Genomic DNA, 144179 nt, shown 5'->3' with positions numbered 1-144179 from the left:
TCTCCAGACTTCTGTTTCTTCTGGAAAAGCTCTTTACATTCTTTGTAATTTGCAATTTAGTTTTTCTCCCTACTACACCATTTCTTGGTGTTTGTCCTAAAGACTAAGGAAGAATGCAAGACAGCTATATCCTGATAATAGCTTTGCTATCTACTGCAGCTGCAGCTGGCATAATAAGAAGTAATTTCTGCTGGGGTATGTAAGTTAATTTTTCTCCAAGAGCTCAGTGATGTACAATTAAATTTGTGGTTTAATGAGACAAAGAAATGTCATATCATTCCCGTGAATTAGAAAGGTATAAAACACTTCCCAATGGGCCAAGTCAGACTTATCAAATTTTAAATTAACCATCATTATAGTTCAGAAATTATCACAGATTATTCTTCCAAGACCTGTTAAAATGAAGATTTAAAAGATCACATAAATAATGCGAACAGTTTTAACTCCCAAATTTTAGGCCAATAGAAGGCCTTGGATGGAGTCTGATTAGGCACATGGGCCATAAGTGAAATGCAAAACCCCAATCACTGTCAATGGAACCAAAATTTAACTTAAAAAAATCTGATGCTTTGATCCTTATAAAAAACCTCTCATTTTAACCACACTTTTTTTCATTTATTTATGGTCCAGTCTAAGTGTCTTATATAACCTGGGCTGCTCTCTAACTCAAACACGACTGATTGCCCTAATGGTGCCAAGTTCCTGATTAAAGAACATCTGGTACATTAAGTACCACAGGCCAATCCTACAGTACATAAAAGCTATTTTTACCAACCTGAAACTTCTGATCAAATGAAATTTTGCTTATTAAATACCTTCTGTGCTAATTAAAAAAAAAAAAAAAAGTTGACTGTCTACATAGAAAGCATAATTGTCATATTAACTTCCAAAGTGGGCAAAGAATGGACATTTCACAGAAATTTGTTTGCATTACTCATACTTAAACTTCTTTTCCATTTCTTCTAACAACTCCATTAATCTGTTGATAGTCTTCAGGTCTCTCAAACACTCTTTGCAATGCTTTTGTTCAAAGGCAGCCCTTCATTAATGTAATTCATTTTACCCTAACTATTACCAAAAAGTTTGTGAACAATATTATTTTTTAGCTCTTTTAATAGTTGGATAGATATTATCTTCATCTTACACATTGGAAAACTAAGTCTCTGGTATTTCTTTTTGCCTGCTTTGTTTTGCTTTAATCTGCAATGTTTTCACATGTAAAATCTGGGTTTTAGCTGCCAAAACCATAATCATTTCAGGAACAGTGAGGGTTAAAGTAGTGAATACTACAAGAGGAAATTTAACCTAGAGATTTCTTCCTTGACATCCCACCAGCCTCCGCTTTTCACATGAACTTGTCTCCTGTTATCCCAACATTACCCATGTATGACCTGTTCTCCACCCCAGACTCCCCCAGCAGGTAGTTTCCACCACTACCTGGGCAATCTGTGGGCTATGCAACCACCCCATGAAGGGGAGAGTGAGTCAGCCTAGAAGTATCTGAGGGAAAATTAATCTTTAAGATATGACACTTTTAAAAGGATAGATAGGAGTTATCTGAATCATAGGTTGCACATATAAAAATATGGCATCAAAGAAGCTCCCTTAGCAAACATTCTCTCCACCTCTGCTTGCACCCTTTATCTGACTGAGGAGCAAATTAAGCTGCAGCAGCAGGAACAAGCAGGAGAGATGTTAGCACAACACTGAGCACCTCTGAGCCACCGAAACCCCCGGGGACCATGGCAGTGTGGATGCCCAGCAGCAAAAATTCCAGATCAGATGTGCTCTGTTGCCCTTTTCAGAGTCTGCATAGATCTTCAATACTCTCTTCAGATCTCTCAGATAGAAAATTCCCCAGACCAGATCCGTAGTGGTGTTGTGTGGATCAGCTTTCTTCACATTAATGGAGATTAGGCACGTAGGAATAATCAAACCTCCTAGGTTACTTATTCCATTCCCTTGCCATTAGTGCTAACCTTGCCATCCAATCACCAACACAATCTGTTTTAAGAGCACTTATCTCATTTGTGAGAATGTTCCAATACTTCAAACAAACTAAGTTTTTTTAAATTTTATTTTATAAATTTCCCCCATCTCAATTTTTCCTTTCTGAGACATCCTGTACATGCAGATTATGGTTTCTTAAAATGCTTTCCAACTACTTATTTTTTTTTTATTTTTTATTTTTTTAATTTAGGAAACATTATCCCTAGCCCTTTAATTAACCACACTGCCCATCTGCTCCAAGCTCTCATCAAATAACACCATTCTTGTGGCCATGGCCTTCATCTAGTGTTCAGAGCTATCACACTATCTGGTCTCCACGATAGCCAGCCTGCTGTTCCAGGCCAAGGAATCATCTCTGCTTCCATCCCCATGACTGGGTTACTCTCAGGCACTTTGCTATTAAAAGCCTGCTTTCTGCAGTGAACCATTATCCCGATGGGGAGCACAGGCAGGATGCAGCCTGGTCCTGAGGACCCTTCCCAGGAGCAGGGCAGGCAGTGTCAGTGTGGGTCAGTAGATGGCTCTGTTGCAAGCCATTGCTACAGCTTTTGGGTCTGTGTGTGTCTGTGTGGGATGATCTCTTAGTCCTGCATCTTTCTTTTTGCCAAGTGGGTTCATATCCAAATCTGTCTCCTCTGCATGTGTCCACTGTAGGTAAACTGTCCAAAGAATAGAGCTTGTCAAACCCAAAGCACATCAAATATGTCAAAACATGACAATCCCCATATACCCCAGGTACTAAGAGAAAGTGCTGTGACACCCCTGAGTATTAAGTTATCGGAATGACAAAATTAATTACCTCCATCTTCCCTCAGTTGTCCTTGCTGATGCTGCCTAGAATCTGAAGGTGCTCAGAGACGTCACAGCTTTTTAGTATCACACTAGAGACACTGATCTTTGTTACATAATACAATTTTTAATTGCATTTAATTATAAGAATGGCCATACTGGATTAGATTAATTACCCATATTGTCCAACATACTGTTACCAACACCAACCAACAGTGAATGCCTAAGGAGGACTATAGGAACATGTCAAGGAACTATGAGATTCCCTGACTAATTGTCGCCCTCTCAGCCATTCCTGCTCCAGGAATATTCTAAATTGGAGTAGTCTTTACCTATTTAGTAAACTTCAACAGATTTTTCTTGCATGACCTTGTGCAGCTTCCTCTTGGGGCATTTAAATCTTTTCCATCAGTAACATCCCACACCAAGAAGTTCATCTACACCATCTGTGTGTGTCTCTTCTCATTTGTTCAGAGCCTTTCCCTGCCATCCTCATATGCCATCCAAAGCTCCTGGATTAGAAGACTGAATGAACAGGCAGGTTCTGCTCCCCTTCTTTGTGTAGTTCCCCATCTGAGATTTGTGTTGCATTTTGTTCAGTCTGTGTACTTTCTGCCCATGTCCACAGGTCCAGTATTAGGGCTGGAGATACATCCTGGCCAGGTAATTCACATCTCTGTGTGCCTTGCTCAATTCCCACAGCTCAAAATTCAGGATATTCTACAGCTGTGCCAAGAGACTGAGGGGAACTATGGTACAATTCATGACATGCCTTATTCACCCATTGCTGCCAGCACCACTGCACTCTAGCCCTAATAATGGTTTTTCACTCCATTTTCTGCCTTGAGCACCAGTTCAATTTGATTTTGGCCCATGATCAAAAGCAATTCTCACCACAAACTGGAACCAGGTCTTAGACTGTGTTTCTTGTCAGGCCAAAATGACATTCAGTGCCATTAAAGGCAGTTTTAATGGTAGTTCCTGCTGAGTAGTCATGGGCACCAGGCACTTTGTACCTTTGGAAATGTCTCACTAATAGCAACATGGGGGAGGAAGGGAGAATGCTCCCTGTGGAGCCTGACACATCACTAATTCAAGTATGATTAAGTCTCCCTGTCCATCAGAGCCCTATTCCCTGCACTTTGTTCTTCTCACTCCTCTGGCTTTACTTGTTCCTTCTCTTCTCCAGGTTTGTGCCTGACTCTGCTCCTGGCTGTGGCTCTGTCCTTTGGGGAACAAGCATCTTTCCTACCTCAAGCCCTCTGGATTTCCTTGTATAGTGCTTTGAAAAATTAACAACTCACTATCCTAGACCTGCCTTTAGCAAGTAAAATAGTCAAGCCCCCAGATCTAATCTGCATGGTAAAAAAACCTATCCAGAGAGATATGGTTATTCCAAAATCCTTCTGTGAAGTGACAAAACTAACACTTAAATACCTGGAAGGAGGGGACACTGGCACTGGGCACATTGCAGAGGTTTCACTTCTTGTCTTTGATATGAGAAACATCCAAAAGCTGGCAAGAGACCTTTACTAAAGAGTGTTTCAGCTCCTCTGGCTGTTTTGCCCTGTGGACAGGCTGTAAGGCTTTGTGCTGAACTGCAATAAACAGGAAGCATTAACAATAGCTCTGAGACAAGAAGGCTCCCCTGAAAGTCTGTGGCCCAGATATTTGGCTGGTGCTAATCAGAGCCATTCAACTGGGCTTTGGGGAACTGCACTGAGTACATCAGAACTAGTCCCAGCTCACATATCTCTTGTGGAAAGAATGGGTGACAGCAACAGAAGGTGGTGGGAAAACATTTTATTTTCCTTCTGGATGTTTCCCATAGGTCAGAGACGAACTCACTTTCCAACCTCATTGGAATCTGGGCAGTAAATGTCTGCTGTTCTGTTGGCATCTTTTAATCACTCAGAGGAGATGCTGGCCTGGTGCATCCTCTGGAAGGTTGGATCACCTAATTAATCATTTCATGACAGGAAAATTATTATTTTCTGTGTTAGTTCCCAAGCAGCACCTGATTCATAGTCTGCAAAACAAACCAAAGGAGCTGGGTACCCATGGCCAGCTTTGGAAGGAGTACAAGTGCAAAAAGTACAAGACAGGAAAATCCCTAATTACTGAAGTAAGTAAATAAACATACATTTCCACTTCCCAGGGGTCAGCTCGCTCAGCTCAGCCACCACTTTTCCCCACAATAGCATTTTATACTTCATCTATAGGCAAGGGATTTTATCTTCAGGTAGGTGCTGGTGCCCATCACAGCGTGGTTCAGCTCTCGGCTGCCTTTAGGTGCCGCTACAGCACAAATAAATACAGCAGGGTTCAGCTGGGTGTTCTCATGTGTGGAACCCAGCCCTTGTGCAGTCTGCCCTGCATGTCAGAGTCGCGGGCAAAAAAACACCGAGTCCATCACAATTACACCAAGCAAGGGTCATAAAACTCTCGTGGCTCCTCATGAAAGAGGCTGCTGGTTTTTTGGGTTTTTTTGGGTTTTTGGGTTTTTTTTCCTTTAATTCCAAAAACTGTTAAATTGAAGTGACCTGATCATTCCCAAGCTATTCCTCTACCACGTGTTTTTTGGTACTTAACTGTTTCCCATAAACGGGGCACTGCAGTTCAGCTGTCCTGTCCCTGCTGTGTGCAACCCCACAGATGTGCATCAACCAACACTTCCCTACCTCCAACCTTGCAGGTATTGTGGGCTTCGACTTATTCCTTCAGGGAAGTGACAAAGTTAGTCCAGACTTTACAAAGTGTGCTAAAAGCAGTGATCCTTCATCCTGACCAGTGAAAGAAGTATGAAGATTGAGGTGAAGTGGTAGAAGAGCAGGATGGAGCTCCTTGCTGAAGTTCTTGAGACTTCTGTAGGTTTTGGTCAGTGTCCCAAGGAGGCCCTCACTGCAGCTGCTGGCTTTTCCCTTGGATCAGGGGATCTCAGTTTCTCCAGCCCATGCAGCCAGTTTCTCTGATCCTCTGCTGTGAGAACAGCTCCTTTGCTATAAAAGCTTACCCTTCTGTTTCTCTTTTCTGCCCCAGTTTCTTCTCCCCCTTTACATTTGCTTAAAGCGAGAACATCCTGGATTGTTTTTTTCCCTACTGGAGTATTCTCCCTTTCTCTTCAGGCTGCAGAGTTTCAGATCCCAGGCCAGATTCATCCTCTGAATCTCTGGCACTCAAGCAGAGCCTGGAATGAGAGCCTCTTTTCCTCGCTGCATTGCTTTTTGCAGAGATACGGATGGGAAGAGTGGAAATAACTCAAGGATACTTCCAGGCTGCAACAGGCTCAAACATAACATTCAGTAATGCAGCAATTTCATTAAAATAACCCAAATTCATAAGTTATGCAAAGCCTCTCCACAGCACACCAGTGAGTCAATTAGTGAGGTTAAACCAGAACAAAACCCTGTCCCTGGGATAGGCAGTGACTTGCCCACAGCCCCGGAAAGAACAAGAGCAAGATTTGTTTTGTGCCCACGGATATACAATTTCTGCCCTTGAAATCATTTCCTCGAAGGAAAGGGATAAATTAGAGGCCCTGCTTCCCTCTCACGATGGGGAAATCTCTGGTGCTGTTTTGCCTGAGGCATGAGCTAGGCTGGGATGGTTTCTGCTCACCTGGAGGAGCAGTCCAGGGCTGCCAGGGGACACCTGGGCAGCAGCAGTGGCCAGACCCAGACACATCAGTCCATGAGCATGTGCCAGACAGGTGTGACAGAAAACAACCCCATGGAACACCTCTTTCTCTGAGTTCAGCCCTCTGGGGCACCCCTGAGAATCTGCCTGCGGGTGGGGAGGGAGCCTCTCTCGGGAACCAAGTGCAAGTATTGGTGCTTAATGTGCACCCAGCTCTGTAAACTGTGGCCAGAGCATTTTAACTGGGCTGAGTAAGGGCTTGCTTCTCATATTGCTTCCTGTGCTTTTGTGCATTGTTACTCCTCAAGTTATTCAAAACATCTAAAGGAGGCTGAAGCAATTACACTGCAACTAAAATAAAGTCCTAATTTTGTAATCCACTTCCCCCCTCACCCACACAGAAAAAATCCACAATGAAATATAGTCCATGAGAAAATACAGAATATTCCACCTACCCTTCAGCAGAGCATGTATGAGCATAGCCCTATCACAGCCAGCACCAGGCTAGAGAGCTTTTTATTAATTCAGAATATATATGGGCAGAAGCTTGATAAGCAAATAGCAGTGTTCCCAGCACACCAGCCAAGCCCTATGAAAACTAAAAACAATAAATTTATTGAAAGCTTTTTTAAAATAGGAGGAAATTATTACTCACTTGAATTCTGTTCATGTTAAGGTCAATGGTCTTTTTTTCAGATTCTGATTGTTAATATTAGATGAAAGGACATTTCCTTTACATTGTATTTATGAACTCTAGTGGCACAAGGAGGGTAACAGCCACATACATTGCACACCAGAAACATTTCTCAATTTTGCATTGTTCAAGAATTAGTTCATTACTCATTTTTCATTTGACCTTTAAGTTAAAGCCAAGGTTATTTAAATACATTTGGGCCTGATTGTGGTTCTAGAATTTGTGCATAGATACCTGGTTTGCATTCAGGCAATGCAGCTTAGACTGTGTACATGGATAAGACTCTGGTTTGAAAAACACTGGTCTGAGGGGATTCAGTTCTCTCATATTCTGTATGATGGAGGCAAAATCCCAAGAAGCTGCAGGATGGGACGAGTATCTTCAGTGTCTCCTGCTGAGTTTGACAGAACAAGCCCTGTTTATGCCCCTAAGGTGGAACACCACAGAATTCAGCTGAATATGCCTGGCTTTGAATGCCAAAAGTTGCCCGCATTGCATAATATTGTGGGTGTTCAGGAGGAAATGTTTGATTGCTCAGGTGAGGGCCTTCAAAATGTCACATGAGCACAAAATTATGGTCTTGGATTTGCTGCAGCTTTCTACTAACAGCAAAGATAATTTGACAACTGAAGGTAGCCCCAGAGCCTTTTGTGTGGTCTGTACCTTGGAATAATTATCCACAAAACAATATACTCCTGGTGACACTTCCATTGCCCCCAAAATTTCCTCCTTTCACCTTGCTGGTGTTATTGTCGTTTCGTGGAACAGCAGTGATGCTAGTCAGAACCTTTCTGTTCATGTGGCAGAAAAAAAAGAAGCAAAACCCTCTCAGATTTGCCTGTGTTTAGGTGCTGGATATTGTTCAAGGTACATCCTTGCACTGGGTGGTTGCTAACAAAGAACTATCCACCCTGTCAAACTTCCACTCAGCAGTGGAACCATGTCAGATCTGCCCTGAGGTCTGTGAGAACCAGGTTTGGCTGTGGGTTTTCCAAGGGTTCCCTCCCTTTACATCAGCTTTACATCAGCTTTACATCAGCTGACAACTCTTTGTCAGCCAGAAAACTGAATGGTGTGCGGAGCTCCAGCACACCTGTGAGCAGTGGCTTCGTCCTCATGTGGCTGCTGAGACACTCCCTCATTTTTCTGGTGTCCTTTATGTCCTTTTCCTTTGGAAGGCATGACAGTCTGTGAGCATAATGGCTGGCACACCATAAAATTTTAGCCCAAATCCTTTTCCCCCATCTTTTTCTTTTCTTTTAATGACAGGATGAATGTCGCCTTGTCTTGCCATGTCCTCATGCACAAACCTCCCTCAGCTTTGGCAGTTCTGAAGGAAATGGAGAATATGTTGACTCTTGTGAGTGGTTTGGAAAGATTTAGAAGTCTCAGAACCATTCTCCATCAAAAATTGTGTCAGCACAGCAGCAGCTCAGTCTGTGTCCTGCTGTAATTGTTAAAGGCTTCTAGAAAATGCATGAAATTAGTAAAGGCATTTTCTGGTTTGATTCAAAAAATTTTTGCACTCTCAAAGTCAGAATTCAGCAACAAACTCGAAGTTTGGGAATCACTGAGAAATGTTAAAATAGAGAAAGAAATTATCAGCATTCTGACAGAACGAGGCAGGCAGCCTTCTCCTTCCACTTTCTAATCTCCTCTGCTAACATGTGATGCACAACAGGAAAGCTGCATATTTTGAGCAATTCTAGTTTGTGAAGAACTCCACTAAAATTTTAGTCTCAAGTATCATTCAGATTTCAGAGTTTTGGCCTAAAGAAAACATGGGTTGCCAAATTATAATAATGACATGGACAGCCACAGCTCATTTCAAATTAGCAGTAATATTGCTGTTGTGATGAACAATTATAGACTTTATGTGAAAATTTGCAGAAAATTTGCAGAAAAGGCATTTGGGGGGTGCTTTGCAGTCTTTTGAAACAGGGCAAAGAACACTATTTTTCCCATTAGCCTTCCAAACTCACATGTCTAAGGGCAGCTTAAAGTGAAAGACACAGTGAGGGTGTCCCGAGGCCGCCCCCGCTCCAAAATAACAATAATACACAAATAGTTCAGCTATTGAATAGGTTTGGGTAATCCTTTGTACTTTTAGCATTTCACCATCTGCCATGTCTAAAAAGAAGTACATGTAGCCAGGAGCACTGTGAAAGACAGGCAGGCGAGGGATCATGACCCCTGCTTTTGACCTTGATGCTGAGAACTCCCATCTCAAAAGAGATCTAGGGCTGCAAACCTGTCACGAGTCCTGCCCTTCAGAGCCAGACAATTGGCAGGGCAGATTCGTCTCTGTAAAAATGAGAAACTGTTGTGGGGGGCTTAAGGGGAGGAGGGAATGAACACCAGAGAACAACAACTGCATTTCAAATAACCTCACTGATTCCTCTCAGCCCTCCTATCAGCATTTCCCTTCTCTCATTTCCATACTGAAGGCAGATATAAAGCTGTGAAAGATGTTCAAGATGTGGCACCCATTTGGAAACCTCCCAGGCAGTTGTACTGACATGTTTTTAAAGACTGCCTGTAGCTCTTTCATCTGGATTAGCTGCACATTCTTCCCTTGGCTCCTTTTCTGTACCGAAGAGTTCCCTCACTTTTATCCATTGCAGGACAAAGTTCCCCTTAAATCCCCACCTCAGAACTCGCTAATTTACACAATAGAAGAGACTTGCTTACCACCACCACTTTGCATCTGTATTTTCACACGAGGGACACCTGGATCCAAGTGAAATTCCTTTTGGGGATTGACTTCCCTTTGCAAATCAGGAATACATTCCAGAGCTTCACTCACTTTAAGTTCACCCCAAACATGCAATTTCAGCTGGCTTCTTCATGAGAGTAAGGCAAGCAAGAGCTGGCCTCCTACTCAACTTCACATATGAGCAAGGCCTGTCTTTTATTTTTTCTAGGTATAACTTGAGTGCCAGGAGTAAGCAGAAGTTTCTGCTTTCAGAAGAAGGACTGGTGGATACAACACACTGATCTTGCTGTCTTGGCTTCTCTTTCATTAGGTTGTTCTTATATTATTGTAGAGGAAAATAACATAGATGGAAAAAAAAAATCACGAAGGTCTATGCCAGAAACATAAAGCTGAGGTGTTCACGTTTTGCAAATTGTTTCTTCTCCTGTCTGCTCAGAGATAATGGACTTTTTGACATCGAGCCACAGAAAAACAGAAAAAAAAATGTTGCCTGCCTTGGCCAGCCTATTGAAAGAAATCATCTCCTCTTTCCAGTTTGTTTCCATTCCCCTCATTAATCCTTCTTTCCTGCCCAGCTTACCTCTCCCATCCTGTTATCTTCACGTTGTGATGTTTCACCCAAGACAAGGCTGATGCCTACCATAACAAATTCCTCTGAGAGACCTGGCAAAAAGAGAACATGACAAGAATCTGCAGGCAGATAGAAACCTGAATGGCTGGCCTTAAGCTATATTGATATTTCTGTAGTGATATATACAGACACTGCAGTAAAAACCTAGACCTTTGGCTCACTAGGGCCAGTTACTTGTTTTTAGATGTGGCTGCTAATCAGTCTTTCAAAGGAAAATGAAAAGTCCCTGTATTGCACCAAGCTCTGGTGCATTATTACAGAGAGGAATTTTTCCTTGACCTTACAAATCAGCAAGATATGTAATGCTTATTCTGATATTCTGGTATCCAAATAGCTACAAATATTATCAATCAACATCAAATAACTGAGTCCTACTCAGGATCCAGGACAACAAATATGTGTATGAGACAACACAATTGAATCCTTACTCATCATATGTCGTCCTGTAAAAACGCTGTTTTCCCTTCATTTTGGAAAGGTTGAAATAAATGATTTGATTGTCTCTGACCTATCAGAGGGAAATGATATAAGAACAGCTGGGTAGGTCAAGAAGGAACTCATCAGGAAGGGACAGAAATCTGGACTAGAGGAATTAGGACAGCTGAGAGGGAGTGAAGCAATTGCAAGTGTATTGGACTCTTACCCAACTGCCTTATAATGGCCTTTGGTTCTTGCAAAGTCAGCAGAAAACTGGCAATATATTGTTGGAAATGCTTGAAAAAAGTGGAAAAGAAATTGCTTTTAACACAATGTTCAGTGGAAAATGTCAGTGCTTCATGTGAAAATATGGGCTGCTGTCCTTAAAACCTGGAAGGTTTTAGCAGAGAAATTGTTACGGCAAAATACAAATTAATTTAGCTGAAATCAACAATCTATCAGAAATGTCAGAAGATTTCTTAACCTGACTTGATGCAGACTTTTTGGATTTCTTATCACTGAAATATATTGTGCAGCCCTAAATCAACACATTGAAATACTGGCAAGCATCACCAACAATACATATGCTTTCATTTTACTATTAGTGGCATTAATGTTAGAAAGAGCAAACTGTGCTCTTTTATACGTATCTGATTACTTCCATTTACAAATATGGATTTGCTTTAATAGTGTTGTCCTAGAACAGGACACACCCTTCAATGCTTCACACTTTTCCCCCTATAAATCATGCCTAAAGTCCTTCCCCTGGCCAAAACTGACTACATAACTTCTGATCACTTCCACTATTTCTGCTTCTTATCCACTCATTCCACAGTGCCCTTAGGTTATGAATGTCCTAGTGGTGTCTCAAACCAAAACCAAGCCACTGTGGATGAGTCAAAAAAGCTCTGAGTCCACAAGACCACAGATAATGCTCTAAATAGAACTGTGCAGCAAGACAGCAAAATAACTGAAAACTTTTTTTAGGTCAATGAAGATCAGGTAAAATTGGAGGCAAGCAAAGGCAGGCAAACAGTTTTTGGATTAAGCACATGGGTTTTTTGCTTTATGATTTCTTGCCTCGGGTTCATTTTGAAGTTTATAAGTTTTTATTTTTTTTAATTATAGCTCCAGTGTTTGAGGGTTTATTGGAATTTGGGGGGTTCTTTTTTCTTTTTCCTGGGTAAAAAGAATATCAAAATAGGATAAATGCTCAGGCAAACTGGCAGGAAATATTTTCTGAAACCAAGAGGAGCAAAGATGAAGATGAAAGCACCAGCAATTCGCACTGTCCTTACTAATCACTCTGGCTCTGAGGTAGCTGTTTTTTCATGAGGAACAAGAAGGAATGCAAATCCTCTGAAGGACCAAGGACTAGCACTGTGCTGCCCAGTACAAACTCCTGCTAGCTCACTGCTGAATAGCTGCATGGTGGGATGTATTCAGGTACCCCACAGCATCAAGAGAGCAATGAGTGCTCCAGAGAGCGACTGCAGTGGAGTCTCCATCCTGGGAGGCACTCCAGTCTCAGCCAGGTATGACCCTGAGCAACCTGATCTGACTTTGAAGTTGGATTTGGCTTTGAAGTTGGCTGTGCTGTGAGTGGGTGTGTGAGCAGGTGACACTGAGAGGTCCCTGCCACTCTAAGATGTTCTGAGATTCTCTCTAAAGCTGCTCAAATTAGCTCCCTGTGCAGCCAGGGTGGCACAAAGCAAGACACTGACAAGGCTTTAGCACAGAACCTGTAGCCAGCAACACGAGTAATGTCTCTCTTTCCAAGGGTGAAGACAAGATGTGAGAGCTGCTAAAGTAATGATGATCTAAGGACATAAACAAGGCAGTTGTTTGGAAGGTGAGATAACATCTCTTTATTAAGACAGCTGATAACGGTGGAAAAACAAAGATAAGGTTTGGGGAATGTAAGACTTTTCAGGTCTGCTTTTTTTCATGTCAGGTCATCTTCAGTTGATCTTCTAAATAATCATAATTATTGCACTGCTAAACTATGGAGAGATGGTGAGTCTATGCATATAATTACTTGAGAAAATGAAGAATGTGAGATAAGGCTTTAAAATGTGCATTAAGGAGATATACAGACTGATGAAAAAGGAAATTTGTTTTTAAATAAAATACAATATAAAGGGAAATTCTGCAAGTTGGATTTTTAATTTATTTTCAAAAGTAATTTAAATTTTCTTTTCCTTGGGAGACTCCAGTTTGCACAGACTACAAAACTACAGTTCAGTTCTCTGGAAGTGGTGGTGTCTGGTGAAGAGAATATTGTCTTGGACAGCAGAGTACATTTCAGATCAGAACTAAGAACTTCTTTGCTAGCAGTGATGGCCTTCAAAGAGCTCCTGAGAGATGCACTTGCCTCATGTCAGCCCCATGAGCCACTCCTTTACACAAAGTAATGAATATATCCAGATTATATACACTTAATGCAAGATGCCAGACTTTATATTTTGTTGTTTTTTTTTAAAGATGTCTTATTTCCTCAACTGTTCAACATGAAGACATCTCCCCAGTGCTGTGTGGCAGCTGTGTGTATCCTGAATTCAGAGGGCTGTCTGACCCAGTCAGGGCAGGTATGTAGTTCAGACAGATCCAAACCTCCCATAGTTTGCCCTTAGATTACCCTCTAGATTATTTGTGAAAAAGTCCCTGCCATTCAGCAGCAGAATAAATTATTCACTTAGACTTTGATGAGACCCCCAAAGCTTCTCTTCCCCTCATTCCATGCAGCTCAGCACGCCACTTTTGCTGCCTCTCATTCTGTGGGGATCAGCTGGGGCTGAAGTTTATCTCTACAGGTTCCTGGGGGGCCTCTTGGGCCTTGTTTCCACGTGTTGGTATTTTTAAAGGATCCAAGGTTATATGAGGGGTGGGCTCCATATGTCCAAAATAAGGCAGGCAGTCTGAGAAAAGTTGAGATGTGCTGCTTGGAAAAGGCACAAAGGACCCACATCCAAAGGCCAGCGGATCAATGGAAGGATGTGCAACGCCCTGATCTGATGAAGCACGGCACAACGAGACACTCAGAAGCTGAAGACTTTGATACCTGAGCCCTGTAGCAAAGATTCCCTGGATGCCATGAAGGTGAATTGAGGTTAGCAGGGAGCAGATAAATGCAGGAGGGTGCAGACTTCCATACACCTGATGAGGGAGCGCAGTTTGCTTTCATCTAAGCGGGGCCCTGTGTTTTCTAAACACTTCAGATGCTGCGTTCTTGTTTTGGTTTGGTTTTCATTATTAAAAACGCAGCAAATGAACCCCCCAGAGAAGAAGCTGGAGGGTGAGCTGCTCCCACATTTTCACCTCTAGGTGGATTGCTTGACCCTGCCCACAGTCCCACCTCGAGTGAGTAACAAAAACATAAATCCCTGTGGGACATGGGAAGATACAGGTTTTACGTACCAGCAGAGTGTGCCTCAGGAAAAGGTATGAAATCATTGCCAAGGAATTTCAGCGTTTATGTGCAGCTCCAAAGTAATCATCTTCTGTTTATTGCCTGGGTAAAACCCTTTATTTCTTGGGTGCTGCATATTTTCCTACCTATCACAGACAAAACAGGCATTTTGTTCTTGCAGCTGCACTCTGTATACTCAGAAGTGCCCTGTTCCCTCTCAGATTTTTCCTTATTTTCTCTTTTTTGGCATAATTTCCTTCACTGGAGAACTACAGCAACATATTTTTTGCACAGGAAACAATGGCATATACCATGGCTACCATGAACATCCTATTATCTTTAAGCAATGCTTCCTAAGATTATTTTTCACTAAGAATACTTCCAAATTTTCAGACCAAAATGGCTTGAAAACTCATTAGTTTACATGAAGCTGTCCAGTCTTATCAGGCCTGATATTTGTCTGAGTATAATCCTATGAAATCCATTCTCAGTGAATTGTGTCTGCAGGGTATCCAAGTCCCTGTAGGGAGAGATGAAAGTTTCCTGTAACTCTCAGCTCATGATTTAGGCAGTGACACCAGTCCCAGGTGCCCTGCCTGAGGAGAGCAGTCAGCAGCACAAACCATTCCCTGTGTGCCTCTATTACATGTCCCAGTGATGCACCAGCTTCAGCACGTTTTCTGCAAAGAATCAGCTGATGGAGAACACCTTTTTGACCCCTCCACAGACCCCAAATCTTTAAGAACATGGTCTCTTCAGTATGGGATGAGAAGCAGCATCTCAACTGACACGTGATTTGTGCCTAACTTGTGACTATCAGTCCTTGGGTGCCGAGGCAAGGAACACTCAGTCTAGGAAGACTGTTCATGTCCTAGACACAGACCTGCTCAGTCCTGACAATGGCAAATTAAATGACTTGAGGGCATTACAGAGAGAGAATCTGTTCCTGGGTGCCAAAGCTGGCTTGAATAAGGCTCAACACAAAACACCATCAACTGGAGAGATTTACTTGAGCAACAAACCCTGCTATTATCACAAGCAAGTTGTGTCCCAGAGAGTGCTTTAAAAAATTCAGATCCATCTGTGTGGCCAGTGACTCCTGCACAGCCACAGTGTAGTCCATCCCCTCATGGGCTTGTGCCCACCATTGGCATGACTCAATCTATCCAAGTTTGCTGATTAATCTCTGCATGCCAGCTAATGAGGAGCCACTGGCTGGGTGCAGGTGGTGGATGCATTTTCCCAGACCAGGGCACTCAGGATGACTTGGCTCACCCTTTCAGCAGTGCGCTATGATGGAAACCCCATAAAACACTTTGCAAATACAAGTGTTCACTGTGTGAATGTTACAGCCACCAAATTTGTTGTGAATCTCTGTGACTAACCAGAGCTCTAAGATTTTAGTAGGTATTAATTTTGTAGTATCTCCTAGGGGCATGTGGGAAAGGCATCCTTCCTATAATTCCTAAAAACTTGGGGAGAACTGAGACCTGTGTTAATTAATCCCAGCTAGGTATTCTATAGGATTTTGCTAAAAGAAGGTACAGATATTTTGTACTTGAGCACTCTGGGGCTAAGGAGAGCTGACCAAAATGTCCAGTTTTCCACAGACCCTGACTCACTGGTTCTAAAGATGTGCTGGGGTCTGCTGAATGGCATTGCCTCTTCTCTGGTTATACCCCAGGAGACTGGCAGGAATGACAGGGCATCCCCTGCCTGCCCTTCCCCTCATCCTTCTCCTCCATCCTCCACCTTCCCAGCCCAGGGCTTGCTGCCTGCAGCTGGCAGCAGGAGCTGGGGCACAGCTTCCATTCCTCATGGCTGCACTCCTGGACACGCTCCTGCTTTTAGGGGGCTGCAAAACGCTGCTGCACCAAACTAACGTCTCTTGCAGCCTCACTCTCTGGCCATGCCGCTTCCAAAGCACAAAGAAAGGTTTGTTAACACAGCACCAGCTACTATGATTTTAAAACATAGCACCGTTTGCTTTGTGCTGGGAAATCCGTGGGCGTTGGGGCGAGGTATATATACACATACACTCATAGTGTGTGCATGCATGTTATAGAGGTTCTGCATATCTACATATAGATGGATCTGTATCAACTTACACATATGTGTACATGCACAGGTTAAGCTTTATCTGTAGAGCAGGCTAATGTGCCCCCCCCTTTTTTTTTTTTTAAGAAACAAACATTTATTGCTGACTTGTCAGGCATATTCCTTTTTGTTGTTTTTTTAATTTGGCCAGTTCTTAGAGTACAATAGTACATTGGCCATCTGTGCAGAGGAGAAGAGGGGTTTAATGAATAGACAAAGCAGGGAATGATTGACTGATTGGGACTGTTTCCCAGTCTCATTCATACCAGCCATACAATGGAATCACTCCCCATTTACACCGCCAGAAGTGAAAGGAGAATCACGTCTGTTTTGAGTTCATTCCTCAGAAGCTCAGATCATCCTCCTGGGCAAAACACTTTAAAGCACGTGCTTCTGAAGCCAGGCTATCTGGTTTATTCAGAACATGCCCCAGCCTTTTATATGTGCTAGTAAAATTAGCTTCTCCTCGGCCCCTCTGATGGTGTCATGCAGCAGACGTGGCCTTTGTATAGGGCTAGGACAGTTTGTGTCCGGACAAACTTGTTTATGCAACCCAGTATGCCCCTTCCTTTTTTTGTCCCCATGTATAATGACAAAGTTCTAGGCATGTGGGCAGATCACTTACTTTCCCCTTTTGTCAGAGTACAAATTTACAACAGCCTGTTTGCATACCGTGCGCTGGATTTTAATCAAGTTCACTGTAAGGAGAGATAATAAAAATGAGAACCATGATTACTTCACAGTTGATTTCATTTGAATAAAGAACTGCTCAATGACAGATGGTTTCTAGAGCTGCTCTATATGTGAGCTGCCATGATGTTGAATAGTAAGGAGAACAAGAAAGTATGCTGCTGTGGTCTTTGGGTCCTTACTTTGTCTTATCTATATTCATGTTTTATTCAGAGAGGAAATTAGACTCCACACCATTTTTTATTCAGAAGAGAAGGTTGGAAAGGAATAATACACAGTATGCAAACGTGCCAGCTTCTCTCGGATCAGGTCCACATCCCTCTACTCTGCCAATACAGCTTTAACAGTATTCTCCACCAGCAAATGCCTTATTGTGAATGTAGCTCATATCAGGGGAGCTGCGCTTTTGGCAGTATGATTTGTTTCATTTCAACTCCACCCGCAGCCCAGGGGCAAATGTGTTATCCCAGAACAGTAAATCGAGGGGTTTTGTCTGTAAAGACCTGTGTGAGGAAGGGGTATCTCTGTGCACTGCCTGATGTGGCTACACCAGTGACACTGCAGCACAGATGAGCTGAGAGCCTGTTTCCACTGGCTTTGAATTTGGCTGCTTCTGTGGGTTACTTTTGCCATACCTAGCAGAGTATTACACAGAACTGCTGAGGACTTTGTTCTCAGAGTTTTACTCTGTGGCAGAAATGCTCCTCTGGCATATATTGAGGGAGTGTATATAACCTGTACAAACCAAAGATGCTTGGTGACATATCCTTACAGCAATTTTAATCTCTCCCTCATTGCATGCTTACCTGATCTCACCTGCATTATTCTGAGTTGCAATGGAACATCATTGACTTGATGAATTAAAATGCTAAGCTTGCTTTGCATTTGCAACATTTTTTCCAGAAAAGGCAAAAATCTATGCTTTTCCCAGTGAATAGCTCAGAATGTCAAAATTTGTCAGGAGAAGGAACAGCTTTTCTCAGACCACCTACTGTGCTTGTAAGGGTTAGACAAGTTTTTAAGGACACCACTGAATTTCAGAAAGTTCCAATCTTCAAAAATGGGTAGAGGTTGCAAAGTGTTGCTTTGAAATCTCTTAATAGCAGGAAGAGATATCACTTGAGATGAAAGGTAGCTGGTGCCTGTGGCTTGGTGGTGTCAGAAGGGACTGCTATTAAAAGTGCAGTCCCAAAGGGCATTAGCCTGTGTGGTTCAGAGGGAAAGAGACAGGTAATTCATCACCTCAGGAACACAGAGGTATTTGCTGAGAATAGTTACTGAGGGATTAGGACATGCCATAAAACCACTGTCTTTATTGCATCCACAAATTTTGCATCCAATAATGATTAAAGGCAAGAGGTAAATATTTCAGCCCTCATTAATGGGAGTCTTTCCAGTGGCTTTTAAATGCTTTGAGATGTGCTCACATAGAACACATTCATCTTGAGAGCTTTTGGACTAAACTTTTTAGCTGTTGAGTCATGGGTTCAGCTAGTGACCACCTGTGACTCTTGAGATCACTGTGATTATTAGCTTAGGCAAATGCACTTTTCTTCCATTCCTCCTTCCTGTTTCCATTTATCCTACCAGGGTATTCACCTGTTGTGTACTGTCTAAATCCTTGATTAGGAGGTCTCTGGGTCAGGGCTTGTCTTTGTTTCCTTTGTTAGACCTCTTCTATATTAATCCCTTTCACATTGGCAGTGTATGAAAGGTGGATTCCTCACAAATTCTTATTAAGTACCCAATTAATAAGAGCAAGAGCGTGTTAAGAGCACAGCACAGAGACAATGCTCCATTCAGATGCTGCATGAAATCTTGATGCTGATACTCACTTGAGTGAAATCTGTCTAGGGCTGGGAAGAATCCCATCATAAGCACTAGGAAAAGATTATTAACAGAGCTGGACATATTTTATTTATTTATTTGGAATTTGGTGTGTGTGTTTGTATAATAAAGTAAAAGTAACAACTGCTTTCTTTGTTTTTCAATATGCATAATTTATATAGATTTTAGAAATTCAGACACAAATTGATCCTGGGTAAAAAAGAATAAAAATTGGCCTAAACTTTAGCCCCTGAACCTGAGCATAATCTGGGGCCTTATTCTGAGTTACAACTTCTCTAGAAACACAGAACACACAACAGAGAATTTTATGGTCATTTGGAGAAACAAGCATCCTCTCCTGGGACAGCTCTGTGTTTCTAAGGGACTCCTCAGTTCTCATGTGCTAAAGGATTAGTGAAGCTCGGACATCAGACCCCAAACCTCAGTAGGACAGAATATCTGAGAGCATCAGTGATCTAGTGAATAGCAACCTCCCATGGCAGTCAGGTTGGGACTAGATGATTTTGCAACTCAAACCATTCCATGACTGTGACAGGAGGAACACTGTGGGAGACAGGCACTAAATAAGAGAGGGTTGTGTTGGTCTAAGAGATGAGCTGGGAGCAAGATGACACTTGGGGACCAGTGACAACAAAGAATTGGCAAGGGTGAACTGACTGTGAGAGCAAACAAGATGAAAGAGAAGGTTCTGGTATTCCTGCCTGAGAGAAAATTCTGGGTTTTACCCAAAACACCAAATTAAATAAGTTGCTGAGCTACAATATTTGCTTTCATAATAGATGGCTATAAATTTCCAGAAGGAGGGTCACACCAGAGGTGGGTCCAGTGGGCCCATACTGAGAGAGCTGAGAAACCTCTCTCTGCTTCCAGGATCCTTCCCCCTGCAGGCCTCCAGGCCTCCTTCTTCCCTCTCTCCACATCTCCACAGACACAAAGGTCAGAAAGCCTTGAGTTCCTGACTCTGCCCTGGCAGCGCCTCCAACAAACATTCCCACGCTGCACCTCCGGCTGTGGATGCGAGGTGATGAAGGCATGTCTCTGTGTGCTCCCAAAAGCGCTCCCAAAGATACTGGGTGCTCCTTTTGCCATTCATTGCCCTATAGAGCAGCCTTTAGGCCGCTCTGAATGGTAACAGGTGCTTCTGGCCCCATTGTGCCGTCCCAGCTGTCAGGGATTTCTGGGGACCAGTGAGTGAGATTGTGTAGGAGTTGCTTTAGTGGCCCTTTGCCATTCAGGAATTCTTTTGCGCCAAGGGAATCCTCCAACAGCTGTTTGGGCTGGCTTGGTGACAGCTTTGTGCTGCCGGAGCTGGGCAAAGCGGCCCCAGCTGGGCCAAGTATCTGGCTCCCTGAGTGTAACTTGCTTATTTAGGCCTGTCGCCCTGTTTTGTAGGTAATCACTGCTACTGGTGGTGAATGCAGCAAGCTGCTGAAGCCGGTGGCCTTTGCCAAGGAGCAAAATACCGACTGATGTAATTGGAATGTGAGATCTGCAACGCTTGAAAATTCTGCCAGAAAGTAGTTAAATGGAGATGGCATCTCATTAAAGGGAAGAATGGGGTCTCTGTGCATGTGTTCTGTCCTTAGACTGGGCAACGGATCCCCAGCAAGTTTCCTCTGCAGAAGATAAGCATTTGAAAGAGAGGATGGGGAAGAGCTGGATCTGTGGGTGCGATGGGAAGGTGCAGAGCTACTGTATTCAAGGATGTGACATCCAGGTGCAGCAAATGAAGGCCTGCATGAAGGCTTTACGAACAAAGATGAGCTTTGCCATGCCATGGTTTTGGTTGTGCATGTGACCTGAATGTCTGCCCTCATCCCTTTGTGCTATTGCCTATTCAGGAGCCACGAGGGGCAAATCATAAGGCCAGCTAGCGACTGTCTCCATATCTACTGAGTCACGATTGGCAACGCACGCCCCGAGGATCAGCTGTTTGATTATCCAGAGAGCATGTGGCTTTACTCAGCTGCTCCAGGCAAAAAAAGCCAAGAAGGACAACTGACTGATTGTCGGGAAGTGTGGACAATGAGGCAGGAGCGGGAATCCATGTGACTGGTTTCTGAGTGCAGTCCTTCAGCACCCAGTCAAAACAGAATGGGCCTGAGCTGGCTGATGACCTGCATATGTAAAAATATTTGTCCTTATTCAAAAGGGAGTGGGACAACATATACTGTGAATGGAACAATGCATGCAAGCATTTGGAAATCCAAGATGTGCCTTGCAGCTAAATCATATGAAATGACATTATCTCCCCCAGTGTATTGTTGGTTGGGTAATCAGGTTCCAACAAAGCTGCTAAGAAAATAAAAGTGGCACAAAACAAACTCTTGCTAATGAGCAAGCCCATTATTTGTCTGCTGCTAAATATGTAAATACTGAAGCAGATTAAGCAACAGTAGCTTAAAGATAGGTATTTTTCTGTTCATTTATCTGTATTTTGTAGCCTAATGGATTAAAGTGTAAAGCTGACAGTCTGCTTTCAAGAGATGTTCCTTGGGGGACGTTAAAAAGTCTTTATGCATGACACTAGACAAAACACCCACAGCACTGTCTTTGCTCTGAGTGAAAAATCAGCTTTTTTTTTTGTCTGCTTTTTATAACAAGCTACTAAAGAATACTCTTTATTTTGCTAACTACACAAAGGAAGAATGTGCAGTAGAGTTAGACATCACCTAGAAATTACAGTATTTGCCAGTATTTGAAATCCATTTCCCTCAGGACCGTTCACTTCCTTCACCTCTGCTGCAAACACAGTTATGGAATTATTTGGCCTGGGTTGATCCAAAACAATGCCTTGAAGGGACCTTCCCAAGGGAGGAGCAGTAAATGTGATCCCACACTGCTCAGCTCTTTCCTTCTGGACCTTGGTGAAGACACTGCCTGCAGCTGGTGCTCCTCACGGATGTCAGGCTGGATGGGCCAAGTGGGTCTGACCCCAGACAGCCTTCCAAAGCTTATCTAGGGAAGTCTGGAGCCCCAGCACATCTCCATGCCTGCTGGGGAGCAGAAGGAGGCATGTGGTGTCCAGCCTGTGTGGACTGTTCTGTTCAGCTTCCCACAGGAGGGGAGAGAGGCTGGCTGGGTTTGGGGCCAGGGCTTGCAGCTATTCCAACACAAGGGTAAACTTCATTTGCACCCAGAGCCTGCATGTGGATGGCTTGGAAAGAGGGAGGATGGGCTTTCCCTGAGGTGATATCCTTCCTGCAAGGGACTCTCCAGGGTTTTTAAGCGTAGGCTGCATAAATCTTTTTGATTCGTAGATACATGTTGCTCTTCCTTAAAAGAAAACAATTGCCTTTTTTTCCCCCCCCTCCCTCTCTGGGCTGCTTTAAAACCTTCTTCTCCCATGAAGACTTTATCTAAAGATAAAAGATTCCTCATTTGATTAAAAAGAGCCCTTCTGGGTAAGAGCCATTGCACCAAATTAAAAATAAACCTGGAAAATATTGGCAATAATAATAATAATAATAATAATAATAATAATAATAATAATAACAATAATAATAATAAAGAGCCTGTATGGTGTGAGAAAACACTCTGTGAGCATATTAAAACAGGAAAGCAAGAGAGAGCTTTCCTGAAGTGCATCCACAAGAATCTCTTAGGGCAAAGCCTGAGCATTGCTGGCACAGCTCCTGCCCCTCCACTCCTACTCCCATGCTGTAGAGTCCTCCCACATCTCCTGGCTCTTCCCCATCATGCAGGGACTCCTTTGCCACATGAACTGGTGTGCCAGATCCTTCCCATTGCCCTCACACCAGGAAATGTGGTGGTTCTATGCATAAATCTTGTTGTGGATTTACCCTACTCCAAAGTTAGTGCATAGCACAGATCAGGAAGAACAGCTCCACACTCCTCTGAAAGACTGTGTCATCACAAGCTGCTACTGAAGGGAGAGGGCCAGCAATTTATTAACTTTTTTGCAGTGCTTTTTGTCAGCTTGAACATAAGTAATGTCACTGATATTTCTCATGCTTTAATAAAATGCATCCAACACTTTGGGAACAGCGTGCATCTACATTTTTCTCCTGCAGTCTCAACCACCCTAAAAAGCAGCAGTACCAAATGCTAGGCAGTTACCACGACCGACCTACAGTCACTGGTGATGATGGACCAGATAGGATAGAGAGAATACTGTTTTCTCAACACCACTTTTATCTCACACTTTAAACCCCCATCAAAGAATTTCATACATATTTTTCTACGTATTGCAACTTGTTGTAGGGGCTGGACTTGGATTGCCTTTTTAGTTAATTGCTACTTCACTTTATATTTAATTTAAAATACACCAGTTCTAAGAAGTTCTAATAGGAGGTGATTGTCTCAGGTACTGCATAAATGTCAGCTATGTTTTCATTCATATGCTCCTTTATTTCCTTCTTTTTTTTTTCTTAAGTTAGGATTTTCCTCCAGGCCATGCCTTCTTGAGGTTCAGAGTCCTCAAACCTCTGTTCCAGTGTCTTTACTTTCCAGCTCAGGATCCTACTATCATTCATGGTGTAGTTCCAAAATGCATACATTCCTCACAGCTGAGATAAGGATCCCTGGGGTGTTCTTTGAGGAGCTGGTCTACCTTTGGCCTCGCATGAAAATGTTGCCCTTCACAGGAAATAAATTTGCACTGCTTTGATTCACAAATTCATCTCTCCTGTCCTCGTGGATCTAATCCTGTAATTGGATCCAGACACAGAACCTACATGTACAGTGGTAAATTAAACATGGGCAGCAGTGCTCCTGGGCGCAGTAGCCAGTTGGAAAAGACAGCGCCTGTGTTAGTGAGCTGCCTGGTTAAAGCTGTTCACATGGCAACCACTTACTGCAAATGGACCCTGGACTGGTCTAGTGCTGTGCCTGAGAACAGAGTGGGCAAATGCCCTGAGAAGTCAGGGATGCCCCATCCCTGGGAGTGTTCAAGGCCAGGCTGGATGGAGTTTTGAGCAACCTGGTCTGGTGAAAGGTGCTTCTGCTCATGGCGAGGGGGTTGGAATGAGAAGATCTTTAAGGTCCCTTCCAACCCAACCCACTCTAAGGTTCTAGGATTCCATGAAATTCATGCCAGGATGCACTAGAAGTCTGCTAGCACAGCACCTGGGGATGCTACTGCCATACCTAAATTTACAAGTGCTGCTGCCTGAGTCTCTTGCTACCAAGCCCATGCTGTGGGAGCAGCCCATGAGGACCAGCTCACTTTGTCTGAGTATTGTGGTGCAAAGCACATCTACTGGGTCTTACAGCACACCACTGCTGTCTCAACTTCATGTGGAGGTGTATTTGTCTCAGGTGCTGTAAGATACACCATGGAGCTTAAGCCACTGCTAAGTGATACATGATCTGGGTGCATAGATAGGTGGGTATGGAGATAGCTAGATAGATTGATAGATTAGGATTCCTCATCCTCTGGCTCTTCTCCTAAGTCCAGTTAGAGAAGATGATGTGGAAGGGACCTCCAAGGGATCTCAGTCCTCACTGCAGAGCACTGACATAAAACCCTTACCCAAGGACACCCCTGAGTCCAGGTGCCCCAGGACCTTCTCTCTGACAATGACCTGCAGCAGGTCTGTGGAGCCCAAAGCAGGGCACAATGCAGTAATCCTCCTGTGGGCATGGCTTCCTCACAACTTCTGGCAATCAACAGCTCCCTCTACTTCTGCATTAGTACACTCTAAAGGAATTTTTCATCATGAATGTTTCTGTTCCTTTTCTGAAACCAGTTATAGTCTTGGCCTCCGTAACACCCTGGGCAAGGAGTTCCACCAACCCATTAGATGTGGTATGAAGCAGTATTTCTTCTTATTTGAGTTTGCTGCTTGATCATTTCTTTGCATGTGTCTCAGTTCTTCTATTGTAAGAACAGCTGTCTTTATTTACTTTTTCTGTGCCACTTGGGATGGAAAACATTTTTTTCTCAGATGTTGCCTTTCATCATCACTGCCCATAAGGTAGATTCCTTTCTACTTGTTCAGTCTTTGCATCGAAGTTATTTCTCCATAAATATCACACCATATTCTGTCACAGTTACAGATGCAATATAGTTCTGCTCTGTGCTTTTGAAATGAGGGGACCAGACTATTTGAATGTACCTGGATTGTAGTAATGGCTTAATAATATATTTTATTTTTCTTCCTGTATGCTCTTTCCTGCAAATACCAACATCCCATTTGCCTTTCTGATCACTACTGAGCACTCAGTGGTGGTCTGATAATCTCATAGGACTGTCTCCAGTGACCTCAGTTTCCCTTTCCTGATTGGCAATTAGTATATTAGAAGCCCTCATTACCTATGTAATATTCAGATGGTTTTTCTCTGCAGTGCATTACTTTGCACTTTCCAACACTGAATTCCATTTCTGTTTTATCATCTGGCTACTCAGTAAAGCCAAACTCTTTTGCAATTCTTTGCTCTCAGCAGTAGTTTTGACAGGCAGGACCTACTATATTTGGTGGAAACAACCAAATCTGACTCTTTAAGACACCTTTAATTGTTTTTTTTTAAAAAAAAAATCAGTTCACAGAGGAGCCCATCCATTCCTTTGCAGACTCTCTCCTACCTACATGCTATTGCTGCTGTCCAAACAGAAGTCTTGACGTGGACTTGCCATTCTTCTCCAGTTGAGGTTGAATGAATGAATTAAATCTCTTAGCAGGTTGCTGGGAATGGGACTGGACTTCTCCTACTCCATAAGTGACACACTGTGCTGCATCTGCCCCCTGCAGCAGTTTTCCTCTCCACACATCAAAGTACTTGCAAAGATGGGGGAGTATCAATGTCTCCAGGTGACAGCCAGGGAAACTGATACCCCTTTTAGCAGTAACAGTATGCAGTGTTCTAGAGTGGCCTGAATGCTATTTGTTGAATAAATTAGTTAATGAGTAACAGCAATAGTTGCTAATTAACATACTCAATGAATATTTATGCTGGCACCTTGCCAGTTGCACATCTTACACAATGTGTCTTTCACTCTCACTTTCCCCTTATTTATTTCATACCGTGAGCTCCCATCGGAAACGACCTATCCTGGCTGTGCCTCCCCAGCATCTGTCACAAGGACAGCCAGCTTCTTCCCACCCTGCAACAGCCAATTAGGATCAAATGTAAGCCTCAAAAATCATCCCCAGCCTCACCCTTTCCCAAGGCAGCAGTCACTCAATGGCTCCTCTTCAGCTCCCCTAGGATTTACAGAGCCAAATTCTACAGAGGAAAGAAAACCCCAGCTCATGGAATGGACAGAGCCAACAAGTGACCTGAGGGATTCAAGCCACACATTTTTTTGCCAGTGTCAAAGACCAGATTCAGAAGAGTCATGCCTTTGAAACATAAGTGTCCTGGGATATTTAAAGCTTCATAAAGACAATCAATAACTTAATTTCAAAGTGGAATCTAATCTGCAGCCTGCATAGCTCTGGGCACATCGCTGTACCCCACAGCCTGGATTAACTCCAGTGCCTGGAATAGCCCCAAAGAATCTGCATTACACCCAGCTCACTAATCAGGCATTTCAACTCTGTACTCCCTGGAGCAGGATGAGGCAAGAACTGGTGTCTGTAATTCAAGAAATAAGGTGTTGGTGTCATCTCTACTTCTGAGATGTCCAACATATCTTTGGTCCTGTGAAGAGCATCCTATAGGCACAAACCCCAAAGCTTGAGGGTTTTACCCAGTACTTCCTTTAAGGATGAGACCCTAATTATTACCTCTGCATTAATCTTGCCCAGTTGCTAAAAAGTGAAGGCTGACTTTGAACAGTCAAACAGCTAATGCTGGTTGTGAAGAGTCACAGAAAATCCCCCTCTATCAGTGACTGTGATCTGACATTAACAAAAGCTGAAATAGCAAATAAAAATTTCATGATAAGAAATGCAAACTGATTCTTACAGGGCAAAAAACACACTCTAATAATGTCAGTACAGTAATGGACATTATATTAGTTACTTCCTGTCAGGAAAGACTCTGCAATCAGTGTGGATAGTGCTTGTAAGTACATAATTCAGAGTCTAGCAGCAGTCAGAAGGCAAAACTGAGCATCAGAAACTATTAAGAAAGAAAAAGGGGGGAAAAAAAAGATACCTGTTCTCATTCCTGTGTTGCTGTGTACATTGATGGTGTGTACCCCTGCAGGCAGGGCTGCTCTCTGTGCCCAGGAAAAACAGCAGGGCCAGAAATGTTCACAGGAGATCAACAGGGATGATCAAAGCCATGGAAAGTCTTCAAAATAAAGAAGCATCATCTGGGTTGGGACTGCTCAGCTGGAGAAGAGACCACTGGGGCAGCAGATGAGAGAGGTGTGTGAAATCAGGAATGGCCTGGAGAATGTGATAAAAATGTGTTTCCCATAGTGTGAGGACTGGGGAGACTTTACATGATTAGGTGCCAGCTTTAAAGCAAACACACCCAACACATCAGCACTTTGTGACACCCAGTGCCACAGGATGGAGGCCAAAGAGTACAAAGGAGTCGTGGAGGCCAAAAGTATAGATGGGTTCCAAACACAATTAGAAAGTTCTTGAAAGAAAAATCCATCAAAGGCCCCTGGACTGCAGAGATGAAGACACAGCTCTGGATCAGGAAGTCCCTAAACTCCAGACTGCCAGAAGGTGGAAGGATGAAGTGGAGGAAATATCTCTGTACTTGTCCTGCTCCTGTGCTCTTTTGCTGAGCATTCACTACAGGCTGGTCAGAGACAGGATGCAGTCTAGGTGACCCCTCAGCCTGACTCAGCACTGCCCTTCCTGCAGCCTGGCTCCTTTCCAGCTGGGCTAATTCACATGATGGCTGCTCAGAGGCTGCATTTCTTCTTGTCCTTCTGTCTTGTGTGATTCAGGTTATCCAGAACACAGGATTTTCTCTTCCACCCTCACTGGGATCAAGGCAAAGGGACACGGGTTTTCAGACACAACAATCAGAGCCGAGAAATTTGGTGCTATGAAGTCAAGGGTCCTGATGGAGCTGCAAAAGAAAAGCAGCGACAAAGAGCTAAAACAGGCCTGCCATTGCCTGACCAGCACTCTGGCAGGACCCATAGGGGTGTAGGAGACTGCACTCAGACTCATTTCTTCTGAGACAGTCCCCATCACAAACCAGTGCCATATGGAGTGGGAATATGGACGTGTAAGGAATTTTGGATCCATGCCATGCCCAGCACTTAAACAGTTTCTGCTGACTTTGTGTTCCACCAGGGTATAACAGCTCTGGGTTTTGCGCTGGAGTTCCTCACTAAACAAAAGAGGGGGCGAGCTTTGCTCCAGGCTCACACCAGGCTCTCTGAGACTTCCCAGCCTTCCCATAGCAGATGCAAAGAGCTGCAGGAGGTTCAGATAAGGCCTCACTCCAAAACTGGAAAAAAAAAAAAAAATCCAAAAAACCAAAACACAAAAACCCACCAAAAAACCAAACCACTTGAGCACCCAGGTAATGAGCAGCACCTGTGCACCTCAAGGCACACGGCGCTTCCCAGCCGAGCTCACAGAGCTGCTCCACGTGCTGGAGATGGAGGTGATGCTGCACTTCAGCATTTTGCAGTATTGGGGTTTAAAATAGTGCAGAAAATCCCTCCTTTGCCTCACTTTGCAAAGCTACAGCGTTTGTGAACACCGTGCTGCAGATAAGTAGTTTAAGTGCATTGTAGCAGGGCGCCTGTTTTTGAATTACTAAAAATCTCAGCACACAAGCTTTGTCTGTGATAAGCCTAATCTTCTCTTCTCATCATTATCATGCTAGAAATCATGCTGGAGGCCTCTATAATCTGACTTCATTTTGCATTAACCATAATTGTGAGAACTCACTTTCTGCATGCGTGTTTGGGCAAAGATTGTTTGCCAGTGACTTTACACAATTATTTTACTCCCAGAAGTATGCCAGAATTATTTTTTTTCCTTGATTTAAAAAGTAAAATAAAGAGAGAAAAAAAAAAAAGGAAAGAATGATCCCAGAGGAAAAAAAGAAAATGAGAAGAGAATGAAGTCCTTGTTATACAGCACCACTTGAAGTGTACTGCAGTGGCACAAAATTCAAAGTTAGAGACACTGAATAACCAGGCTTGGTCAGTCAGCTTGATGTGCACTGCTTCAGTGCACATTGCTGTGACAGGTGAGGTCCCCACACACCAGCTCTCAGCAGGGGACATATGCAGTGACTTCATCTTTATAACTCTCTAATCAATACCAATACAATGCTGGGTTTGGAAATCCTTTTCATTTTATTCCACTTCTACCAAAATCCACACTTTTCACTCATAACCTTTTCCTCTGTGGACTGTCAGGAGTTTACCTTACCTCTAGGGGCTGATCCTATTCTTTTCAGGCCAGCACGAGACCTTGCAGGAGGGGTGGGCCAGGTCCAGGGGCTGGGCTGGGAGCTGCAGGGAAGCTCTATGGAGTCAGTCAGAAGATACAAGGATCAAAGAGCAGAGCCAGTATTTGCAGCTGCAAAGCAGACCTGATGCTGATCCCAACCCTTTTAGATCCCAGCCTGATATGAAAAAAGAAATTTTCATAGTCTTTCCATTAAACACCTTATCAGCAATGTTAAAGCATCTGAGCTGATGGGGAGCTAAGGAGGAGACACTCATCAGGAGGGGTTTATAAAGAGGAACACCTAAGAACATGAAACCAAAGGTAATATTATGGCTAATGAAACAAAGGCATTTGATTAATTACTGACATGGCAGAAGTACATTTTTTAAAGTGATTACTATAACTAGAGATGTCGAATGTGATAAGATGCACTAAACAACATACAATAGGGCAGGAGGAGATTTATGAGATTCCCCTGCACCTTGGCTGAAACAAAGTTCATCAAATCCTAGAAGTTCACAGCAAGAGACCTGAAGAGCTGTGAGTCTTCTGCAAGTTCCTGAAGAGCCACATTGACTAACCAGGACTGTCAGTGATCCAGATAAAATACTGGGAGTCAGCTAGGAGGGGCAGAAGGCAGCAGTGCTGCTGGGCTGGTGGTGTGCTCCCAGTACAGGGGGTGTGGTGGTTTGGCCCTGACCAGAATGTCCAGGGAATTGTCTAACAGGGGGCACATGAAGAAATTGTGGTGCTCAGGCACCACTTCTTCCTGGCAGCCCTCAAGGAGCAGTTTGGAGGTGGCAGGGTGTTCTGCCATGGAGGGGTAAAAGTGAGTTTTCCTGAAGGGCTTCACCATAAGAAGAATTTCAGTGGACATGAACTTAGTTGCCTGCTGGTGCTTACAGCCATTCTGGCCATGCTGGAGTCATAAAGCTTCCCTCTCCTTTTACTTTGCCTTCCAGCACTTGTCCCTGGGCAGTTTCCTCAGGGAACACAATTATTCATGAGCCTCTTTCCCTGCACGGGAGGGAATATGTCCTTCCATTTTCCACTTCATCCCCAAGGAGATGGGGACAGACTGGCCCAGGGAGGGGAAGCCCTCTGAAGACAGACTCTTGTAGCTTCTTGCTTCTAGATCAGGATGTCTCCAAGAGCTGGAGCTACTTGCATTATAGAGACAGATGATGGGAAATGGGTAATTTTTCATCAACACCTTATACATTACCAGTTGCAGCACCTGGCTCAGATTAGTCACTGGTGGCTGGCGGAGCAGGCTGGGGACTATCTGCTCTGTGCTGCCCTGCTGTTGTCCTCTTCCTCAGCCATCCGCCCCTGGCTGCTCTCTGAGAGCCCCAGCACACAGCCAAAACTCAGGTTACACATTGCATGTTAATTTGTAAGCTGATTTTGCTCTCTTGGCTGTGTTCGTGCTCTGGCTCCGAGCTGCTGCTCACAGTCAGAAGTAGCCGTGCATATTTAGACAGTGACGGTCAGGAGGGCAGAGCTCAGGACAGGCAGCCGGGACCTGAGCATTTCCACCTGCACTGAGTGGAGAATATTACCTAGAAACACTGCCCCTCTCTGCATTCTGCATGGAAATATGACTTTATTCATCACAGGGGTGCAAACACAGTGTGTCTGAACTGGCAAACAAATGGTGTTCACAGAAAGAAAAATAAGTTACATAAAATAAAAAAAAAAAAGGGAAAGAAAAAAGTCAGTCATTTGAAGGCAAGTTGCAACAGTGAACACTGGGGACTTGTTCAGGGGCCAAGAACTAACCCAGTGTTCATAGGTGCTCTTGGATAGCTGTAATGTAAAGATTTGGAGCCAGATTCTCTGCCAGGGTAAGAAAGCAAGGAAGTAAATTGCACTAATGTGATTTACAGCAACAGAGACTCTGCCACTAAAAGCACAGATCCCTCCAGAAGAGCAAGGGGCATCCTTGATGAGTCGCTGCATGACAGCAACTCCTTACACACTGGAAAAGTATCTCAGTGATTTCACTGGCAGACACATGCCCGAAGGGAAGTTTCAAAAGGTGAAAAAAATAACAATATCCTTAAGCTACCTATAACAATTGCTAATTTCCAGCTACTTTCTCTTTTAATCACCGAGACTGGTGTATGTTGACACTCCTCTATCATTGCTGTTAATCAGATTTGACTATCTCTGTTTAACTACCACCTTCATACGCCCCATGGCATTTTTTTGCCTTTGTATGACAGCTCCATCACCTCAGCCGTGTTGGCCCGCACTGACACGGAGGGTAATTGAACACCTCCAGATGAAGGTGCTAATAAAAAAACCCGTTTGCAGAGTGGGAGGGAGAGCCCGGCTCCTGCCCTTGCCAGCAGAGGTCACTGCAGAATGGGAGTGTGAACACTCACCCGGGACCCATCTCAAGACAAATGCCTAAAAATGAGTTTCTCTATCCCCAGGCATGCACGTGATAACCCACAAGCATTAGGTATTTTTTAAAAAAATAAAATTTAGTCTTGTGGAGATCCGAATCCAAACACTGCCAAAGCCTCCAGGTAGCTCAGTGGATCTCCCCAAGCTCAAGTGACCAGACACAACATTTTTCCAACACTCACTTCTCCTAGTTCTTCTCCTAGCTGGCCAGATCACTGGTTTTAGGTGAGGGCCCCCACTGTACTCAAAACCGGTACATTTTCTGAACACAGCAATACATTTCAATATCATTGCTAGCAGATTGGCTACTGCTGATAGCAGATCTATTGTGTGAAAGAAAAGGGGGCTGGTTTTTTTCACTTGTTCTTTATCTCAGTTTTGGAGACGCTGACATTGAATGCTGTAATCTCAGTGAGATTTAATCCTGATTACCCAGAATGGAAACATTTCTCCCATTCATCTCTCTGGGGTATATAAACACACTGTGAGTATGGACCCTATGGATTTCCCAGTGTACCCAAGGTCACACAAGAGTTGTGGGAGTAAGGACTAAACACACTTGGCACGGAAGGTCAACTCTGCTGTACAATCAGTTTTGCCATGGGAGCTTTCATGGTGGTCATCTGAACTGCTGTATAACCTTGACAAAATCATCTCCCATGAGCTCTTCTCCATCTTCAGATGTTGCAGAAGAGATTTCAGGAAGTCATCCAGTCTAGATTTAAAAGAGAAACTGAGAGTCCAACTTTACTCTAGTAAGTAGTGGCTAATTACCTTCAATTTTTTACTTGCCTTCTGTTCTGGATGTATCTAGCATCAACAACCAACCACTAGATTTTATTATGGGTTTATTTTCTGCTTGGAACATCTGTTGTATTTTCCCCATGCTCATACTTGTAGACAACAAGCAAGTCACCCATCAGCCTTCTTTCAAACAGAAGAATTCCACTGAGTTCTCAGTCTCCTACCATAAAGTTTTCCAGACCTCAGGCTGCTCATGTACCTTTCCCTGATGCCTTTCCAACCTGTCAACATCTCTTTTGAAGTGTGGACTTGAAAATGGGACAGAGCGTTCCCATGGTTGCCCCACGCTGTTGTGCACAGAAATAAATCCAGGTCGTGGCTCCTCCTGTGCATGTTCAGGACATTCTGCACAGCAGCATCACACGAGGAGATGACATTCACCTGGTTGCTCACTGTCACCCCACATCTCTCCAGCTCCCCTGTGGTGCAAGGGATGGAGTCTCTTCCCAAAGGATCTTTGACCTCCCAGCACTGTAATGAAAGGACAGCACTGAGCTCAGGGAAGAAAATGGCTCCCCTGATCCTTGGACCATTTGGCTTAGGACCAAGCCCAGGTTTAAGTTAGAGCCTCAAGGGAGACTCCCCAGCTGCAGCAGCACAAAAAGGATGGAGCTGGGAGCAAGGGTGGAGCCTGCATTCCTCAGTCTAAAAGGAGACTTTTAGTCTATTCCTCGTCTCCCTTTCTTTGAAATGTCTCTCAAGAGATGGTTAGAGAACAAAGGCAAAGAATGAATAAAACACACATTATCAGTACTTTGCATGAGTCCTTCAGGGAAAGGTGGCAAGCTCCCTCCCCTTCTCCTCCCTTTCTTGTTCCTCCCTTGCCACAGTGACTCTCCCAGCTCTGCCTTGGAGTGACTATCTGGCTTGGCATCCTCCTTGCCATTCCTTGCAGATCTCTCCTTGGAGACACCTGAGGTGCTGGCTCCCTCCTCAGAGGGCCTCAGTGCTTTGCTGCTGCTTATTGACATCCCATTTTAAAATTGCCTCCATTGGAATGACACAAATGGCAGAGGAAAGAAAACACACAAGAATGGGGACAAAATGCCGAACAATGATAAATGAAAAGCCATAACTGCTGTGGGGTGGTGCACACCACTGACTCACTGGGGAGCAAAGCAGAGCCCTATCACTCACTGCCATCAGGAAAACCTGGAAGGACTAACTTTATACCTTTGAACAATGACATTTTTAAAATGAATATATTCTTTTTTTTCTGTCTCTTGCAGCACATTTTTGAGAACTACATTGTCCAGTGCTGCACCATAATCCTTTTATTTCTTCATGGGATTTTAATGGAAATTACTTCCTTTCCAACCCATAGAGCTTTATGCACAGTTTCTCCAAGTATTATACCATTACTGCCATGGGATGGAAAACCAAGCCCTACAGATTGTACAAATTGTTCTGTTGTTTGTATAGGCCACAAAATCTTTCGAAAGCATTCTTTTATTAGCTATTAGGGGGTTTGTGCTTTTCCAAGCAAGTTCTGCAGAAGATGAGCATTTGCTAGTCTGCAATACGTCAGCACAGCTTCATGTATGATGTAAAACCAAATCTTAATAGTGCCATTGCTGTTAATTTGCATGGCTGCTTAACATCATCACAGAAAAGTTGGATAGAGATGGACTGTCAATTGTTTTTTGCTGTGCATGAACTGGCTTCCAAATAAGAAGTGGGTTCCAAACAAGAAGTTGTAGTTTTGCATTCAATAGAGAGTAGATAAACACAATTGCTTGCTGAAGGATGTTGTGGATGATAAAAGTTTGTGAGGGTCCAACCAGTGACTGGACAAGTTCACAGCAGAGAATGCACTGAGGTTACTAAACAAACAAACTATACCTTGCTCAGGGAGTCCCTGACCTGAGAACAGCTGATGCTGGAAAGAGAATGTATCTTACAGGTTTTCCACTTTCTTCCTCTTCCCAAGACATCTGTTTATGATTTCAGTCCAAAGCTGGATGCCAGTCAAGATGGACCTTGATGTGACCTGGTCCAGCTGCTCTCCTGTTTTATGTTTGTGGTACAGCCACTGGTGATAAGGAAGCTGTAGCTCATGGAATCAGAGAATGGTCTTGGGCTGGACAGGACTTTAAGGATCATCTTGTTCCAGCCACCCTGCCATGTGCAGGGACACCTCCCACTAGACCAGGTTGCTCAAACACATTTACTGAGGTGTTTAGTTTTTAAGAGAAAAATTACTTGGATATTTGTATTTACTTCTACCATTACAGTATGCTTTGGGTTATGCATGGCTTTCAAGAATTAATGTTGGTTAATGGTACTATTACTTGTATTTTCTGTGGGTAAAGTTTGTCTTCTTTATTCACATTCTCACAAGAAAATCAGGACAGTTAAAAAAAAAAAAAAGACAAATTAAAAACAAAGAAATCAAGTACACGTGTTATTTTGACCCAAAACAAGTCCATGACAGCTTAGTACACACAGACATTTCAACAGGCATGTTGGCTTTATAATCCCTTTTTTTTGGCGTCAGCATAAGTGATGAAAGGTAGCCATGTGTCCAGATAACTCCATATGAGTGATTAGAAAACCTGGTCATTTTTCCCATGGCACAGGCCCCTACCTGCCTTTTTAAAGACTGCTTTCATCCCAGATGCTTGATGAATGCCAGCTTGGTGCAGTATTAGCAGTAATGTCATATACCTGGGAATGTGCAGCCCAGCCCTGCAGGAAGCAAGTGCCAGGGAGGAGGATGAAAAGCAGACCCTAAAAGCCTGAATACTCCAGATGGGCAGGCTGTCCCCAGGGAATAGCTCTCCTCTTGTTTCTATCAGCAAGCAGAGGGAAACAGTTAAAAGAAACAGGCCTTGTTTGCATTAATATTTAGCGTGTTTTGCCCAAAATGTAGCTAAATAATGATTTTGAAGGTACTAAACACTGTTGTGTGAAGCTGCAGCTCAGACGAAACAGAGGAAGAGAGGTGGAGGGAAGGCAACTTGGCGAAGCAGAGACTTTGCTCAGCCCTGCGTGCCATCAAGATCTTTCTGGAAGATTCTGCAGAGATCAGACTGTGAGACCATGACAAACCTGACTGCAACCTCAGGTGGAAACACTGATGCCAAATTAATGGCCATTGGAGAGCTTCCAGTGGAGCAGGTAAGGGCTGCAGTTCAGCTGACAAAATCCAGCAAGGACTTGTCTATCCAGAATCATGTGCTGAACCAACCACTGGAAGCAGGAAAGGCATCACTTCCCTGAAGAGATGGACATCACCTGGACTTCCCTAATGCTGGTGAACAGAACAGTGGAGGGCTCTAAATTAAAACCACTCTATGGGATGTTCAAACTGCAGGTGGAGAACTGAGCTCCAGAACTACTGACAAGATGCTTCTGGGGGTGGGAAGCAGCAAATCTCACTTAGCAGCCACAGATTAGATCTAGATGCAGACGCAGATATTGTTGGTTTATTAATACGCCTGCTCTCAAACTGGGTGGCAAGTCCCCTGAGGGGCTGCAGTGCAGAGGGTTGAATAGTTTACTCTGAGAGGGAGAAAGCAAATCTGAGGCAAATCCTCCACACTGCATCGCTCTGTGTTACTGCTTGGATCAACCAGAGTGGCTCTCCCAGGACACCAAGCCCCACAGGCCACATCCAATGGCCATGTGCAGGCCCTGGCCCTGCACTGCCTGTCCTTCCCCAGCCAGGGGCCTGCTCCCACCATGGCCATGGAACTGGCCTTGCTACATTCCCAACCCCGCTCCAAACAATCCACAGCTATTCCTTCTGCTCTCCCAAGTTAGGATACTTTCCCTGTCTGCTGTCTGACTGTCAGTTTTTCCAAGCTTAGGCTATGCCAGCTTTGCATTTCCTCTTCTTTCCTCATACACTAGCTCAAGCTTTGTCTGTGGGAAGCTTTCTCTCCTAAAAGGCCTGGTAAATATCCTAGTTTTCCAGGCCTCAGGCTGGTGGTAGCCCTTATACCTGATGAAATCACTGGGCATGCCAGTGTCAGCCAACACGGGTTGAGATATCAGGGTATACAATAAAAATTGATAACAATGAATAATGTATAAAGACTGACCAAAGATTGAGGCCCCTTGTCCGATGCAGAGGTGTTCCCGCTGCAGAGAAAGGTGATCTGCACCGATCAGCAGTCCTGATCCCCCCAGTTCTCTGTCACCTGTTTAATTTCTGTTCATATATGTATTTGAAAGAGGGTGGTTCTGGCTCTTGCTCAGGAGGGTGTGCTGCCACAGCAGTGTCCTTGTCTGTGCCCCAGGAAGGGGCAGAGAGCCATTCCTTGCCACCTGGACACTTCTGGATGAGGAGCATGGACACCCATTTGTCAGTGGTGTCCCAATCCTCCTTCAGTGTCTGGGTCATCTGGGAGAGTATCAGTGCAGAAGAGGTGTGAGAGGGGGTCAAAATAAAGGGGTTTTTTTTGGTTTTCAGTGACTGGATGATGGCTGAGGTCCTGCCAGAGCCCATGGGTCTTCTATCACAGCCAAATGGTTGGGCAGGAAGTTCCATTGGGATGATCTGATGGGAAACTGAGGCTGGAGGTGGGTTCAGTGACCAACAAACGGACCAGTTCACCAGGAGCACAGCACATAAGTCTTATTACAAGAATGATCACCCAATCATGGGGTGAAAGGAGGAAGATATTCTGCCTTAGCCTCTCCTGGAGATCACCACAAGTTTGAATCCTGAGTGTAGGTTGGAAGAGGGCTCTTAATTTTGCAATGAGAAATGCAGAGATTGGATTTGATGCTGGAGAACTCACCACTGGAGAGCTGGTGACTTTCCATAAACAACCCCAATCAGCAGAGCCTGACAGCTTCACAAAGAACTGAATCTCATTCTAAGCAGATATATTTGTTTTGGAAAGGTGTCTGTAAAGCTGAATGTGGTGTAAGTATGCTGCTGGCGGTGAATTTTCTGGCACAGTCCCTCTTGGCATGCAGCAAAATTACCAGTCCAGCCCTGCCATTCATGCTGGGCCTGAATCACCAGCGTGTTGCTGCAGCTTTGTGCTGGTACCATTCCAGAAAAATGAGTGAGAGGCTCCAGAGAGTTCCTGAGCCATGCCATGTCCTGCCTGCATGGCAAAGTCTGTGACAAAGCTGCCTGCCAGCGGCTGGCTCTTTGCAGGAATGTTGCTCCAGCCATGTCAGCATCCTCTCAGTGTCATTTGCCATCTGCCTGCCTGTGCCTTGTTTCCTTTCCTGGTCCAACACCAGGCTGGGTGGGCAGGGAGGAGACAGTGAAAGGGATTAGTGGCTGCTGTGCCTCCTCCAAAAAGCAAGAACTGTGTCCCAGATGTGCTGCAGAGTGGTGATGACAGGGTGGGCACAGTGGAAATTGAGGAGAGCCATAGAACCCTGGTAAGTCTGGCATCTGACCGTGCTCAAGGTTAGCAGAGCCCTGCCTTGCTGGAGGAGAGTCAGGAGGCTTCAAGTGAAAGGCGTGCCTTGTACATACAGGCAAAAAATTATTTTGAAGCTCAAACCCTTAGCAAAGGCTTGTAATAATGGGATTTAGTTCTCAGCCCTGTCACAACTCCCACATGTCACCCAGCAATGTTATTTCTCCATGTTTCAGTTCCTTTCCCATGGAATGGGGAAATCTGTCTCCAGCCCTTTGCTGCTCCTGCCTATTTAAACTGCAAGTTGTTCAGGCCAAGGCTCATTTCTCACAAGGTGTACACACAACAACATATCCTAGTGCATATTCCGTACATCTAGGAATAAAAAGGAAAACTTAGGATTCCTGTGAAACTGACAAGCTGGATAAGGGACATGCTCACCCTGCAGGCTGTGTCTACCAAGTGGCTGCATATGTGGCCAGTGCTTTGAGAGACATTAATGTGATGTTTCCTTATGCCCTCAGTCTCTTGGACTCCGTGTGCTGCCAGACATCCATGGCTACAGCAAATCTCCCTAATCACTGGCTGCTGGCAAATACACAATCAGTCACCAGCCACTTTTGAAGTGTGCCAGACACATCGTGGAATATGTGCTCCTCTCAACCCATCTGCACAACAGGCTACAGATGCCAGCTGCTTTTCTTGGAGTGGCATGGATGGGAGAGAAAGAAGGGAAAAGGAGAATTCTCCACAATTATTTTAACCCATTTCCCTCTTGCCTGCATACTGCTTGAAAATTGTTGCCCCAATTTTTCTCTCCTTTTCATTTTTCCATTAATCAGGCTGTCATTGAGTCAACGAGGTTTTAATCATATGACAATAAAATAGAAGATGTTCCTAAACTGACACTGAAGTTTTTTTTTTTTGAATATTCCAAATTTATAAATGGGTAAGATAGAAAAGAGCACTGGGGATAACAAACTAAACCTTCTTGTCCCTTACACTTTCCCAACACTGCTCTGACTTCAGTGACCATGATGACACTTCTATGGTGCTGCAACACTATTAACAGGGTGATGATTTCACCAGGATCTTTGTGCATCATACATATTCTGTGCCAAAATCTTAGGAAGGAAATTTGTAGAAAATTTTTATCCCCCTGGTTCAAATCTACATGCAAATCCTCTTTTAAAAGAAACGTAGCTGGGTATGATTCTGCACATGAAGGCACATGAGCATGGCTGAATGAATCTCACTTCAATGGGATTGAACTAAAAATGCTACACAAAGTGCATTGGAATGCTTGAATATAGGAAAAAAGAGGAAAGAGATCTCACTGTGTGCAACTTTTCTTATTGAGAACAAAATGAATGAAAGCAAGCAAAGGTTAATTATTCCGTGTGCCTTCAGATGAAAGGTGCTTGATGAGCACAAGAAGTCATCCTGGGAATTCTGTATTTTTTAGAGCATAACTTCTTGTGAAATTCTCAATCAATTCTCATCTTCCACATCAAGCTCCCCAGCTTATCTGGGGGCCCTGCAGACCCTCCCCTCACGTGTAATGAATAAATCAGGATTGTGAACAGCAGAAGCCACGTTTCTTCTGAGTAAGGTCTGTCTGCACAGACACACCATATGAATGGAACCATTTTCAATTCACAACTCTTAATAATTTGGTGACAGAGGGGCAGAACACAAGACTGCTGGGTACAATGAGCTAATTGGATAAAAGGCATGTGAAAACACCATACCTATAATGTACCTTGTTAGCATATGCAAATGGCATAATTATACTGGCTGATAGCAGTTAGGCACAGTAATACATCGTCCATGTGAACTGTCCACAAATACTTTTGAGATCAAGAAATAAAAGTAAATTCTTTAAACATCCTAATTGGTTGCCAAAAGGAAATTCATTCCAACCAGAACTTAATTCAGTGTAAAGTAATGTAATTCATTTGATCTCAATGAAGATCAAAAAAACACAACCATATCCAGACAATCTTGGATTACAACACATTGTTTGTATATATTTACTGCATAAAGTTATTATGCAAAAAACAATCTTAGTGAGATGAAGGCTCTGTGAAATCATTCAATGCTATTTCTTATGTGTTATTTGTGAGTCAAACATTGTCCTGTCCGTGCAAGAAGACACCAGGTCTTCCTATAGTTTGGGTTTGCATGCAGGATTTCTGCAAGCCAAATGGATAGTCAGATGTTTCTCATTCCCTCAATTGCACTCAGTGATTCTGCACTTCAAATTTAGGCCAGGCTCTCACCTCTCAAACTATTAATGTACCTCAGAGACATTTTCTAGGGAATTATTCAGGTCGACAACATTTTTTCTACTTGATTTGCTATGAAATGACAAGCACTGTTAAACCAAAGGTTAATCATTGATTGAGTTTAATGACACTAAAAGAAACAGGTCATGTGAGAAAGCAATTGCACTTTCATTTTTGCTGTCACAGGTCATTTATAGCTTTTGATTCAAATTCCACCCCACGCAAAGAGTTGCTAACAACATCCTACTTCAAATTCTAATGTACTACAACTGCAGAGCAAGCATGTGAGCTGGCAGTAATCAGGTCATTTGTAAAGCATACACAGATTCTTTCATTCATCCTGGCCATTAAACTGTTTGAAAAGATTATTTTATTGTTCTGCATTAAGAGGCAGTGCTTTTGACAACTTGTTTTACAGAGAAGTTCCCCTTTTTATTTGTGTTCAAGGCTGTTCTGCCATTTTCGTGCATTTAAGAACCTCACACTCATCATCACCTGCAGTTCTTCCCAGTTTGGTATGGACAGAAAACAAAACAAAACAAAGCAACAACAAAAAACAAACCAACAACAAAAAGGGAAAATAGGTTGAAAATAGATAATTTATTTTCTCTGTGACCAATAGCTCTTGTGCCCCAAAATACACAAGGACCTGAAAAGTCAAGTGTAAGAGTTTATTATTCTTTCAAGGATGGCTACATCAGTAGGGAGCTGCCCAGACAGTAATAGAAATTCCTTCTGATCTCATCCTCCTTTGTACCCTTCCATATCCATTTGGTTCCAGGTCATGACTCTTCCTTTACACCACCACCAAGCAGATCACTTCCACCTGCTGAGGAAGAGTTAGTGGGCATTGTTAATACAATATTCATCTAGGCTTTGGCTCACTAGACAAAATAATTAGCCCTCTAATGAAGAAAGGATCCTTTAAAAACTTAGATATGGGCAGAAAATAAGCAATAGAAGTAGATCATGAGGCTTTATAAATCTGCTGCGACCTTTCTTTTCTTCCTTTTCATCCATGTAATAACACAAAGAAGGGCCTAGTCCTCTAAACTTTTGGGCACTTACATCAGAGCCCACATAATTGGTGCACATATGTACAAGAATTTTCAAAACTAACCTTGTTTGAAAGACAAAAAGCATAAAGACAGTGATATAAGCTTGACTTAAAAAGCCGGGATTTTTGTTACAAAAAGCACTTATAGGCAAAGGGGAACTGTACAATTAAAAAACTAACGGTGGGACAAAAGACACGAGATTGCCTTTATTTGTAGATTGTACATGAATTCAGGGGTGAGGCTGGCTCTTTGGATCTAGGCTGTTGCCAGGTGCAAAGCTGCAGAGCACAGTTTGTCTCTGAGGCGTAGCACTGATTCTTCCTGCAATGGGCAAACGACTCCAGGTGTGACTTGATGAAAACGGGCTGTTGGTAGAGACCAATTCCAGAGTATCACCAGAGCTCGTATCAAAAGATTGGCTTTAAAATGGTAGTAGAAGTGATACAACAAAAGGAATGCCTTGAAGCATTGAAGTATTTCTCTTTTCAAAGAATGCAGCGAGGATTGTTCAAATCTATAAAACAGGAGGAGAGTGCTTGTTCTGCAATAGCGACAAGATTTTTTTCCCTTTAAATCTGGTTCAGGAATGACCATAAAAAGTCTGCATTAAAACTTCTCATTTTCAGTGTGGCAGAGCTGGACCATTGCCATGGACTTTTTGAAGAGTCACTTCACATCCACCTCTACTTTCACCCTTTCAACCCAATTCTACATTGTTGGAGTGGTGGAACTGCCTTTGAAAACATACAAAGCAGGTGATTTTCAATTGTGTAAAGCCATGTTTGACTTTAGGCATTTGAATTCATGGGAATAACCTTTCAAAGTGCCTAGTCCAAAGCATAGTGAAGTCAGTGGAAAATCTCCAGGTGACTTAACTGGACCTTGGATCTGGTCCAAACTGTGGAGCCTCAAAGTCTGGAAGTCTCAGCTGGGCTTGACGTTAACCCTGATTGTTCAAAAAGGGAATAAGGATTTTGCTTGGGTCAACCTCCTCCACACATGCTGTGCCCTATTTTGCAATGGCTTGAGAGTCCTCTTGAAGGCTGCAGGCACTCAGCACCTTACAAAATGATTCCCCATCTTAGGATAAACCACACAGAAGCCACTGCAGTGGATATGCAGTGGTTTTATTACGCTGTCTTAATCCATCTCTGCCAAAATTCATCCAGCTGGGCAGCCTAGTCACCTTTAGCCACAAGTTGTGGTTGCAACTCATCTGCTAAATTTAGCAAGCCACATGGAATTTCACTTCTAGGAGACTATTCCCTCCAGGCATTGGTTATGAAATATAAAGGAATAAACACAGAAATACAAAAATTTAAATTAAAAATGTGATCTGATTTCCAAAACAATTCTTTATCCATAAAGTTCCCACCCAAGGAACCAGTTACATGTTTCAAGGGACTATATTGTTTAAAGAAACTGTAAATGCCACACAGTTAAAAGAGAGAGATGCAGCTAGATTTAGTTAAACAATTGACTAATAACTCAGTCAACATTATTCTTACCCTAGGTAGTAGTTATCAGCTTAGACAGCTGTTACAGTCTTTCACTGTAATACTTAAAAGGCAAACTACCAAATTCAATACCATATTGTTTGTGTAGTAGTGTTTGTTTAAAGGTAAATCACTCATAAAAGTGTAATTTCCTGCTGATACATAATGGTGGATAGTGGCAGGAAGCCGCTCAGAGCAGACAGACCCTGAGATATGCAGTGCTAAATGGCCAGCAGTAGCTACCCCAGCTCTGAAATGACTGTGTTTTTACATCCAGTCACACTTAAATCAGCATCAGCATATTAGGCCTTCTTGCAGACGCCTCTTTTCTCTTTGTGCAACAGCACATGATAAGAAAAAGTGCTACAATCGACACAATAAAGTCGTGTTTCTCCAAATAAAGGTTCCCTTCCTGCTGGGGAGACCCCACTGTGCAAAATTCCCTCCCCATTCTGTTTTTCTTACTGATTTTCTACATAATCATGCTTACATTTTGGGAATCCTTCTGCTTGCCTTCAGCTGATGCACTACCTCATAGGATTCCATCGTTTCTGGAACTGCTGATTGAAGCTCCCAAATTCACAGCGTTTTGCTCCCTGGTTTCCGAGTGTCAGTGGCACAGACAGCAGCTGCTGTTGGCTTTGGGAGAGCTGCTCTAGATTCATGTCAGTATAACCAAAACCCCAATTAACTTGCCAGCTTGTGCTGGTCCTTCACCCACTGGCCCCTCAGCCTGCATAGGGCCTGGCAGTAAGAAAGCCATGGGGATGCTCCCAGGGATTAAGCCTGAGACACTGACACGTTTATCAATCATGGGGTGAAACATGCCCTGAGAGAAATAACTTTTTGTTTCCATCTTGGTCCATGGAGCTGAATGCTTTTTGTTCAGTTTCATCTGCCTAAATCTCAGGCTGCTGAGTCCAAGCCAGCTCACTGCATGATTAAATTATAATCAATGAAAAGAAAGGCAGAAAGCAATTCATGCTGGGCTTCCATCTACCTTTTTTTTGGGTTTTTTTTTGGCAGAATGAATCAGCATCCATCTCTCAGATAGTCCCTAGTGCCCAGGGTGGGTGGATATGCATTCTACTCTCCTCCATTTCTCTAAAGAGATTTCCTGGGATGCCATCAGTATGCCTTGATGGCCTGCTGCCAGAGCACTCCCCAAGTGCCATAGGAATGCACTAGATAAAATTGTACAGCCTGCAGCTCAAGCCCACGCAGGGTGGGGAGGAAAGGACTCTCACTGCATCTCTCACCTCTTCTCTGCCAAAGCCTAATTGCTCAGAGAGATTAAGAGAATAGAAACAATGTGTGTCCTCTGCTCACTCTTACCCATCTACACCTGAGAAGCTGGACCCAGACAAACCTGGATCAAAGCCACAGTGTGCAGAGGAAGTTTTGACAGAATGAGGATGCTGAGCCTCATATGGTAGGAAGGGCAGTTGCTGTGGAATTTGTACTGAGACTCTCTTGTTCCTCCTTTGGACAGGAGAGACTTCTGATATGTGTATACACAGATATTTTTACAGAATTCGTTTTAACAGTCCATAGAAAGGAAATAGGAGTCCTGCAAAGATTACAGAAGAGTGAATTACTATGCTAAATTTAAATTCATAAAACATTAATAGAAGGCTAAATTGGAAATCAGTTCCATCTTCCTCCATCTGCCAAGCTCTACTTTCTCAGCAGCAAAGCACGTAGCTCAGGGAAATTCTTCTGTCTCCCTCCATTAGGGTTTGATGTTATCAGCATTTTCCTGTCATATACAAAAAATTATCTTTAATTAGCTCAGCTTACAGCTACCCAGACTTGGAAACTTGTTTTGGGATATGAGGAACTAGTTGTCTTCTCAAGTGTCTTATGAATCATCATCAGCAGCAATAAATACATCAAAGTCCTGTAACTCAGGACTGCTGTCTGGCATAACCAAGGCCAATGCTTATCCCTGGAGCTCCAGTGCCCTGCCATGCCCACAGTTCCTCACCCAATCCACTTCAGACATCCCTTCCCCTAGGCTATCAGCACTGAGAGGAACAAGAAAAAAAGTTACCTTGCCTTCCAGTGCCAGCAAGTGTATCCCAAACTGTGACCAGGACAGAGGAATTGCTTGCCTAAAAATGCTGCTTTTGTCACCTCCTTTAGATTTGGATTTTTCTTTGCTTTGTTTTAAAACTCAAATGCATTTAGGAACATGAGTTTCCAGTGTAGTGTGAGCTGCTCACATTCTCTGAAGTTCAAGCTGTTAGAAATGAGGGGGATTCATTTCCTGATAAGTTGGATAAAATCCTTTTGCAGGTTGCATTAGTTCACAACTAGATATAGCACTTGTCAATGGCTTCCTCACCCAGAAGAAGGGAAGATTGCCTATTGGTTTCCTCTTCATTAAACAGAGGCTAAAATAAAATGTCTTTGTTTAATTGAATGCCTCTGCAGACCTACTCAGGCTCAACCCCTGTTTCTTCAAACAAAAAGATAACAAAGGAAATGGATCTGCCATATAACCTCTACATTTACTTGGAGGGGAGGGAGAGCTACATGCCAGTCACAGCTTTCCCTCAGTGCTTCAAGGATAGAAGGAGCAGCTGCCATTCTGGGGGCAGCACACACTCTAGAAAAGCAGAATAGCATTTGGAGAGAAACTGCAATCGCCAGGGGAATGAATTGGAAAAGGCTGTGAGGGGCACAATTTTGTCATGTCAGTTCTCTTTGCTGGACCATCAGGCTTCTGCTGTGATAGGTGCTTCATCACCCAAAAAAGTAATCTTGAAGCCAAGAGAGATTTTACAATGAGCCTGGTGTTTGTGAAGACACTGTAATTTGGCATCACTTGTGCAAAATGCACCTATTTGGGATAAGGATTGAACTACTGACCTGAGTCAAGGATTGGGCAAATGTTTGTCCTTTCAAAAATAAAAATTATTTCTTATAATAATATTTATAATAATGCAGGTTTGTACTGCAACCCCAAATGAGAACAAGACCTCTTCATACTTAGAGGCAGACTCTGCCCCTCAACACTTGCATTTGAAATCAGTGAGAGAGATGTTGTATGGCAAAGATAGCAGAAATGGAAAGGGAAGGATTAGGTTGTCATAAATCACACAAGAGGACAGTGTCCGTGTGTGAATGCTGATTTTAGGATGCTAATGATAGAAGGTAGGAGTATGGGTAAACAGTTACAGAAATCCCTCAGGAATTCATAGTTGATGATGAAATTCAGGGTTTCTGAATAATATTCTGCGTTATTCATAATAGCAGAATTCAGAATTACACAGTGAACAATAAAATACACAGAGTCATGGTTTTGCAGTCTGTGCTCCAAAAAGCACAGGAATCTCAGACTTTTATTTTTTTAATTGATCATGAATTTGTTCTCCCTTCAGTTACATTTGGGTTTACTTTGTGGGAAGCCACTGAGTTAAACCAGAATGGAGCTCAGAAGAGAGCAGATCAGCAGCAAGTCTCCTGTCGTGCAGCTGCAGTGAGACTGCCTGCTTTGCTGCTCTAAGACATTTGCCAGCCTGTAAACTATGGGAGCCTGAATCTCCTTGTCCCTTTCTCCCCACCTCGAATGGGACAGCACAGGCAAAGCCCCACGCTGATCTCGGGCTGTGGCAGCCCATGCACTCACAACTCATGATCTCATGATCATTCAGGCTGACCTTTGGAGTAACCCAAGGTGAAGAAATTATTGCAGAAGCTCCTGCTCAACCCTGTGGTCTCAATTTGTGGTTGCTGGTGGTTTAAAAAAAAATATGGCTTGCTCCAGTCTCCTGATGATGGAGAATCACCACATCCCTGGTCAGGTATTACTGTGGTTTGCTACACTCAGTGAGTCAATTTAACACAAATCCTCGCAAGCCTCACAGGATTCCAACCCACTTGCAAACCTGGAAATCAAGAAATTTGCAGGTTCTGTTTCAGTACAGGACAAATTAAAATCTCATGTTGGGTCTACTATTCAGCCTAAAGCATCCACCAGAATATGTAGATATTCTCTAAAAAGAGTTGCTGAAGACAGGAAAACCTACTTTCTACCTCCATCACAAACTCACAATTTGATGTATCAGCCAACCCAGATTTGTTGTTTAAGCCAGTCTTGGCCTCAGAGAGACAGTCTAACTTTGCTAAGAGGCTCTTAAGGACATTGAAACTGAATTTCTTTTCCTATTTGAAAATTTCTCTTACTGAAACGCTCTTTGAGGGAAATCACAAATGCAGGAAACAGCAGCTACAGTGCCGCATGTTTGTCTGTATAGAAGGAATGTGATGATATCATTTTGGAATGTGCTTTCTTTCTCAGGTTTTTGTTTTGGTGGTAGGAATGTCACTTTCTTAAAAAGTAAAGCACATTCTTGGCTGTTGTTTCCCTCCCCCTCCCTCCAAATTTTGCCTAGAAATCAATATTCCCATCTTCTGCCATGTGTTTTTCCCAACCTGTCAGATACCGTTCTCATGTTAGTAGTACAACCATCTGATGTCAGGCATCCCAACAGCAATTATAAATAGTCGTTTACTATTAGTTTGGAAGGTTTATTTCCACAGATATAAGCTTCAAGATGTTCTTTGCTATTTTAACATGAAAGCGTTATTTATTTGCATTTTGCAGAGAGGATGGGACTGTTTAAAATATGTCTATTTCCACCATGCTGTAGTAAAACCCCAAGACAAACCTTTGTTGTCTGGAATTATCTGTAAACACCTCATTCTTTCCATTTTCAGAGGAGCCCAAAGGTACATGATGTCCTGTTCTCTGCAAGTCTCACTGGGTGCTTCTCTTGGACAGCTCTGCCTAAGAGAGCCCATTTCCCAGTGGACATTTCCTTATAGCCAGAGTCAGTGCAGATGAAGTTGGCCCAATGTGGAGATCCACTTTGCTATGATTTTCTGTGGAACTTTCTTATTTTTCCCATTTATACCTAATCTATTTAATGTACTGCTACTACATCGCCTATTACATCATGATCTTAAAATTCTGCTTCCAATTGTTGTTAAGACTAACCTAAGGAAAAGCAAGATACTAAACCAGTTCCCCAATGCCCCCAAGGGACTGAGATTCTGGAGAACACACCTGCACTTCCAAGAGGCAAACCCTGCCTCATCATGCCATGTTGTTGTCCTTCCATCTCACAGAGCAATGAAAATTCAAAATTAACCAGGAAACAAACCTTCAGACAGAAGAATCTGAGAGCTTAACACTATTTTTCCCACCTGAAGAGATATTTTGTTGTGGATTTCACTGTGCTTTGTGGATGATCAGGAAAGGAATGATCCTTTCAGCAAACAACACAGGAATCTCTACCTGGTTGGAAGGTTGCCTTGTCCACACAGGCATGATGAGAATGGCTTTCTGAAAAGACAATTCTTGTGCCTCAGAAATTTGTCCTGCAGGAGTCCTGGACCTCTTCAAGTGGCAATTGGATTCTTGTTGCTTGGAAGAACAAAATTAACTTCTTGTCCACCCCAGCAGCCAGATACACAGTATTTAAATTTTGATATTGAGAAGGGCAATGCATATCAAACCAGTGAGATGCAAGAATCTTACTGATCCCAAAAACCAACATGTTTTCTGAAGTGTGTCCTTCAGCAATGAACATCTGGTAAAGAATACAGTAGAAGAACAGCAGGGCATTGCCAACACGGCACGCAATTCAAAAGCAAAAATATTGCATCCTGTGTAAATGAAGCTGATTCCAGAAAGCTGTCTTGGAATCTTCTTGTCCTAGCATATCTCATATCTCAGAAATGACATGGTGTGATTTTCTGGGTCGTTCTTCTCAGAGAACAGCAACATTAACCTCAGCCACACTCCAATTTCTGATCAGGATCATCATGTTAATACGAATGAAGCAGTTTTAGTGAAACTCAACTCACTGATCTAATGTTCTGTCTGATCTCCAGGGTCATTTGCAATGAATACTACAGGGTTTTTTATCACAGAAGTCCTTTTACTGAAGAATGTTTGACCAAATGCTAAGGGTCTGTAATTTGCCAGAGAATCAAAAGTATCTGTATAATCAAGGACACTGCAAGATCAAATATTGGCTTTGCATAAGCAAAGCTATTGCTACAAAAGAATTAAGAAACCTGGCTGGGGAGATGTAATCATGAAAGCATCAGCCAATACATTTTTGTAAGTCTCTATACTGGCTACAAAATGCTTATGCAAAACCAGAGGCTTCCTACTGACTTAAATCAGGATTGTGTGTGGGTGTAAGGGTGTGCCTTTGCTGGAGCAGTTTAGATGTCAGAGGCCAGAAACCAAAATCTGTATTCTTTAACAATTAGCTAAACCAGTAATAAGTTCATAATTGCAATTCCACAAGGTAATTTCATGTGCCTGGGAGATGACAGTATGCATACAATTAAAAGAAGAAGGCTTTTCATCCCTGCAAACTGTATTTCTGAATTCTGCAATCTTTTCTATTTGCAGCATGCAGGAGAAGGGAGGGCAGAGGTCACTCTGCACAGGGTGGAGGTACCAGGAGAGGAAAAGGGAATCCCCAAGGCTGTAAATTCATTGAGTTCAGTTCAGCTGAAAATATAGAAATATAGGTCTTTCCTATGCTACCTCTTCTTAGCAATTTTCATCTTTTTGGTCGTAGGCAAGAGGAAATGTCCTGGGATAAGGTTCTTAGATCTAGTATAACAAATAGGGTATGAAAAATCCCCTTTACTCTGACCATCTTTGAAATAACAAAGCAGCTCAATTTCTGAATTATTATATTTAAGCTGTCTTTCAACTTTCCTTTTTCCCCCGACAGTTTTAAATCTCTCTGTGGGTGGAGGTCTAATGTCAGCACATGCAATTCTATACTTTAATCATTTTTTAACTACAAGATCAAAGCAAGTAGGTTTTTATTACTCCAGTGTCCGATACTTCAACTTAACTATTGAATATCAGGCAACAGCTCTTCTCAATGCACCACATTAAAATAAATCTTTCCAGCTAACACTTCCCTTCCACCAATAAATGTATTGAACAAAAAAAATTACCTTATTAATCATGTGAAAATAACAATCTTGTTTCTACATTTACTCTGGAGGTGTGCAAGCAGCACACTGCCTAAGAAGACACCCCATTGCAAACATTGTTAATATTCGCATTTTCATTTCTAACACTTTTCTTCACTTTTCCTGCTTCCACACAGGAACCCAGAGAAATTAATACCTGGCCCGTGGCCAGAGTGTCTGGGAGAGCCGTCCCTTGGGGTATTATCCCACTGGCCATGGCAGTGCAGAGACAACCACACGAGAAGAATGAAGGCATCTTTCACTCCCCAGTGTCAACCCCTCCCTAACTCTGCCCAAATCCCATCTATGGTCTCTCCCCACTACTCTGTCTATGGGAATTATTCCCATCCATTTGCTGCTGTCTCACTGTCATGGCTGGGTTTCATAGGAATAGTTTTCTGAACTGACTGCACAATTGTTTGCCCTTTTGTTGACACCATTGGTTTTGTATTTGGGACAGTAACTTCAAGACAGGGCACGAGGTTGGTAATTCCTTCATACTTCCGGAAATAAGGTGTCACAGTCACACATGACTTGTTAAAATACTCTCTACTACTCACAGGGAGTGACACACTCCTGCTTAGCTCAGAGGAATCTTAACAGTGTCTTACTGTGCTTACAGCATAAGCTCTGAGCCAACCTTTCTGCACATGAAGCCCTCTGGGCATGTGGGCAGTCCCACTGACCTTCACAATTCATCTCCTCTGCATGGACACGGATGTGCTGGGCAGCGTTTCCATCAGAGCCGCGCACACACAACGTCTGCGCTTCGTTATCCTCACAAATACTTCTCTGTCACAAGCTGTTCCAATTAAGAAGGCATGCAATAATATCCCTAATTATATTTTACTTTGATGAGAGATCTAGGCAAATTTTTTTTTTTTGAAAATGCATGTTGTATGGGGTTAGGAGAATCTTCATTTCAATTCTTTGCATATTTTGGCACGAGCTGTGTCTCCGCCCTCGGCGGGCTCCAGGCCCTGCAGGGCACGTGCATCCCTTCTGCTCCTGCAGCCCAGGCTCTGGATGCCAGACACCAGCAGAGCAACACGGGGCTGGTTTTTGCTGACTAACCCCAACACTACATCTGTGAGCTCTGACAGTTCCAACACAAGAATTAAAAAAGACCCTGAGCAGTGCAGGGGTCTGGAGGGAAGGGTCCTGCTGTAAAATGCTCCCTTGGAGCTGTCAGGCTAAAGCAGGCGCTTGCAAGGAGATTTATATTTTGTTGATTACAATGGTAATAAGCCACAAACACAAATTCAAAGAGTAAGAGTGAACCAAACCCATGTTCCCTTTGAGTGAGATAACATCTCTACCTTTTACACGCCTATCTATTGATGTGTTCCTGGATAAAATGTGTAATTTTAATTAACTGAAAGTACCTGCCTTTTATATTGGACTTGGTGCTAAAAACAAAGAAAATCACACAGCAAAAATGCCATGCTGGCTGAGTGCATTTTTCCTTTGTGCTGAGGAATTGATGTGCTCACTGCCTGCCTCTCAATCAATACACATTAGTGTGTAATTGGTAACTATAAAAATATTCCCCCCTCAAGGTGTTCAGTGTCAATTAGCATCCTTTGCTAATTCTCTTGCCAAACAGGTACAAGCATTTATGTGTTAAGCTTCTCTGATGCAGGCTCCATAGGTAAATTTCTATTAGTGAAGCAGCTACAGGGAATGTAATTACCCCTAAAATTAGGAAGGAAAAGAAGAAAACCTAAAGGCAAATGTGTCGATACAGAAGTAAAGTTAAGCACAAGGAAATTAGAATTTTTACTGTAATTGTTTAATACTATTCTAGTATGAAATATTTCTCTCTATTATTTCAACTATTATTATAAAACCATGTCTATATAATTATTATTATAAAACCATGTCCATATAATTATTATTATAAAACCATGTCCATTTAACACACATATTTTTAAGTATGGATGGAGCTACATATATTATTTTTATTTAAGAATACTTCAAGAGTACTGTGTTTTTGTTGGATCTCAGAACTATTTGGTCAGCTCAGATCCCTTGATCATACCAAAGAAGAATTTTAGGTCAAGAATTTATATTTACAGTGAACCAAGTATCTGAGCAAATGGGTGTTTCATTAGAGCTAACTTTTAATCTCCATCCAGGCCCAAGTTTCAAACACTCCTTCCTGGATATCCTCTCTCTGCCCAAGGGTTTTGCCATCTCACTCTCTCAACACCACCCTAGTTTGTTTGGCTAGTGAGACGTGTTGTTTCTCTATCTTGACCAAGGATTTTGCCAAGTCCTGTTGCTTCCACTTCTGTAGCATATTTAGAATTCCTCCAGCCCTCTCTATCTCAAAATTCTTGGCCCTGCACAACAGTTTTATTTTGGCTGCTAGAAGCCCAAACTAACCTCACCAGATTTTGGCTGGCAACACAGATCTTTTTAACCATGTCTGTTTTTCCCTGGGCACATCCTTGTTTACTGAGTCTGCTGGTGGTGGAACCAGTACAGTAAAACTCAGCACACAAAAACACCAAGGAAAATCCATGCTGAATCTTTAAAACAAATAGAAGTGCCACAAAACATAGCTGAGGACATGGCTCAGCCTAAGTCTCAAATTTTCTTTGTTGGGGTTTTTATTTTTGAGGATAGGTATATCTTTCTACTGACTACAGCTTCTTTATAATGTTTCCAAAATGTAAGCATACAATGCACAGTTTTCATTTTTTCTGCCCAGTTTGCACACAGGTGAATGCCCATGAGCAACTCTGGATAAGGGCAAACATGATGGAGAGACTCTGTGATTCTCTCACTACATCTGACTGAACTGGGCTATTACAGCTAATAATGTCTGTTAAAGTATTAGTGGACTGCTGGTTAATGTACACTGGTAGATAAATGCAGATGTTGGTATTGGTGATGGCAGTGATAAAAATATAACAGTACAAACACAGTCTTCTGCTGCAAATCACTTTTTCCTTTATTACCTTTCCCAAGTAAAAATCAGCTTTGATTCTAGTAGCAAACTTTTAAGCAAAGCTCAGATAACATTTATCCCAGACCATTTTATCACTGTTACTCTCCTTTTCTGGTAGGTTAGATAGAGCACCAATTTCAACAGTTTTCCTACATACAAAGTGCACAAGGTTGCCTTCGTTGAAGAGTTGCTTCAGTGGTTTACTAAAAAAATGAGTTCATCTTTCTTTCTTTTTTTTTTGTTATTTTTTAGAGCTTTTTATAAAACTCTTTTTCACTGCACTTGGAAAATGTGACTGTACAATGGGAAAGGGCAGGCCCTCCTTTTTTTTTTTTCTTGTCTGAACACAATGGCAGGATAAGGGAGGCACCGCTCATTACAAGGAATATACTTTAATCAAGTTGCCCAGCACCAAGTGTTTGTCTTCCACCACTTTAGATGCCAATGTTTGTTTTCCCTCTGGGAGAAGAAACAGACAACACTTTTAATTTTAATAAAAATCTTTCAGAATGAAGCAAACAGATGACCTAATTTGGAGGATCTACTTCTTTGCTTGAGCTGCAAATAAAGGCAAAGATGACTGGCAGGCTCCCATACAGCATTGCTGGAGACGATTTAACACTTTCCTGCTCAGTTTGCTGGCTCAGAAGTGTGAGCTGTTTGATTCCACTTTCCCTGCTCCAGCAACAGTGCCCTTACTATCACACACTGCTGGGCTTGAGTGGGAACTGCAAAATATGCTGCTGTGACTAAAGCTCCAGTTGGAAAGGTGGAAATCTGATTTTATTAGACACATGTGGATGCCTGTTAAAATTATTTCTGCAGCTAAAGCCAAGACTTCATCTTCAGTTTCACAACAGTCTCAGTCTCTGGTATGAATCCATTGTTTCCAGGTTTAAGGATATCAAAGCAAACCTGATGTGTTTCTTTAACCTACAGTACCGGGTGTCTAAATAGACAAAGACAAGAAATCATAATCATAAGAAAGAGCCATCTTTCACCTAAATAATTCATTTCAAGCCTCCACATTTGTGAAGAAAAACACAAAATCATTAAAGATTCCTAGTGCAAGGAAATTTAAATGCTTATTTATTGTGCATCCTCATGGCCAATTCTCAGGATTTAGAACTTGAGTGCTACATTTTTTATGCTGTTGGCTGACAGCAGATAACAATTGAGGGCTTCAAGCATCTTGTCCTGTCTGGACATACCATCCAGTACCAGCAGAAACTTATTCTCTGTGACCAGGTAGAAGTAACTGGAGCCTGTAAACTCCTGTTCTGTTCTAGGATTCATCTCCTTCAAAGCCAGATCTCTCACCCTTTTCTCCCAGCAGCACTGAGCTCCCAAATTCAAGGGAGGGAAGGACAAAAAGAAGGGTGAAGATGCAGAAACAAGAAACCTAAGTCCACTTTCATTTACATCACCTTGAATACCAAGGGGGCAGCCCTGTTGTCACAGAGCTGCAGGCACAAAAGGTGCCAGCCCTGCAGTTTGTCCCCTTGAGGCTTGCTGCTGGGAAGACAGGAGGGACACCAGGTAAGAAGAGACAGGAGGTGGTGGAGGACTGGAACCAATGCATTTTCTGCCATGCACTTCTCACCAAACAAATCCCTATGTGCTTTGCTCACAGTCTGTAGCAGATGAAACTTGGTGTTATCTGTCAACTTGTCTATAAATTACCAAAAAACACCATACTAATTATCAGTCATGGGGTGGTTTCTCTTGGCATTTGTGCTCACCTAGTGAGTGATGCCCACTGTTGGAAACACACTTCTTAATTTTCATTTAAACTTGCCATAATGCAGCTTCTTACTGTAAATCCTTGCTATTACAATGGCATAGAGCATTTCCCTGCAAGGGTGAATTGGGCAAAACTGAGGTACACCATTATACTGGTTTCTTTGTTTTTTTAATTTTGTGAACAGATTCTGGGACCTGCTCTTCTGCCTGTCTGAACTAGAGCATACAGCAGGCATTACTGACAGCAAAGAGCTGCTTTGGAGCCCCAGGGTATTGTGTAATGCAGTAGATGTACAAAAATAAATGATCTGTTGTATGGATATTGCAGTGATATCTGGCTGAACAATTAACACCTCAAGGGGCACACTGACTGAGGACAAGCATGGGATTCAATCTTTGTCCCAGATCTATCCATGAATGGATCAGTCCTCATTTTCATAAAATCATTGTTTATTCTACTGGTCCACTAATTGCTACTATTAAAGCAAATGGTACCATGTATGGTCTTGCAGAGTATCAACAACCTCAAGTTGCCCAGCACTTAGGTGTGTAGCAAGGTGCTGCATACAAACACCTCCACCCAGAGGATGATGGGCATTTCTTTGATTATTGCTCTGCTTTACCTTTGCCATCTCTTAGGGCAGTTTCCCCCATGGGCACTATCCATAGACACCAGCTGCCTTCCTGTTTTAGCCAGCAGCTGCTACCAGCTCTGTGCTATTCATTTGGCAGAGCTCTCACTCCTGAGTAGGTTGTTATGGTTTATAGGCATTTTCCTGTGTTGGAAGGACCAGGAATGAAGGTGCTTTCATGTGCTTTTGGCCCGTATCACCTCTGTGTCACATGGAATATCCAGCTCCCTGAAACCACATCCCCTGTTCACGGCTGATAACGGGGAACCACTTGGATTCCAGGGCACAAGACGTGATTTGCTATGCACTTTTCCTCCCAGACACTGTAAACCACCTTGGGATTTATAATTTATTTTAGTCTTACCAGGAGGATGTTGGATTAGTATTTTCTCTACCAAAACCAGCAACACTGTCAACAGAGAGTTTGTCCCATTAACTGAATGGGAGCCAGATATGCAGGACTCCTTCATGAACAATGGATTGTTCTGGAGAATAATCTGTAGAAATCCTGCTATATCTCACCCACAGAGAGGTGTCAGAGATCCCAAGCTAGGGCTAAGGAATAACTGCTGGCACCCAGGACAGATTCCTAAAGACTTCATTACACACAAAGCAGCCACTAGGCTAATCAACTCCAGCATTTAGATCAAAACAGTTCAAACCTAACATCTCACCATTCATCAGTTATGCTATTTTCTCTTTTTTTTTTTAATTTTTTTTTTTGTGTTGTGAGAAAATGGGCAGAAAACAAGTGGAGAAATATAAATTTATTGTTCATAGATTGGAATTTATTTTTTTTTCCGGTCAGCTCCATTCCTGAGTCAGCTATCTGTGTACAGTGCTAACGGAAGTAATGGAAGTTGTCTATACAAAAGAAAGGGACCACAAATCAACAGGAGAGAAAATTGGGTTTATCTTGAGCCACTGGCAAAAACAAAGCTATCAACCATGTGAAACAAGACAGGGCTCACTGCAGAACTGCAGAGCCCCTGTACTGTATTGATGATATCTAAATTGTGTGACTGCTTTGCAGCTCTTTTGCCTTTAATCCAAATAGTGTCAGCCTTCAGATTGCTTCTCAGCCTATGTCTGCCTGCAGACACCACCACATTGATTTCCATCTGGTGCATGTTTTAAAAGTTTTCCTCACAACCTTAAGGATTAACTGCCCTTTTTTATTTTTATTTTTTTTTCTTTTACAGAACTTCAGATTCTGAAGCATGCTGAGGAGAACAATCCCAGCAAAGAAGCACCAAATCTCCTGCGAGGTCTCCCCTGATCAGTGGGCATACAAAGATCTACCAGCAGCTGTTAATGTTGCGTTATGGATGATTAGCAGGACTTCCTGTATCTAATGAACATGGCTCTTTCAGTGAGGAGACACAGTACAGTGCTGTCCCAGGAACATAAAAACGATGTAACATCCAGTCAGGAATGCATTTACTACACGGCCTGGAATGGTGAATTGATCTCATGCTTCTGTAACAAAGCTCTCATCTGTAGTCCCCATGCACTGCTGGCACTGGCACAGCTTCAGAATGAGCCCGCCGATCCTGCTCCCAAAAGGAACTGATTAGGAGGGATGTTCTAGGAGCTATTTGATACAGGCAGCACAATCCAGAATGTCATATAAAGAGCAAAAATAAAATAATACAGCAATCTTTAAGTATTTTTATTTCTATGGATGCCAACAGCATCTTCTAAATGACAGTGAAAATAAGCATTAAACACCCCTGTAACCATGGTGCTCCTGGATTTGAAGCAGGTAGAGTGGATGGGCAGACGTTTCAGTGTGAGCATGGCACATAAGAGAAAAAGATTCAGTTTGGGGTTTGCTGCTTTCCTCTTGATTTTAACTGGAAATATAAAGGTAGGTCCATTTAAAATCCCTTTGCTCATATCTCTACATCTTCTTTCACATACCAAGGATCAAGGATATTCAGAGATATGTGAAATAAAATGTAAAATTGTGAGATGACTTATATGGTGAAGGGAACAAGGATGATGTAAATAACACAGGCAGTTTGTAAGAAAGGCTTTCAGAATCTTTTGCCAAGTATCCAACTTGTGGCAACACTGCAAGCAAGGGGGTGAAAATGTACTTGGAGTTTTGCTTTGTCAATACTATAAAATAAACCCAAGTTAAAATGGGTGTTGCCCAACCCAATTGTCAAACATCACTGCTGCAATACAAAGACAAATGTTTATTGGCTTAACTTTGAAACTGCAGTAAATGCTCTTCTATTCAATTAGATAAACAAATATAGGACAGGGTATATAATAGGGTCCTTTAAAGTAAATTATGCTTTCTAAGTCACGTGTAAAAGAAAAATGACTTTAATGTTTATATTTCTGTAAAATAAAAAACCATCAAGGCTCTCCTTCTGCTATATTCTAAATATTAAAAAAAAAATAATGTTTAAATGATGTCCATTTTATGACAAAGTCAGCAAAGCAAAGAAGCATAGCCAGGCTGACAATCCAGCTTTTCTTCTCACCATTACAAGACAGAAGAGGAAAAAAATTCTTTATTCTGTTCTCATTTACAGTAGCACAAATCCCCAGGAACTGCACTGACTTCAGTGTGTTATTTTGGATTTACAGCACACTAAAAGAGATTAGAATTCAGTCACACATGAATGAAGAACAGAACATCCACATTCATTCTAAACATATTTTCCTTTCTTGTGTACACAGAGCAGCAATGCTGTCCTTAGCAATGACAGATTATGTGCTGCTGCTTTACCTGCTTGCCTAGAGGTATTTACAGAGGTACCAGGGAGGATGCCTCGGTGAAGGAAGCACTTTGTTACCCTCTCCAGCAAATGCATCTTGAGTTCTGTCCAGAGAGAACTGCCTCCTCTACAGCATCAGGGCATCAGGCAAGGGGCTAAAACATACTCACAGCATTATGCATCCAGTGATGAAAACCACCTGTTTGTGAGCCTGTCCTATGGTCTCTGCCAAAGACTGGCTCTAAGTCCTGACAATTTCTCATGCAGATATATTAGCATACATAGACTGCATATCTTTAGAATATGAGCAGAAACCTGTAGTATTTGTTGGAGAGCACTTTGGTTAAAACAATATATAATTCCTGATCTTGATGGAGGAGGGCAGTTTCTTCCTACAGGTTGCTTTGTTATGAGAATCTCAAATCTAGTCTCAGCAGAAAGGCAATGTGGTGAGTAGATCCCCAGAATCTCAAATCTAGTCTCAGCAGAAAGGCAATGTGGTGAGTAGATCCCCACCAGATGATGATATCCCCTGCACAGCACAAGCCAACTTCATACCCTAACACCCCATGCCTTGTCCATCGTGTTCAGCTGAGGTGCAAACTCCTCACACATGAGCAGGGAGCCAAACAAACAGTGCCTTTCCTTTGGTCTTGACACCTGTCAACAACATTAAACACATCCGTCTCTCCTGCTCCCCAGGCTTTCTAATGAAGTGGCTGCAGGCAAGGAAAAGGCATTAAGAGAGGGAGAACTGCAAAAGTAAAATGAAAATAGGCTGTTCTGGAAGATCAACAGAGATTAGGATTGGATATCCCTGGGCTCAGTTTTACTGTGAGCATACTAATGCCCACATCTCCAATTGAAATACTGTGGAAACCTCTTCTGCAGCCTCCAAGAACACAATGCAAAATAATAATTCCATCAAGATAGATCAGAAATAGGAAAGAGGAGGAAGGGTTGATTTTTGTGGTTATTATTATTTTTCTGAACTATAACTAAAGAATGGAAAAGTATGTAGAAAACTAAAAAAAAAAATTGTCAAGGTTTCAAAGTCAGGCACTTTCATAAGTTAGGAAATGTCAGTGCCAACAGTTTTGAGAGTTCCATATAAAATGCCTACGATTTTGTTTTTCAGAACCTGATTTTTATGGAGATCCAATCCCTTCCAGACCCAATCTTTTAAAGACCCAAATTCTGACTTTCCAGCTACCCCTCAACAACAAATCAGCTCAACTACCTGCAGGTTACTTGCTAAATCATTTCAACTCACTCAGTCCAACCCTTATATTGCTTCCTGACTTAAGTCTCTGATAATGAAATCCTGCTGCTCCATGTCTCCAGCACACATCCCACGCTGCCACAGCACTCCCAGAATCACTGTCTGTGCTGTCCTTCAACCACGTGTTTTTCACAACTCCTTGAACTAAACTGTGGGGCACTTACCCTGTCCTTCCTCTGTGCTCTTCTCCAGCTTGCTTCCAACCACAAGAATCTCACTAGAGATTTAGGCTGTTTTGTTCTGCGATTTGACTCCGATGAGCACAATAAACCTCTGGGCTCCTGAGCACTGGCAAAATAGAAATAAACAGGAAAATAATATAATATGCCTAATGAAGAGGAGGCAGGAAAATGGCCAGCTGTGTCTCTCTACTTTTCTATCACATAAAACACATATATATATATTTATATTTACATATGTTGAAATAGAAACCATGTACCTGCTCCCTACATCTGGCGAAAAAACCCTCTCTGACTATATTTTTATTTTGGAATGTCTCAATTTACCAAACAGAAACATTTCATCCAGACAAGTATTCAATTAAATTCCTTTGAAAAACAGGCAAGCTTCCACTGGAGCTATGCCAGCCCCAGCTTCTGAGCAGCCCAGCTGGTAGTCTCCTGAGGACCAGGGCTTCCAGCTCCCACAGTTTCAACAAATCTTGCTAGATAAATTGCCTGAAGATTAAGGACCCTTGGGCTTATAATGTCCCCAGTCCAGAGCAGAGTACCAGGCACAGCACAGTCATGGTGACTGGGGAGCTCAGAGATACCAGGGTCATGGCTACAGCCACGGCCAGAGCTCCAGTATCCAACAACTCCAGCTCCAGTCCTTTTTTACAGGCAATTTCAAACTCTTGGAACATCAAGGTTCCCTGAGAAATCAAAATACTTTTCTCCTTCCAGCTCTATTGCATACATATGTGGCAAACAAAAGAAGATTCTTTGTGATCTTTTGCTCTCCTTCAGCTGTTCCTTATTACTGTACATTCATCTTTGTTCTTTTGTGCAAATTATTTTGCTGCTTTTTTGTGAAAGACACCATTTTTCTACCTGCATTTGAACAGTTCCCAGCATAATGAGATCCAGATATTAGTTGTATATGGTCTGTAATACAAACAACACGGTGTTATCATTTTCTTTTTTCCCTCCTTAGAGAGAAGTTTATTGAAAAATCAAAGCCTTCCATCTAATCATTTTCACTCTGTTAGCTGTAGGCAACATTTGTTGGATAGTAATTAATATAAAAGTATCTAAATTTTGCATGCATATTGTTTCTTATTTTTTCACAGACTGTGTTCTTCCCCCAGCTGAAAAGCTAAAAATGAGAATTTACTTCCCATGTTCTCACCTCCCCTCCTCTACTTTATACCATATTGCAACTTGTCATATTATATTGTGAATAACTTAAGAACTATTTGACATATTAGTTACACATTTATGTTGCTGAGCCTTTTTCCTTCACTATTTTTAGAGACCAATTTTACATGTCATGATATTCGTATCTATATTTATACTGAATATGTTTCATTTTTTTTTCTTACCATATTTAGTTCAAGGCTTTTACTGATGATAGGCAGAAAAAAAAAGAGCTATTTATCAGACCTTCATTTTACAAGGCAGATGGGTAAATTTCTGATCTTCTGGGAAATGATACTATTCTAACTAGACACAGGTGAGTTATTTAATTTTATATTTTACACCTCTAATTTTATATTTTGTAATTGAAAGTAAATAATTTATTAAAAGTAAAAGTCATCTCTCAGAAAAGTTACTACTAAAATCAAAACAAATTTCTCTGGGGCTCTATTTACAATGCCAAAAGAATTGCATAAGCACGATTCCTGACTTTCATGAATGTAACCAGGGTGGTTATGCCCCAGAACTGAATAATAATTAAAAGTTAGATATTGGCAGCTTCAGGCTTGTTTTTCCCCAGGAGCCCAAGGGGTAAGCTTTAGAAGGCAAACTTCACAACAGCCACTTCATTACAGAAAGAACATGCATCTGATCCCCAGAAAGGCACTCAAAACTAACATCTCTGTGGCGATGCAAGCATGGCCCACATGAAGAGAGGATACGGTTTCATGCTGCCAACCATAAGGATTCCCAACATGAGTTTACAAAATAGATTTCATTTGGGACACTTTCATCCATCTTTCTTGCTGTGCCTGAACAGCAAAGGTGTTCAACTCTCCGAATACCCCTACATGACCTTAACAAAAACTGCACTCGGCCCAGGGAGATGAAGCAGAGGAGGAGGAAGTTCTGGGAGCAGTTTCTAGGCAGAAGACAACAACTTTGATGGTATCCCAGCTGGATGGGGCTGATGTGATCCAGTGCCTCTTGGCTTCAGCATCCTCTGCTGACATTCTTCTGCCCAGAGCTGGGGATTCAGGTTATCTGTCACCCCAACAGCAAAGCCTTTCTATCAAACATGTGGCATCACCTCAGCTTAACAGCTCACAAACCATTATGTTTGGCATCATTTACATTTCCATCATTTACATTTGCATCATTTGCATTTCCCGTCTTTTTCCCCTGCAACCATGAGGGCTAGAAATATTTTTTATAAATGAAATTTGAGAACTGCAAATCAATATGCCTCTAGTTGTTGAGGCTTTCATACTTGTATTATCTTAGTAGCTACTGTACTCACCAAGTATCAAAAGTAATGATACTCTGCAATGTATTAAGGAGTCCTCTGGAGATGAAAGGCTCAGGACCTGATGATTTTTGTTCATAAGCCATGGCATGTCGAAGAACAAAGTGAGCCTGGTAGGGATTTACAGAGATTAAAAGTACACGCAGACATGTACACACAGAAATCACTATGGAAAATGTGCTGCCTAACTCTGCATGAGTGAACCCAACAGCTCAGGCAGCTTGCAAAGCTCCATTGGGAAGAGGGAAGTACTGCAAGGGACATTCCTGGATGCCCACTCACGGTAAGCCTGGGCCGAGGTGAGAGGCTGTGCTTGGCTCCGGGAGCCACGGAGAGAAGAAGGGCAGCAGCACCGGGCTTGGCCAGAAACATTCCCGGTTGTGTCCCACAGCAAACAGCAATAAAACAAACTGCTAATGAGGATGCAACCTGACCCTCTGCAGAGTGCGTGCCCAAGGACTGCGGGGCTGTAGGGGAAGGGAAGGACTCTGTCCGGAGAAACTCCAAGCTCAAGGGGATTTTTTTAAAAGAGCAACCAAAAAAAAATGTTTGGGTACTTTTCTGGTAATAAAAGTTACTCACGAAGTAACAAAGAGCAAACAGTGCTCTGAAGGAAGAAGTCTGTTAAACAAAGAACTTAACTCTGCAGAAAGATCTCCTTTTTAACACTAATGTTAACATTTCATTTTTTGTAAGAAATCCCAGTGAATCTTCCCTTAAGACTCTTCACTCCAGACAGGACGCTTCTCTTTTTTTTCCTTCTCTGCCTGCCAATGTACTCTCCCTTCCAGGAAAGAAACACATTTTTATTCACACTTTCTGCTTTTCTTCATTAGGCTGCTGATCACACTGTTACACAAACCATTCTCAGAGCTATTACAGCCTAGGGACAAACATCTAGATTTTACTGTTTTACAGCAGGAGATCAGCAGCTCCAGGAGACTGAAGAACCCATGAGCAAACACCTATGACAGCATTCACAACCTTGTATCTGGTTTTGTTTTGTTTTCGCTTTAAATAACAAGGAAACAATCCAGAAGCCACTGCTAAGGGAGAAAAAGGAATGTATTCAATGTAGTGAAAGGCAACCTGTCATTCTGACACATTCTTGGTTTTCTGGAAGTCAAGTTAACAGTCATACTTGGCAAGGAAGATTTGATGGCATAAGGCACTTGGTTTGTGGAAGGATATCAGAGGTAGCTATTTTGATTAGAAGTGCAATGATAAACTTGGATAGCGCCCTGTAAAGAAACTGTGACAGCCAAGAGTAATCCAGGATGTAAGAAGTTTGGGAACTGATGAACAAGGGAGAGGATCATAGAAATGTAAATGATCCTGGAATAATGCTAATCAAACCCAAAAGATTCTGCGAGCAGTTAAGCATGGGCTTAAATTTAAGTATTGGAAATATCTCATTGAAGGTAATAGGCATGAGGACAGTCCTTTAACACCTTGGAATTCTGGATGTCTGTTTTCCCAAGTTTCTGGACACATACCACCACTAGCATTTCTGCTTTAAAAAGGAGCAAACACAGAGGGATATCAAGGAACACACAATGGAGTAGTTGGGGAAGTTTACTGAGCAAACATGCCATGTCCTTTGGAACCGAGATGGGAACAGAGATCTTCTGACCTCTGAGCTGATGGGCTGAGCAGCATCTCTGCATGGTATCATCTCCTAATCCTTGCTGTGTATTCAGTGCACTTAGAGCCTGGCTGGTGTGACTGTGCCAGTCAGCCACAAAAGCACTGAAAGGGAACAGGAAAGCAGGAGTGTATCTCACCCGTACAAAAGTAAGTTGCTCCCCTTTGTTATTGTCCCTCTGAATAAATGGTAGCTCAGAGAAATTTCCTTCTTGGGATTGTTCCTGGACTAGCAAATGCAATGTCACTTTCTGCAGCGGGTATTTAAGCCATAATAAAGAACTGTAATGAAAATCAGGTCCAGGTGCTGAATGATAGTTCCACTATACAGAATGTATTTTTCCTATTTATTTTCTCGCTCAGATTTCACCTGTGAAACAGGAACACTAAGGCAGCTCCTCAATCTCAGCCTGTTAAATCCTCAATTCAGCTGCCATACTCACAAAGAAGATTTCCGACAAAGGAATCGACAGCTTTCCATTGCAATTGCAACACCGGAGCATCCCAAAATGCATTTTCCTGTGACATTGTGCTCAACTGTTCCAGGTACATTAACGAGATGAGGTCTGTGACACATCACAACCCCAAAAGTTTCCCACCTAAGCCTAGGAATGGAATAAGCAATCCATCACACAGTGTGACACGTTCCCCAAAACACACACACACTCAAAACCTGAAAGTGGTGTCAGAATGTTTATTGAAGAGGGCAATCTGACTGGCTGAACCGACCTGGGTAGCCGGTAACTTTTAACATAAGCAAACAGAGATACTGTAAACCTGCTGTGCATGGAAACTGTGTTTATACTTAAATTGGACTTGGAAGACTGAAATAACTTACTAGAAAAATATAGCTTAAGTTCCCAGGAGCTCTGACTGACCTTGAGATCATTCTGAAAAAAACAGAAATATGTAGACATATACAGTGATGCAAACAGAGTTATACAAATATTTTCGAAGTCAGCTAATAAAATACATATCCTTGCCTATTTTTATGATAGCTTTGCAAACATACTTTTAAAACCACACTTTTCAGCCCCACCAAGCATTTTTTTTGCTACTTGCGTTATCAGAACTGATCATAAGCATTCTGCAATGGAAGTGCTGCCTCATTTACTTCTTAGTGAGTTTTGTAATTGCTGGATCTATTCCTTTTAGATAGACTGCTGAAATTCTTATTACCACATGACAAGACAATAAACTTTCTTAGTGATGCAGTGGAAGACAAAAAAATGAAAAGATACAAGAAACTTCAGATTTTTCTCAGTGCAGCCAAATACACTGACAAAATATTTTGATTTATGTGGCACCTAAATTGCTGTACACAGGCACATCTGCATGGAAAATGATCACAAATCAGAGAGATAACAACCACCATAAATTGTGAGCTCTGTTGCTCATGAACCTAATTATTAATAACTAATTATTAGGAACATTAAAGCACTCAGAGTAATGTAACCTAATGTTGTATAACTGTGATCAAACTTCTACAAATACCAGGGAATTGCTAAATCTAATAGTGTTTTGCTTAAAAAATAATGACACAAAAGGAGAAGGGATAACTATTTTATAACTTGAAAACAGCCAGGGGATTCTAACCGATCTGCATTTATTTTTCTTACATGGACTGGGTGCATGGCCACTACTGGAAGCTGACCCTGAAAAGGAAAGTTGGGGATGCATCAAAGGAGGGATTGCAGGTTATCCATGAATCGGTATTTGTACCTGCATTTTCCACACCACTCATCCAATCTCCACTTACCATGAAAGCACCATACATGCAGGCAGAAGGGACTGTGCTTTCCCCAGCAAGGTGCTCATTCTGCAAAGCCTGATGATGCCCAGGAATGGGATAACCTGGGAGCTCGTACATCTCATCAAGACTTTGGAGGAGGGGTGTGGGCTGCAGTTCAGTGCCAGCATACCCCACAAATTTTGGTGTGAAGTGTGGGAATAACTGACCCTCTGACAAAATCCGCCAAGCTCCTGAGAAAACAGGATTGCAAATAGGTGTTTCTGGAGAATTATTCTACTCCATGACAGAGGTGGGTGGGGGCCAGTCTCCTCTTCCCTTCCTGCAGCGAGAGAAAAATACAAATGGCCTTAAGATGAGAGAGGAGATTCAGAATAGATAGTAGAGGCATTTTTTCACTGGTATAATGGTCAGACATTGCAACGGGCTGCCATGGAGATGGTGGAGTCACCAGTTCAAGAGCTGCCTGGATCTGGCACTGGGCGATGTGCTTTACCGGTTTAAGGTAAAGCACATTACATTTACAGGGGCAGTGCTAGGTGGACGCCTGAACCGGATGATCTTACAGGTCTCTTCCAACGTTGGTGATTCTGTGGATAAAGGCAGCGAGGCTCCTGTGTCCCGGTTTCGGGGGTGAAACTCAGCGTTCGGTGAGAGGGAGAAGGGCAGAGGCCGAAGAGCGCCACAGCCGCGTCCCGTCAGCTCCGGTGCCGCTCCCGGCCCGTCCGCCAGCGGCTGCGCGCGCCTCTCCCCTTCCTCCTCCTCCTCCTCCTCGTCCTGCCGCGGCCGCTGCCCCCCCGGCAGGGATGGAGGCCATCGAGGAGCTGGCGGTCCAGCCCTGCACCTCCTCCCTCTACCTGCGGCCTTTCCGCCTCTCTTACCGGCAGGTGAGTGGCGCCGCCGGCCCGCCCGCCGTGCCCGTCCCCGCGGGGCCCCTCAGCCCCCGCCTGCGCCATTTTGGAGCAGCGGCGCTGCCACCTCATGGCGCCGCCCGCCCCGCTCCGCCCGCAGCACCCCGGGGCGGCCGCGCTGCCCACCGCGTCCCTCGGCCCGCCCTGAGGAGGGGCTCGGGGACGGCAGCACAGGTGGCCTGACAGACCGTGGGGTCGCTGCCTGGGGCCGCTGCCTGTCGCCATGGGTGACCCCTGTGCCTGCCCCCGCTGCGGGGCTGGGGCTGTCACTTTCACTCCGTGCTGGTGTTTGGGTTCACCTCTCCATGCGGGCCTTGCTTTGGTGTGGATTGTTCACATCTCGAGCCTTTTGTTGACCAGACCTCGGCAGGCCGTCACTTTCACTCACGAATGTTTAGGGGTCTGGGGCATCTCAGAACAGACACTGGGAGCTGTACTGCTCAGTCTAGGGAAGAGGAGACTGAGAGGAGCGCTCAGTAATGCATATAAACATCTCAAAGGTGGGTGCCAGGAGGATGGTCCCAGACCCTTTTCAGTGATGCCTAGTGACAGGATGAGGAGCAGTGGCTATAAACACAAGTTTCACTTTAACATAAGGAAAAACTTTACATTGAGGAGCAGGCTGCCCAGGGAGGTCATGGAGTCTCCCTCTCTGGAGACATTCCAGATCCATCTGGACTGACTTCTCTGTTACCTGCTCCAGGTGACCCTGCATTGAGAGGGGGTTTGGACCACCCTGTCTATTCTGTGATTCTGTGAATAGCATCAATGCCTGCAGGTGGAAAGCAGGGAAGGAAATCCTGTCCCTTATCATGTTTATATCAACATGAGTCACCTTTCACAAGATCACTGAGAACTGGTACCTCCAACATTGGAAGGAATGCAAGCTTTGAAAGGAAAGTCACTTCTTCTCACAGCACAAAGCCTTGCATGTTCCTTGGAAGCTTTCCGTGGTCCTGGTTGTTGGCTGGTCCACGGTGAGCTTTTACCCAGGCAGAGTGGTGGAAGGGGAAATGGAGAGTTTGGACAGCCCCAGAAATGCATGGTTGAAAGCACATCTCTCATTCCTTCTTTGATTTGCTTCCAAACGCATCAGTTGGAAAGGCAGAAGAGGAGTGTATTGAGTCCAACAGTGAGATAAACTACAGAAAATGAAAAGCAAGGGTTCAAATGGGTTTCATCAAAGCAGATGAGTTGATTTTTTAAGATTTTAACAAATATATTTTATACATGATTTTCCTAAAAAAAGCTCTCTGCTCATTGGTTGGGATAAATAAACCATTTTGATTCATGAACAGCTGACAGCTTTACACTGAATTATGTCTTTTAGTTATCAGAGGTAAACCTGAAAAACATTCTTTAATGTTCTGAATTTTTGCTGGCTTCACTTTTAAGTGATAGGTCTTACTACTTAATTTCATTTTCATTTCTGAGTCATGCTCTATTTACATGAAAAACGGGATTTAATTAAAATGTTTGAAACAGTATTGCAAAATAACATTTAATTGAATAGACGTGCCTTAGATGTGATGAGTATTGTAAAGAAGAAATAAGGATATGTTTGGTCATGTGCTGTGAATTGACAGAGACCAGCATTGCCACTGAATGAAGTAGACTTGCCCTTGCTACATCCACTCCTTGCACAAGTGTCTGTGCAGCAACTGAGTGAGCTGGACCAGGGTCAAGCCTAATCTAGCCAAAAAAAGAAGTCAATTTTAAGCTAAACAAGATCAGTAATTCAGTTCATTATGCTGGCAGAGGGGAGGTGGTAATGTGGTAGTTAGGGATGAGTGTTTGGGGCCTGCTGAGGGCAGAGATTGTTTCTCTTGGCTGTAGCACTGTCTTAAAATGAACTTGAAAATGTAGTTTCTATGACATCTGTACAAAGGCTGGCTTGGGTCCAACCTACTGAGAGCATGAGCTGAGTGTGGGCACAACTGTGTACCTGATCTGAGAAACAGGCCCTGTGTTTATTGAAACATATTTTGCATTTAAAAATTACTTACTAACCAGAGGAAATACTAAATATTTTCAGTCATTTGACTAATTGTTTCAAAAGCATTTAGGTCTGCTGAAAACCCCATTAAACAGTCAAGTGTCTAAAATCCAAGAGAGTTACATGCCTGTTCTGCTTAAGAATTTTTGAAAATTCCACCACTCCTCTAAAACTGACAGTTGTTTCCAAAATCCAGCCCTTGATCTTAACGCTTTTATGCTGAGTAGGTCTTCCCTTGTCCAACTATTTTAATTCACTAGCTGGAAAAAGAAAAGAAACTTATCTTTTTCCCAGTTTCTAGTTGCTGTATCTTACAGTAATATTCATTTCCCCCTTCCATGAATTCCCTGCACTTGCTTGCTGAACTTGACCCAAATCTAATAAAAAAGTCTTTCTGGATAACAGAATAATCTAATGGGGAAAACTTGAATAATGGCATTTGTTGCACGGTGGAAACTGAAATTAGTATGGATACTTAAATTATGCAATATGTGGCATTATGCTGTAATTGGGAGGCTTGGGGTGGTCTTACAGGTACATTTTGTGAAGCTGTGACACATCCCCTATAATTCATTATAGTCTGAAGAAGATTTATTGATGCATTTTTTGGTGTTTATATAATATTAATGAAGGATAATTGGGACCTTGAAGACTGAGAATTTGAAACCTATTTTCAAAGAGGTATATTCCTAAAATAGGCATTGATGTTAACATATATCTTCTGTCAAAGGGCATTCAGAGAGTGAGAGGTTTTTTTATTCATTTGTTTTCTTTCACAACTACTGCTTTTCTGTACAAATAGGAAATGGAAAGAATTTTTACATACAGTGTAGGATTTTGAGATTATTTCTAAGCATTCATGAACGCTTAAGCAACAGCATTGATTTCTAGACATTTCATATCAAAATTATGCTACTTGTGTGGAGATAATTTGAATCCTGCTACAATATCTAATACATCAAGGTGTTAAGCATAAACTTCACTATTTTAAAGATAAATTTAGATAGATGATTTACATTTTAGTTTACCCTGCTAGTCTGATTTTATCCATTCAACCTACATTCCACTGATTTGTAAACTACTGTTGTTCTAGCAGCTGACAGACCACTCAAAATCTGTAAGATATCAGAAGAGGATGCATTTGGGGGCTGAAATCTAAACAAAATGCAGAGAAAATTAGCTCAGTTGGTCAAAGAACGGTGCTAATAACACTGAGGTCACAGGTTCAGTCCCTGCGTGGGCCATTCACTCGAGCTGGATCAGTGATCCTTGTGGGTCCCTTCCAACTCAGAATATTCTGTGATTCTGGGAATATTTTTGTAAACCCACACAGGTTACACATCTGAAGGAGGCTGCGGTCACACCTGATGAAGAGTGGAGCCACAGGCTCAGATCATTGTCTACCTGCTCTCAGAGGCATTTTACACATTTACAATTGCACGCCCAAGGACTGCATGAATATTTTGGCCAGCTGAGTATTTTCCTTGGACATACAGATGCTCAGATTGGGAGCTGTGGACAAACTCAAGAACAGAGTTGTGTGTACATAGAATCCAGTCAGGAAATTACTGTCACGTTAGAGAGAACCTCAGCAATGTCTTTGTAGGTTTGTGCTTGACTCCCAAGTTCCCCTGTGTTTTAACAGCTTGAGTCATCCTTTAGACTGTATTTGGTTACATATAGAAATACTCTTTTGAAAGACTGTGAGAAAAATGTCCATTTCTGGCTCTTTCACTGAAGTGAGGATTGTAAGAAATCATGGCAGTTCCTGAAGTTATAGCAATTTATGCCCGTGGTGGATTCTGTTCTTCCCATAGAAGATCCTGAGAGCTTTTCCTATGAAGTGTTTCATCATCCTCTCCTTCTGCCCATCTGTATTTTAAATGAAATCAATGAGCTCTGAATTCTTCCTGTAGAGCATAAAAGTAGGTCTTTACCCTTCTGAAAGACTTCCAGGTTTCAAACCTTGCAGATTCAGGCACCTTGCAGCTTTTCTTGGGTATCCAAGTTGTGGAAAACAGCCTGGATTGCTGGACAGATCACTGTACCAGTAACTCATTTAAATGATTAGTTCTGTCTTTGTGTAGTGTAAAGGTAGAAATGGAAGTGCAGCCAAGGAGTTGTGGAATTCAGCAAACTGCAATCAGATTTTGGTGAGGGCCAGTATAGAGGGGTAAAGTACAGATTAAGATTATATTCTTCAAAATAGGTGTTTGACAGAACTTCAAAAGGGACCTCAGCTTCTATTTGGGATTTTCAGCTGTCAGCCCTGCTCCAGGTGGGGCCCTTCTTCAAATCAACCATGTTTGAAGTGAGTTAACCTGGGGTTGAGAGATGGACAAGGTATCTCACTCAGCCTGAGGAACATTCTCTTCATTTTGTCAGTAGGAACCTTGTGTTCCTATATATTTTGGTTCTGCTTGGTACTGAGTGAAGAAAATTAATTTTTCTCACATAGAGGATAGCATCTGTCTAGCTTTAATGTGTACTTGCCCCCAAAAAGTGCAAATTGACTTGTTATCTAAATTGGCTTTTTTTTTAAACATATATCACCTCCTGAAGAATTGGCTTCTTTACCAGGAACTCCATGGTAAATCTCTTTTCACTTTTTCCTATTGAAGTTCTTCTGCTTTTCATAAATAATTTATTCAAGAGACCAGAGGGATGGCTAATGAGAGATTAACTCAATGCCCAAGGGCTAGGGCATTTCCCTGGGATGTGGTAGAGTCAGGCTGCAAGATCTCACTTCAATTAATATTGCTTCCCACATCACAGGAGAGTGTGCTCACTGCTGGGAAACACATTTGTGTGTAAATCTTCAGCTCTCTTTTGTGTATGCTAGGCAGGCACTAGCCTATATATTGAACAAAAAAAAGAAAAAAGAAAAAAAAAAGCTAAGTTTAAGAACTCTGCTGAGACTCCAAGTCATGAAGTCAACTCTTGAGTAGAAGCAGTTAAGGAGAGTTGTTAGGATTTTGAGCAGCATTAAGTATCCAAATAGGATTTTGATATAATGAAGTCTTCCTAATCAGCACCTGAGCATAGAGGGATTTCAGTGGTTCTGCATGCTGGATTTGGACCCTTACACAGGCTTTTAACAGAGCTATGGTGGATCTTGCAGTAGCAATTTAAGAAGTTACTGCATGTTTTTCCCTGTGCTAATGGTTCTTAACCCCTGGGAATCAACAGAAGGTGGCTTTGCTCCAGCTCTTGCTCTGTTGTTCCAATTCAAACCCACTGTCATCAGCCCTTTAAGCCAAATCACTGAGATTTACACAGAAATAAGTGAATTGCCTTTGCATATTATTTTTGGTGACCTCTTGCTAGGGACAGCACCCTTCAAAGGGGAGGCAGAGCATCTATCAGCTGGGGGGAATCATCGAGCTGGGGGAATAATACCTTGAGCTGTTACAGAAACTTTTGTCCAGAGCTCACACATCAAAGCCTTTGTGGATCTCACCCAGACTCCTATACCTTTGTTTTTGAAAGTTGTTCTGGCAGGGGAGCTCTTGCCACTGTTTCCTTGCATTGTATAAACATATATGTGCGTTCTGCCCAGGAACTTTTAGAAGTTTGCCACCAGACTAGAACCAACTGTCAGTAATTTTCCCAGAGTGTTTGTATGTGAGAGAGTTTGTGTTTTGAATCTGTGGAATGGTGAATGGGCATCTGTTTCAATGATGTGGGTGGGATAAACCTCAAAAACTGCATGCATATCGACTGAACCATGCAGTCAGTAGTGGTAAATTGGAACTATTTGCTCTTTTCTGAGCTTCACATTCCTTCCACACTTCAGAATAGGTCAATGCCTTAGCATCACATTTCCTCTATTGATTTAATACTTAGAATAATTCATTTTAAAGTTAAACATGAAAAATGCTCCCTTCAAGTTCATTTTAATGTATGATGTTTCTCATTCACTGTTAAGGGAATTAAATTATTATATCTTTGAGTTTTGCAGTCATTCTAAAGCAATTTTCAAGATTTTAACACCTCATGAACTTTGTAGTGGGTAGAAAACGTATTTCATGAGCAGGGCGCAGTTCATCAGTGAAGAAAGAATTTCTTCTGATCTGAGTTTGCTACTGCTTTCTTTTGTGACCATGAGCAACCATTGTGTCTTACAATTTTAACATCAATTAACAATTTGACATCTTGGAGATGTCATCAAGATTAAAATATGTGTATACATGGAGAAAGAAGTGAGGCCTGTATCATTAATGCCATGAAAACTTTGAAGATGAAAAAGCAAAGCAGGGCAGTGTAACAATAATATTAACAATCTTATTTTGCATTTAGGAATTTTTGTATATGGTAATAGCAACATGAATGTGCCCAGCTGCTTGAAATATTCTCTGGAACTTCCGTCTGCTTTTTTATAAACATGAAACATTCTTTTCTGTTTTGACAGTTAAAAATTATGCTGTTGAGGGAGTAAACAGATTTTTAAGTTACCTGTTCAAACAAGTAAGTCTTCTGTTGAATCTTCAAAAGGTTCCAGTAGTAGGAAATATGTTACCAAGTAACACATGTATTTGCAGTTCATTTTTTAAAGCAGTAGTGCAGTGAAAGGAGATGCCATTTTTTTCCTGTGAAGTTTGTCTCATTTTCTTCAGCTTGTCATGTCTGTTATGTCAGTGTTGAGTATTAATCTTAAATGGAAACATACTGCTTCCAGCTCGGGGAGTCCCTGAGCTGCAAATTGCAGGAGTCTGAGAGTGTTTTAACAATAGACTCTTCCTTGGGCATCTTGGCTGCTGTCAGAGGTAGATCTGGATGAGATGGATTTTTGATCTGACTGCTGTTGTGTTAACAGTGAATGCAGTTGAGGTGCAGTATAATTCTTTCATATGGGTTAAAGAAAATATAGAAAAGTTTTTGCAAAGACAGCATTAGGGAGTTAAGTACTGAGGGAACATAATTTCCTTTGAGAGAAATGGTGTTCTCAGCAATTAGAACCCAGATTTAAGAAAAGGAACTAAGGAATCTAGGCATCTCTCTTCTGGCTCTGCCATGTGCTTTGAATTCAACTCTGAAAATTTGTACAAGTTATTTTTGTTTAAGACATTTATGAATTACTGAAGGGGGAAATGAGAAGCATTAGTTAATAAGAGCAGTAGTTGAACACTAGTACTTGTTTTTGTTTCAGGGAAATTATCTCTTGTTAGTCTTAATTTTTTATCCAGCATGCTTTGACAAGTGAATGTAAGCTTTGAAATCAATGCATGAAAAGTAGTTGACAGTGACAAAACTTCATATTTTTAGGTCAGTCATAGTACGATTTAACACACTTGTGACGCAAGTGTCATATAATGGAAAGAATAAGGCCTTGTTGAGCACCTTTTGTAGCTGAAATGTGTCTGCACTTACATAAATGATCAGTAAATCTCATTTAATGCCATCAGACTACTTGGGTTAGTGCGCAGTAACTGTGAAGTTGAGACCGAGTGTAGGCGGAGGTACAAAAGTCGTAGTGAGCTTAAACCGTGCTTCTCAAGTTCTCAGCAGCTCGCTGAGGTCCCTTGGAATACTTGTAGGTCATCCATATGAGGCAACTAAGAAAAGCAGATCGATTATCAGCAGGCTAAATGTGCTACCTCGGCCTGCAGCTTCCCTGGAAGATGTTTCCAGGTCTGCAGATGAAGAAGCTGAAAACCATCAGCTCTGGCAATACCACTCCAGTAGCCTCATCTGCAAGGACTTGTCTGCACAGGACTTTCCTGAGTAACTCCATGTCTCATTCTACAACAAAGAGTCTGGTTCTGTTTACGTTAAACCATTTTCAAAGTACAATTGCACTTTGAATTCATACCCTACCTTAATCCATGTTAACTTTCCAGTGTGTGTGCCCTAAGGGAGCAGTAAACTAAACTGGATGACTGTGTCCACACAGGGGTTTAATGGAGTTTAAGTAGCAGAATTCAAGTTTATCAAGGTACTTATTTCAGATTCATTTTCTTGATGTCCTGGTATAGACAAGCCCTAAGAATAAAAGTGGTTTAGTTTTAAGTGAATGAACCATGTTATAAAAATCATCACTGAAGTTTTATTATACTTTTGTGTGTGAAATACAACTACTGTAGGGTATAAAGTAGGCTTTTTTTTTTCTTGTTTGGTACTATCTCTTTTATAGGAATTGCAGTTAGATATGAGAAACAAAATAGTGCTCATGTTCTTCCAACAACTAAATGCTGTATTTGTTTTTCAGTTTGGATCAAAATTCACGTGTTTGTTTAAATAGCAGAAACTTTTCCTCATACAAAAAATCTGTCATCTGAATCACAGTCTCAGCTATGACATTATGTGTATTTGATATGTTTTAAAGCAGATGAACACTGTAAAATTTTAAGTGTTTATAGCAAATCTGAATATCATGGAAATTAGACATTTTCTGTAAACGGCACTATTCTTTCAAATGTCACAGTCTGATGTTTTATAGGGAATTAAACTATCCTACTCTATTCCTGAAAATAAGTGTATTTTAAATAATTTTATCTCAACTGCTGACATATTTAAAATACATTTGTATTTTCAGCTGTAACTCATAAAAGGTCAGCTCCCATGCTTTGAAAACTCTATAGAAGTTGAAACTGCATAAATGAGCATGTTTTACACAGCAGGCATAGAATGTTATCTGCCCCGCTGACTTGCACTCAGATTAATTATTCTTCATAATTTTTAACTAAAGTTAAAGAACTTAGCTTTTTGGTACTGTCCTTCAGACATTGATCAAAATCTTGTTAATACAGTAACACTAAAGTTTACTGAAGTTTAAACAAAGTAAAGCTCAGTTTTTCTTAGTGGTCAACTCATGTCACACTAAAGCCCTGATCACTGATCAAAACAGCATTAATTATTTGTTTCACGTTGAGGTTGCTGTGTCAAAATCCTTTAAATACCTCTTGGAGCAGAGAGGGAATCTTTTGGCCTGTGACAGAGCAGCTGGTGTGGACATGGGCTGATGCCCCAGTTGACAGGTTGTTGGATTAGAAAGAATATCAAAGGCAGTGAGTAAGATTAGGGATAAGTGAACATCTGACAGCAGTTTGCAGCAGGGGAGAACAGATGATAAACAATGGGAGCGGGGTGCGTGGGGGGGGTGAGAGGTGAGAAGGCCATGGGAAAAGTGTGGCGGCAATCACTAAAGCTCCAGGTTGCTGAGCCTCATGAATAGAACAGGAAATGGGATTTGCTGGGACAGATGTGCTGAGTGGTGATGAATACATTATAGGGAAATGAGGCTAAACTCCTGAGGGTGAGAGATGTTCTTTCTCTGAAAATAGAAAATATGGGAAGATAAAAGTTTACCCCTCTGGAGAAGTAAACATTCTTGAAAATAAATATAGAAAGAAGTAATTCTAATGATAATTTAAATTAAATTATTATTCCAAAGGAACATTCATGATAAAATATATATCTTAAGTCATGTATTTCCAGTTTAACAATCTTAGAGTGCTGTTGCAAATATGGGATTGAAAGTGTTTATTTTAGCCATAAGACTGCACAAATGGTGGAATAGTTTGAATGATGGAACAGCCTGGAATGGAGGCTCTGACTGGATAATGCTTAGAAGCATATTCTGTATCTGGCATGTATTACATAGCACTCACAGAACATATGTTTGATCCTGCCACTGTTAAGAGACTTGTACTGAGTGATCTTGTGAGGTCCTTCCAGCCCTAACATTTTTTCAATTCTGTAAAGTGATCGAATGCTTGTAGAAAATCACACATAACTGCTCCTGTTCCTTAGGGTATTGGTTTTTTACTTCTTGGACTTCCTTAGTTTATATTCTTGATGGATCCTTTTCCAATATTTATGGTATAGTTATGTCAGAAAGCCAACAGAAACTTTTTGCATGTTTGCTTATAGGGCTGTATGTCAGTTGCCTGACTTAGAATTTCTTATGAAATTATTTTTTCCAAATTTCCTTAAAGAAAAGCTGGTTAAAAATATCTCACACTAACATTTTAATAATGTATTACTTTAGCTGAAGGGAGACAAGGAGAAAGTATAATTGTTAATGTCTTGAGAAAGTACCAATAAGATTTGTTCACAAGACATGTAGAAATTTATTCCACAATGTGTTCTCACAGTTGGAGTTACAAATACAAGCTTGGTAAAATAATGTAGAAACACAAACTTGTGAGAGTCACCAACTGGAAAATATAAAGCTCAATGTTTTATGGACAAGAGGTGACTTAGCTGTAATGGGAATGCCCACCATCTGTCTTTCCTGACCTCAAATCCCTCATATGTGCTGCTCCTGTACTCCAATTGAGGAGACATGAGGCTGGCCTTCTTTACTCCCTGTTTGCTCCTAGCCATGTGTACTGTAACTGTAGCTTTCATTTGTAAAAGAACAAGGGATTGTAAATAGAATCTGGGATTAATATGTCCCTTAGCCCTGCTTCATGGAATTAGCTGTTCATGTTTGAGACATTCCATGTTCGGTATCTTGACCACAGGGACACCATTTGAATACAGCAACTGAAGAGTTGGTACAGCTTGGGAGTTACAGATGTTCCACAAAGTTAGTGATCAATGAAATTTGTCCTTCAGTCAGCCATAATCAAAGAAATAATACTGTGGTGAGCTCAGCAAAACAGAGACAAAATATCCACTCTACTGATTCTAATTAGCATAAATACTGTCTAAATAGGTGTGTTTTCCAGAAAACTGTGATTTCTGCATTTGCATGAAACTATAACCAAAGAATTTACCATTTCTTATAGGCAATTTCCATTTTAAAGATAATTTACAGTTGGCTTACATAGTTCTTTATATCCCAGTATTGAAACTGTTACAAGGTCACTGTCACGCAAGTTTCAGAAATACCATAGTAACACATAGAACTGTGTATAAATCACTAATCAATTAATCACCAATTAATTCAATTTACTGAATGCCAATAGTGTATGGTGTTTAAGGAACAGGTACATTTCTCACTAGGAGTGCTCTCTATTAGAAATGGATGACAGATTAGAAGGTGTTCACAACTTGAATCTTTCTGTGTACTACTTTTTCCCATTGGGAAGATGATGACTGCCTCTGTGGGAATCAGATTTCAGTTGAGTCTATCAAAATTGAGAAGTAAAAGTAATTAAAAAAAGAATATAAGAATATAAGAAAAGAAATTAAGAAAAGAGCAGAATCTGGAGCTAGTTGCATCTGTCACTTTGAACTGATTTTTGGGAGGGGGTGGGGAGAAAGGAGAGGATGAAAAGCCCTGAGGATCTTTGTGAGAAGGGTTTGTGAGAAAGTCTTAGGAGAAAAATCTAAAGACTGTTCCTAAGCCTTGGCTTCTGTTAGCCCCCTGCTGCTGTTCTTCATCAAGTTGTTTTAATGGCTTTCAAAGCAAGTGAGTGGAAAATGGTTTCTCTGGAACTTTAAGGAGCCTGAACTGAAAACTGTCATTGCTTTATAAGTAAAACACATCAAAGATGGATGGAAGAATTGCTTGTTAAACACATTGTAGATTTAATTAAAAAAATGGACTATATCATAAAAGAGACATCAGATCATCATAACTACCTAAAGGTGAAAGTTTAATGGTTTGTCATCTGCTCTCTTTCATAGCTTTTGTGACCCTCTATATATCTGCAAAATGTTTTTTTTCCATAAGTGTTGCGGTTTTTTTTATAATGTATAGGTGGAAAAGTACCAAAGCATAAAAATATGTAGGTGGTCGTTAGTGTGCTTCTTAATTTTCTGTCTGTCTTGAGGGATGCCTTTTTCTGGTATTTTTAATTAACTAGTGCTTCAAATTCTTATCTGTTTCTGAAATAGCTGTTTTTCTTTCTGTTGCAATGCATAATATTTGTTCTGTGTGTTCAGTGTGTGCAAAGTGCATTCGTGTATCATCTAGTAATTGCATGTTTCTTCGTGAAAAAAGAACATGCCCCCTCATTTTCCTCCTCTCCCCACTGTCAATTCCCTCCACAGTCCTCCCAATCAGTAAGTAGTGTTTTTTACTGTTGTGTTGTAGATATCTTGCAAAGAAGTGAATGAAAAATTGGGCATTGAAAAAAGCATTTCTGCTGAAATGATGAGCCTCATTTTTTACAACCAAATACTTTTTCTGATCTCATGCTGCATATGATCAAGGTGCACATTTAGTAAGCAAATACAAGCAATTCTTTTTAAAGATTAGAAGAATTCCTCAGGAAGCTGAGAAAGCACAATATCCATCTTCAGATTTCAAAAATTTTCAGTGTTGTAGTTCCAATTTTAATTCACACGTTCTTTCTGGAGTAAAACAGCTACATCTATGCATGATTCTGACTGTAGATCTCATTCTATGAAATGTAGGCTACCAAAAGCCTAATATGTGATGACTGCAACTATTGGATTTTCTGCAAATGATGAGGTTTTGAAATCTAAGTTTCATTAAAAAGTATGACATTATTTGAGTGACATCTCTAAGCTTTTCATGATATACGAGATCATTTAAATAGGGAGTAAGAATACTAAGTATGCAATCAACTACATAGAGATTGGTCACTTGATGTTATTGTTTTAAGGATTCTTTTCAATGATATTTGTCATTTTAGATGATGTTTTAATTAGCTGTAATGGTTATTTGTGAACTTAGAATGAATGTAGCATTTTGTTGCTGCTTAAAAAGACTCTAATCTAGTTAGTGGGTCTGGCGAGATGCTAAGATCCCTGGCATGAATTTTTATAACTTTGTGAAATTCCAACCTTGCTGAGTAAAATTACATTTTAGCTCCTGTCATTGATGAGGCCAAGTCATCCATTACATTGTTTCTGTTCAGTCTTAGTCTGAGCAAATTCAAAAGCAGTTTGAGTAACTTTTTTTTTTCACTTAGTAGGTAAGCTGATTGGATTTCAGCCCTTTTTAACCAGAAATTATGTATTCTGACAAACTGAGCTGGAAGTCAAGATGGGGAAAAAATAGGGGAAAACAGTAAATTTGTATATTAATGATAACATTATAAATAATTTTTTAAACAAATTTAGGCTCTGATGCTGTATAGGGCTTGTATATATTCTTATGCAGAACTACTGAAGTAAACTATCACTGCTGATTTTATTTGGTTTCATTTTGGCTTCAAGACCTGCTTATTTTATCATTATGCCACTTAAACTTGTTGAGCTTTTGAAGCAGCAGGATTTGAAGAAAAATTTGCTTCTAAAAATCAAACCTTTTGGCAAATCTGCCTTAGAATTTCATATGTGTGTCTGCACTTAGCACTCTGCTTTCAGCATTGTAACATTTCTGGCACCTGAAAATACTGGACACAGGCAATTTCTGGCTTTCTTTCAAAACTATGTTGCTCTTCAGTGACATTGCCATAGCACTGCAGTTTGTACAGCCTAAAATTTTATCTGTATGTAACTCATCTGATTTGTACTGTTCAGATAAATTAAAAAACAATATGAGATTATTTCATGTAGTGATAGGACAAGGGAGAACAGCATTAAACTGAAAGAAGATAGATTTACATTAGCTGTTAACTCTTGGCTGTGAGAGTGGTGAGGCAGTCTGAGCACAGATTGCCCAGGGAAGTTGTGGGTGGATGTCCCATCCCTGGAAATGTTCAAGACCAGTTTGGATGGTGCTTTTAGCAACCTGGTCTGGTGGAAGGTGTCCCAGCCTGTGCCAGAGGGTCTGGAAATTGATGATCTTGAACGTGTCTTCCAGCCCAAATCATTCTGTGAGTATTGGCCTCCTATTCAGTGAAAACAATCACTAATCATTAGTACAGAAATTACTGCTATAGTATTTTACAGGGTGGTTCCACCAAATCTGAAACACAAATGTTTCCTTGATTGTTTCTGTAAACCTTCCTTATTTCTTGTCAAGGAGAGATGGTTGACCTGTCAGTCTGGAGAATGCTGTTTCTTTTTATCTCATCACTTTCTCTTTGATCTGTCTAGGAGTTCAAACCTCTTGGCAGAAATCTGACAGGACTCACGGGAACATCGGAGCCTCCCTAGAGTATAATGGGACACTCCATTGAGAAAGATTAATTTGTTAAAGTAATAATATAAATGTCAAGACTTAAGTGTAAGAATTACATTGGGGGGGGGGGGGGGGAGGGATTTAATCACACTCAGGAGCTAAAGAAAGCCAAGGAAACTGTTTCACTACACAGAAGAATTGTCAGGATGTTTGGTTTTGAAGTATTTCTGAAAAAAACAAGATGAATGCAAGTTGGCATTGTATTTTCCCTCCTCTCCGTCTGTACACTCTTCTGCAGCCCATAGCATAGAGCAGTGTCAGGCCTTCCAGCCCTCCACTAAGTGGGACGATAAACCACACCCAACAGTTGTGCCTTGGGGAGAGGATGAAAGGGAGAAGAAACAACTTTCTGCAGTGCTATGTTATGTATACCATTTAGTGGGAAAGTGTGTCTTGCTCTTGCAAGGGAAGGTGTGTAATTGCCTGTAGTAGTTGTGAATGTTAAATTTTCATTCTCAGACCAGCCCTGCTGACCCTGTGGAGTGAACCTGTGACCTTCATTCTTTGTCTAAGATTTAGGCTCTTCTGTATATGCTGGGTTCATGCCATTGCATGCTCAGAATGAAGTCTTAGAGCTTAAAGTGTCTTGGTGTTCTACTGAAGGAGCCAACAGAAGCAGCCAAGAAATAGTTTTAACATGTTCACAGTATTCAGAAGTGCTGAGGACATGTGCTCAAAATCCTGGGACCCTGTCTATGAACATACTTGGAGGAGGAAGTGGTAGCCTTGAGTTCCTGTGAGATTTGATGTATAGGATGTGTCCTCCCCTGCTCCTGCTTCACCATGGAGATGTGGCAGTGCTGCAGCTGGCTTTGTTCTCAACTTTGTTGTGACTCAGGATGTCCCAAGTGCTGCTAACCTTGGTCAAGCTTGTTAATGCTGGATCTTTGTTGCCAGGTACCAGCCTGGTGTGTGAGGCAAGGTGTACAGTTCATTGAGATGTGTTTTCTGCATTTGATTTGAATGCTGCATATCAGAAGTATTTTGTCCTTTGTAAGTTATATATATAAATGAATATAAAATATATTCTTAAATATATTTTTAAAAATATTTTAATCCTACTTGTGATCTGGGATATTGATTATCAGGTGCATTAGGAAAACCAGTAAAAGAAAGTAATTTGGCAGTTATTCATGATGGATTGTTTTCTGTGATGTTTGGGGTTTTTTTAATTCAATTTTAATGATACAGCAGTCTATGGACAGAGTTTTTTTTTCTTACCATTTTACTTCAGGTGACACAGTCATTAGTTGTTTTTTTTTGTTAATAAGAGCAACATTCATCAACTGCATAGTTTTCTGAATGCATATTTATTATCTGTTTAAATGTGGAGTGGCCCAGTATTGTGGTAGAAGAGGAATAGATTTATTTTCCCACTGGCTCTTTGTCAGCCAGAAAAGATTTTAATCAGATCCCATGTAAGTTGCAGTGGATTGTTAGAATGACTAAAGAGGTTATGAGAAATATTAGACAATTGATGGTGGTGATTAGCTTTTGGCTGAAGCACCAGTGGCAGCTTAAACTGTGGTTTTATGGTGTTGTCAGTGTTGTTTTCTTGAATGACATAGCAAAATTAATGATGAAAGGACAGTTTCTTTCCTTCCTCTCTTGGATGAGGGTCATGACCTAGGGTAGCAAAGAAGAAGAAATTATGCTTGTAGGCGTAGTGGTTGCCTTGGGACTGATGATTTTAAGATTCATTTACTCCTTCTACCTACTAGTGTTTGTTTCTCTCCCTGCTGTGCCTGCAGAGATGAGGTGAGAGCCCTAAATCCCAGCAAAGTCAGGGGGTGAATCTCTCTCTGAGTCAGAAATCCTACAGGAGGCTGTGCTGTACCACTAACTGGCCAGGGAATCATGAGTTCTGGGAATGTGATGTGGACCACAGCAGTGTTTGTCCTGTGTATAGTGTTTGGAGAATCCTCTTCCTAAGGGGTTGAAAGGTTATTTTAAGGATGAGTAGAGGAAGGAACTCAAGAATATTCAGTGAGAATTCTCATCAACCACGGGGTCTCGAACTTGCAATGGGTACTTTATATTGAATTTCACTCTGTTTTGAAACAGCTACTACAGACAGACATAATTGGTTTAGGTATGTTATGATGAGTGCAGAATTATTGCCCCTGCCTGTCATTAAATATCACTAGTCTGAAATTTCAGTCAGGCCCTTTATCTTGGTAACTCGTCAAAAGAAGCAGCTGCCAGTGGAGAAAAGAAGAAAACAAGTTTTCTGGAGATGTTTTAAATTCTTTTTAAAAAAAATTAAACAAAATTTACTTTTCTCATAGTTATGTGTGTCTCAGTAAAATTTAGAACTTTGAAAAATGTTATCTTTAGTAATTTGGAATTTAAGTGCCATTTTCCAAAGGAATTTTCAGTACTCTGTCTCATTTAATTTCACTAACGCACCATGAGGTAGTAGAGCAGAAATAATTCTGTAATCCTAGACAAATATTGCAGTTTAAGTCCCACAACAGAAATTACATTATTCAATAAAGATGTTTAGATGCAACTGGAGGGTTCTGGTGTTTGGCTGAAATTGCAGTGGTCCAGAGTATAAAGTCTAAATTCAATTCTTCCATCTGTCTAGTGAAGGTCTTAAAGGTGAAGGTTATTGTATGCTAAAAAGTGCTTTTGTAAATCTCATATTTTGGAGTTATTCATGAATTATTATACATTGGGAGTGGGGCTGTAAACCCATGTCTGTATTCCACAGATTAATTTATTACTGAACTACAAAGGCCATGCTTGTTTGTTTCCAACTGCAACAATATGCAACAATTTATACAAATAAGGAAAACTCCAGAAAAAGTACCGAAGCACAGAACACCCAGGAGCTCTCAGCAGCCTTTGGTTGAGGTATTTCCCTGGCTTTTATGCTGAGCTGCAGCCAGCAGATCTGCCTCCTGGATCTATGTTTTCTCAGCCTCCTATTATAGTTATTGCAAATTGTGTGGGATTTTTTTCTTCAACAATAACAGAAAAATATTGGTAAAAGATTAGAGAAAAGGCCTTTGCTGGGGAGGTTTTCAGTAAGTGTGGGTACAAGTGTGAGATGTGCAATACATCTGTTTGAATGTACAGCACTTATTTACAGTATTTTGCTGTCATATCAGCTGAATGCAGTTTCCAAATTATATTATCTCTGTTAAAACTTCTTTTGTTATTAGGAGTATATTTTTTTACCTGCATCCAGTGAAAGTTTCAAGTTTTATGTTTTCCTATAGTGTTCTGGAAAAAACAGTGTAAGCAATTTTGTAAACATGGAAGGTGTATATTCCTTTTATCCCTGAAAAATAAGAAAATATTACAAACTTCAAAGGGAAAACATAGTTTAGTGAAAATGGTGAAATACATGCAGCAAAATTCAATAATTTAACAGGAATTTATGTAAAAGAACAGGTGAATATTCACTTTAAATTTTATCATTTCTGTACAATGACTGAAAAGTCTAAAGACTCTACCTGTTAGCAATTGGTTCCTTTGTACAGAATTGGAATAAACTTAATACTAGGAAATCCCCATCTGTATCTCATCTTAGAACCTTAAATTGTATGCTGACTTGGCAGTAGAATGATGTGACAAAAATCATAAATATGACCTTTGTGCATATTGTGTTTCTTAATGTCCTTATTCTTTGTAGTATAGATTTCAGTGCACTGCTGTGAATTTGCCTTGGAATAAAGCTGTTTGATCTGTACATGCAATTGTTCCTGATAATTATGTATATTAAAAAACAGAAAAATGAGGTGAGAAAGGAGATTTGATTTAATTTAATGTACTTATAGATGCTTAATTCTCGTGTTTTATAAATTTCATTCAAAGGTAAGCGATCTTAATGATAGCTGAATGCCAAGGTAAACTGAAACAACTCCATTGTTGAAAAGTACACACAAAAAAACAAACTGTGACTTGAAAAGTAAACTTCCAGAGGATTATAGGAGAAAGTTTACTTACACATCAGTATCTTAGTTGTAATTGTTCTGGCAGTTGATGTACATAAAATGAATAAAGTGGCTTGGCCCAGTATTGCATTAACAGTTGAATAAATTAATGCATTCTCCATTGTTTATTTTACCTCCCAAAGTGTGAAAAAATTGCACCTTTGAACAGTAAACTCTATTGCTATAACCATCTGTTTGCAGTTTCATTACACACTCCTACCAGAATAACCTTCTCTTTGAAGAGAAAATTGATATGGGTTGTAAAAATTACGGTCTCTGACCTTAGGTTTTATGTCCCTTGAGGTATCCTTGGTGTGGTCTCCACTGGTGGATGTTAAGGTTTCTTCAAGAAGTATCTTTATGTCTTCCAGCTAATTTCAGATAAGAAGCCCGTGCATCAAAGAGTTGGCTGTCACACAGAGCTGAGCACTCCAGTCTCTTGTTCAAGCCTTAAAATGAGCTGAATGAGACCCCAGAAACTTCATCCTGCCCTGTCCAGAACTGCTGTGTCAGCTGGGGCTGGCATGGTGTCCTTTAGTGTAAAGGATGTTTTGTCTTCATGGACTTCACTAGTCCAGTCTTACTTCTGAAACTTTTAATATTGTCAATTAAAGCCAATTAGCAGCACTAGTATTTTGCTTCAAGTAGAATGTTCACTTTTAATTCTGTTAAAATGTCATCAGTTTGTGCATTTTTGCATGTGTACTCCACAAAGGCACTAAACTCTGTCGTTTCCAACTTAAATACTTGAATAGGGAAGTTAAAAACTGAAAAATGCCATTATTTGTAATCATAATGCTTTTAAAATAGACACTCTGGATAGTTTAGTAATGAAATACTACAAGCTTTGTTTAAAAAGCAAACACTCCCCCCCTTCCTCTTGAGCTTAAACAGTGGCTTGTTTAAAAAACCCAGTAAAATTCCATAACACTTCAACTCTTTTGAAGTAGTTTTTCAACATCAGCAAGTAATTCTGCAAATTGCTTTTGAAGATGAGGCTTCATTTACTCCAGCGTGTGCAGTCTGATGGAGTGGATTAGTGGGTGTGGACTGAAATGGTAATTTAGGCTTTTCTGTGTGCATGTGTCTCTCTGTAGAACACTCCCTGTCAGACACATCTCTGTCCTCATGGAGTAGTTGTGAGTGGACCAAGGCTGTTCTGTTTAATAGTCATTGCTAAAGTCTTGCAATCTGTATTGCATTCATGTTGATTAATAATATTTCATTATTAATTTTTCACTTTCATTCTACTAAATATTTTTTTCATCGGTTTTTGTTTTTTTTTTTTCCTAGAGAAAAAAGATTTTTTTTTTAATTAGGTGAGTTCCCAGAACCAGCCCACACAAATATCAGTGGTGGGATAAGGTGCAGGTGGAATAGGGAAAGGAGCAGCCTGGTTTTTGTTTGACTTAACACTGTTTTGGGACTGCACCCAGGTCAGAGGGACTTCAACTTTGCATTTGAATTAGTAGTTATGTAGTAAGAAAGCCCAGCATAACACAGTTCCCTGATACTGATGTGTACATTCACAAGGAAAAAAAAAAGGTCACTCAACTTATGCTAATTGAAATTATTTCACTGATTTTAATATTTTTAAACTGAGTTGCATGGTTTTATGCTAGCTGAAAGTACTTCCTTTCATTTTGAAAGATAATGTAGAACTTTCTATGAAGTCTGTAATTATATAAAAAGAAGACAGCATAGCTGCTTGCTACAAATCAAACCTTTCAAGTAGACAAAAAAATTATGATAAGTCATTATTTCAAACAGATTTCAGATGCAAAGTAGTCTATTCAAGACAGGGTTTTTCTTTTAGATAAAAAAGTTGAATATTAAATGTCCTTGAATTTTTGACTGTTCATTTGCACTGTTTTTTTTTTTTTTCTTGTGGATGAAGATTTTTAGATACAGCATGGCAGTTCTTTAGCTTCTGTAAACAAAAATCCACCCCACTGACTCATTAATCCAATAAAAATATTCATAAGGATTCTTTTAAAGTGTATTGAATAGGTATTGAATGGGTATTTTATTGTCATTTGGAAAACTTGAGGAGTCCAAGCTTGCTTTAGCTGTCTCAGTTTGATTTATGTTCTTCATACAGGTTTCACTGCATTGTGATGACTATCAATGCTTTCTTTATTTTAAAAAAAATCAAACTTTGTATTTTGAGGATGAGGTTTTTTTGTTTGTTTTTTTTTAATTCACATTAATTTTTGCATGTGGCATATGCTGAAAATACTATGAAAAATGTTCAGACCATGCAAGGTAATTTGGTGACTAATTGTCTCTGATAGTGAAATGAAAAGAATAAAGTGCTGGGTTTGTCCTGGAAGTGCAGTTTCTGTGGGCACATCACTGTGGGCACTGAAAATATTTTGTATTGATTCTATAGAACAGAGAGTTCAAGCATTAATAATTTAGCTGACAAGAAATGGTTTACATTAGGTTATCAATGTTCATATGTTGCCACTGAAAACCACTACAGATGTGACATTAGGTTCCATTAGGCCAAAAAAGAAATGTAACAAGGAAGCCTCAACTGATAGCAGCACTTTTTCAGCAGTGAGTGGAGAAAGGAAGGGAAAGGTTCGTTTACAGAGGGATGAGGACATAACTTTTATGGCTTTACTGTAGGGGAAGTCCACTCTGTTTAACCCAGGATCTGGGACTCAAGGAGCAGCAGCTAACACACATCTTTCCTGTTGTAGGACCATATGTTTTATAAACCAAAAAGTTCTGAATTACTGAGTTGCTTTCATTGCAGATTTATCTCTTGGCAGCTTTTACTGGTCATAAAAAGGAGAATATGGCTGAAAAGCATTAAACTGAGACCACTTAAGGAAATAAAGGTAGCAGGAGCAGGCTGCCTTGGTGCAGATTTTTCTTCCTGAGTCAGTTACTTGACTCCCCAGGCACACTTCTCGTGTGGATTGACCTGACAAAAGCCCATCTAATAAAATGACAAGTTCAGTGTTCTCTTGCTATGAAGGTCTGGGCAACAAGTAGACACCTCCACAGGAGAATGCACAGTGAATTTCCAGATAGGGGCATTTCTCTGCACATTGATACTAAACTGTGTGAATACATTTGTGTAAGACTGGATGTGCAATAGAAAAACAAGTTTTACACTTTTTGAAAGAAAAGCATGACCCTCAAACCTTTAAAAAATTTTTTTTGAGAGCAGAAATTAAAGCAAAAAATTGATTATTCCTCTAGAGAGTTTTACTGCTTTGGTCCATGTAAATCATTAAACAGGGACCTCACTCTTGCTTGGCTTAGCTGACTCTGGTTTAAGCTGTTATTTGCCAATTAATTCTCTTATCTGTGTTTCTGTACTTATAGTATAATTATTTTATTACATAAAGAATGCTCATTATCCCTTTGCATTAATGACATTAACTGCTTTTGCGTCTTAGGAGTGTGGAAACAGAGTAAATGGAGCAATGAAGACAGAGTTATTTTTATGTTATAATTGCTTCAACTTCTCTAATTGGATTTTTTCACAAATATGGAACATTTACTTCTTGGGTGACTGCTTTAAACCCAATCCAGATGGTAGAGACTGGGGGATCATGACTGTTGTTTGTCATTTTAACCCTCATCACTAGTGCATGTAGCTTATCTAAATCATAATGTATTTGTCATTTTTCTTAACTGCCTCTGTTTGTTTACATCAACTTTTGTCTGGGCTCTAACTGAATTGTAAGATCATTGAACAGGAACTGTTCCCACTCTATGTGTTTAGTTCCTTTCACAATGGGTCGCCAAACCTCATGTTGTCTCTCCTGTAATGTAAACAGAAAGAAGTTAATCATTGTCATGGACAGATTTATTTTCTTTCTCTTTTAGTGCTATGTGTGATGTTAATTTGCTTATTTTGGACATATTTTGTAAATATGTCTTCTGCATTGTAAGTGATCTGCCTGCATGGCCTGTTACCTTTCTCTTCAAAACTATGTAATACAAGGTCCAAAACCTTTTTACTGAGGTCATTCTGGTGTAACTTTACAGTTCTTAGCCACTTAGACTTTCTCTGCCCAAGCAGAAGATTTCTGTGGATAGATGTGGGAGATGACATAAGGTAGTGCCTTTAATTTGGTCACTTTTTAAATTATTAAATACTTGTATAAGGCAAATAATATGGGAGATTTAAGTAGATTTTGGATAAAGATCATTTCTCTTTCACTTGTGTGTTGTCTGTCCAGAGCTCATTTCAAGGAGGCATTAAATAAGTGACAATCCAATGTTAATTTTGTTTTGTTGAATAAAACTCTCAAGAGAGTAACTACAGGAAATCTGTTACTGTAAACCTGTGTGTGAAGGATTTATTTTATACACCCTCGTGTGATGTTATGAAAAAATTATGACACGAAGTTAAAGGAAGCATTTAGAGTGGTTTTGTGAGTGTTCTTCCACTTGTTACACCAACATGTTTTCAGTTTACTCTTCAGAATAAAACTTTTAATAAAATCTAAGAAGAATAAGCCTTTAATTGCATATGTTTAAAACATACATGTAATGTAGTTTGTCTGTAGCTGTTTAAGAAGCTGTCAGTTAATTCTTTTATACATAAGAGTAAGGCAAACCTCTCTGTGCAGCTGCAGGACTTGAGAGCTGGTTCATTGAGATGAGGCAGATCAGTGCCCAGAAACCTCAGCCTTTTTCCCAGGTATCCAGATATGACATAGCACTTCTAGATTATAAGAAATAGTGAATATTTTTTTTTTTCACATTCACCATCTCTGTGTGATTCATGGTTTTACAGACTTTTGCTGTGTCAGCCCTTAGTGTGGCAGTGTACCAAGGTTACCATAAGCTGCATGGCATGGACTACAGCATCCCTATCCTTTCTCTTCCTCACCTTGAAACTCAGTAGCATCTTATAACTGGAGTACCACAGCTCTAATTCAATTAAATTATTTATAAAAAGGATGTCATTCTTTGGGGAGATTATTGGAATGATCCTTGAGGAAAGGCCTCTCTCTAAAATTGTGTTTAAGAATTATTTCTTCTAGCTTTAAAAAGCTGCATCTGCAGAGAAGTTGTGAGTTTCAGGAGGGCTGTACACAGAGCCAGACTGAGTGGCTTGGTTTGTTTGGGTTGGGTTTTTTTTTTTTAAAGGATGGTATCAATCTATTAGTGATGATTGGTACCTGTGCAGACACATTTCCTCATGTAAGATCTGGTTCAGGAGATTCTCAGATGGCAGACTGAGAAGAGTGGCATTGGCACTGCCCTCAGGGAAAAGGAGGTGGAAAGCATTGAAGCTGCCCCAAGTGAAGAGTGAAAACTCCCAGTGACCTGTGTCAGAGCATGTCCAGGGTCTGTCAGATATGGAGCATACCCAGTATGGCCCTACAGTCAGTGCCAGTGAATGTTTCTTTCTACATCATTAGCACAGAAAGTCCTTTTTCTCTTCTTTATCAGCCTGCCTGGGATAAGTCTTAGGTAAGTTCCTCTAGCAAGCAAGAGTTGTCCTTTAGGCATTCTGGCAGTGATTTGACCTTGTTGTTCAGATGTTTTATTGCCTCAGGTGGTAGAGGAAAGCAAAGGACAGCAATATTCCTGGCACAGTGATTCTTAAGGCATTTTAGCCAGAGGGCATGTGTCAAGAAGAATGATATTTTGATAGGCTGCAGACAGGTCCAATTTATCCTTTACAGACAATGTGAAGAGACTCCTGCCTGTAATTATGGCACTGAGCTGGTGCAGGAAGAGTCTTTGGAAAATTATCTCAAGGATGGTAGCAGGGTAGAGAATGTGAAGATCAAGTATGGATATAAACAGATCTGTGCACGTAGGAGTCACATCTACTGAACTTAGAGCCACTGTCAACACCTGTCTAGCAGAGAGCACTTGGCAGTGCCTGGTTGTCCTGGAATCACTTGAACCAAAAGGCATTGAGTCTCCTTGTGCAGACTGTCAAGCTGAGAGTGAGCTGATGTTAATTCTGATTAAGTTATCAATGCCATTACCAAGTCACTCTTACAGACAGTATGATCTTTTGGCACACTTTCAGGTAGTACAGAAATGGCTATTTGTGCTTACTTTTTAGAGTTGAATTAGGACTGTGATTGATTTGGGTGCCTTTTTGTCTTTTGCCACCCTTCAGTGCCTTTTGCCAGACTTGGAAGAGTGTTCTGGGGAAGCATTGCTGTGTGCTTTCTCTGTTCTTAAATTTTAGAGACAGGTTGCCAGGCAAGATGGACATCTCGTCTGACCTGGAATGGCTTTCTTATGCAACTAGTACTTATGTAAGTGATCCATCTTCTGTGTAATGTGAAACGAAATTGTCTCACATGCTGCCTCTCCTGGAATACAGCTTCATTAATTTACACATACTATATGCACTAGTTGAGTGTTGCAACATCACAGAACTTGATCACTGAGCACAGAACTAGAGTGTGATTACTTTGTGATTAAAGATTTACCAAATCGATTATGTGTTACACAAGATTCCTGCAGTATCAGAACTGCTATTCTGAACTGATTAAAACTAGTGTAAAATAGTTCTGACATATTTGTCTTTATAAACATCACAGGACACATTTCCTGTTTGATGAATAATTTTTTTAATTTTTCTCAAATGTCATAAAATAATCCCTTCTCCTTCCTGTCATCAATGTTTAGATCTCCTAGCAATGTTATACTCAGTTCTCACTGCATTGAGAGATACTGTGATTGTTCTTTACTAGGCATTGGAGAATGGACTACTGCTAATAATGCAATTATTACACATGCTTATTAAAATGAAAAATGTTAGGGGTTTGGAGAGCCTTTGTGTTTCACAAAGATACTTCTCTTTTTCAGGAATGATGTTGACCACTGATACCTTTAATATTGCAGCTATCTGTAACTGTGGTGATAGCAGAGCTTTGCCAAAGACCAGGATATACAGAATGGAACAGTTTAACAAGTAATCATAGCCACTTGGCTTTTAAAAGCATGAATCTTGATCAGTTCAGCAAGTAATACTTTTGTCTCAAAGATAAGATAGAGATACTACATGCAGCTTGATATAGTTGGTTAGAAGCTGTCTGGAATTAATGTTCTGTAAAGTATGTAAAGCAGCATAAGAACCATTGGTAACTGTTTACATGCTATTAATAATTAGCAACCTTCCTACCAGTCTGTTAGGAAAGAGCCATGCATTGGGTACAATAGAAACTCAGCTCCATTCGGTTGGGTTCAAATTACATTTGACTTCAACAATAGAGTATGAATGAGGCTCATTTGAGTTTCTGCCACTGTAAACAAAAAGATGTTGGAATGTTTCATTTGTTTATTGATTTATTTATTTGGACAGGTGCAACTTGATCATATGAAATAACTTTTTAATTCAAATATAGGCAGAAAATATCTTAGTAAGCATTGTCCAGTCAGAGTATATGATACTAACCAATGTCTTGACTCAAATTAATCTAGCCTGTGGCTGGTTTTGAGTTTGAGTCTTAGACTAATCAAATCATGTCTAGAAAAAGTGCTTCATCTGGGCTTAGAAAATAAAAAATACAGATTTTATTTTCTTATTAATTTCTTTTTAGGTACTAAGTTGCTTCTTTTACTTTCTGCTAAAAATTATATGCACGTCTGTGAGGTAGGCTCTGTTAATGGTAATAGAGCTCATCCTTGCAAAGAGGTCATTCAGTTCTGATGGATCCCATCTGTATGAGGATGATTCTCTAGGGTGTAATTTTCCTCAGCTATTTGAAACCCTCTCATAAGTGCTCCAAAGCAATCAGGTTCTATAATTTGCTAAATGATGGCAAGAGGAAGGAGCCAGGAAGATTTTTGGTGGGATCATATGTTAGAATGAAGTATCACAGGACTAGCAGCCTAAATTAATGCAAGAGGAAACTTGATTCAGGCTTTTTTTGACATCTCCAGTAGCTGGACACCCGCACTTCTCCAAAGTGAACACTGCAAAGGGAGAATGGATGATGGTAGCACCAACTTACGATTTGAGGGCAGGGCAAGGTTGAGACTAGAGAAACAGTGTGAAGTTACATGCAGAAGACATTACCCTTGGTACAAAGTTCTCCAGTTCATTCGTGTTACATGGAAAATTGCTCAGCAGTCTGCTAACAAATTGTCCTGGAGCAGGTAGAAATAAACCTACAGAAAGATTGAGCTGACCTTACACATTTAATACCTTAAATTATCTTACCATACAACACAGCCCATGTTGCAGCTGTGTGTTATATCACAGTCCTATCAAAGTTGTTCCTCTATCTCTCACCAGGTGGAATGACTTGGATATACATTCAGATTTGGAAGCAATGGCTTTAATATTTCAGTTCACGCTGAGAATTTGCTGTCTTTACTTCCCTTTCAACATTATATTGCATCTGAACAATGACAGGGCTCCTCCTGTAATGCACACGTCCGATTCCTGTCAGTGCTAACAGAAGGTATGTGCAGACACCAATGGAAGCGCGGATTAGAGTTTCTCTTGAGGTGAACAACTGTTTATAATTAGAGTTGTGGGAATGAAGGAAAACCCAGCTAGCAAGCAAACAGTCCCTCTTCCAAAAAGCTTGGTAAACTCATAAAGCTCAGGGGCTTAATCTCTGAACCAGAGTGCTTGTTATCTAATCCCCACCAGCTGTTGTGTACTTGGTAGCCATGACATCTGTAATAGAGCTGAAGGGCCTGTCTATATTGGTTGGCACCTTTACCCACCAACTGAATTTGATTCTTCTCTCGTTGCTCACATTTACCTGCTTTAAATCATTAACCAGTTACTCAGGGTTTGATCATCCATTTAACCATACTTTATAATAGAAGTCAAGTGCTGCTTTTCACATTAAGTGTATTTTAGGTAGGTAGGTTTTCAGCAGGTCTCGTTTTTGTGTCGGTAATAAGAAAAAGGTATCAACCATGGGAATTTCCTCTGGTATCATACTGATTCCAAACACAGACTTAAAACTGACCTGGGAGTACAATCTCTGGAGTTGTATTTGACCTGAAAAACACCATCACACTTTCAGTAAACAGAGTAAAGAGTTACATGCATCTCCATTAACCAATGTGTATGAATTGCTATAGGTAACTATAGAAGGTATAATATAAATATAGGCAAGGTATATGGACTCATTATAACTGTGAAAGAACACTTGTTTTCAGAGGTTACTGTCAGCTGTGCTGTAGTGGATATTGTTCTTTTTAAGCTGACAGAGGACAGGAATTGGCCCATCTTGAGAAAATCAGGCATTTTCTGTCTCCCAGTTCTTGAGTGATTGCTGTGTTTTCAAGCCTGCTGTGAGACAGTGCCCGCAGCACCACCAGTAGTGCAGAGGAAGAGCTGCTGTGTGGGGTGGAGTGTGACCCCTGCATGTTAGGTGTGGATAAAACTCCTGTTTTGGTCCTCATAAGGGGTTAGGTGGAAGATGTCTTGCTCCTGGATCCCACATGGGTTTAGTTAGGAGGTAAGTGCTGAGCTGTTCTCAAGGTAAGAACATTTCTGGACATGGAAGAACATACCTGTGGGTTATTTTATTGGTTAAAACATAGTTGTTTATAGCTTCCTGGTACCGTGAATGGTTAGACTGGGCAGCTGAAGTTGATGCTGTGGCCTAAACTGGGCCTGAAGACTGCAATAAACATATGCTAGCTGTCATCATAGTATTGTGGGTCTCAGATTTTGAGCTGTCCTAAGACAGTTTTCAGTGTCTGTAATACTAACTGTCAATATTCAGAATACTGGCCTCATAAATAAAACCAACTAAGTTTTCAAAGAAAGGCATCTTAAGTTTTGTTAAATTTCATTGCAGTAACTTTTCAGTTGGAGTTAATTTGACTGATTTTATTTTATTTTTCCCCCCAGAATGGCACAAAAAAGTTCTGGGATTTTATGAGGACACATGACAGGTAACAATAACATCATGTTATTTCCCATTGTCTTCATGTTATATTTCATATGTATTCTCTTTTATTGGTCAAGTGTTGCTGATGTTCTCTTTCCTCCAATTTCCTATTCAATTCTCACTTCTTGTGTAATATTTGCAGGTGGTTCTCTACTGTTTCAAGTAGAATTGGTAGAAAGTTAAAAATCTCCTTGTGGTTTATTATGTTTTCATATGTTTTGTCTGTGCTTGACTTTTCCAATATTAGACTTTTACTCCATAATTTATTGTACATTTTAATGGCTACATAGAAGATGGAACTGAAAGTTTGGATTGTATGAAATCCTCTTTTTTAAGTGGGAATTTTATTTCCTGAAGGAAGGAGTTTCTTCTGTCTTTCCAAACTTATTTCTCTGATCGAGGAAGAAAAGCAATTAACTCTTGACTTCAAAGATCAGTTCCTACAAGATTATACCAAATAAGGTGTATGTAAAACAGACCAATTCTCAGTGTTATTAAAAACGAATAAATTTATATGTCTTAAAAAAAGTATTAATATTTAATCTGTTCACTGAAAAATCAATTGCTAGAAGATAAAAATAAAAAGCAAGGTATCAACTTTTTCCAAGAAAAAGCTTTTCTAAATCTATTAAATGTAAAAAATATAGCAAGACACTAATTTTAGTGTCATAATTGTGACATAACCAGAACCACATCAAGAGATGTGTTTTTCATGTGCATTAAATAACTAAAATCAGTTGAATTTTGGAAATTCTTCTCTGTTGGAAGCATCTAAGTCAGTCCTTACATGAGTCTTTTTATGACATGAGTTTTTACATGTGTGTGGGTGCCTGGGAGGGATATAAAATTCTAGCAACACTTTTTATCTATATAAAGATTATGAAGGTAAAATTTTCAGGAAGACTGGGAAAGTATTAGCTAGATTAAAAATGCCTGTACTGCTTGAGAATGAAGACAGAAAAGGGAGTGATATTTCAATACTGAACTTCACACTTGCTTTTGGAATTTGCCTGGAAGACAGTTCTGTCTTTGCACTTTGTCTGTCCATATGGGCATGTGCCTGAATTTATGATGGCAGATACAAAGGCTGAAATGATAATTGATTGCTGGAAATTTAATATATGCCCATTCAAGCAAGTGAATCCAGCCTCAAGTCACAGTGCTGAGAACATGACTTCCAGATGAATTTGTATGACTATTTTATTTTTGTTTAAACTTTAGTTTATCACTGTGTGATAATGTGTGAATATATGCAACTAACTGAGTGGGGTAAGTATTAAAGGATCAGTTTTCCATGAACTTCTTGGGAACAGTATTTCTGAAGGACTTTTGTGGACATTTTTAAAATAGTTGAGAACATAACTTTATAAAAAGGCAACAGCCACATGTCATGCCAGTCATCTCTGGTCACATAACATTTGTTAGCTTCAGATGTACAACAGCTGCCACCCGAACTTATTAGTGACTACTGTTGAACTGCAGAGTGTCTAACACTCTTTTACAAGGAAATTCATTGCAGCTTCTGACACCAAAGGTAGTAATGTGAACTTTCTGCATAGGAAATCCATGGGTTTACATAATTTTTTTTTTTTTTTTGTGAATAGGAAGGCAGTTATTATCCAATACATTAGTCAGATTCAAAATCCCTCATAATACTTTAAAGCCCTACATTTTGCTGTATTTTAATAGCTGTAATGCTTTTTATATGGAAAAGTTATGTTAACTAGTTCCTGAAGATTATAGAGAACTTTATTCTGAGAGAGCTCTTACAGGTTCATTACGGTTAATGAAGGATAAATATTGAAAAGGGAGGTTTCTGGGACACATGTTCTGTTAGTCAGAATTTCCTAGTGTGTATGTCTGCTTGAAAAAGATTGTAGATGTTTTCCAGCATTAAGATCCCTTTTCCTAATATTTTTTCATAAATATTCATAGCTTACTACTTATAGAAGTTCTGTAGGACTAATATAATACTCCAAGTGCCTGTAATAGGGCTGTTTACCTGAACTGAGCATGTTGGAATGCCGGATGTGTAAAGAACACATGTATATATTATATATTTACAAAGAATTGATATGTATTATGAATTTAGTGATGATGAATTGAAAAAACAACTGTGTAATCATATAAAAGCAGACCTTATGCCTAACCCATGTCTTTATTTGTCATCCTCTATCAGCAGCACAAGTAAACATGCTTAAGACTGACTTCCTTGCTGCATGGTAGTGAACCAAGAGATTGTATGCTGGGTTCCTTTGGGACCCCAGTGCTCTGTCTCACTTAAAATTAGGTCAATATAAGCCAATATTTAATAAATTTGTATCAGAAGATGCAGGAAAATATTTACCAGGAGAGATTAAGTTATTGTGGTATAAATGTGTCCTTTCCAACTGTTCAGATGAACAGCTGATTAAATTATAGAAAGACGAAAACGCAAGAACTGCAGTAGTCACTTCATTTCTCTTAGATGTGAGTCATCTTTTAAAACCTCACTATATGTTGCAGTAGGACCAGATCATTTAACCATATGCACTCTGGTGGTGTGACTCTAGCACAAGTTAAAATAGCAGAATTGATATGAGTTTTCCTTTTTTTCCTTTTATTTCTTTTCTTTCTTTAGTTATTGCAGATCTGGGAATGAGTCTACAGTATGTGGTTCATGAGCTTTCCTAAGACCAAGATCATTCAGAACTAAACATCAGTCCTGAAAGCACTGCTGTAATTTACATTGAACAAATAATTGTGTATTCCAGATCACTCCCTGCCACTTAAAGACAGAAATAGTTACATACAATTTATTGCCCATTACACAATGAACTATGTTAAGGCAAACCTTCAGAACCTCTGCTGTCAAAAATCACCTGTATGTCAGCACAGACAAAAGAAGCAGCATTTCTTATCATATTTAGGTTTAAATTCTAACAGAAGGAAGATCCATGACACACAGACACACCCATGGACAATAATTTTGTCCTGGAATGCTTTGCCCAGAGAAACTGAGGAATCTCCATTCTTAGAGAAATCCAAACCTTGACTGGACAAGGCTCTGTGAAATCAGGCCTAACTTAGAGTGACTTTTAACAGGAGATTGGATCAGATGATTTCTAAAAGCCACTTACATCCTGAAGGTTTCTATGACTTTGCAAGCATGTTAAATGGGTAATGAGTATTACAGTTCCCATCTGAAAACTGTCAAAAATTTGCAAACTTGTGAAGAAATCTGTCAATTTCTAAGCCATTTTTCTTTTGGAAAATAATGAGCTGACTATTGTTCTTGTCCTGTGGAGTTAGATTTAAGTTAATCTTGCTTTGAAACAAGCAGATGAACATTATCAGAGCTCCTTGGAAGGTTTAATTATGTCATTAGAAACAGCAGTGAAGTTTACTAAAAATGAATGAAGTAAAAATCCTTGATTACCTCTTCACTGTAATTATTGAACAAGTTTTTTGAAGTGTTGCTTGTAAAAGTTACATAATTTTGGCCTGTTGCATTAGGCACTCTGCAAAAGATGCTTTCTGCAGTTATGCACTGCTTACTTTTCTAATTAAGTGTAATTTTCCCTTTAATACTCAAGATGATGTGTTTGGTCATTATTAAACATATCCTGATGAAAATCAAGCAGAGTGCAAGCAATGAAAATTGAGATGCAAGGTGTATTTCAAGATTTTTTTTAGACTTGGGTCTGTCTGAACTGGTTAGCAATTTGTGGGGGTGTGATTTGAGGGCTGAAGAGCTGTTAATTTTTTTAAGGACCCAGCTTTTAAAAATAAAAATCTTTATCAGGAGAGCATTTTCCTTCTGCAAATTTGTGGTGATTTTCTGTTAGAAATGGAAACATTCTAAATGTAACAGAGTAATCATCAATACCTGTAACAAAAAATTATTCTCTAAAACCAGACTCAGGTTACAGTTATATTCTCCCTCATCCTAATTTTGCTATATTTAGTACAGAGCCTGAAATGTAATACTTAAGTTCTACATTCATCTACTTTATAAAGCAATAGACCACGTTCGTTTCAGGTTTCAGCAGCTCCCCTTAAACAGATTCAAGGCTTTTAAAAGGCATAATTTGGGAACAGATGAAGGTCAGTGTACAGTCATGTGCTCCCTTCTGTGCTTTGAGTAATAACTCTTGAGAACAGGGACACAACTGTACCTTTTCCTAGTTGACAAAACAAAATTATGTCTACCTCTCTATTTGAAAGTATGAAAAATTCACTGTAAAGTTCATTGCATTTAAAAGAGAACAAATTTGAGGAGACTGAATTGTGTGCAAAATAGTTATGTGAGTTCCTCTCAGCTTTGAAAATACCATGTGAAGAATAAAAGGCATTTGGACTAAAAGACTTGAAACTCTACCTGTGCACTGTACCCCTTCAAAAACATGTCATAGTGACTCAGCAGCAGTTCCTGACTTAAAAAATTCTTAATTAATAAAACTGCAAGTTTATTCTTATATTCCTGCTTTATAAGATTTGCCTTTTTTTTTTTTTTTTTTTCAGATAAAGAGATTAATCTGTCTCACATTTAAAACAAAACAATTCCTAATCTAATTTGCTTCCTCAGAGGAAACAACTTTACACTTTTATCTGTTACAGAGACAACTGCAAAGTGTAGTTTTCCATCAGGAGTGAGTTTCCAGGGTGAAGGAAACCAAAGCAATCCCCACTTGGGCTTGTTCTTTGCTGCAGGTCCCAGACCTGGGGGGAAGCAGGGTTCTCGAGGCAGGTTAAAAATGAGCAAACTCAGAAGGAGGAAGATGCCCAGGCTGTGCTGTGCAGTTACCTGGCCGAGTGGCTGCCCAGGGCAGTGAGGAATGTGGCCCAGCAGCTGCACCAGGAGGCGGCTGCATCCCGGCTCTGGCCACGGGAGCCAGCCAGGGATGGGTCACCAGAGCCGGCCAGTGGCCTGCAGGAGCCACGGTTGCTATTCTGGCTCGCTGGCTGGAGCAGGCAGCTATGGAGACAGGGTGGAAGTCATGTGCCCTGACCACATTATAGGAGTGGATTAAATTCCTTCTCCTATTTCATATGCCAGATCATTTGGGCTTTATGGAAACTTAATCCTGTATGTATTTTTCTGGTTTATGTCTTAGTGTATTATAAGACACCATGAAATTTAACTCAGATGCTTTCTTCGTGCAAGAATTATCACAGTAGCTTTAAAATACAGCTTTTTAACATCCTTACAGGTAAAAAAAAAAAAAGTTTGTCTTGGGTGGTATATGCTTTTTACTTTAAATTATGTGCTGTTGTTCTGTAAACCTTGTTTGTCTTTGTAATGTCTCCTCCAGGGTGTCAATGATGTGGAATTTTCTTGATTATCTTCAAAGATAGTGTGGAAGATAATGCACTGTTTAAAATCAACTGGAGGTAGTTCAACAAACAAAAGTGATGAAAAGTTTAGGGAAATAATAGCTGAGAGAAGGGAATGAAGGCTGGGCATGTTCATGCAAAGGATAGAACAACTGAGGAGAGAAATCACCACTTATCACAAAATGTAAAGGAACATTACAGAACAGGCCAGAATCATTTAATTATTAAAAAAATAGTGATCAATGACAGAATGAGAAATGAAGTATGGTGGGGAAAATATTTTTTAAAATTAAAAACTAAGAAACTGTTTTTACCAATAAGCAATAAGATAATCCGGGAAGGCATGTTTTATAATCACTGTCATTGAAAACACTCAGGTCTAGGCTTGATATCTGTCTATCAAGGATGTTATTAAGATAATGATAATTTTCCTGGTATTAGAAGGAAAAAATGCAGTAGCCTATTAGTTTCCTTCAACCCAAGTAATTACACTATTTGTTTGCATGTGATATTTGCAAATAAAATGCACTTAATGCTGTGTTTTTTGTTGTTCATTTTTGGGGTTTTCTACAGTGAAGACTTGACAGATTCTCTGCTTTTGTGCCAGGAATTCTGCAGGCATATTTACTGTCCTTTAAAATGAGTTACTATGTTGTTATCTTGGGATCCAGTCTAAATAAAAGCATAGGAATGAGAGAAACATGAAATGAGATGCTCTGAAGTTACCAGAGAGAAACATGAAATGATAAATTTTCAGATTCTCATTTCATCTTATTAGGCTTGTGATATGAAAGCACCCCAGAGCTGTATAACTGAAACAGAGTAAAATGGCAAGAAAATCTTTATTGAAGGCATTGCTTCAATGGGAAGTTTAATATTTGCCTAATTTTAAGAATCAAATCCATGAAAATTCTTATAACTAAGCAGGTACACAAGAATTTTGGCTGGTTGGTCATAAATTTCTGAATACAGGCTTCTGGTATCCAGATTAGAAGCATCTTGGTTTTTTTACAAATTTAGGGATTTTTTTCTAGTATTTACTAGTGTCTAGGGAATTTTTTAGTGTTTCCAATAATATGCAAAATAAATCAATATGTTTATTCTCTTACAATGACTGAAATCAGAAAGAGTCTTCCCTCTGCTTTCAGGTGATTTTGAAATAAACCTGTTCTGTGTGAAGAGTGCCAAGAGTTTGTAGTTGGTCTAGAGACAGTAGCATGATCATGGCCTGCATTTGGGATTGGTAAAAATAATCTTAAGAAAGCTAGGAAATGTTCTGTAATTGGAGTGCCTGTATTTTAGAATTGTAGCTGAAAATATCTCTTGGAAAAGAGGAAATGATTTAAATCTTATCTAGAAATGGGAAAATTGAGGAAAATGTGAACAACTACCAGTTTCTCACTGATGGTACTGAGACTGTGCAGTTATACCTGACAAAAGGTATAACTGAAAGGTTGTGTTATGCACATCATACTTGGATTTTGGTAGGTAATAAACAAAGTCGCTGGTTTCCCTTACCTCAGTGCAGAGCACTTGAACTTTTTTGTTTTGTGAGCTGTCCTTGAAACCTGATGGTGTTTTAAATCTTTCACTTTTGCCATTTCAGAATGGATTTGAGCCATACTTAGGCTTTTTAGGTGGATTATTTATTGGTCTTACTATGTGATAGCATTTATAAATGGAAGTTTCACAGATAATTAGGAATTGGAAGAAAAGCCCATCAGGCTCTGACATCTGTTGCACATAATTCCAATAAAGCTGTATTTAATCAAATAAGTTAGCATAAAACCTGAATTTATTTATGAAAATAATTTGTTGAAAGAATCCCATTGAGATGTAATGTGTCATTTCTAAGGGTATCCTGGGATACTGGCCAAGATATGACACTTGAGGAATGTTATTGAGAGCAGCATACTTTGATGTCTCATTTATTTTGCAGTTGAATTTTCTTTTTATTTGTTTTTTGTTTGTTTGTATGAAAATAAGTTACTGAGAGAATTGTTTATTCCAATGAAGTTGTCCTAATCATATTCTCTGGCTGGCAATACAAATTTCTACTTTACAAGTAGATAAAAATTGTGTTTTAAAAGTGCATTTATATGGGTTTGTTACCGCTTCTTAGTTCATTTTTACACTGGTCTGATGATTAACCAAACATATGCTTCCTGCTTTATGGTGTCATGAACAACTTCCTGCTGCAGTTCAGTTTACTGAAACCAATCTTGCTTTTGATTTTCTCCAAAGTAACATTTATTTTCTTAAGCATACGTGGCTCACCACTTTATTCTGGGCTTATTTAGTATTAAATATTTATGTTGTGTCAGGGAAAGCATTCAAATTTCATCAGAATACAGAAGTCTTTTAGATGTCTCTAATTATCTATTGCCAAATCCACTTTATCTGTGATTAGTATGAAAGGGGGAATGTTTTTGTCAAGAGCTTATAGCTTGACAAAATAGGCCACATTTTAAGCAGCCAATTGGATTCATGTTGGCCTTTGAAAGATGCAAAATGCTTTGAAGGAAGACTTAAATGACCCAGTAAAGATTGTGCAAGCACACACATTTAATCTCAGCACTATCTGCATTATAGTGAAAGCTCTGGGAAACTAAAGGAATTGTACTGGAGAGTAATCAAAGGCTACAGCTTTATTACATCTCTGTTCTGAAAAGGAAGGGCTGTTTCCTCTGGCTTAAGGTACTGGGTGCTGTGCTGATAAAAGGAAGAAGACAGTGCTTTAGACACCGTATTAGAGGTTTTCAGGATGTGTCCAGTTGTGAAATGGATGGTTAATTTGAATACAGAAGTGGCACAGGAGCTACATACAATTTTTTCTTATGGACATCAAAAATGATGTTGAAATAAGATGAAGTAGGCTGTGCTGAAAGTTGACTTCTCCCACAGAATTGCTTTTGAGTGTTGGCTCTCCAACAAGTTTAGGTGGTTTTTGATTATCACTTTCAAATTGAAAGCACAATCATTTTAGATTCAAAGAAGGAGAGGACACGCTCACAAACGTGAATGTGGTTGTGTGGAGACCTCACAGCCCCTTGCAGGATTTGAAGGGGGCCCACAGAGAAGCCAGAGGGAGATTTTCCATCAGGAGCTGTAGTGACAGGACAAGGAGTAGTAGGTACAGATTCAAAGAGGGGAAATTTAGGTTACATATTAGGAAGAAATTTTTTACTGTGAGGGTAATGAGCCACTGGAACAGGTTTCCCCAGCCCTGGAAGTGTTTAAAGCCAGGTTGGACACCTTGAACAATCTGGACTGGTGGCAAGGGTCCATGCCCATGGCAAAGGGAGTTGGGAGTAGAGGATCTTTAAGGTCCATTCAACCCCCTCAGCATTTTATGAACCTACTTTATTTGTGATCTGGGATATTTCTCAAACACAGTATATTAAAAAGACTAGATGGAATGATAGACTTAACATGGAAAACTATGAATAATCAATTTGTCATCCTTCTATGACCAAAGAAAGCCAAATTCATAGGAGTTCAAGAAGAAAAACAAATTTATACTTTAAAGCTAAAACAATTATGGTACTTCTAAATTATTTATTTATTTCTTACTAACTTTTCATCTAGTATGATTTGTAAATCTTGACATTTTCTCCTTTATGAGCTATGTGGGCAAAAATATGAAATGTATGTTTTATATTCACATGCTCTCCAACAGAGATGAATGCATCTCTAAATACTTCTGTGGTTGCACACTACATTTGATTATTTTCTTCTGATTGTATCAAAGAGATTTTTAAAACCAAATATCTGTTGAGAGTCAAGGGGGCTGATTAAATCACTTACTTGCTTTTATTCCTGCATGTTGTTTTTGTGTCTCCTTGGAATCTGCCATTCCTTTTTCTTTGTCTTCTTTGAGAATGGTAACTGAAATACTGCAGGCGCTGTATTAATAGTATTGGAGGGGTTTTGGTAGTTTGGTTTGGTTGGTTTGTTGTGGCTTTTGAGAAATCATACATCATTAGTTCCTAAAGTCTCCCCCCATGGAGCTGAGATTGTTGTTTGTAGGCAGCACTTACAGGCTTTAAACTAATTTTGAGATACTTTTTAACCTTTAAAAGTAGGTGAAAGTGGCTGAGATTAATAGCTGAGAAGTCCTGGCTTCCAATGTTAATGTCAGGGGCTTTTTAGGTGTTTTATCTTCCACTATTCATTTCTGATCACAATTTGTGTGTCTCATACACATACCCATGCTTGACACACGCAGCTCCTGAGTTGCTCTTACAAAGGATTTAAGAAAGGTCAATTTCTTTGCCTGTGTTACCTCAACATTTACCTAATATATTAGTATTTTAGTTTTTAGTAGAAGATTGTCATTAAACGCTCTCATCTCCAGCCTTGAGGGTCTTAGCTCACTGACAGAAGTACAGGAGTCTTGTCCTTGTCTTTGCTGTTGCTATACTGTGGAGATTTGCTAAAATTATTTTTAATTTGTACAACTTTACAAATCCACATTTGTAAAGTCAGCATTAAGGCCACATCTAAGAATAACGAATGACTGCATCAATCTTTATTTATTAAAGGATTTTGAAAGGTTGTCTCATGAAAAGCAATTAGTAAGTGTCAGCAGTTGCATGAGGATTAACTATAGCCCTAGAAGTACACGTTTAAGTGGTAAAGTTCATTTGCTGATCTCAACTGCAGGGATGTATTTCAGAAGAATTAGCTTTGCATGGTCCATATATGTGTGTGCACATTTTAACAGGATGTCAGTTTTCATCTGTCCCCTACCTCAGAGCTGCTGTGGTCAAGTGCTGTGTCTTGCATTGCTCCATGAAACACCACCTTCCTTTCTCAGGTTTGAGAGTGTGAAGCTGTAGCATTTCTAGCTAAATGTCTGCTGAGCTGGAATATCACAAAGCATCAGTTACTGTGATTTCAGTAAGTACAGAGCTGTACTATGTTGGGGAAGGAAAGATGTGGAAGTAGTTTTCTATGGCACACAATGGAGTAATTTTCTAAACTATTCTCAGAGGTGTTTTCAGCTGTAAAGGTTGTATTCAGGTGGGTATTTTCTCTTTTCATTAAAGTCTTAAAGGTGGAGGAGGAATTAAGGTTCTGCACTCTTATGTTGCGGTGTCCTTGGGTCAGCTGTCTGATTTCTGCACATTGACTTAGTTTAGGGAAGTCAAATATCCTTCAGAGAATCCTAATACCTATTTTACTTAAGGTTTTTTTTTAAGTTTTAATGGTTAAATGCTTCATGAGACCCTTGGCTCAATAGCTGGAATCTCTTTCAGAAAACATCATGTTAGATGCCAAGACACACTTCAACTGCAAACTTGAGTATAGTAACAGCTCAAATACAGGTTAAATGCTCTTTGTATGTGATATTTTAGGTACAGATCTTTCTTAAAATATTTTAAAGCTACTCTAATTGCTCCCATATTTATAGAAAGAACAATGTCATTCACAGTAAGCTGTTTACATGCATGCTTTCTTTGGGGAAAACTACTGTAATTAGTGATTTATTTTTATGTCTAAAGTGAGTGGGAGCTGCTGCAGTGGGAAGTTGAGGATGAGGTTGGGCTGAGGGCTAAGTAAACCTGTGGTGTTCACCAGCCCTGGAAGACACTATATACACCCTGTCATCTCTTAGTAAGTTATTTTTCTGTTTGGTTGTAGTCCCTGATGCAGCCACTGCCAGATGTGGTGTGGAGGAGCCAAATCTCCTTCGCTGGTCAGTGGTGTTTGCATTCCTGACCTCTCCTTTTACACCACTGATTTCCCTCCAAGTCAGCTGCTGGAGGAATAGCCAGCACAGATCCACACCTCTGGAATATGATAAAAGTAATCTGCCACACAAAGTGTAAAGATTAGCAGGTCTAAGCTGAGACATTGTTTCCTTAGTGCAAAGGTGTTATAGCTTGTTTTAAGGCCTGGATGGAAGCTTGGGATTCATTGTGATGCTTTTATATCTGGGTATTGTTTGCTTTTGTAAAATAAAATTGAAAAGTGGTCTTGTGATCCTCTTAGACATCAAGCCTGTTGCTACATTAGAACCTTTGATTTCCATTGTAGATTAAATTCTTGTATAGTATTACTGCCTTCTTGTAGGGAATGTGGCTGGGCATTTATTCTTCTATTTATTTATTTATTTATTTATTACTCCTCACTTAAAAACTGTATATAATACCCTAAAATAGGTCTGGCTGTAATATTTTGAAGGTAATTTAATTGCCTTGATATATCAAATACCTCTGTAATACCCCATGGTATGAAAGATTTTGGGACCTACTAATGGATTTGTAGTAGGTTTTTTTGGTAGCCTGTATCATCTGTAAAAATAGCAACCTCAAATTAATTTTTTAGTGAATTCTTTGTATGATGGTTTAAAACTGCAGAAGATAAATATTTTCCTTATATGCCAGACCAATCATCTGAACCCATATTTTGGGTCTTTATATGGAAACCCATTGAAAATGGGAGTGATGCTCCTCCACTTAGCTCAGTTGAACTGTCTTGCTCTAACTTTGCATAGTACTCAAATAACTGTCCTGAATGCAGCCTTCAGCAGGTTTTCAGAAGTTACAGACCTGGTGACCTTTGGAAATATTTCATGTTATGTTCTTTCTTGTGAACAAAGAAACAGCAAATGGCATTCCCAATGTTACCCCCCTCCTAAGAAGGTATCATTCAGAACTTTTCTTCCATGACTCTCCAACTCTGACAGGAAATATTAGAGCTCATGTGTTGTGGTTTGTTAAAAAATGTAAATTTCTGTTCAAAATTGTTTGTCAGTCTCTCAGAAAATTAGAAGTAATTAAATAGAAAGTTCTACAGATTTGTGCCATTTCTGTACCCTCTCATCTCAAGATGGTGTGAGAAGCAGACAATTGTAATAACTTGCTGCTACTCCTTTCCAGCTAATTTGATCTTGTTCCTTAATTCTGACAGATTGTTTTTAATTTTCCCATCTGTTCCATAAAAATCTCAAGTGATTGACTCCTAGGAAAAAATAATGTCTAATAGCTGAGCCATTTTTAATGAGTTGGTATGAGTTATTTAATGAGACGCGCTGAAGAAGGCAAGCCAAAGGGAAGATTGGGCCTGGGGTGGTGGATGTAAAGAAAGGTAAAGGGCAACCATCTGCTTCAGGAAACTTCCACTCTTCATCAGCAGCTTTAGGCTGCTGCTCTCTCCAGTTTCAGGCAGTGCCCGTGGACAAAACAACAAAGGTTCAGTAGCAGTAATTCCTTTTCCCCTTTTGTTTAGAGCAGTGTCTGCCCTCAGACAGTACTGCTTTGGGGAGAGGAACAGTCATAAAAAGAAAGAAAAATCAAAGAATAAAAGAATAATATTTAAGTAACCTTAAAAGTATTATGGCCTGTGGTTTAACTTCATTTCTTCCAGCAATTTACACAAACTCCCAGATATTCCAGAAAGAACCCTAGTGCCAGAAAACAGAGTGAATGTTCTTTTCTGGCCTCTCTGAAGGCTAAAACCTTTGCTTTAAAATTGCCTGGAAATGGCATCTCCCGGGGCAGGAAGCCATCAATATGCAAGTCTTTGAGAATAGCAAGCATGAATATAAATACTAACATCTGGACTTCTCCCTTCTGTTTTGGTTTTTATATATTATTATAATAAACATTAACATTATTTTTAATAATCATCAGATAGCATTTTCTTTGGCAGCTTAAGACTTCATTATTAAATCAAATAGTGAATATAAATATACAGCTCTTTTAAGAGGAAAGTTGAAAGTTTGACTCAACCCTGCAAATTTGCCATTGTGAGTCTAATCTATTGTAGAATTCATAGAATAATGAATTAACGTCTCGATTGCATACAGTGAGGCAGAACAAATGAGAGAATGCTGCCATGGTAATGAGCAAAATACACACTTGTTTTTTCAGGTGGCAATCAGCTACCAACTAAGGAGAAAAACTTTTGTCTGCATTTTCGTAAACTAGTAAAACCCAAGAGTGCACTAGGCAAGCAGAGAGCATCATGATAATAGAGAGAGCATAATCATCCAGAGCATGTCCAAATACTCAGCCCGTCAGGTGTGCCCATGACACGTATTGCAAGCAGCCAAAGAACCACTGAATGTAGCAGTTGAAACTACTGGTTTAAATTAGTACAAAATTGTACTTGGATGGTGTCTGTTTTGAAACCTGAGCTCAGCAAGTAGCTGCAGATAGGAGATGCTCTGTGCTTATACAGAAGTCAGTGGCTCTGAAAGAGACTAGACTGTGCCTTCAGTTTAGACTATCCTAATTTGAGACTGATATAAGGGGAAAAAAATGTTTTTATTTGTAAGAATTTTTTGCTTTCTAGTACCAGTGTTCTTAGACTGGAAGAGAGAGTGGTGGTGGTGTTCCTGTTGGGAAGAAGGAATTGGTTGGTGCTTATTTTGCATGCCAGGAGACAAAAGGGACCTAATTTTGAGCAAAAAGGGCTTTGGGAACGTGACCTATTATCTATCCCTCTAGATGGACTTTGGACAATGACCTTGTTGTGTTGCAGCTTTAGTAATAAATCTTACTTGTATTTACGTAGTTGAAATTAAATTCACAAGATGTAAGTTTAATAGTTCTGCATTAATTCTTCATAAAGCATTGATCTTTTGGTTTTTTTATCTTCCTCCTCAGTGTGTCAATCCTGATCTTTAATACTTCTCGGCAGTGCTTTGTTGTGGTGAAGCAGTTCCGCCCAGGTAATCCTCTTTTTTAGATTTACTTTTGCTCTCTAGTGAAGCAAGCTTTTAAGGGTTTAGCAGTTTAAAGTTGGTGCATCTGTGGTGATAAAATCTTTGTTCTATATTCTGTTTCTTTGTATGATAGCCCATCCTTTTCAGTCAGAATTTCTAACCAGGGAAATTTCCATTACAGATGAAATGAATTATCACGGTAGTCTTAGATTCTGCTTTTGGGCTGGTTATTGTCCTCTTTTGGATGAAATTACAAACAACTCTACAATGATAGTGCAAGAAATTGCTTTAATTGGAAGTTCCTTCTTGACCTACTTGTACAGAAGCACAGTATTTTCCTTTTTATTTTGTCTTAAATATTCCTTCTATTTGTACTGTCTTATTGTGCATTGTATAGTTGGAATTTAAAATGAGGGAGATTCAGAACTGTATGCTTTTTCATCAGTATGTGGACAACTTAATTTTACCAGTTATTATGAATTTAGGTTAATATACATTTTTTTCTGAGTTTTTATATCAGTTATTTTAACTCAAAGCAATATTTACTTTCTGGAAGTTAAAAACAAAATGTGTATTCGCTGCATGTTAATTGAAAGAAATGATAAGGTATTTCACTGACTGTTGCTAAGAGACCGTTTCAAGACTGCTCATGGTAGACTTTATAGAAAACTTTCTAGGGTAGTGTCACACTGCCCTTTCTTCCTGATAGTGATCACAGCCTCTCCAGTGCTGTGCAGCAGTGTTACACTGACAGTGCATCCTTCTCAACAAGTGCTAATTGACTTGTATAAAGTGTTTGGTTATTTGTTCATCGCTAATCCACTGTGTTTTATTTGCCAGTGAATAAATGGCTCCTATAGCTTTTGCTCTCTTTGAAGCAATCTTAGGGAGAAGCCTTCATATGTGTGCATGCATATATATATATATATATATATGTATATGCTGAGAAGCAACACATTCATTGCATTATCTCCATGAAAGTGTCAAATCAGCCTCAAATGATTGGAGTTAAACCATTCCAGAGGGGGGAGCTGCTCAGACACCTGGCTTTAGGCACAGTAGTCAGTCAGTCAGACACCCCAGAGCAGTTCAGTGACCACAACCATGCCCTGCCATAATTCACATCCCTATATTTGTAATTATATCTCCATTCCATGGTTATTGTCTGCCCTGGTGCCTGTTCCACAAAGCAAAGACAAAGGCTGAGGCTTTTCTCATTGCCAGATTCCTTCCAGGGTCCCACCAGGAAGGCGATCACTTGTTGCTGTGAGTGAACAGCTGCCACTCTCTGCAGGCATGTCCCCTGTGCTGGTGCCACGTGTGCTCGCCTTTCCTTGGGCTGTGCTGGCAGGAGCAGCCTTTCCCAGTGATGTCTGTGCTGCTTGTAAAGGCACTCATCCCTCCCTGCCCTACATTGCCACCCCATTCTGTTTGGCAGCAGCAGCCCTTATGCAGCCACAGCAGAATGGCCTCAGCCAGGAGGTTTTGAGGATCAGGGAGCTGAAGGAGTTCATGGTGACTTGAGAGTGGCAGAAGCACACAACCAGTGATGCAAAGAGTGTGCTCTGGACTTAGGTCATCTTGAATGGTCATGAAATCACACATTTGGGAGGAGCAGAGAGCAGAAAGATAAACATGTATCTCCACATATGTTCCTCACCCATGACTAATTTGCAAAGGTATTGGTCAATGCTTATTTTGGTAGGCAATTGACCACACATTTTCAAATATAATAAAATTATAGGTTGCTAGGGTTGGGACCTATGAACATGTACTCTAGTTTATTCACTCTAAGTATAATGATCTTTCAATGGATTGTGTTGTTTGTTTTTCTACTGACTTAAAATAAACATTATCAACTATTTGAATCATAAGCCATGTTCCGTTTCAGGAAGTACAAAACACAAGTGCAGTCAGAAGTTTAGAGAGGAGCCAGCACCTTCCCAGACAGCCAAACCCCACTGGCTCCTTAGTCCCTACTGTTGTTTTCTTCTGTTTTGGGATAGCAAACAAGGCCCTATGTGTGTCACCTACAAAGGCTGCTTTTAATAACAGCAGTGATCTTATTTGCTCCGTTTGGTTGAACAATCTATCCTTTGTTCCATGTTACAGAAAGGAAGGTGAGAACATCAATTCTACTGGAGTTTCCACTCTGAGTGGAAACTTTCTTACAGCTGAGTGGCTCCAGGGTAATTAGTCCAGATGTGGATTCCATCACTTCCTTGGGAAGCCTTTTTCAAAGCCTGACAGCCCTTTTGTTGTCATTCTTCCTGATGTGCAGCCAGAAGCTCCCCTGGCACAGGTTGATTCTCACTGTGCTGCTGCTCATGGCTGTGTCCATCTGGTGATGGAGGAGGCTGCCCAGCAATGATGCAGTGGCAGTTCCTGGGTGAGGAGGCGTCAGAAGACAAGGGAACAATGGACATGGGACAAGTGGGTGGGTGACTGTGGGTGACTGTGCTGAGGCTTCTGGTTTCTGCTTTCCAAACTCTTTGTGGATTTGCAATAAGATGACAACCTGTGGTGAGGAAGAGGAGGGTCACGTTTCCCTCTGAGTCAGAGTGTGCCTGAGCCAGTAGGTGACACACTGCTTTTCCATACAGTCCTTTATCACCCAGTGCATCACTTGTGCAGTCAGTTTTGCACCTTCAAGAGAGTTATGAAAGATTCTCTTTTCCTTGGTATTAGCAGGCAGCTTGGCTTTCTAGGCTTTGCATATCTGTGAGAGATAAATTTAGTTTGAACCTTTGCAAGCCAGGTGATATTAAATTCATAATCAGACTCCTTGGTGAACGCTTTAATATTTGGGTTCTTACAGAAGTGGCTGGTACTCCTTCCTTATCTACAGAGAAAAACTTTTTCCTGGGCTTGAAGTGTGGGCATATCACAGGACTCTGTTCTGAAGAGGACTGCTGGATTAGGTCCTTCTGGGAATGTAGGTTTTGATCTACATGGAGCCCAGTTGTGCTGAGGAAGAAGGAGAATGGCAGGTGCCTGATGGAATGACAGGATAGGTTTCAGGGACACAGAAGACTTTTAACACTCTTAAGTCACAGTTTCATATTTCTGTACCCCACACTCTTACCTGCATCCTGTTTTAGTGCCCAAAGCCTTTAATGGGATGCATGTGTTGTTCCTTTTTAAATTATCTGATATGGGTATGTTAGTACTAAAAACGAAATAAAACTTTCAGAGGATTTGGCTTGTCTCAGAGAAATCTTGGATGTGGTTGTCATTTATGATAATTTCCCTAGCTTTTAGAAGTTTTTGGAATAATGACAATAGACACCCTTCAAGGAGCTGTCCCTTAGAGCTGGCAGGGAATATTTTTTTTTTCTGGCTTCATGCTGTGCTTTAAAAAGAAAACTGAGCTCTAAGTCATGTCTCTCAAGTAAGAAATGGAAACTCTGATCCGTATCTGTTTGAATCTCAAAGACCTGGATATACCTAAAACCAGCAGCTTTGAAAGTTTTAACTTCCAGAGAAAGATTAGATTTTGGATATAGGACTGATCTGGACATCTCCCTTTCAAGTGCAGATCTTGCTATTCTACACTTCTGAGGTGTGAAAATGAGCACTGCAGAAAGAGCTCAGGCACAAATTTCTGGGGTGTAGACTCTGCCTCAGAGACCAAGTGCTTAAAAAGCCACTGTGGTACTTCACTGTTAAGCAACATTTCTCTAGAGACATTTTTTAAAGAAATACCAAGCTACAGTACCTGGAAGGACAAAAAATTGTCTATTAAACCTGAGTTCTTATATATCAATTCTGCAAGATTTAGAATGGGAAACAAAAGAGAAACTAATTTGAAAACTGTGTTATGTATATGTGAAATATGCATGTAAAATATTTTAATGGAATAAAAAATTGGTTCCAAGTTTAAAATATTTTTATTCATGGTGGTTTATAACACTCTTTTGGAAACCTTTCATGAAAAGCAAAGAGATAGACATAAGGAAATTTCTAGGGAAAAACAAGTGGAATTGTGCCTGTATATTAAAGTTACAGTGATCTGGAGTTGTCTGTCAGTAGGGATTCTTTGTGTGTTGACATCCAGTCCTGCAAAATTTGCCTGAGTCCTTCTCACTCAGGCAAAATTTCTGTTGACATCAGTGAGAGATTTTGCTTAAATAAGGACTAAAATCTGACATTTGCACTTTCTTTAGGAGCACATTACAGTGGCAGCTGTTTGTAGATTAGTTCAAGAAGTCTTTTTCAGACTCCACACAGGAATCTGTGCAAGGAACTGTATGTTCAAAAGAGGATTTTTTTTTTTCAAACAAACATACATGCTTTTCATACCCTTTCTAAATAACAGCTGAGTTGACAGGCTGAAAGACTCATCATTGTGCACATGGTACTTTATGTGCAGCCCAACTTTCCTGCAAGATAACTGCAGAGTTTAAATTAAATCCCAATATCCACATTGCCCAACAAATGGAAGCTGTATGGTACTTCTGGCACTTAGATTTCTTGATGAACTAGCTTTCTTTTCCAATTTTTATTTATTTTAAGGTGCACATGAATTCATTTCAGATGATGTAAGTACAAATAAGGGTTTAAAGAATAATTTCACAGACATGGCAAGAGAACCTTTGTCCTTTAAAATCCCAGTTTTGTTGTCATTATTATAACAGATAACACAGCTGAATTCCTTGTTACTCTCAAGTGCTCTCATGGTTGTTAATTTCCAGGCAAAATTTGTCTACCACCCTTTTTTATATTTAATATGAAGAGACTAACATATTGTCCCTTCTTTCTTTTGCTTTTGTTGTTTGGGGTTTTTTTAAGCTGTTTACATGTGTGAAGTAGAAAGGCATCATCCTGAAGTCTTCCAGAATCAGAACAAGGAGAGCTTCCCTTCCCTGGAGAAACCCTTACCTGCTGTGGTTGGAGTGACCTATGAGCTCTGTGCTGGCATTGTGGACAAGCCAGGCCTTTCTTTAGAAGAAATTGCTTGTGAGGAAATCTTGGAAGAATGTGGCTATCGTGTTTCCACTGCAGACCTCAGGAGGATCACTTCTTACAGGTAAATAGCAGTGAGCTACAACACTTTGCATTTCTTTGTTTCACAGATTGCTGAAGTGGCCTGGTTGTTCCCTCTTGCCTTGTTTCAGCAGTGTGTTGGAGGAACGTGGGCATCTGAAGGTACAAGAAAGGTGTAATTTTTAGCAAGTGAGAGGAGTATTTACAGAAATGTAAGGAATTAGAAATATGTAATCAATATGATAATTATGGGATTGAATTCCCAGGAAGTGTCATACTATTGTGACTTATTCCAAAGACTATTAGAACAGAGAAAAGTTGCATTTGGCTCTTCAGAGCAGTTTGTAACAGCACTAGAAAACAACCCATCTTTACTATACTGAGTGTTTTGCATCTCTGATTCTTATTCAGATTAACAATAGAAACTGCCCAGGATGCTCTGTGATTAACCTTTAACATGATTTTGCAGAAGCATGAGAACTTGTGGCATTAGATCTCTTCATAATATTTGGTCTGTAATTAAAGGTTCTTTAAATTATGACAATAATGACAATAATGAATGTTATATACAAAGATTTTTCTGATTTGACTGTGTAAATTATTACATTGTATTTTTGCAGGGTTTCAAATAGTTATTGGGATTGTTTTTAACATGTTTGAAAACATTTATTAGGAGTAAAGGAAAAAATTAATATGTAAGTGGAAAAATACAAAATGTGAGTTGTTGGTGAAAAGAAGCCATCAAGAGAAACTTTGCATACAGCTTTAATCCTATTATATCTCATTCCCAGCTTTTAGTATTGTTATCCAAAATGTATGTATGTTTGTATTTTACAGAGAAAGCAGCAGGTTTTTTACTTTCTTTATTTTACTTGACATCTCCATTGAACTAGGCACTGTCATTGGTTTTTAATTTGGGAATTGAATACAAATCCACAGCTGTCAATCCTGGCAAATGTTATTTCCTGCTGGATTAACAGGCAGTGCTTCTGTTGAGGGGAGGGGGTGAATCACAGGAGCTGTCTTTTACAACTCATTGAAACCAGATTAAGGGTTTGTTCTACTGAAAGAAAAAGTGTCTTCCAGATTTATGAGCAAGAGCTGTCTATAGAATTTCATAGGTTGGGTGACACTGACAGGCTGCTGCATGCAGATATATACATATGTATATGTATGGATGTATGTCCATACAAATGCAAAAGAGGAAAAGTAGAATACAATTCCAGTAGAAGGCTGTAGATTTAATGTAGAAGTTTGACTCAGTATTAGTGGTTTATATCTGCCTAAAACTCTCTGTGTTTTGGTGTTGATAAATGTCTTTGTGTGTTACAGGTGGTTGTTCATTCAGTTGCTTTTTAATTTTTTTAATTACACTGACTTGTGAAGAGTTTATACAATTGGGGTTTTCTTTGTTGAGACCCTTGCAAAGAGCTCATAATCCTCCATTGTCCATGTGGACACAGCTTTCTGCCCATGGAGATCCATGCTGAAGTCAGAAGGGCCTGTATAACTTTTACATTTTTAAATTAATATGAAAGGTTGAAGCCTGAAAGATTATATTTCACAAGTTTTTTTGTTTGATGTCCCTTAACATATTGTTAGGATCTTATTTTAAATGTTTTGGTATTCTTGTTAGGAGTGTCCTGTTTTCCTCCAGCCAAGGATTGGCATATCTTTCTGATCCTTGACGATTTGATGCAAAGACAGGAAGTAATCAGTTCATTTATGGTTTCTTGTAAGACAGAGCATTTTTCTGTAATGCCTATACTACATATAAGAATTCCTGGGCTTTTTCCAAGTGTAGCAGGTTTTTCCAAGTGGTTTATGCTGCTGGTTCATGCTGAGACTGTCAATACAAAGCACAGGCATAAAGCATTAATGCATATGCATGCCATTACAATTGTAATGCATCCTACACTTGTACTCTTACCTCCCATCCCAGCAATCTGTGCAATAGTTGTTATGCATCATTTATTGATCCAGTGCCTCAGATCAGAGTTTTGGGGGGCTCTCTCTAGATGGCTCCTCCTCAAAGATCAGCCTCAGCTGGACTGGCAGCAGTTGTGACAAATGCACGTCTGTAATTTCTCTCTAACCTGATCATTCCATGGCCTCTCCTGGAGGGTTTTGGTATTCTGTCTCAAGTATCTTATCTGTCTCTACCACAAGCAACTTTTCCCTCATGTCTTGCCTAAATTTCCCTTTGTTTACTTCAAGACTGACACTTACTACTCTGTCCCCAGTGGACATGAAGTATTTCTGCACCTTCCATCTATTTGTTAAAACATGTTCCCTTTATTTTATTTTTGCCTGTGCAAAACTATTTTAGTTGATTTAGTCTTTCTCTTCAGATCATGTTTTCTAGATATCTGATCATTCCTTCTGCTGTCCTCTGCCTTCTCTCCATCTGGTCTGCATATTTCTTAAGCATTTAGTGTCCAAAGTGAAGCACAGTACTTTAGTGGGGGCTTTCCTGGACAGAGTGGAAGCATTATCTCCCCTAATCTCACAGATCAGTCTTTATACACTGAAGCTCGTTGTTTGCCTTTTTGGCAGAGGCATTACATTATTGACATAATTTATCTTCCACAATGCCTCTCCTATCTCAAAACTAGGAGCTGAACCTGATGATACTTGTGGGTCCCTTCCAAGTCAGAATATTCCATGATTCTGCATTCTCATTCACCTCCTGTCTGTATTCTGTGCCATCACAGCCTTTGATCTTTGAAAGCAGGGAGTTGTATTCCTAATGACACCCCTTTCTGGAATCATGGTCATGAGAAGGAAATTGCATGCCTGGAATAAAAGCAAGAGTTGAGTTAGACCTGACAGAAGGGCGTGAAAAGCCAAAGACACATCAAATGTAAAGGGAGAAATGGTTTTGGCTAGGGAGGTCAACACAGTTCTATGCCTAATGGATTAAGAAAGATGGAGCATGGACAATCCATAGGGAGAAATCAGACTGTGGAGAAAAATTGAAAATGAAAACCTTGAGTGGAAAAAGAGGAAGAAGAGATGAAGGAGCAATGCAGAGAAAAATCATGTGCTGAGAACTAAATGGACCTGGGCAAAGTACATTCATTGTGGTGAAGAATTCTCTGTAAGGAAATGAGGGAAGTACTTAGACTGTATTCAACTTTGCTCTGTTATAAAGTATTGGGAACTGCATAGGTTGGAGGTAATCTGAAGATAGCAGGGATTTTCCTTATTTGTTATCAGGGCCTGTAGCAGTGGTTTTGGGGGATTTTTATTTTTTTTTATTGCTTCTCAGCTAACCTGGAAAGTGTGACCCCAGTACTGCCACAGGTACTTCATACACATAGAGGTAACCCACTAGGCCCCCTTATTAAGCTCTGTCAAAGCTCCAGTGACTTAATACTCAGCACATAGAAGTCAGAATTAAGCAGATCTCAGGCATCAATTACCTTGAATGATCCACAGAGGAGCTGTGGAGTCAATGAGGAATCAGGAAAGAAGCCAGGAGTTGGGGAATTTACACCATTTGAGTAAGAGTCTTGAACAAATTGTTCCAGCAGCAGGAGGACAGTATGGTGTGGGTGAGTGAAGGAGGCTGGGTTGGGGGCAGATAATGAGAAACACAAACATATTTAGAGGAACTTGACTGGAGGAGGACAGAGGAATCACACTTCAAAAATCAGAAATATCTGTTCCTATTATAGAAAAATGCCAGACAGGAGGTGAACTGAAATGCAGATGGTTCATGTTGCTGTGTAGACAGAGGAGGAATCATTCTGAAAAGAATCTGTATTGTTTGCAGCCTGTGTGGTGAGTTTAGTATCATCACTGCACAAATTTCTGCTTTTGTGCTTGGCATTCAGTAACTTCATTTTGGTATTGCAGAAAGGATGGTTTAAATTATGGCAGCAGCTAATTCACTTTCAGAGACTTTCAGGAAGTTTTGGTGGCTGCTGGTGTCTTGAGTTCTTGTCAGCTGCATGTTTGACACCAGTCAAAAATCACATTGGTGGTTGATGTGAAGGGTGTAAAGGAATTACCTGGTTCAATAATAAAATAACAAAATTAAGCTAATCTTGTGGTCATATAAACTGAGGATTAATGAAGGTTGAAGGTTGCAGTTAAATTTAATTTTTAAAAGCTCTAAAAGAAATCTGTGAGCTTCCCTTAATGTTTGGGGTTTTTTTCACAAATGCAGAAGTTTGTAAGTGAACGTCTTACCATGGACTTACTCATAAACCACATATAACAATTTTTCTATCTGTCATGGTATCCCAACAGTTTTCTGATTGAACCCCATGTGCTGAAATTCAGCTGTGAGTCAGTTTCCTAGGTTGAAGTACTTTCAGCTATCTGCCTTGAGACTTGTTCCCTTACAAGACAGGGGCAGGGGAATTAGTTGTTGTAGTTTTTGTTATCACCGATGTTATTATTGCTATTGCAAAGTATTCTGGTTCTTGAAAATGTTGGCTGTCTCGAAGAATATTTATAAAATTAATTGGACTTCAATAGCACCTCAGAACATCAGGGTAGAGGTGAATCAGAGCTTCTGGTTCAACTTCCTTTTCCCTTCATTACATGTTTATTTTCTCCCAGAGGCTGTGAAAAACTCTTGGCTCTGACCTGAATACAATAGGAGCTGTAGGTTCTCAGCCCCATTGCAAAGAAATCAGATGAATTAGTTTAAAGGACTGACTATATTAAAATAGGTGCTTACTTTAATCTTCCTACATTTGATTTTTTCCCAATGTGTACAAGAAGAGCATTCAGAGAATTAATATTGGATGTTCCAATTACTGTGCCATGGCTTTTAGCCTCTGTGCAATGAGGTAAAAATGGTTTGTATTCACAGGTTTTTATGTAGAAGGAATAATAGCCCTGAAAATGTTGGAGTGCATTATAATTAGAAAGATCACCTGCTAGTACACCTGTTGGGTGATGGCATAATGTGATATAATTTTATGTTAATTACTTCTGTGCTTTTTTCCCTGCACCTGCCGCTTATAATGTCAGAATTGTACAAAGGTCCTAAGAAGTGACAATAGGAGCTGCATGTCACTGATCATCAGTTTACATGTTGCATGCCTAAATGGATTTTGATTTAAGCATAAGTAACAGAGATTTGTGTCACATTTGTTTGTAAACATGAGTTATGTATTCACTCTATAACCAAATTCTGCATCCAGATGGCTTATGGCTTATAAAAGAATATATTGCTTTCAGGAATTTGTACATTAACTATGTAAGATTAAAATAAAATAAAAAAAAAAAGATATATTTCTGTGTTGATAAGAGTGTTGATTTTTTTTTTAGATTTTGTATTTTTTTAATATTAACACATTACAAGAAATTTAGCTTTTAATTGCTGTCTAACAGAAATCTGATCTAAAGTAATAAGTCTTCACAAGGATGTCAATTTATTTGTTCCTCATGTTGCATCAGAGTATAAAATACTGTTTATATTCTCATACATGCTTTTTTTCTTCAAATTAAAAATATAATATTTACAAACATGATAATTACAAATGAGATAATTAGTTGGCATAGGCAAACACCCAGACATGAGAAAAAGGCAAAGCTAATCTGAAACAGAAGCTTTGAATTTTGCCCTGATTACCAACGTAATGTGTGGATATGCACACGTGTGTGCATGCTCATTGTGAAGAAAAAACTCACTGACTGTTGGCAAACTCAATCTCACTTGTGGCTTCAGACACTACTAAACCTTTTTTTTTTAAGGCATAAGATACTGTTTCCATTTCTGATAAAAAATGTATGTACTGTATCTTTATGCTCATGAGTTTAGAGGAAGTGAAAAGTCCCATTTTGTGAGCTGGATTTCATGTGCTGTGTATTTCCTCATGCATTTGATAAAAGGGAAGAGTTAAAACAAAGGCTTTTGGTAGCTGCTATTGCAGTGTTTCAAAGCCAGGTTGGAGTGACAATCTGCCTCCTGTGTTTCCCCTGGTCTGAGGAGGAAGCAGATGGAAATCCTGTAATTACAGCCTCTGCCAGCCAGTCCCACCCCTGGGCAGGAGCTGAGAAGAGCTTCACAGTCATTCTGCAGAAGCTCCTTCTCTGGTGTGGCGTTGCCTAAAAGTGTGTTGCCCAGGGCTTTAAAAGCCATAGCATGATATAATCTCACTCCTTGAGTGTTTTATTCAAACTGAAATATGGGAAGGCAGCACACAATCTTGTTTTGATGTGTTAAACATATAGAAGTTACTATTTTGATGAAAGCCATATGACTTTGGTATCCTTACTTTGACATGCTTACATTCCTAGACTTGCTGTTGTCAAAGGTAATGGAGGTTTCTAACTGTCTGAAGCAATGCAGAAAGATTAGTGCAAATAGAGTTTTGGGGTTTAAAATCTCTCTGTTGAAATTACAGGGCTTGTGAGCCTAATTCCTAATGACTTGACAAGGAGTATTTGTCAGCCATGTAGCTGTTAATTGGGACAACCATAAACTCCTTGAAGGAAACCGATCCTCAGGATAAAAAGGCAAGAAAAACCGAGTTGTGTTTTGTGTAGACCATTTCCCTTTGTCCCGCAGTTGCAAATAAGTCAAGCCCTGTGCAGGCACATCAGAATACAGCCAGAACAGTCAGCTAGGTCAAGCCAGGCTTAGTAGGTCTGGGTCAGTGTGAGCCATGACATGCCAGGTTTGGGCAGCACAGTGCTAAACCCTGGAGTGACACCAAAACCTGAAGTCTCAGCATTGAGTGGTGTTGAGTTCAGACCTGCTCACCCTGCCCCCAGCCAAGCCTCTCTTGTCCCAGGAAGGCACCTTTATCAGGAAGGTGGCTTTCCCAGGCTGAAACTCATCACTTGCAGTTCGGGTGTGCTGACCCCTGTGATTTCCACAGATGCAAAGCTAATGAACATAGCTGTAATCTGTTAATAGGTGACTCATTTCACACCATGGCAAAAGTGTTTTATTTGTAGTGGGAAATACTGGGATAAGGAAAGCATATGTCACAGATGTGGGTTAGAAGACAGTAGCAGAAAGAGGAGTATAAAGATGATTAAAGGCACATCAAAATTCCTTAAACAGCATACTCAGAAAGTGCAAGTAATTCTGCAAAAGCAGAGGAAATCCCTAGTGACAGGTAAACCTGATAGCACACTGCAAACATAGAATTTTCTGTAGCCTATTCACCAGTCAGACCCACCTTCTCCTTCTCTGCTCTCTTCCTCCTCTGCTCCAGTGCCCAAAATCACTGTAATGTATGTATGAAATATGAAATGTAAATGTTTTGCAAGGATATATGGAAAAGCACTTTATTACTTCAATCAAAAAAGCTTCAAAGCAACAAACCTAACTTCTGATTTCTATAAAAGCCAAAGGTACTAAGACAGACAAAATGTGAATAGCATTGATTTTGGTGCAATTTTCTAAGGACAAGCAGGATACATTAGCAGTCTGGAAATGTCGTGAAAGACAGCAGTAAGCAGTACTGGAGAATATTTAATTTAGTAAAGGGCAGTCCATATGGATCTATGCAAAAATGATCAGCTGGTAGCTGTGCAAGCCACAGCATTTAGAGAATGAAATACCAATTGGAAAAAGGTACAATATTTGCCTCTTTTAAGAACTAAAGTATATTTCTATATCTTTCAACTTCTTTCTGAAACCATTGAAATGGTCTTTTAGAATCAGAGATTAATGGAATATAGTGAGCTGGAAGGGACCCAGAAGGATCGAGTACAACTCCTGACCCTGCACAGGACACCCCAAGGGTCACACCCTGTGCCTGAGAGCGTTGTCCAAAGGCTTCTTGAGTTCTGTCAGGCTTGGGCCTGTGACCACTGTCCTGGGGAGCTGTTCCAGTGCCCAAACACCCTCTGGGCAAAGAACCTTTTTTCTATTATCCTTCTAAACTTCTCCTGCCACAGCTTCATGCTGTTTCCCTGGGTCCTGTTGCTGGCCACAGGAGTGAAGAGATGACTGTCCCTCTGCTGCACCTTGTGAGGATGGATGTTGAAGACAGAATCCAGCATTCGCCCTTGTTAAACTCCATATGGTTGGTGATTGCCCATCTCTTAATTCATTGAGGTCTCTCTGCAGGGCCTCTCCACCCTTGAAGGAGTCAACAACTCCTCCCAAATTAGTATCATCAAATTGGGAGGGACTGTCAACTCCCTTGAGGGAGATCAGACAACAAATTAAAGCAGTGAATGTGTATATAAATAACATCCTACAACAGTCTGCAAAGTCACCATCTAAATAGTGAAGGGATTCTAGGTAGGCTTAGAAATGTCCGTTTTGCCGGTTTGGTGAGGGAAGAGTAGAATAGAATGTAATGAGTATTAATTATTTATACCAGCATTCTTAAATTTTATTTCTAGCTCATTTGGAGGTTTTTATTACTTTGTATCTAATATCTTATGGCAAAGTTGCACCAGAGTCAGTTAGATAATCAAGTAAGAGAGAATGATCATGTGAGTATGTCCTCCTTTGAATATGTATTGTTACAAATTTTGTTCATTTCTGTGGTTAATTATATGCCAGTAGATGTGAAGAAATACCATAACTTTGGGCATCATAACAAAGGAAAGACCTTGATGTCCAGAACTTTCATCTTTCCAAGTATATTAAGTGTAGTAGCTACTTTTGATATATTTAGTTCATAACAAGACAGTATCATATGAATAAGTACAAAGAAATTACACCATTTGGAAATCACCCCCTGCTATTGAGCTGTGGTGGCAAGAAGCTGAGTCTTACAGTGTAGCACCTTGGAAATTGGTTTTCTTTACTTTATAGAAAAGATGTGTGGAAAGGGAATTATTTCCACAGCTGTAACTATTTCATAAGGAAATGGTCACAGGTGCTACAGAAGGAGATTATGCTGTAAATAATCAAGCCAGAATTTTCTTATAGAAGTACTTCTTATATAAATTTGCTGGTTTTGTATATAACCTTTATATAATATCAAATGGACACAGAAATGCTCAGGTCAGGATTGTTTTCATTCTCCAGGTGGGGCACCCTAGGGGAAGATGTCGGGTGTGACAGGACATTAAATATATTGTACACAGTCCTGTGTTTTTTGTGGAACCTGTGGTGACCAGCAAACTGCATTCTTTGTCTTGCAGATTTTACAGTTAGTTAAAATGTGGATGAAAAACCCCAGTCCTAACACTGGAATAAAGTGATGAGCACAGAATGAAAGAGGTCCAATATCAACTTTCAGAGCTCCTGAAAATGCCAAAGATGGTTGAGTTTCTTTTCATAGATGTACAGGAATGATCCTGAAGGGGTGACACATCTTGTCCAAAGTCACAGAATGCATCAGAAGCAATTTTAGGAAAAGAATTCATTGGTCCACTCCCTATTCAGTATTTTTAAAAAGTGTATATTGATGTAAGAAACCAAATTCAATAGCCACAGTTAGAAACCAACTTCAATAGTCACTATTAATTCCCTAAACAAAATAATTGCCAGTGTTCCCAGAAAACTGAGATACAAATGATTAATTCCTGCTATGGGGTGTGATGTGTGCTGGATTAACTGAAAGATTTAGTTGACTAATGGTTGGGTAAATCTGGATATACACTCTAAGATCATAACACTGCTACAAATCTGAGAATCCTCTGTATGGTTAATAATATGGAAGCTAATTTTTCATCTTGCTCTAATGCCTCATTCATAGTTTCAGTGAACTTTGGATCCAGATTTAATATGAAAAGTCACTTGTAATCATGTGAAATGAAGAAATTGCGATTACAATGTGAATATTTTCTTGGAAGGACTAAATGAGTGGATTATGTACTTATCCCTTATTTAATAATACCTAAATTAAATAGTCCTAAGGAAATAGAGGATTAACAAATAAGAAGTATAATACACAGCAAGCAGTCTAGCTGAAGAAAGACTACATAATCTAAAATATCCTCAACTAAATCCACTGAAGCAAATTTAGCAGGGAGACTGAATTACTTTGGACATGTGCGTGCTTACAGTGGTCCATTTGGGTCAAGGCTAAAGTTCAGGAAGGATAGAGAGCGAGTCTCAGACTGCCTTTCCCTTCTTTACCTATCCAGTCCATGAGTGGAGGACTCCAGCTGTGAATGGACATAATCCTCTTAAGAGTAAAAAATCTAAATATTTGTGTAAAAACAAGCAAACAAATGTAGCACGACAGCACACAGATACACTGGGGAGCTTCTTCCTCTTGTTTGTGCATCTCTGTGAGTCATCCTGCAGTTCAGCCCTCCCTGAGGTCAGCTGAAAGGACTTCTATTGACTTCAGTGTGTGTAGAACAACAGTTCACCAATATAACATCTTTTTTCTTTTTTCATTTTCTCCCAAATTCACATTTCCCCCAGAATATATTTGAAGATGGATCTATTTTATATAGCACTGCATTCAAAACTGTTGGTATTTTCTGTGTGAAAGTTGGAATTGATTTCTGTCTCAGTAATTCTGTCTCAATCAATTTCTGTCTCACACTCTAAGGACCCAGGTTTCCATTCCTAGCTCCTTGCTGCTTTCCTTCTATGTAAAACAGAGTTTCCTCTCTGCTTTTTTCCAGGTCTGGAGTTGGTGTGACGGGTTCTAGGCAGACATTGTTTTATGCAGAAGTAAATGACCAGATGAGAAGCAGTGGAGGAGGTGGCCAGCCTGAAGAAGGAGAGCTGATTGAAGTTGTGGAAATACCTTTAGGAGAATCCATGAAGTTTGCTTATGATGAGACTTTCCCGAAGACAATGGGTGTCATCTTCAGCTTCATGTGGTTCCACAACAACATAGCACCTAAACTACCCAAAAAGTAAAGCACCATGATTTTAAGGAAAGCTTTTCTGCTGGTGCTGTGCATGCAGAAAGCTGAAAATCTGCCTGCCTCAATCAACTAAACTTCTCACAAGACAAATCTTTCTTTAAATAAATTTGGAAGTAAAATCCAAATTAAAATCTAAACAAAATTTCTATTATTAGTAAAATACTTACTGGCATCGCTGGGGCCAGGATTTGACTTGGAGAGGTAAATGTGGATTTTTGTGCAAAGGTTATGTGTCCAGTTCTCCTTTTTCACAGCACTGTTTTGAAGAGTTGTCCAAGCTCTCAGCACAGCTGCCTCAGGAGCCTCTCACCATGTCTGTACATACTGGTTAATTGTATTCATTGTTGGTTTTGATATTTCTGATGAAGAAAGCAGCAAACCTTAATAGTCACAGGTACCTTAACAACGTTCCTGAGTTCAGCACAGCGTTCAGGGAGCAGCTTTCTCTGCAGTGTGTGGCTCCTGTGCAGAGGAGACATTTGCATTTCTGAACCTGCAAACCTTTATTTCATAAGCAAACAGGTCTGTAAATCCTTCTGCTAACGTGTCACTGTGACAATGGAGCAGCTGTAAGATTATGTGCTCCTGTTTGTTCCCATCACAATGCTGGGCAGCAGTGATGGTGATGGAGGGGTGAAGGATGGGGGCTTCTGCTGGAACACATGCTTCTTTGTTTGCTTTATGGGCAATACTTGATAAATTAGATCAAACTTTGTCCTCTAGAGCAGGACCAGAGAGGCCAAATTACTTTAATTTGACTATGAAGTAACTAACACAAGTGATTTCTCTGAGGTTTTCTGTGGTCTCAATTTCCTTGTCAGCCAAATGGGAGGAATGGGACTTACCCCTCAGATAACACTTCTTGGAATCTAATGATGGGAAATGCTTTATTGTGATTTTATCATGATTTGTGTAGTTTACATGGAAGCCTGTGCAACCCACACAGATGTACTGAGGAACACAATTTGATTTAATAAAGTGGTTTAATTAGAACTTACAGCACTTGTTCTATCAGTGTAGTTTGGATGTGAACTGTTTGTCATGTGAAACTGTTAAGAGCATGAATGAAAGAGAATCAAGTCTGGCAATTTAATTATGCACTGGGTTATGTTATTCACTGACTTAATCAACATTCCTCCAGGAGTACTGAGGTGCTAAGTGTGTTTAGAAGAGGACTGCAAATATGCAAACTTAACAGCTGAAATAAATGCAGCAGAGGTGTCTGATGGGGTCCAGTGGCTGATTTTAAATCACTGCATATCTCAATAGGTGTATGAAAAAAAAAAAGGGTTTTTTTTAAAAAAAAAACTTTTAGAATTGCTGCTTGCTGCTACTCCTCCTGATAGGGAGGAAAGGTCCTTGGAAAGCCACTGAAGAAGGAACAGCCTCTCTCTCAGTGGAGTCAGACTTTTTGTGAAAGTTCAGACACAGCTGTGTTGAGCTGGGCCTGGTCCATAGTGAGTCAAGGGGTGAGTTATTGTGAGAAGCAAATAAATCCTGTCTGTCTGATGTATTTGCATTGGAAGGTGTTTCAAGGTGGGGTCTCTGCTGCTCTGTCTAGCACAGTGTGTCCTGATAGCTGCTGAGGCCTTTATGAGCTACTACAGTCCATTGAATAAATAATGTCTTTTATTCCAGGCTGTAGTTACCGAAGTTTCTATTTGATTCAGAATTACTGGTCACATAGCAGCTTGTTATCTGGTTAGTGTAAAACTAATAAATGTGTATGCATACATGTCAAAAGCCTTTTTTCTGTATAAAGTAGAAATTGGGAAAAATAAAATCTTTTGCCCCCTCCAAGGCACTGTGACTCTTAGCATACCAAACCTCCCCAGGGGCAGTGGCAGGCTTGCCAAATCTGACCCCAGCTGCTGCTGCTGGTCAGCAGGAGGCTGTTCCCCATAGCTCACCAGCATGGGGGGACTTGCAGGAGGTGTCTGCTGGGGCCATGCAGGGTGACACCGAGGAGCCATCACCACCAGAGCAGCAGCAGAGGCTTCCCAGGGGTGGGGTGAGAGCTGGAGGTCACAGCGTGGAAGAGGGGGACATGTGACAGCGTGGAGGAGGTGTGGGGAGGGGAGCCACAGGGGTGGCAGGGTGGCATCAGTGCTCTGCTTGCTCTGAGGTGACCTCACCAACGCAACCTAGAGGCTTCAGAGTGTTTTTAGGCAGTTGATTCTCATGGATAGTGGTGCTGAAGGGCAGTGCCATGAGCTGGGCATTCCCTCAGCGCCTCTCAGGCAGCCAGACAAGAAGTGTTGTCCCCACCTCCCAGTCTGCTCCTCCCCAGGGGTCCACTGGGCACACACCTACAAACTCCTGGGGACTGCAGTGGCTCTGAAGCCTTTACACCCCAAGGGATGCTATACTCCATCCCCGTGCTCTGCCTCACCATCCCTACAATGTGCAATTCTCAAACACACAAAACAGTCACAGGATTATTTTCATTTTCTTCCACACTTTGGGAATTTTCCACTGAAGCAGCAATATACTGAAAGCTGTGCATAAAGCAGCAGGGGATCTGGAGTTTGAATCTGCAGTATTTAATATAAATGTATCTTCAACCTCTTACTTTTTCCATGTTAATTTTGGTGGGAGATTTTATAAGCAATTATGAAGGTTTGAAAATGTGAAAATGTGGGACAAAGAACTTGACCTTGTTGTTTGTTGTTTTTTTTTTTCAACACAGTAAATGATTCATATTTATGAAAATAAAACCAGAACAATTCAGATGTTACTTCACTCATCAAGGCTCATTTCAAGGATCCTAATTAGAACAAATCCAATATACATTGGCCAAGCCAGGCAGGGTTAAAGTTCCTCTAATGGAATCTCGCAGTCACATCTGCATTTTAGATGCATCCTTTGGACATGCCACCACACATACATCCATGGAGGGTGGACAGTGAGCATAAAGCAGGGTCCCCATTTGCTGCTAATGAATACTGGCTGCAGCCTGCAGAACTGAGCTGATCTCATCCCACCATCCCCATGAGATCAGCATCTTTTATTGGGTACAATTGATCAGTCCACATTTATAACACAAGTCTTAGAATCTCTGCTGTCTTTACGACGTGACTTTGAGATGTAGAAATAATCTAATCAACCTGAAGTTGTGACTCAGACCTCTAAGGAAGCCTGGAATGATAAAATCCCCAATGCAGTGTCGCTGTCGGGCTCGCTATTGGGCGGCAGAAGAGAAGGCACCAGCACCTTGCGAGTCCAGGGACCTCGTGTGTTACTGCTCTTCGTGACCGTATTTGTAAAGTGTCTGCAAGCCCTGAGCTTCTCCAGCTCTCACCAGCAGAGATATGACTAAAACGCCTTCCCTAAAAGGCTGTCACTGTAAACAAGCGAGCCGAATTGCCCCGTGGGGTCGGCGGGGTGCGGGATTCCCTGGGCGCGGGGATGCGCTCCCCGGCAGGCACCGCTTGCCTTTCCCCCTCTCATTATCCATCATTATCATCCCTCCATCCCGCCAGCCATGAAAGCGGCGCTCCCGACTCCCCGCAGGGCCAGGGCCGGGGCCAGGCCAAGGGCAAGCGAGATAATTGCTCCTGAAATACACGTGCCGACCGCGCACGGCGACCCGCTGGACAAATAGGATTTTTGCTAAATTAGGACAATTGCCGAGCACGCTCCATCCCCTCGCCGGGGCTCTATACATAGATGAAAGGCACACCCAGTTGTGCAATCTGTTGCAATGGCACACCTGGTGCTGTCTGCAAGTCTATTCACAACCGCCAGCAGGTGCGACGTGGCCTTTGTGGCCATAAAAGTCTGTCTGGGCCGCCCCTGCTGCGCTCCCCGCGCTCTGGCAGGGGAGGCTGTCACAGATTAATGCGCTTGTTTGAAGCTGCTGGGAGCCACCGCCTGAAGCTTGTAGAGGCTTCAGGGGGATCAGAGCCAGGCCTGTACGCACAGGATGGATTTGCAGCTTCTGTCTCGGTGGCTGTGCCGGGGTGGAGGTAACAGGCAGGGCAGTGCTGCTGCCTGAGCACGGACAGGGGGCAAGAGCAGCCCGGTCAGGTGAGAGGTGTCCCTGCCCACGGCAGGGGCGATGGAATCAGATGATCTTTAAGGTCTCTTCCAACACAGTGATCCTATGAGACAGCAGGTTCCTGTGTCTGCGGCCCCAGTGGCTCTAACATCAGGTACCAACGATTTGCAATCGAGCCCCTGTTTGGGCTCAGCCTCTCCCAAAAGGGTTTTGCTTGCCTTGCTTTGGGATGCTGCATCTCACACAGCACAGCATTAAAGTGGAGCTCCGAGACCTTGGCCCCAATCCAGACTTGACTTTCATTTAAGGAAGGATGCCACGAACTTTGAAGTAAGTTTTCAGCAGGAGTTTTCATTCCCACGGGCTCATGCAGGATTTTGCTTGATGTGACCAAAACAAAAGGATGCTCAAATCCACCCTGCTGCAAAAGATACTTCTCAATTTGTCCAATCCTTCAGAGCCACTCACATTTTAATTGGCAATGCATTTTTACAAGGACTTAAATGCTCTCGAGATGAATCATGAGGGAAGAGAGGAAGAATTCATAGCAGCTAAATGGCCCAGATTTGTGGTGCTTGGAGCTCTCTGGCCTGCCTCAGGACTGGCTTCAGTGCATTTCTCGTAATTGGAAATACAATCAGATACATATTAAACCCTGCCAACCACGCACTGTATTGCTCTGCTGCTGAAATGCTCAATATCCTGTACTGGCTTCAGTCTCTAATAAAACATTCAAAAGCAGTGACGCTCACTGAAACCCCTTTTGGACCCTTGGTTATGAGGAAAATGGGCTGGGAATGGGAAATGTGGGAATGTCTGTCAACCATCATCTTTAACAATGGCCCTCATGCCCCAGCCTCGTTAACAGAAAAATCCCTGGGCTCCTCCTGTGCCCACCTGTGCATCAGTTCTCTGGGTATGATGGGTAGAGCATTCAACAGTAAGAAAAGCATGATTTGATCCTTTTATGACAGCAAATTGTTGCTGTATGTGGGAAGCCTCTGGGGCTGAAAGCCACACATGTGAGAGACTGACCCCTCCAAATTATGCCATCCGAGTGCATGTCCATCACACTGTGGACACAGCCTGGTTTTAACCCCCTGGGACTTGTGGAGAGGGGCTTGGGAGGGGGGGAAAAATAAATCAGTTTGTTAATTCCCTGACAATAAGCCCCAAAGGACATCTCACCTGGCCCTGGGTGCCATAGAAACGTGTCTGATGAGCCTTGCCCCAGCGCTTTGGGGTGTCTGGCACAGCACTGGCCCCATCCTCAGCCCTTTGCAGAGTCCTGCGCTCTGTGTGTGGCACAGCCCAGCCGCCTCCTCCGAAGCGTCCCCGGGGGCTGCGGGCAGGGCCGGGGCCGGGAGAATCGCTGTGCTCCAGCCTGCTGGTCCCGTCCAGAGCTGCAGCTGCTGCCGTGGGCCTGGGGATGGGGACAGGCTTTGGGACCAGGGTCTCTATTCGGGGTTCCCACCCGTCTGGCCGGGCAGGTGGATGGTGGATAAAAAGTGCCTCCATCCCCTGCCCAGCGTGTGGGTCCCTCCCAGCCCTGCCCTGTTTCGTGGGGAGGGGGTGTTGGGGTAACCCCTGCTGGTGCAGCAATCGCTAAAGTAGCTGCTGAAGGCGCAATCGAGCTCTTGAGAGCGCTAGAAACAATTTAAGCAATGTTCTTGGGCCGAGCGGCGGGCGCTGTGCAAACAGCTCCCCGGGCTTTGTGCGAGGGGCCCGCCCGGCCCCGCAGGAATGCGCTCGCACCGATAACCCACACGCTCCTTTTGTAACCTTCCTTTGGCCCTTCAGGCTGCCCCCCGCTCCCAGCCTGGCATTTGGAGGTCCTCCTTTTACAATAAAACCAGGAAAACAAAACCGGAGTTATCACAAGTCCATGCCGCGCTTTCTCCAGCCCCCCTTTTCTAATCATGAAAGCGAAGCACTTTAGGAGGAGTTCAGCGCTCCCCGTGTGTCTCCCCAGAGGCAGAGCTTGGGTTTTGCTGCACAGATTCCCAGTTTCAGCAGGCTCTGGGTGGAAGCTGGCTTTGTGCCGCAGCCCGAGCGCTGCTGACCCGGAGCTGGCTCTGCAGCAGGGATGCGAAGGTTTGAGTTACAGCGATCCATCAGCTGCTCATCCACTTGCCAGCGCCACTGCTCTCCTGCGATCAATCATGTGGGAGCCCCAGAGCCGCTTGCTCCCACCATGGCAGCTTTGCAGGGTGTCAGCAGCACAGGGGAGCCCCGAGCCCGCGGGGCCTGAGCGCAGCCACAGAGCTGGGACCTTCCACCTTGTCCACAACACATCTCCTTGGCCCTTGGGACTGGCATCAGCATCTGTCCTGTCTCTTCCTATCGTGGTTGGGGTAGCTGCTGGGGCAGCATCAGGGCGAGATCGCATTCAAGGTTTGTGCTTATTCGTGGAAATGCTTCAGAAAACCCCATTTGCTGGAGTGAGCATCCTTTTGTCTGATATTTATGCAGTATCTGTAAAGGTGGGGAGAAAGATTTGCAACAGGCTGCCAGGGAAAAAAAGGGAACAGGATTAGGCTGGTGCAGGGTGTGTATGAAAATTGCACAGCCTCAGGCTGGCCTCCAAAGCAGCCACAACCCTTTACATCCTATTTTGTAAGGGTGGAGACTGTCCCTTCTGCAGCAGCATCAGCATCATGCTGAGCAGCTTTTGGGCTGCCCAGAGCTGGAGCAGGACATGGCCAAGCCAGGTACCAGCTTTGTACCCAATGTTCTCAACTGCTGCATCTTCCCAGTCATGCTGCCAGCTTCATTTTTCCAAATGGCTTTGTTTTACCTCTAATGTCTTTGTTCAGGGTAATTTTTTTACTACCATTTTTATTTTGTTTTATTGCTCTTCCACACAACCAGCCTCTCAGACAAGCACAGTCAAAATCCCACCAATACATCACCATAATCAGATCTGATTGCAGGGGCTCTCTGGGAGCCAAGGCACTGAGCAAAGGCTAACAGGCTTATTGATCACAGCAGAGCAACAGCTCTCTCTAGCACAGGATTTAGCTCCTGGGCAGACTCTAATATGTGCATTTGTTTTTTCTCACTGACAAAAGCAATGTGTAAATATTCTGCTGTTAATGATACGGGTCTGCTTCTGGTTAATAAACGGGGAAACAGAAAGATTGATGTGAATGCCTTGCCTTCTGAAGCCTCATGACTGATCCTAATGCCCTGTCCTTTTTCTATCAATCAAGGCTGATTGGCAAAGCTTTTTAATTCAAGTCTCTAAGCAGGATGATCAGCATTTACTTAACTAGTGTTGATTTTCACTTGACCAGGCTGCTCTGGAGAAAGGTATCACCTTATAGTGCAAACCCTCTTACAAGGGATAAGGAAACAGAGACCACCTCCATCCCCCTCATTACGATCCTCCCGAGCAGCTCTTGGTGTGGGTCAGGGGATGGGGGTCCCACAGGAGCTGGGCAGGCTCCCAGTGAGGACTGTGGCTCCCAGGGCAGAGCACAGGGCACCTCCCGTGGCCCCAGCTCAGCAGTGGCTCTGGCTCGTGGCAGCCCAGCCCTGGCCCCAAGCCCCCCCAGCCCTGGTTCCAGGCACGGTGCGTGGCCTGGGACCGAGTCCCAGAGCTGCTGCAATATAAAACAAACCTGGCAGCGGGAGCCTGCCGCCCGTGGCACATCCCCCTGGCTATTTTTAGCTGCTTTTCCAGAGAAACAAGGCTTATGCAACCTGCCTGCAAGTGCAGGGGCTCTGGCTACTGCTCACCACCACGGCACCTCCACCTCTTGCGCGGGGTAGTTGTTTCAGGATGAATTTATCAATGCTGCTGGAGAGGGCAAGCCGTGGAGTTGCACCACAGGCATCCCACAGAGCTGGACCATGAGCTCTGCCACTCACAGGGTGATGAATTTCTCCCAGTGTTTCTTCTGTCACCTGTGCCTGAGCACCCACCCTGGGCTGCCTGGCAAGGAGAGAGGGGAGATGGAAACATGAAATGCAACTAGGCTAACATTTAACAAACCGGCTCATTTTTCTGGAGTGAAGTTTTTTGCTCACAAAACATGTTGTTTTGTAAGGTCCTGTTTCTGGACAAGGTGGGAGAGGGTCAGAGCTGAGAGTGGTGGTTTGGCATTGCAGGGCTGGTGCTCCCAGGACTGGTTTTGCCTCACTGACTTCATAAAGCACATCCAGGACATGCATAGAGCACTGCAGAATCTGCACAGAGCATTTACACTGGATACAAAAAAAAGAGCAATTTTATTTCCCTCAGGTACTATATTTAGATCTTTTATGTGGAATAAAAATTTGGTTGTCTTTTCAAGAAGAAACTGCTGAGCCCCTGGGAGCAGGGGTGTCTGGAGCTAGGCAGGACCACTCTAAATGTTTCAGGGGGCTCAGAACCCATCTCCAGCCAAGACTTCCATGACATGAGGAAGCCTTCAGTGTCTGGGAAAAGCCCACAAGGGTGTTGGGGCAGGGGTCTGATGACTTTTGACACGCCCTACTGCTATAGCCATGCTCCAGCTGCAAATATCCATCCTATTTGTAGCTCAAAAATAAGCAAAGCTCATGTGTGCAGGACAGCAATCAAAGGCAGCTTGGGTCATTTCAGAGCCCCTCTTGTTTTGCCAGCAAGCAGCACATGCTGCCATGAAACTCCAGACTGAGCCTTAGGGGTGACACAGGGCAGTTAACAGCACCCATCTGAGCAGTTTAGGAGCTGTTTCCTTCTCATGAAGCAGTTTTGGGCCAACTGGGTCATCCTGAGGTACAAGGAAGAGGGTCTGCCTCTGTTCCTCCTGGAGATGTCAGACCCCATGCAGCAGCTCCCAATACAGAGCAGCTCAACAGCATTCCAGGTTATTATGCAGTGCTCAGCCCTCCCACCTGTATGCAGATCATGGGTGCTCTAGATCAAATAAATTCTTCTAAAATTTCAGAAAAGTAATTTCCAAACAATAAAAATATTAGACAATTGCTCTAAGGCTGTGTGCACACTAATATTCCTGATAGGATACAAAACACATTATTAAGCAGAGAAAGAGTATTGCACTAATGCTGTAAAAGCTATAAAACCAGCCTGAGTTTGAATACTCAGAAAGCTGCTTATCTGCTCCTTTGGACTAAGAAGACTCAATGCCTTTCAGTTATTAAAAGGGCTGAATTATGTCTCTGTCTAAACTTGGAAGTCAGAGAAGGCACAGACCTCTCCAAGACCTCTGAAGGAAGTAAAGCCCTTTAAACCCTTTTCAGAAAGAGCACTTGACTCCAGGAGGGATCCCTCATTTATTTGTTTGCTTGTTTGTCTCCAACCAAGGTTATTCTCAAGCAATTTGCATTGACACCCTTTATGGGCTTGGGCTTTTCCAGAGCTTCAAGGAAGGTCCCATTCCAAAGGACTGTGCCATTCCTGGTGAGAACAGATAGATGTGCAGGGAGGAACTCAGCACCAACCCCATGCTTGCATCCATTTGACTCCCTCCCATCATCAAGCCACCAACAGCCTTTTACAAAGGACATTGTTTCCACCAGAAAATTTGGAGACTGGGAGGCTCAATCTCCAAACTAATGACCACAACCTAATGCAGCCCCGTAATCTTAGAGGTCCCTGCATCAAAGGCAGTCCTTCCACTGGCGAGCTGCAAAGGCTTTGTAAATCAAGTGTGTGGAACACAAGCCCTGGGTAACAGCCAAGGTCCTGAAGGTTAAGGGATGATATAGAAATACAGCAGGTGTATGGATACTCACTCAAGGATACTGGATATATTTTCTATTTGGAGATTTATGTGCCTGTCCTGGCATGTGTTTTTTGTCATGCATACAGCGTGAGCCCTGTATTTGACACTTCAGATTGAGGAACAAAGGACTGTAACTGTAGAGGGGGCTAAATTGAATTGAATTAATTTGTTTATCCTGCAAATCAACATCTGCTCAGACCTATTTCTTTCAACTCTGAAGTTGTCATAATGGAATATTTTGCCTTCTGCTCAGTCTAATTATAGATGCACAAGCCAAAGGCTCTTAATTTTTCTCACAGCCATCAATGGGAGCTTTTCTGCCACACAGCTCAGCGAAGGCTCTTTCTCAGGGAGGTGTTTTCCCCAGTGAGTTGTGTGTTGGTACCCATCTAAGGGGATGTTTTTGCACTGAATTCATTGAAAAGCTTCTTTTCAGCACTGATGAAAACTATTACAGAAGAAAACACAGCATCCCAAGGGGCTCAAGCAGGGATGGGAGGTAAGTTCTCAGAGGCACACAGCTCTGTCACCAGCACTCAGCAGTGCCCAGGAGAGGGACTTGTGCCACAGCACAAACAGAGCATTCCCCACCCCTGAGGGCCCCAGAAAGGATCATAACTCCGTAAGTATCCAGCACAAAAACCTTTCCTCCATCCTCACATCATCATGGAATCCTAGAATGGTTTGTCTTGGAAGGGACCTTATAGATCAACCAGTCCCAATCCCGCAGCCATGGGCAGGGGCACCTTCTGCTAGATCAAGTTGCTTCCAGCCCTTTCCAACATGGCCTGGAACACTTACAGGGATGTGGCATCCACAGGTTTCTTGGCAACCTGTGCCAATGCCTCACCACTCTCACAGTGAAGAATATGCCAGGGTGGCTCCTGCCAGATGGAGGTGCCCAGGCTGGGGCACCCATGGGGCTGGTGAATCCCCATGGCACAGACATGGCCACAGTGGCATCAGCTGTGGAGCTTGAGTCAGGTGCAGACTTGTCCCCACACCTTTGTTGCAGCAAGTGTGTGACCTCACCAACCACATTTGCATTTCTGATCACCTCAAATTATACATAATCTTTTTCTGCCACCTCCTAAAGAAGTCCAGGTGTCCCATGCTATAATGATAGAGAACTAGAGTTTAATATTTCAGGTTTCATCAATTTTCTAAGAAATATGAGGCATGCCCACTTCAAAAGGTCTCTGAAAGCAGAGGGGAATTTTCAGCTGCTTGCTGATGGAAATTACATGCTTTTATTTGCCAAATCAGGGCCAAACCAGGTTGGATGCAAATAAATACATCCCTGTTGTTTCCAGAGAAGGGTCTCTGTTGACTTACTCTACACAGAAAGATAGAATTACTTTTCTTTGCCTTGATTGTTTTGGCACAGCTCTGGGTGCAACAGCTTACTAAGAACCACCAACACCAAAATCCAGATCTGCTATTGAGTAAAATGAGCACTTGCTGTATTTCCAGGTCTTCTCACCACAGACCCTACCAGAAAAAGGACACAGGGATAGAAATGTAAAGAGAAACCATCTTCCCTCCCTCCAGAGCCATACCTGTCTCTGAGCTCCCTACAGGACCTTTTTCTGGTCAGGAAAAGGTCTCCAGCATCTGCCAGTGGCTGCTCCCAGTGCAGTCCTGCCCTGAGGCTCCTCAAGATGTTGTCTGCCTGCCTACTGCTGCTGCTGCTTATCAGCAGCCCTGGCTTGAGGCTACCCCAGCAGTGCATGGCCATTATTTCCTCTGTAGAGTTGCAGAGTTGGGTAAAACAAGAAGCTTTTTCCAGCATTTGATATTCACAGCTGGGGATTGCAAAGTAATTAGCTCTCCTATCTGAAGTCATCTTCAGCACCAACTGGGGCTTCTTTAAGGCTCATTTAAAAAGAGCATCATTATCAGCACTGGCCCTCACACGATTTAGAGTTTTTTTCAGAGAGGCTTGAGGAGGTGAAGAGTTTTTTTGCCCTTAAGTCACAGTTTTTTCTCCTTTAGAAATACAGCCTGGAAAACAGAGCTGCTGAAAGCAGTTTCAGTGCAGGGTCTATACTGGCTTCCACAGAGGAGGGGTCAGGATGGATGTTTAACTTCTCTCCCTGTGCCTACAGCACCTTCCTTACCTGCTGCCTCTGGATCCTCTGTCAGAGTGCTTGCCTCAGGTGTTTCATCCTTGGATATAATATATTGCACCAGAACTTAGGGCAAAAGTTTGATACTGCCATTTAAATATAGAGACAATATTAAAAAAAAGACAAACAAAACCCTGAAAACCAAACCCATTGATACCCAGTCAGTAACTCAATTGCAGATTCATCCTCCAGAATCCTTGGAAAGGCACAAGACCCTGAGTAAGAGAAAATGCAGGGGTGGCCCAGATCCTGTAAAATGTGGAATAAGCAGCTGGAGGGCAGTTAGTGCTGTAGCTAACAATACAGCAGATTCTGCCTGGTAAATGGGTATAAGAGACCCAGGACATAGCAAACCCCCTTGTTCCTCCAGACACTGCAAAATACATTTCTCTGACCAGTGCCTGGGTGGTCTGTTCAGCTGGATTTTAAGTTCTAATGAGCACAGATAAAAGGTTTGAAGTTGAGCAGGAATGTTCATGGTGAAAACCCGGCCTATGCCAGAAAATCCACAAGTTTTTGTAGGGCCAGGATTTGACACTCTGCCAGCTGGCCTGTGTCTGTACTCCTGCATTAGGAGAGTGGCAGTGGCTGGATGTAACTGCTGTGCCCCAAATATCTGCAGAACCTTCTCTGCAAGTGGCACAGGCTTTCTCCAAGATGAAAGCCTGAGGAAACAAGGGTAGCACTGAATCAGTATCCTCTCCTAGAGACTGGGCAGGAATTTGGAGCACTTGAATAGTCCATCCCCAAAGAATCTTTTCCAGGTCTGACTCTGATCCTGGTGCATGCTGAGGCAGGACTGTGTGAATTGGTAATCAGTGCTGCAGACATGATTTAAGGCCCTATAATATGTATCTCACTATCACATCACAATGCTTTGAATTGAGAAGCTCCAAGTATTGTGTTTTCATGCATATAGCCTGCATCTCAGATAACTCACACCACTGTAAAAGAACTGTCCTTTCAAACAAGTCCTTAGCTAATCTGCATCCTCAGATAACCCAGGGATCATCTCAGAGTATCAGTTATGTGTGTAGAACCATGGGGACAGGGTTGGCAAGTATCCAGTCCCCTCCTTCCTCAAAGCCTCCTCCATCCCTTCCTGCTCCCACCTCCTTCCCACAAAATTCCAAGTTTTCTGCAGTCCCCATCTCCCTTCCCCTGAGAAGCAGATGTGAGATGGGACAACAGAGCCAACAGCATCTCAAGCTGCTCACAGCTACCTCCTGGTCCAGTTTTGTTTCAACATGTAACTGGTGCTGAGCAGGGACCCTGTGTGTGGTGGCAGCCTGCAACTGCCAGCTTCTATAGGGAGGGTGAAAGACAGGAGAAGTCACAAGCTGGGCCCTAAAACTGTGCTGAAAAACAAAATAACTAATTCTTTCTCTATTGCTTGTGTTGTCCTGTCAGAGATAACTCTGTCCAGATGATCTTCCTGAGTATTTTCTTCTTATTTCCATTTAGAGTGCAGACCGTAAAGCCTTCCTGATGCAAGTTTCCACTCCAGCCTACAGAAGCTTGGCAGAGAAACTGAGCATTTACAGAGATGCTTGTTGCAGCCAGGAGCCTAAAATTAGACTTTTAATGCCACTGCCAGCACCTGAGAGGTGACCTGGTTTTCAGAAGTGGGGGGAAATGTCAAAGCCTGGTCCATGTATGGCCCAATGCTCCATGAGAGCAGCTGAGTGTGCAGCTGCTCCAGATCAGCTGCATAAAGCCTGGTCTGTGGCAGTCAGACAGGGCTGCAGCACAGAAAACCCAACTGCTCTTTCCTTAGGGGACCTACCTGCAGAGCTGAGGCATATTTATTCACCTACTTTGCCTCCTCCAACCCCTTCTCACTCACAAAAACATCTGATCATCCCTTTTAAGTTCTGCTGTTGAAAAATATGGCACATGGGTTTATTCTGCTGATGAGGTAATGGCATCATGTATTTGCAAACATCAGCTCATGGGCATTTCCCAGGTTCTAGGGTCTATTTAAAACCATAAAATGTATTTCAGGACTTCCAAATGAGCCAAAGGAATAGCTCCCTGCCCAGCAGCAGTGATGCCGCTGGGTGTACATAAGGCCAGCCAGCTTTGGCAAGACAGTGACACATAAAACCTCTTTTATAACAAAACCTGTGAGTGTATCAACCCCCTTGCACATGCTGCACCTTGGGGCCTGTGTTTGTTTTTGACCAAGGTCATCAGATGAATTATATCCTCATTGCAGGGTTTGTTAGAAAACTCTTTGAAAGCAGATGGGATTGTGAAACACTCCTTTACTACACCTAATGCATTGCAAATAGCAGTGAAAAAAGTGACAGCAGGCTGGAATGCTGAGAAAATTGCTTTGCTAAACTAAAGTGTTTAAAATAAACTTTAATGTTATTGATTTTAACCCATGTTGGGAAGCTGAAGCGAGAAACACTCTTTCTAGTGTAAATGAGTTCAGCTTCGAGTTTCTGTAAAATTGAAAAAAGCCACAACACAGGGAGTAAGAATTAATCTGTGAAAAACTGGGGATGTGTGAGCATGTCAGGAGAAAATAAACACAGGCTGGGCATCCCTTAACACTTGCTCTGGTTTTATTATTTTCTTTCACTAAGAAATATGAGCATCCTAGCTAATGCTATGTGCTCCAGCTGGATGAGGGATGCAGCCAAACCCACTATCCCTGTCCTTTGGGCAGGGGGAGTTCATGTAAAGCTTGTGCCAGGCAGAACTAAAGGGCCATTGCCTGTCCTGGAACTGAGCCAGGACCCTTCCAGAAAACATGTTTTAGGAGACATCTCATTTGCTTTCCATTACAAAGCCACCTCCACGTCTTTGGAAGCTTCTGTAAGTGCCACAGGGTGGTGGTGTCCCATGGTTCAGCCACTGAATCTGAGCTGGCACAAGCACATTCTTCACCAGGGAAGGGCAGTGAGGAAGGGGGGGATGCTGAGATCACATGAAATATTCTATTTGCACTGTGAAATGAGAAATCATCACTTTCTGGGGCAATGGCTGCTGAGCCTCTCTGGCCTTCATCTTCTCCCAGCTCATCCCCATGTCGCTGGGGATGTGGGAGTTGTCTTTGCACAGCTGCAGAGAGGGAGAAACAGCAGTGACAGTCTCAGTTGGTGGCTGAGGCAGGTGTGGGGGTGAGGGTTACACCAAGCTGTACCAGGGGTTCCCCAGCCCAGGGACAGCCCCGGGCCCAGCAGGTCCAGTAGTGAACCAGGTGAGGAGGGGACGGTGCTGGGAGCACCCAAGGGAGGTTCAAACAGCCCCGGAGAGCAGCAAATGGACAAAAGGGCAAAAATGGGCAAAAAATGGCCAAAGGGCTAATGGACAAACAGGCAAGAAATGAAATAATTGGCAAACAGGCAAGAAATGGACTAATGGGACAATGGGTGTGGTGTGTGGCCCAGCAGCTCGCCCTGCAGTTGGTCCAGCAGTTTGTAGGCCAGTTTGCAGGGCAGATTGCAGGACAAGTTGTAGGGCACTTTGCAGGACAGGTCACCTGGCAGTTTGAGAAGGGCTCCTCTCTGACCCTCCCAGAGCAGCCAAGAGAGGCAGCAGACTCCTGGTCTGGAAGGATGAGCATGCAGAGCTCCTTTCAGCCCACCCTGTTAGCATCCCCAGTGTAAGCTAGCACAGGGTAGCTGCCCCATGGAGGCATGGCTGATGGCTGTGCCACACTGGCATGAGAAATGTGCCTGATGGGTCAGGCCCACTGAACACCAGTTCAAAGAGCCAAATAAATTCTACCAAAATGAGAGCTGGGAAATGCAGCCTCCTGCCCAGGCCATGTCACAGAGCTAGGCTGGGAGTGAAGTCTTTGAGCTGACCTTGCATTTGAGGCTTAAATGCCCCATCCTCCCTCACATCCCAGTCTCCTTGCAGGGGCCCTGAACCAAGAAGAGGGTCAGATTTGAAAAGGCTGCTTGCTTGCTTCTTTTCCCTGGAAATTTCCCAGCCAGCTGCTGCTGTGGCCTTGTCTTGTTTGGCTCACAAGGTCTGATAGGATCAGAATCCAGATAGGCCAAAATGACTGGTGTCACCTGCTCCCTGCTTGTAGGAACAAGCTCACTAAGACCTGATGGCAACAGGTCTGTGAGGTCCCTCTTTGGGGTCCCTGTGGCTGTGACACCCTTCTCTGCAGAGAGGATGTTGCCAACACATCTTCTAAGTCCCTCCTTTCAAATAACCCTGCATTCATCTCCAGGCTTTAATAGACATTGTAATGCAAAGCAGCTGCTCAGCCCCTGAGGGATCTGTGCTCTCCTTTTGGCTCCATCTCGGGATTTGAAAGCAAGATAAAACTAAAATCTCCTGATGAAACATCCCTGCTGGACTGAGGAACTGGGGTCCCATGATGGGAGAGCAGGACACCCAGCCCCAGCCCCATTTGGGTTGGGCAGCACAGTGGTGTCATCCCTTATTGTGACTTGATCTCTCTCTGCCATAACTTTACTCCACTTTCCTGCAGCAGCTGAGGCTTTGGTGCTTTGAGTTTTGCACACACCAGTACAACCATGCTGGGTATTAGATCCTACCTCAGGTCTGAGTTTTTAAAAATATGTATCAGTGTGCATAATTTCTGAGAGCCTGTTTGCATCAGCAAAGGCCCTGGTGCTGGATTGTGGGGATATTTGAGTGGTAAATAATGATAATAATAATAATAATAATAATAATAATAATAATAAACAAAAAAACTTTTTTAGGATAATGACTAGTCTGTGGGTGGTCGCTGCAGTCAGTCAGGGCCCCATGTGACAACATCCCCCCATCCTGTCCCATCCCAGAGTGTGCTTGTGGCTGTGGAGCTACCTCCATTTGGAATCAAAGTGCCAATTGTGGGCCAAAAATGGCAGAGCACAGCATAAAAAAGAGGGTGCGATTTGGCCCTGGAGATGTATTTTTAGACTTTCTATTTTGGACTACTCATCTCTAGCACAACATCTGTTGGATCATTTTATAGCTGTGATTGTTTACTGGTGACCGGCTGCCACTGACACTGCAGAGATTTGATAATAGTAGTTTTTCTGTGGATACACATTACTGGAAGGCAGTGGGGAGTGGTAAATGAGCTGTATTTAAACACCACAGCAAAGGGAATAAATTTTTGAATCAATCATTTTCTTGCTACTTGTAGGATTGTCGTGTCTGCAAAAGACAAAAGGGATCTCTACGCTTATGTTTGCTGTTCGGAGATTACCTTGAATTTGACCCTTCTGCTCAGTTTACTTTGTTGAAGCTGCTGAAATAGTCATGTCCTAATGTCACAGAGTCAATTAATCCCAACTTCACAGTTGCAGCTCTGGCCAGGGACTCCATGGTTTCTGCATTGTTGGTTCCTGTGAAAGCCTTATCTGCAGGGCACATCAGAGAAAGGAGAGTGAGGGGGTTTTAAATTATAAAATTGTGATTTATTACAACAAAAAGGAGAGGTAGAGACGGAGAAAGGAAGAGAGGACGGGCAGTTTCCACGAGAGGAGAATCAATCCGGGCAGAATTTCCAGCAAGGCACATTTAGAGGCAGTGTGTAATTGAGATTACATTGATTTTCCTCCATTTACTGTAAGGTAACTGCAAGTGAAACTGTAACAGGAAACTTAGAAATGCTCTTCACAGAAGCTATATTTAGGCAGACACACTGACATGATACCACTGAATAAAATAAACATGCAGGAGACAACCAGTCCTGAGAGACTTTCAGCTCCATCCGCCTGACATGAGCAAGGGGAATAATGCATTATTCCCAAGCCATCTATGTGACCTTTACAGTAGGAACCTATAGAAGCCAGCAGGCTGCTGGGCACCTTGGGTAAACTGGGAGGCATCTCCTTTAAACACAAGGGTTTTGCCCTTCCCTGCTAAAACAAAATGCCTTCTAGCTGGTTGAGCACAGCTCCCCTGGCTGCTGCTCCCTTTTATAACGGGATAATTTATGGCTTGTTGTCAACAGAAAGAGCAACAATTTGTTTGCTGCACAGGCTGGAAGAGATGAGTTTTCTCAGAAGTCTGGGTGATTTTTAGAATTAGGGGGCAGCTGCTACTTTAAAATCTCTGGCATGGTCTCCTGTGTGAAATTAAGCTGTGCAAGAGGTGCAGCCGCCTGGTCTCACTGATGCTATCACAGCACACACAAGGGCCTGATTTTTTTGATGGGGCACCCAAGGCTTTATCCAATTGCCCGTGCCAAATTCCCTGTTTTTCCATTACCCCTGGCAAGGCACACCATTTCCCTAAAGCATGGCTTCCAAAGTCCCAGGGAAAGAGAGCAACACTGTGCCCCAGGAGCTCTGATGGATTTCAGGTCCAGATCAAGCATGGAAAAATCACTTAACTGCCCTGTAAGAGAGAGGGATGATACTTTCCCTCCTCCCCATCTACACGTGACACACACTATGTAAATATTTAGTATTTGAGCATACTAACACTTGCTGGAGCAACACAAGTGAATATCAGATCTGCAAACATTAAATCCTGGAATGCAGCTAAGAGTGTTGTTTATTTTTATCAGCTAAGTCCACACCTTCTCCCCTTGGCTGCAAAGACTGCTCTGTGATGTGAAAAAATGTCAAGTTATTTCTCCTTGCAGTGTCCACACTGAAGATACCTTCCACAGGGTTCTCAGCCAAATCAGCTCTAAATCAATAGTCTGCTTCTGCATCTGGAGGAAAGGTGCAGGAGCAAATCCCACTGCTGCTACAGCAGCCCAATCTCTGTATCCAGCATCCCACTTAGGTGGCACCAGACCCCTAGCAAGGCTGTAGGGTGACTGATGCAATAAAGGTGGAGAAAAATTAAACCCTCATGAGTTGTAGCTCATCATGTGAGAAAAGATGGGTAGGGTGCAAATAGGCTGAATCTCTGATTAGAACCAATTCAGCACAATAGGACTAGTGGACTACAATAAGAACTTGCACAATACAGCTTCTGGAACACTGTTTTATTGAGAAAACAGGAGAGCAGGGATAAATACACTAACTCTCCCTACTGAGCATATCTCCACTAACTACATAATAACTACTTATCAATTGGTGGGGGATAAGCACACTATCTACATATTAACTGCTCAAACTTGAACTGCTCCTAATATATACCAAATCCCTCAACAGGTGTGAGCCCCCACAAGCTCAGCTCTGTGTGCTGGGACTCCTCTCCAGGACTCTCTTTGCCACAGCGTTGTTTCCTTTATCTTTTGTGGTCTCATCCACATTGCTGGAGTACTTCCCCAGGCCACTGCTCTCTGGCTCACAGCTCCTTATCTGGAGGAGAAAGCACAGAACCAAGAGCAGGACTGGACAGCAGCAGCAGCCCAGAATGGCCATAGCTGCAAGGTGTGATTCCCCAGGAGCTGCCACTCTGCTCCAACTCCTGCAGCAGCCAGATCCTCTGCTGTTCCTGGTGCTTGGCATGCACGTCCATGTGCAGACAGGTCTCCTTCTCCAGCCCATCCCTGACCAACTGGATAAAGCTGTGCACAAACCAGACCAGGCAGATGATGGCTGCCACGGCCTACAGGACAAGGGACACAAGGCATGAGGGTGGCCCTGAGGGATATAGGAGGAGGGGAAGTGGGGATAAGAGCCTCAGGGAAGGGGGGAAGGAGAGGGAGCCAGGCAGCTGGCAGGCAGCAAAGCCCAGCAGCAGCAGCAGCAGCAGCCATCCTGTGCTGTGCCTGAGAAGCTCCTGCGAGGGACTGAGCACTGGGTGCAAGAGGGGAAGCGTTCTCTCGGATGCCCAACTCTGTGCTCCAGCTCTCGTCCAGCGCAGCCTCCAGCCTGTGTGTGCCCTCAGTGTTTGCCCAGGCTGGGCTGGGGCAGTGTTGCCTGCTACTGCTATTATTAGGTGCCTCTCATTTTGGTGTCCCTTGTGATGGCAATGGTACAAGGGACATCACAGGCAGCCCTGCCTTTGTCCCACCCCGGCTCAGCCCCTCACGAGGGCCTGGAGCAACCACAGCCCTGCCAGCCACAAAATGAACACCTGCTGCTCCCAGATTGGGTACCCAGGGCTTTCCTTTCAAAAGAGGGTGAAGCCCCCACAAAACCCTATCAAATATAAAACTTTATCATGTGACCCAGGGATGCTTTGCTCCTTGACATCCCCTGCGATGAGATGGGATTGTTTCCCTTGCTGCTGATGCCTGTGCTTGTGAGGGAGCTCTTGGGCCTTTGATACAGGGCCTGAAGTTTGGTGCAAAGCCTCAAGTTTGATACAAGGGCCCCAAGTTTGATTGAAGGCTCCAAGTTTGATACAATGGCCCCAAGTTTGATGCAGGACCCCAGGTTTTGTAAAAACCTCAGGAGGCCATTGGCAAAGGCAAAGACATCTTTGCCACCTCTTTGGGAAAGTGGTGCTGTCTGCACAGCACCAGCAGTTTGATGCAAGTGGAACACGCAGGTTAGGAGCTCACAGACGCTGCTGGAACCTGGATATCTTTAAACAGAGGAAATGCTCCTGTGGTAGCACTGCCAAGAGATGATGTGATGGGGCAGGATGCTGCGGGAGGGAACTGGAGCCTGCAGAAGGGTGAGACAGGCGTAAGGAGTTGCGGACACCACACAAGCCGTCGAGTGCCATCTGCTGCTGTCTGGAGATGATGTGAGCTCTGCGAAGGGCACAACACTTAGGGGTCTACCTAATATGGAAGAAAAAGCAGGAATGAGCTCAGTGGTGCTGCATCTGCTCTCCCAAGTTAAGGACGAGGAAGGAAGGGGTCTGGCAATTGTATAGATCCACCAGCTGGCTCAGCACAGTCTCAGTGCAGACATCAACCCTGCCCCAGCTCTGCATAGGAACACCTTTCCCAGTGGTATTTTTCTTGCCATCAGAGCTTAAAAATGTTTTGTGAGGTTTTTA

At 41.6% G+C, this 144179-nt stretch overlaps 1 protein-coding gene and 1 long non-coding RNA gene across 9 annotated transcripts; one reads left to right on the top strand and one right to left on the bottom strand.

Annotated features, from left to right (window-relative positions):
* Positions 1–40217: 40217 nt before the first annotated feature.
* LOC117244532 lies at positions 40218–65981 on the bottom strand. 7 transcript variants are annotated; one of them, XR_004497829.1, is made up of 4 exons: positions 65607–65738; positions 60035–65362; positions 59147–59270; positions 40218–40892 (listed from the first exon to the last, which is right to left on the bottom strand). It is a non-coding gene; the product is annotated as an uncharacterized LOC117244532 (long non-coding RNA). The 7 variants fall into 7 exon arrangements; XR_004497831.1 differs by having other exon boundaries at positions 61641–65362; XR_004497832.1 differs by having other exon boundaries at positions 59147–64945; positions 65050–65362.
* Positions 65773–125227, top strand: NUDT14 (nudix hydrolase 14). 2 transcript variants are annotated; one of them, XM_015631320.3, is made up of 5 exons: positions 65773–65927; positions 93707–93750; positions 107681–107745; positions 112531–112768; positions 123244–125227. In XM_015631320.3, exons 1-5 carry the CDS (start codon positions 65847–65849, stop codon positions 123482–123484), a joined length of 669 nt encoding a protein of 222 aa, XP_015486806.1. In that variant the 5' UTR covers positions 65773–65846; the 3' UTR covers positions 123485–125227. The 2 variants fall into 2 exon arrangements, with proteins under 2 accessions (XP_015486806.1, XP_015486807.1); XM_015631321.3 differs by lacking the exon at positions 65773–65927 and adding an exon at positions 92202–92291.
* The last annotated feature ends 18952 nt before the right edge of the window (positions 125228–144179 follow it).

This window comes from Parus major, chromosome 5, assembly GCF_001522545.3.
Source record: "Parus major isolate Abel chromosome 5, Parus_major1.1, whole genome shotgun sequence".
In the NCBI taxonomy this organism is placed as follows: domain Eukaryota; kingdom Metazoa; phylum Chordata; class Aves; order Passeriformes; family Paridae; genus Parus; species Parus major.
Note: the sequence above shows the minus strand (reverse complement) of the source record. Positions and strands in the feature narration are given on the sequence as shown.

Bases quoted from the DNA above. Each gene is read 5' to 3' on its own strand.
- NUDT14 (XM_015631320.3), top strand. From the start codon at position 65,847: ATGGAGGCCATCGAGGAGCTGGCGGTCCAGCCCTGCACCTCCTCCCTC. The intron at 65,928-93,706 runs GTGAGTGGCGCC...TTTTCCCCCCAG, and splicing joins TCCGCCTCTCTTACCGGCAG to AATGGCACAAAAAAGTTCTG. The intron at 93,751-107,680 runs GTAACAATAACA...CTTCCTCCTCAG, and splicing joins TTTATGAGGACACATGACAG to TGTGTCAATCCTGATCTTTA.